At 46.0% G+C, this 144,179-nt stretch overlaps 2 protein-coding genes and 2 pseudogenes across 2 annotated transcripts; all 4 read left to right on the top strand.

Moving 5' to 3' along the window:
* Window positions 1-46,980: 46,980 nt before the first annotated feature.
* Window positions 46,981-99,680, top strand: LOC144611092 (sialic acid-binding Ig-like lectin 13). The gene is made up of 9 exons (XM_078430167.1): window positions 46,981-47,045; window positions 66,775-66,856; window positions 71,000-71,362; window positions 73,952-74,245; window positions 81,729-82,010; window positions 84,087-84,383; window positions 95,386-95,494; window positions 98,131-98,212; window positions 99,489-99,680. Exons 2-9 carry the CDS (start codon window positions 66,817-66,819, stop codon window positions 99,678-99,680), a joined length of 1,659 nt encoding a protein of 552 aa, XP_078286293.1. The 5' UTR covers window positions 46,981-47,045; window positions 66,775-66,816.
* Window positions 99,681-100,432: 752 nt separating this feature from the next.
* LOC144611091 (uncharacterized) lies at window positions 100,433-115,620 on the top strand (annotated as a pseudogene).
* Window positions 115,621-118,565: 2,945 nt separating this feature from the next.
* Window positions 118,566-119,963, top strand: LOC144611139 (uncharacterized; annotated as a pseudogene).
* A 4,719-nt stretch (window positions 119,964-124,682) lies between these two features.
* LOC144611089 (putative G-protein coupled receptor 139) lies at window positions 124,683-126,711 on the top strand. Its single transcript, XM_078430166.1, has 2 exons — window positions 124,683-124,815; window positions 125,720-126,711. Exons 1-2 carry the CDS (start codon window positions 124,683-124,685, stop codon window positions 126,709-126,711), a joined length of 1,125 nt encoding a protein of 374 aa, XP_078286292.1.
* The last annotated feature ends 17,468 nt before the right edge of the window (window positions 126,712-144,179 follow it).

Here is a 144,179-nt window from a genome sequence, read left to right as displayed (position 1 = left end):
CACAATAGATTTTTTTAACTTAGATTTAATGACAATTTATTAGTATCGAACCACTTCTTTAGGGTTTCCAATTACCCTTTAACTATGTCCAAAAGTTGTTTCATGTTTTTCCCTGAACAAAATAAATTTGTGTCATCGGCAAATATAACTAAATGGAACAATTTTTACACCATACAAATATCATTTATATCGAATATAAAGAGCTTTGGGCCCAGCACCGAGCATTGCGGGACCCCACAGGTAACCTTCATAACCTTCTGAAGCAAAATTATTTACTTGAACATACTGATATCTGTTTTCAAGGTAGCTTCTTAACCAGAAGTATGTTACTCTTCTAATACCATATATTTTTAGCTTATTCATCAGTAAACCATGATCTATAGTATCAAATGCTTTTTTGAGATCAAAAAATACTCCCACAGTATATTCGTTATTATAAATTGGAATTAAAATATACTCAACTAGTTCCATTAGCGCTAGTGAGGTAGACCTTTTAGCTCGAAATCCATACTGGTGATCACTTAGTATGTTATATTTATCAATAAAGATTTCAAGTCTTTGTATCAATAATTTTTCTAATATTTTTGAAAATTGAGGAAGCAGAGATATCGGCCTGTAATTTGAAAATAAATGTCTATCTCCGTTCTTGTAGACAGGAATGACTTTCACTATTTTAATTTTGTTGGGAGATGTGCCTGTGAGGAAGGATTGATTAATTTATGCGTCAACGGTTTTACTATCTATATACTAAAACTCTCGTTTGTTTGTTCCTGAACTACAGCCAAAATGGTACACGATAGTGCGACAATTTTTGGCCCACCTTACTCACCATCATCCTAATGGAAGAAGTTTCATTGAAATTGGTGTTATATTTTTAAAGTTATTTAAAGTTTAAATCTATATCCTCGGGAGGGAGGGAGGGGGATGTGAGGAGGAGGGAGGGAGGGAGGGAGGGGGTATTGGGGAGGGGGGGAGAAGGGAGGAAGGGTGGAGGGGGAGGGGATGGGGAGGGAGGGAGGGAGGGGGGTGCAGGGAGGGGAGGGGGCGGAGGAAGGAGGAGAGGGTGCTGCAGCAATGCAGGAGAGGTTTGGGTCCAACGGGTCCACTTGGTCTAGTATATTCAATAACAATATTTTTGACCAATGTCATATCAATTGGATTGTAATCAGGTGACTTTTTTTTACTGTATTTGTTACCAATATCAATGACGTCATTTTTGTAGACTCCACTGAGGAACATGGAGTGAGCATTTCTATCAGAGCTCTCATGTTCTTGACCTTCCTGAACTTGTGTGTCAGTTCTTTCCAACACATTTTTAACCAAGTTAATTCCCGGGACGGAGTGACTGACATATGATGAAAGAATGGATCGACTGGGCTTGTAATCACTGGAATTTAAAAAGGATGTGAGGGGATCTTATAGAAACATATAAAATTCTGAAGGGTTTGGACAGGCTAGATGCAGGGAAAATTTTCCCGATGTTGGGGGAGTCCAGAACCACGGGTCACAGTTTAAGAATTAGGGGTAGATCATTTAGATGAGGAAAAGCTTTTTCACCCAGAGAGTTGTGAATGTGTGAAATTCTCTGCCACAGAAGGCAGTGGAGGCCAATATACTGGATGATTTCAAGAGAGAGTTAGATTTAGCTCTTAGGGCTAATGGAATCAAGGGATATGGTGACAAAGCAGGAACGGGGTACTAATTTTGGATGATCTGTCATGACCATATTGAATGGCGCTGCTGGCTCGAAGGGTCGAATGGCCTACTCTTGCACCTATTTTCTATTATTCTATGTTTTCTATGCTTATTGTCACGTGTACCGAGATACAGTGAAAAGCGTTTGTTGCGCGCTAACCAGTCAGCGGAAAGACAACACAGGAGTACAATCGATGATAGACACAAAATGCTGGAGTAACTCAGCGGGACAGGAAGCATCTCTGGAAAGAAGAAGGGTCTCAACCCTAAATGTCATCCATTCCTTCTATCCAGTGATGCTGCCTGACCCGCTGAGTTACGCCAGCATTTTGTGTCTATCTACGGTTTAAACCAACATCTGCAGTTCCTTTGCACACATGGTTACAATTGTTCCATTTGCAGTGTACGGATACATGGTAAGCGAATAACGTTTAGTGCAAGGTAAAGTCAGCAAACTCTGATCAAGGACAGACCGAGGGTCATCAAAGAGGTAGTTAGTAGCTCAGCACTGCTCTCTTGTTCTGGTAGGATCGTTCAGTCGGAAAGAGATGAGGAGGAACATCTTTAGTCAGAGGGTGATGAATCTGTGGAGGCCAAGTCAGTGGATGTATTTCAGGCAGAGATAGATGGATTGTTGATTAGTGCGGGTGTCAGAGGTTATGGGGAGTAGGCAGGAGAATGGGGTTAGGAGGGAGAGATAGATCAGCCATGATTGAATGGCGGTGTAGACTTGATGGGCCGAATGGCCTATTTCTGCTCGTATCACTTATGACCTTATATGGTACGACTTGCCAGGGTTTCATGCAAACATTGAATCCTGGTACACATGGTAATTGTACAACTATACCAATAGATGGGCCAATAAAAGGGCTGGCATGGACGTGGTGGGCCGAAGAGCCTGTTGCTGTGTGGATGGAACTGTTCCCAAACCAAGCTGTGATGCATCCTGATAAAATGCTTTCTAACGGGCCCTTTGGGCAGTGGAGAGGGGAGGCTGCTTTGTGTGATGGACTGGGCGAAATCCACGTTAGGGGCGGGACGGTGGTGCAGCGGTAAAGTTGCTGCCACATAGCGCCACAACTCGGGCATGTGCGGGTGAGCGACAGAACTATATTCGGTTAATGATTAAACAGAGTGTTTACACGACGTGTGGACCTCCTCAACGTCTTCGATTTAAACCAGCATCTGCAGTTCTTTCCCACAATTCTTGAATCAGTGCAGTCTTGTCCAAATGAGCAACCTAACCATGGCACAGTGGAACAGGAGACTGTCACACCCGTTAGATTAAAGACCTCCAATTTGCCAGGGTGGGGTGGAGGGGAGGGGGTTACTGAGGCAGGCAGGGGTGCAGGGAGGGAGGGGCAGGGTTGTAGGGGCCAGAGGGGGGGATTATATAGAGAGGGAGGGGTGTAGAGGTCATAGGGGAGGGAAGGAGAGGGGGTACAGAGATGGGGAGGGGGTGTGGGGACCGGTAGAGGTTACCGAGACCAGGAATAGTTTCAGACCCAGAATAGGTTTGCAGAGATAGTGAGGGACTCTTCCCACAGTACAGCATTCCCTCCACTAAGTCAAAGTCCCACCCACCATCCTCATCTTTGGACAGCCTGTGTGTGGGGGAGAGTGTGGGGCTGAAGATATCCTGGTTGAGGTTGCTCCTGGGCCTGGCCAAGTTGGCCATTCACGAGTCATGGCGCCAGGCGGAAGAGGGCTCTGCCCTTGCCGGCTGCCTGCCCCATTTCTGGGGTTACGTCCATACCCAGGTGGCATTAGAGAGGGACCACGCGCTGTCCACGGGCGCTCTGGGGGATTTCCGGGACCGCTGGGCACCGCGAGGGGTGGAATGCATCCTGGACAAGGATTGTAGTGGAGTTGTATGGTAGTTCATTTACTATATTTGTTTGTCTTGTATTATAATGGTGGGTTCTGTTTTGTTTTATTGTATTGTAAATATTATTTTGAATAATTGAATACATTTTTTGATATAAATGTTTAAAACTAAGTCAAAGTCATGGCCCATCAGGGATGAAAGGGGTTAACTGTTTGCTGATAAAGAAATACTACCTTATTTTACTTCAGTTTCATGATGTAAATTTTCCCCTCCACACATTCTTGTTCCCCACTCAGTGACGACTGCTGAGGACAAGGACACTGGCCCCCTGATAGATTGTCAGTCGATACTCCAGAGACGAGCAGCGGACAGAACTCACGTACGCAGTTCCCTGTCTGTAGCTCGTTCCCACGGTCAAACACCTGTTTAGTTGAGTTGTGGTTTTGTACAGAGTCTGATCACTGAAAGACTTGTGTATTAAGGTAACTACACTGAAGATAGACACAAAGCACTGTAGTAACTCAGCGGGACAGGCAGCATCTCTGGAGAATTTAGATTAGTTTTCTTGCTATTGAGGGAGTGCAGCGTAGGTTCACCAGGTCTGAGGAAGGGTCTCGAACTGAAACGTCACCCATTCCTTCTTTCCAGAGATGCTGCCTGTCCCACTGAGTTACTCCAGCATTTTGGGTCTACCTTTGATTTAAACCAGCATCTGCAGTTCTTTCCACCACATTTTTAACCAGGTTTATTCTCGGGATGGTGGGACTAACATCTAATGAAAGAATGGGTCGACTGGGCTTGTAATCTCTGGAATTTGAAAAGGATGTGAGGGGATCTGATAGAAACATATAAAATTCTTAAGGGATCGGACAGCCTAGATGCAGGAAAAATGGTCCCTATGTTGTGGGAGTCCAGAACCAGGGGTCACAGTTTAGGAATTAGGAGTTGGCCATTTATGACTGAGATGAGGAAAAACGTTTTCACCCAGAAAGTTGTGAATCTGTGGAATTCTCTGCCACAGAATGCATTGGAGGACATTTCACTGGATGTTTTCAAGAGAGAGTTAGATTTAGCTCTTAGGGCTAACGAAACCAAGGGATATGGGGAGAAAGCAGGAACGAGGTACCAATTTTGGATGATCTGCCATGACCATATTGAATGGCCTACTCCTGCACCTATTTGCTATTATTCTATGTTTTCTATGCTTATTGTCATGTGTACCGAGATACAGTGAAAAGCGTTTGTTGCGCGCTAACCAGTCAGCGGAAAGACAACACAGGATTACAATCGATGATAGACACAAAATGTTGGAGTAACTCAGCGGGACAGTCAGCATCTTTAGAAAGAAGAAGGGTCTCAACTTTAAATGTCACCCATTCCTTCTATCCAGAGATGCTGCCTGTCCCACTGAGTTACGCCAGCATTTCAAGTCAAAGTCAAAGTCAATTTTATTGTCAATCCTCAGCCAGTTTACACAGACAGAAAATCGAAATACCGTTTCCCACAATCCCGAGGAACAAAGTGCATAAAACAAAAGGCACAGCAAACAACAATCAACATAAAATATAAAATATAGTCACTTCAAATTTTTTTTAAAAAAGTGTCTGGTGCTGGATGTGCGTGTGTGTGGGGTGTTAAAGTCCAGGTCCCATAGGGGCAGGGGAGAGAGGAGGAAGGGAGGGGAGAGAGTTCAGCATCCTGACAGCCTGGTGGAAAAAACTGTTCTTTAGTCGGGTGGTGCTTGACCTCAGGCTGCGAAACCTTCTCCCTGAAGGCAGGAGGGTGAAGAGGCTGTTGGAGGGGTGGGAGGGGTCACCCACAATGCTCAATGCTTTGCGGGTGAGGCGGGTGGTGTAAAGGACCAGGAGTGTTGGGAGTGAGGCGCCAGTAATCCTCTCAGCAGTGTTCACTATGCGCTGCAGGGTCTTACGGCTGGAGGCTGTGCAGCTTCCGAACCACACAGTGATGCAGCTGCTGAGGATGCTCTCGATGGCACCTCGGTAAAAAGTGTACATGATGGGTGTGGGGGCTCCCGCTCTCTTCAGTTTGCGGAGGAAGTAGAGGCGCTGCTGGGCTTTCTTGGCGATGGACGTGATGTTGTTGCTCCAGGAGAGATCCTCGGTGATGTTCACCCCCAGAAATTTGGTGCTGCTCACCTGCTCCACAGCAGCACCATTGATGGTCAGTGGGTGGGGGTGTTGGGTGTGCGTTCTCCTGAAGTCGACAACAATCTCCTTTGTTTTCTCCACATTCAGGAAGAGATTGTTGTCTGTGCACCACGCGGCCAGCTGGTCCACCTCCTTCCTGTAGTGGGTCTCGTCGTTGTTGCTGATGAGACCCACCACTGTTGTGTCATCCGCAAACTTGACGAAGTGGTTGGAGCTGTAGGTGGGTGTGCAGTCGTGGGTCAGCAAGGTGAAGAGCAGGGGGCTTAGCACACATCCTTGTGGGGCACCCGTACTCAGCGTGATGGTGTCCGATGTGTTGCTGCCGACCCGTACGGACTGGGGTCTGGCAGTGAGGAAGTCCAGCAGCCAGTTGCAGAGAAGGGGGCTGAGGCCCAGATTTGTTAGTTTACAAACCAGCTGCTGGGGGATGATGGTGTTAAATGCTGAGCTAAAGTCTATGAACAGCATCCTAACATATGAGTTTTTAGTGTCCAAGTGGGTGAGGGCTGGGTGTAGAGCAGAGGAGATGGCATCCTCAGTGGACCGCTTAGCTCGATATGCAAACTGAAACGGGTCCAGGGAGGGGGGGAGGTTGGATCTGATCTGCTTCATGACCAGCCTCTCGAAGCACTTCATGATGGTTGAAGTCAGCGCTACAGGGCGGTAGTCGTTGAAGCAGGATGGAGAAGACTTCTTGGGCACAGGTATGATGGTGGTTTCTTTGAAGCACAAGGGAACAACAGCCTGGCTCAGGGAGATGTTGAAGATGTCTGTGAGGACATCTGTGAGCTCAGCTGCGCAGTCTTTTAGCACACGACCAGGAATGTTGTCAGGTCCAGAAGCTTTCCGGGTGTTAATCCTTAACAGTGTGCTCCTCACACTGCCTGGAGACAGACAAATAGCCTGGTCGTTGGGGGGGGGGAGTTGTTTTCTGCGCAGGTGTGTTGCTCTGTGCTTCAAAGCGTGCGAAGAAGCCGTTGAGGTCGTTCAAGAGAGAGGTGTCACTGTCACAGGTCTGTGGTAAGGGTTTGTAGTCCGTGATAGTCCTAATACCCTTCCACAGGCTCCGTGTGTCTCTGCTGTCACTGAAGTGGGCTGTGATGCGCCGGGTGTAGTGTTGTTTGGCTTTCCTGATGCCACTGGAAAGGTTGGCCCTGGCTGCTCTGAGACCGGCTGGATTGCCCTCTCTGAAGGCAGCGTTGCGGACCCTCAGCAGCCCATGGACCTCCCCTGTCAGCCATGGCTTCTGGTTAGCCCGGATGGTGATGGCTCTGGTGTGGGTCACATCATCAATGCATTTGGTGATGTAGCCTGTAACTGTCTCTGTGTATTCCTGAATGTTGGTTGTGTTGTTGTATGTTGCTGCCTGCTTGAACATGTCCCAGTCTGTAGTCTCAAAGCAGTTTTGGAGTGCAGCTGTGCTGTCCTCTGACCACACACGTACCTCTTTTGAAACCGGTTTGGTGACTTTCACCCGGGGTCTGTATGCCGGTTTCAGCAGAACGGTGAGGTGATCAGAGAGGCCGATGTGGGGGAGGGGGGAAGCCTTGTATGCTCCTTTGATGGTCGTGTAGACAAGGTCCAAGGTGTTGTTTTCTCGTGTTGGGAAATCAACATGCTGGTATACTTTGGGCATGACAGTTTTTAGGTTAGCATGGTTGAAGTCCCCAGCTACGATGAGAAAGCCATCTGGGTGTGCTGTCTGCTGCTCAGAGATGGCCCGGTACAGTTCGCAGAGTGCCTCCTCTCTGTCCTTGTTGTTGGAACTGGGAGGGATGTAAACAGCGACTAACAGGATAGCTGTTAGCTACCTCGGGAGGTAGAAAGGTCGGCACTTCACAACCATAAACTCCGCCAGCGGTGAACAGTGTTTGTAGACCAACACAGCGTCCCGACACCAAGCATCACTGATGTAAACAATCACACCGCCGCCGCGAGTCTTCCCCCCGCTAACCGTAGCTCTGTCCGATCGGTAGCATGTTAGCCGGTCGTGTCTATCTATGGTTTAAACCAGCATCTGCAGTTCCTTCGTACACATGATAACAATTGTTCCGTTTACAGTGTACAGATACATGATAAGGGAATGAAGTTTAGTGCAAGGTAAAGCCAGCAAAGTCAGATCAAGGACAGTCCAAAGGTCATCAAAGAGGTAGTTAGTAGCTCAGCTCTGGTCTCTGGTTGTGGTAGGATGGTTCATTTGGAAGGAGATGAGGAGGAATATCTTTAGTCAGAGGGTGATGAATCTGTGGAGGCAAAGTCAGCGGATATTTTTGAAGCAGAGATAGATGGATTCATGATTAGTGCGTGTGTTAGAGGTTTTGTTTTATTGTATTGTAAATATTATTTTAAATAATTGAATAATTTTTTTCATGTAAATTTAAAAATCTAAGTCAAAATCATGGCCCATCAGGGATGAAAGGTGTTAACTGTCTGCTGATAAAGAAAAATTTCCTTATTTTACTTCCGTTTCTTGATGTAAATTTTCCCTTCCACACATTCTCCACACAGTGACGACTGCTGAGGACAAGGACACTGGCCCCCTGATAGATTGTCAGTCGATACTCCAGAGACGAGCAGCGGACAGAACTCACGTACGCAGTTCCGTGTCTGTAGCTCGTTCCCACGGTCAAACACCTGTTTAGTTGAGTTGTGCTTTTGTACAGAGTCTGATCACTGAAAAACTGGAGTATTAAGGTAACTGCACTGAAGATAGACACAAAGCGCTGGAGTAACTCAGTGGGACAGGCAGCATCTCTGGAGAGTTTAGATTCGTTTTCTTGCTATTCAGGGAGTGCAGCGTAGGTTCACCAGGTCTGTGGAAGGGTCTCAACCCGAAACGTCACCCATTCCTTCTTTCCAGAGATGCTGCCTGTCCCGCTGAGTTACTCCAGCATTTTGGGTCTACTTTTGATTTAAACCAACATCTTTTAATTTCAATTTACTTTTATTTATTTATTTATTATTGTTATTTTTTCGGTCAATACAATACAACGGATTGACCATACGGTTGTGAAAGTTAAATAGAGCAAAAAAACATTGTATCACAAAAATAAAACAATATAATCACACATATTTCCTGACCAAAAAAAATAAAGGTGTAGGCAGAAGCTAAAGCTTATTATGCCTACCCTCAATACTTAACAAAATATAATTAAAAAAAACATAACATCATAGGTCAGAAACAGATAAGCAAAACATAGAAAGAAACACAAATATGGTCAAGAACCACCATTGCTATCATGTCATTTCTCAGTGCTGATCTCATATTTTGTTTCTTCCAAATATAATATTTTTGAACATTTTCTTAAAGTTACACATATTACTACACTCTTTTAATTCATTGTTGCAACTATTCCATAAATTTACCCCTTTAACAGTCACACATCTATTTTTCACATTTGTTCTTCCCCTCAATTTTTCAAATGTATAATTATGATACCAGCTCTCCCTCACTGGAAACAAACCTTGGATACAAGCAGGAACTGTTGTTTCTTTTGGGCTAAACATTATTTGTAGAGTTTTAAAGTCTACTAGGTGCATAAAGTTTACGGCATATGATTTTATAAATAATGGGTTGGTTGGATCATTATAACCAGCCTTTATTGGCAATTCATATAGCTCTTTTTTGCAATATAAAGATTGAATTAGTCCGAGATTTTATGTGTTTCCCCATACTTCTACACTGTATCTCAAATATGGAATAATGAGTGAGCAATATAACATAAATAGTGAATTTTGATTCAAGATGGCCTTAGTTTTGTGCAGTATTGCAATGGATTTAGACAGTTTTGATTTGATATGTTTTATGTAAGATTTCCAACAGAGTTTATGATCTATTATCACTCCCAAGAATTTATTTTCATACACTCTTTCAATTTCTACATCATTAATCATAAGTGTTACCTCCGATTTTATTTTCCGGTTTTCAAACACAATACATTATGTTTTACTTAGATTTAATGACAATGTATTAGTATCAAACCACTTCTTTAGGGTTTCCAATTCGCCTTTAACTGTGTCCAAATGTTGCTTCACGTTTTTCCCTGAACAAAATAAATTTGTGTCATCTGCAAATATAACTAAATGGAACAATTTTTACACCATACAGATATCATTTATATCGAATATAAAGAGCTTTGGGCCCAGCACCGAGCCTTGCGGAACACCACAGGTAACCTTCATAAGTTCTTAATCAAAATTATTTACTTGAACATACTGATATCTGTTTTCAAGGTAGCTTCTTAATCAGAAGTATGTTACTCCTCTAATACCATATCTTTCCAGCTTATTCATCAGTAAGCCATGATCTATAGTATCAAACGCTATAAATACTCCCACAGTATATTTGTTATTATCAATTGAAGTTAAAATATTTTCAACTAGTTCCATTAGCGCTCGTGATGGAGTTAAAAGGAGCTAATTTTTAAAAAACACACGTTTTAGCTCGAAATCCATACTGGTGATCACTCAGTATGTCATATTTATCAATAAAGATTTCAAGTCTTTGTACAAATAATTTTTCTAATATTTTTGAGAATTGAGGAAGCAGAAATATCGGCCTGTAATTTGAAAATAAATGTCCATCTCCATTCTTGTAGACAGGAATGACTTTCACTAACTTCATTTTGTTGGCAAACGTGCCTGTGAGGAAGGATTGATTAATTTATGTGCAAACGGTTTTACTATCTATATACCAAAGCTCACGTTTGTTTGTTCCTGAACTACAGCCAAAATGCTACACAATAGCGCGACAATTTTAGGCCCACCTTACTCACCGTCCTGGTGCTAATGGAAGAAGTTTCATTGAAATTGGTGTTATATTTTTAAAGTTATTTAAAGTTTAAATCTATCTACAATCTATCTAAATATAGGTACAAAACGGCATGAGGTCCTACAAGGTGAATTTAGGGAGCTAGGAGATAAACTTAAAAGTAGGACCTCAAAGGTAATAATCTCCGGATTACTACCAGTGCCACTTGCTAGTCAGAGTAGAAATAGGAGGATATTACAGATGAATATGTGGCTTGAAAAATGGTGCAAGGGGGAGGGATTCAAATTTCTAGGACATTGGAACCAGTTCTGGGGGAGGTGGGACCAGTACAAACAGGACGGTCTGCACCTGGGCTGGAATGGAACCAATGTCCTTGGGGGAGTGTTTGCTAGTGCTGTCGGGGAGGATTTAAACTAATATGGCAGGGGGATGGGAGCTGGAGCAGAGAGACAGAGGGGTATAAAGTGAGGGTAGAAACAATAGGTAGCAAGGTGAAAAGTAAAAGTGGCAGGCAGACAAATCCAGGGCAAAAATCAAAAAGGACCACTTTGCAACATAATTATATAAGGGGCAAGAGTGTTATAAAAACAAGCCTGCAGGCTTTGTGTCTCAATGCAAGGAGTATTCGGAATAAGGTGGACGAATTAAATGTGGAGATAGTTAGTAATGATTATGATATAGTTGGGATTACGGAGACATGGCTCCAGGGTGACCAAGGCTGGGAGCTCAACATCCAGGTATATTCTATATTCAGGCGGGATAGACAGAAAGGAAAAGGAGGTGGGGTTGCGTTGCTGGTTAGAGAGGAGATTAACGCAATGGAAAGGAAGGACATTAGCTCGGAGGATGTGGAATCTATATGGGTGGAGCTACGAAACACTAAGGGGCAGAAAACGCTAGTGGGAGTTGTGTACAGGCCACCTAACAGCAGTAGTGAGGTTGGGGATGGCATCAAGCAGGAAATTAGAAATGCATGCACCAAAGGTGCAGCAGTTATAATGGGTGACTTCAATCTACATATAGATTGGGTGAACCAAACTGGCAGGGGTGCTGACGAAGAGGATTTCTTGGAATGTTTGCGAGATGGTTTTCTAAACCAACATGTCGAGGAACCAACGAGAGAGCAGGCCATTCTAGACTGGGTATTGAGTAATGAGGAAGGGTTAGTTAGCAGTCTTGTTGTGCGAGGCCCCTTGGGCAAGAGTGATCATAATAGTGGAGTTCTTCATTAGGATGGAGAGTGACAAAGTCAATACAGAAACAAGTGTTCTGGACTTAAAGAAAGGTAACTTTGAGGGTATGAGGCGTGAATTGTCCAAGATAGACTGGCAATTGATGCTGAAAGGGTTGACGGTGGACATGCAATGGAAGGCATTTAAAGGTCGCATGGATGAACTACAACAAGTGTTCATCCCAGTTTGGCAAAAGAACAAACCAGGAAAGGTAGTGCATCCGTGGCTAACAAGGGAAATCAAGGATAGTATTAAAACAAAAGATGAAGCATACAGATTAGCCAGAAAAAGTAGCATACCAGAGGACTGGGAGAAATTCAGAGTCCAGCAGAGGAGGACAAAGGGCTTAATTAGGAAAGGGAAAATAGATTATGAGGGAAAACTGGCAAGGAACATAAAAGCTGACTGCAAAAGCTTTTATAGATATGTCAAGAGAAAAAGATTAGTTAAGACAAATGTAGGTCCCTTGCAGTCGGAAACAGGTGAATTGATGATAGGGAACAAGGAGATGGCAGACCAATTGAACAAATATTTTGGTTCTGTCTTCACTAAGGAAGACATAAACCGTCTGCTGGAAATAGCGGGGGACCGGGGGTCTAATGAGATGGAGGAACTGAGGGAGATCCAGGTTAGTCGGGAAGTGGTGTTAGGTAAATTAAATGGATTAAAGGCAGATAAATCCCCAGGGCCAGATAGGCTGCATCCCAGAGTGCTTAAGGAAGTAGCCTCAGAAATAGTGGATGCATTAGTGATAATTTTTCAAAACTCCTTAGATTCTGGAGTAGTTCCTGAAGACTGGAGGGTAGCTAATGTAAACCCACTTTTTAAAAATGGAGGGAGAGAGAAAACGGGGAATTATAGACCAGTTAGCCTAACATCGGTAGTGGGAAAATGCTAGAGTCAGTTATTAAAGATGTGATAGCATCACATTTGTAAAGTGGTGAAATCATCGGACAAAGTCAGCATGGATTTACAAAAGGCAAATCATGTCTGACGAATCTTATAGAATTTTTCGAGGATGTAACTAGTAGAGTGGATAAGGGAGAACCAGTCGATGTGTTATATTTGGACTTTCAGAAGGCATTCGACAAGGTCCCACATAGGAGATTGGTGTACAAACTTAAAGCACACGGTATTGAGGGTTCAGTGTTAAGGTGGATAGAAAATTGGTTGGCGGACAGGAAGCAAAGAGTAGGAATAAACGGGTCCTTTTCGGAATGGCAGGCAGTGACTAGTGGGGTACCGCAAGGCTCGGTGCTGGGACCCCAGTTATTTACAGTGTATATTAATGATTTGGACGAGGGAATTGAATGCAACATCTCTACGTTTGCGGATGACACCAAGCTGGGTGGCAGTGTCAGCTGCGAGGAGGATGCTAGGAGGCTGCAGAGTGACTTGGATAGATTAGGCGAGTGGGCAAATGCATGGCAGATGCAATATAATGTGGATAAATGTGAGGTTATCCACTTTGGCGGCAAGAACAGGAAAACAGAGTATTACCTGAATGGTGAACGATTATGAGAAGGGGAGATGCAACGTGACCTGGGTGTCATGGTGCACCAGTCATTGAAAGCAAGCGTGCAGGTGCAGCAGGCAGTGAAGAAAGCGAATGGTATGTTGCCATTCATAGCAAGAGGATTTGAGTTTAGGAGCAGGGAGGTTTTACCGCAGTTGTACAGGGCCTTGGTGAGACCGCACCTGGAGTATTGTGTGCAGTTTTGGTCTCCTAATCTAAGGAAAGAGTTCTTGCCTTAGAGGGAGTACAGAGAAGGTTCACTAGATTGATCCCTGGGATGGCGGGACTTTCATATGAAGAAAGACTGGATAGACTAGGCTTGTACTCGCTGGAATTTAGAAGACTGAGGGGGGATCATATAGAAACATATAAAATTCTTAAGGGGTTGCAGAGGCTAGATGCGGGAAGATTGTTCCCGATGTTGGGGGAGTCCAGAACCAGGGGTCACAGCTTAAGGATAAGGGGGAAGTCTTTTAGGACCGAGATGAGAAAACATTTCTTCACACAGAGAGTGGTGAGTCTGTGGAATTCTCTGCCACAGAAGGTAGTTGAGGCCAGTTCATTGGCTATATTTAAGAGGGAGTTAGATGTGGCCCTTTTTGCTAAAGGGATCAGGGGGTATGGAGAGAAGGCAGGTACAGGTTACTGAACTGGATGATCAGCCATGATCATATTGAATGGCGGTGCAGGCTCGGAGGACCGAATGGCCTTCTCCTGCACCTATTTTCTATGTTTCTATGTTTCTATGTTTCTATCTCCTAGGGAGAGAGGCAGGGAGGGAGGGGGTGTGGGGAGGGGGGAGGAGGGAGGGAGGGGGGAGGGTATGGTGGGGAACGGGGGAGGGAGGGAGGGAGGGAGGGAGGGAGGGAGGGAGGGAGGGAGGGAGGGAGGGAGGGAGGGAGGGAGGGAGGGAGGGAGGGAGGGAGGGAGGGAGGGAGGGAGGGAGGGAGGGAGGGAGGTAGGGAGGTGCAGGGAGGGGGGCAGAAGGGAGGATATGGTGCTGCACCAATGCAGGAGAGGTTTGGGCCCAACGGGTCCTCTTGGTCTAGAACATTCAATAATATTTTTGACTATTATTATATCAATGGAATTGTAATCAGTAGACTTTATGTTACTGTGTTTTTTAACAATATCAATGACTTCATTTTTGTGTATTCCACTGAGGAACATGGAGTGAGCATTTCTATCAGAGCTCTCATGTTCTAGACCTTCCTGAACTTGTGTGTCAATACTTTCCAACATTTGTTTAACCAGGTTAATTCCCGGGATGGTGGGACTGACATATGATGAAAGAATGGGTCGACTGGGCTTGTAATCACTGGAAGTTAAAAAGGATGTAGGAGCCATTTTGCAGTTATTAGTGCTTATTAATATCATTACCTTGTATTCTGCTGTAGTTTGGACACTATAGATTAATGCAATGCTTACATAGGGGCTGGGCGGAGCCAGAGTATGGGCAGTTGGGTACGTGCTGGCAGAGTGTGTGAGCTGGGAGGTGCTGACAGAGGGTCAGCTCGAAGCTCCGCCAAAGGATTTATCAGCCATGATGTAATCGCCTGTATGTTTTATTAACAAGAAGATTAATACAAACTGTCGAAGTTATATCTGGCAATTCGTAATGATTGCATAGACTGTGGTAAGATATGGAATTTTACCTAGCAATTAATAACCAGTCGATGACAAGAGATATGCCAATATGTTTATTGCACCTTCAAATAAAGAAGACTAACTATTAAACGTCTGGGAGGATTTCTGTTACTAGTTGATCGAGTTATTACGCTTATCGCTAACCCTGTCTATGCAAGTGGCAGCTTGGGAGTTAATTGAGATTGACGAGAAGCTGGCCGCTACAAAGGATGTGAGGGGATCTTATAGGAACATATAAAATTCTGAATGGATTGGACAGGCTAGATGCAGGAACAATCGTCCCGATGTTGGGGGTGTTGAGAACCACGGGCCACAGTACAAGAATTAGGGGTAGATAATTTTGGACTGAGATGAGGAAAAGCTCTTTTTACCCAGAGTTGTGAATGTGTGAAATTCCCTGCCACAGGAGGCAGTGGAGGCCAATATACAGAATGTTTTCAAGAGAGAGTTAGATTTAGCTCTTAGGGCTAACGAAACTAAGGGATATGGGGAGAAAGCAGGAATGAGGTACTAATTTTGGATGATCTGCCATGACCATATTGAATGGCCTACTCCTGCACCTATTTGCTATTATTCTATGTTTTCTATGCTTATTGTCATGTGTACCGGGATACAGTGAAAAGCGTTTGTTGCGCGCTAACCAGTCAGCGGAAAGACAACACAGGATTACAATCGATGATAGACACAAAATGTAACTCAGCGGGACAGTCAGCATTTTGGAAAGAAGGAGGGTCTCAACCCTAAATGTCACCCATTCCTTCTATCCAGAGATGCTGCCTGACCCGCTGAGTTACGCCAGCATTTTGTGTCTATCTACGGTTTAAACCAGCATCTGCAGTTCCTTTGTGCACATGATTACAATTGCTCCATTTACAGTGCACAGATACATGGTAAGGGAATGACGTTTGGTGCAAGGTAAAGCCAGCAAATTCTGATCAAGGACAGTCCGAGAGTCATCAAAGAAGTAGTTAGTAGCTCAGCACTGCTCTCTTGTTGTGGTAGGATGGTTCAGTCGGAAGGAGATGAGGAGGAATATCTTTAGTCAGAGGGTGATGAATCTGTGGAGGCCAAGTCAGTGGATATTTTTGAGGCAGAGATAGATGGATTGTTGATTAGTGCGGGTGTCAGTGGTTATGGGGAGTAGGCAGGAGAATGGGGTTAGGAGGGAGAGATAGATCAGCCATGATTGAATGGCGATGTGGACTTGATGGGCCGAATTGCCTAATTCTGCTCCTATCACTTACGACCTTGTATGGAACGACTTGCCAGGGTTTCACGCACACATTGAATCCTGGTGCACATGGTAATTGTACAACTATACCAATAGATGGGCCAAAAAAAGGGCTGGCATGGAAGTGGTGGTCCGTGTGTGGATGGAACTGTTCCCAAACCAACCTGCGATGCATCCTGATAAAATGCTTTCTAACGGGCCCTTTGGGCAGTGGAGCGGGGAGACTGCTTTGTGTGATGGACTGGGTGATATCCACGTTAGGGGAGGGACGGTGGTGCAGCGGTAGAGTTGCTGCCTCACAGCGCCACAACTCGGGCATGCGCGGGTGAGCGACGGAACTATATTCGGTTAATGATTAAACAGATTATTTACAAGTCGTGTGGACCTCCTCAACGTCTTCGATTTAAACCTGCATCTGCAGTTCTTTCCTCCAATTCTTGAATCAGTGCAGTCTTGGTCAAATGAGCAACCTAACCATGGCACAGTGGAACAGGAGACTGTCACACCCGTTACATTAAAGACCTCCAATTTGCCAGGGAGGGGTGGAGGGGAGGGGGTTACTGAGGCAGGGAGGGGAGTAGGGCCCAGAGGGGAGGGATTTACAGAGCGGTGCAGAGATCGGAGGGGAGGGGTTTACAGAGACAGGGAGAGGGGTGTAGGGGCCGGAGGGAGGATTATACAATACAATACAATACAATATATCTTTATTGTCATTGTACAGGGGTACAACGAGATTGGGAATGCGCCTTCCATACGATGCAATAATTTAATTAGCTAGTTAGTATTAATTTAAACAACCCAATGAAACAAACTGTAACAGTTTTAAAACAGAATAAAGTGCAAGTAGATCTGTGCCGGATCACTGTGCGATGTGACCATCCGGCTCAGCAGGAGCGGTTCATAGCAGCTATGGCCCTGGGGATGAAGCTGTTCCTGAGTCTGGAGATGCGGGCATAGAAGGCCTTGTATCGTCTGCCCGATGGAAGGAGTTCAAACAGACTGTTGCAGGGGTGTGAAGAGTCTTTGTGGATGCTGGTGGCTTTTCTGAGGCATCGTGTGTTGTAGATGCCCTGCAAGGCTGGTAGCAGTGTTCCGATGGTCCTCTGAGCTCTATGCACTACCCGCTAAAGAGCTTTCCTCTCAGCCTCCGTGCAGCTGAGGTACCACACAGGGGTGCCATGTGTTAGGATGCTCTCTATGGTGCAGCGGTAGAATGTCGTCAGCAGCTGTTGGGGTAGACCAGACTTCTTCAGTGTTCTTAGGTAGAACAGTCATTGCTGTGCCTTCTTGACCAGCGCAGCAGTGTTATTCGACCAGGGAGGGGTAAAGAGAGGGAGGGGTGTAGATGTCAGAGGGACGGGGGTTACAGAGACAGGGAGGGGTGCAGCCGCCAGAGGGGGAGGGGAGGGGGTACAGAGATGGGGAGGGGGTTGTGGGGGCCGGTAGGGGTTACAGAGACCAGGAATAGTTTCAGACACAGAATAGGTTTGCAGAGATAGTGAGGGACTCTTCCCACAGTACAGCACTCCCTCCACTAAGTCAAAGCCCCACCCACCATCCTCATCTTTGGACACCCTGATAAGGATAAACTTCCTTATTTTACTCCGTTTCATGATGTAAATTTTCCCCTCCACACATTCTTGTTCTCCACACAGTGACGACTGCTGAGGACAAGGACACTGGCCCCCTGATAGATTGTCAGTCGATACTCCAGAGACGAGCAGAGGACAGAACTCAGGTACGCAGTTCCGTGTCTATAGCTCTATCCCACGGTCAAAAACCTGTTTCGTTGAGTTGTGGTTTTGTACAGAGTCTGATCACTGAAAGACTTGTGTATTAAGGTAACTGCACCGAAGATAGACACAAAGCGCTGAAGTAACTCAGTGGGACAGGCAGCATCTCGGGAGAGTTTAGATTAGTTTTCTTGCTATTCATGGAGTGCAACTTAGGTTCACCAGGTCTGAGGAAGGGTCTCGACCCGAAACGTCACCCATTCTTTCTTTCCAGAGATGCTGCCTGTCCCGATGAGTTACTCCAGCATTTTGTTCTACCTTTGATTTAAACCTTCCCACAGTGCAGCACTCCCTCCACTAAGTCAAAGTCCCACCCACCATCCTCATCTTTGGACACCCTGTGTGGGGGAGAGGGTGGGGATGAAGATGTCCTGGTTGAGTTTGCTCCTGGGCCTGGCCAAGTTGGCCATCCGTGAGTCATGGCGCCAGGCAGAAGAGGGCTCTGCCCGAGCCGGCTGCCTGCCCAATTTCTGGGGTTACGTCCATACCCAGGTGGCATTAGAGAGGGACCACGCGCTGTCCACGGGCGCTCTGGGGGATTTGCGGGACCGCTGGGCACCGCGAGGGGTGGAATGCATCCTGGACAAGGATTGTAGCGTAGTTGTATGGTAGTTCATTTACTATATTGATTTGTCTTGTATTATAATGGTGGGTTCTGTTTTGTTTTATTGTATTGTAAATATTATTTTTCATAATTGAATATATTTTTTGATATAAAATTAAAAAATTAAGACAAAGTCATGGCCCATCAGGGATGAAAGGGGTTAACTGGTTGCTGATAAAGAAATACTTCCTTATTTTACTTCCGTTTCTTGATGTAAGTTTTCCCCTCCACACATTCTTGTTCTCCACAAGTGACGACTGCTGAGGACAAGGACACTGGGCCCCTGATAGATTGTCAGTCGATGCTCCAGAGACGAGCAACGGACAGAACACACGTACGTGGTTCCATGTCTGTAGCTCGTTCCCACGGTCAAACACCTGTTTAGTTGAGTTGTGGTTTTGTACAGAGTCTGACCACTGAAAGACTTGTGTATTGCGGTAACTGCACCTGCGCTAAAGTAACTCAGCGGGACAGGTAGCATCTCTGGAGAGTTTGGATTAGTTTTCTTGCTATTCAGGGAGTGCAACTTAGGTTCAACAGGTCTGAGGAAGGGTCTCGACATCTTTTAATTTCATTTTTTTATTTTTTATTTATTTATTTATTCAGTCAATACAATACAACGGATTGACCATACGGTTGTGAAAGTTAAATAGTGCAAAAAAACATTGTATCACAAAAATAAAGCAATACAATCACACATGATTTCTGACCGAAAAAAATAAAGGTGTAGGCAGAAGCCAAAGCATATTATGCCTACCCTCAATACTTAACAAAATATAATTTAAAAAAAACTTCAACATCATAGGTCAGAAGCAGATAAACAAAACATAGACAGAAACACAAATGTAGTCAAGAACCATCATTTCTATCATGTCATTTCTCAGTGCTGATCACATATTTTTGAACATTTTCTTAAATTTACACATATTACTACAGTCTTATAATTCATCGTTGCAACTATTCCATAAATTTATCCCTTTAACAGTCACACATCTATTTTTCACATTTGTTCTTCCCCTCATATTTTCAAATATATAATTATGATACCTCACTGGAAACAAGTGAAGTGTTCTTTCTTTTGCTCTAAACATTATTTGTAGAGTTTTAATGTCTATTAGGTCCATAAATTTGAGGGCATATGATTTTATAAATAATGGGTTGGTTGGGTCATTATAACCAGCCTTTATTGACAATTCCTTTAGCTCTTTTTTGCAATATAAAGATTGAATTAGTGCTAGTTTTGTAGGTGTTTCCCCATACTTCTACACAGTATGTCATATATGGAATAATGAGTGAGCAATACAAGGTAAATAGTGAATTTTGATTCAAGATGGCCTTAGTTTTGTGCAGTATTGCAATGGATTTAGACAGTTTTGAATTGATATGTTTTATGTGAGATTTCCAACAGAGTTTATGATCTATTATCACTCACAAGAATTTATTTTCATACAATCTTTCAATTTCTACATCATTAATCATAAGTGTTACCTCAGAATTTATTTTCCGATTTCCAAACACAATAAATTATGATTTACTTAGATTTAATGACAATTTATTAGTATCAAACCACTTCTTTAGGGTTTCCAATTCCTCTTTAACTGTGTACAAAAGATGCTTCATGTTTTTCCCTGAACAAAATTAATTTGTGTCATCCGCAAATATAACTAAATGGAACTATATTGATACCATACAAATATCATTTATATCGAATATAAAGAGCTTTGGGCCCAGCACCGAGCCCTGCAGAACCCCACAGGTAACCTGCATAAGTTCTGAATCAAAATTATTTACTTGAACATACTGATATCTGTTTTCAAGGTAGCAGAAGTATGTTACTCTCCAATACCATATCTTTCTCGCTTATTCATTAGTAAACCAAGATCTATTGTATCAAACGCTTACAATGAAAAGGGCTGGCATGGGCGTGGTGGTCCGAAGAGCCTGTTGCTGTGTGGATGGAACTGTTCCCAATCCAAGCTGTGATGCATCCTGATAAAATGCTTTCTAACGGGCCCTTTGGGCAGTGGAGTGGGGAGACTGCTTTGTGTGATGGACTGGGCGATGTCCACGTTAGGGGGGGGGCGGTGGTGCAGCGGTAGAGTTGCTGCCTCACAGCGCCTGAACTCGCGCATGCGCGGGTGAGCGACGGAACTATATTCGGTTAATGATTAAACAGAGTGTTTACACGACGTGTGGACCTCCTCAACGTCTTCGATTTAAACCAGCATCTGCAGTTCTTTCCCACAATTCTTGAATCAGTGCAGTCTTGTCCAAATGAGCAACCTAACCATGGCACAGTGGAACAGGAGACTGTCACACCCGTTAGATTAAAGACCTCCAATTTGCCAGGGAGGGGTGGAGGGGAGGAGGTTACAGAGAGAGGGAGGGGTGCAGCGGCGAGAGGGGAGGGGAGGGGGTACAGAGATGGGGAGGGGGTACAGAGATGCGGAGGGGGATGTAGGGGCCGTTTGGGGTTACAGAGACCAGGAATAGTTTCAGACAGAGAATAGGTTTGCAGGGATAGTGAGGGACTCTTCCCACAGTACAGCACTCCCTCCACTAAGTCAAAGTCCCACCCACCATCCTCATCTTTGGACACCCTGTGTGGGGGAGAGGGTGGGGCTAAAGATGTCCTGGATGAGGTTGCTCCTGGGCCTGGCCAAGTTGGCCATCCGCGAGTCATGGCGCCAGGTGGAAGAGGGCTCTGCCCGAGCCGGCTGCCTGCCCCATTTCTGGGGTTACGTCCATACCCGGGTGGCATTAGAGAGGGACCACGCACTGTCCACGGGCGCTCTGGGGGATTTGCGGGACCGCTGGGCACCGCGAGGGGCGGAATGCATCCTGGACAAGAATTGTAGCGTAGTTGTATGGTAGTTCATTTACTATATTGATTTGTCTTGTATTATAATGGTGGGTTCTGTTTTGTTTTATTGTATTGTAAATATTATTTTTCATAATTGAATATATTTTTTGATATAAAATTAAAAAATTTAGTCAAAGTCATGGCCCATCAGGGATGAAAGGGGTTAACTCTTTGCTGATAAAGAAATACTTCCTTATTTTACTTCCGTTTCTTGATGTAAGTTTTCCCCTCCACACATTCTTGTTCTCCACATGTGACGACTGCTGAGGACAAGGACACTGGGCCCCCTGATAGATTGTCAGTCGCTACTCCAGAGACGAGCAACGGACAGAACTCACGTACGTGGTTCCATGTCTGTAGCTCGTTCCCACGGTCAAACACCTGTTTAGTTGAGTTGTGGTTTTGTACAGAGCCTGACCACTGAAAGACTTGTGTATTGCGGTAACTGCATCTGCGCTAAAGTAACTCAGCGGGACAGGTAGCATCTCTGGAGAGTTTGGATTAGTTTTCTTGCTATTCAGGGAGTGCAACTTAGGTTCAACAGGTCTGAGATGCTGCCTGTCCCGATGAGTTACTCCAGCATTTTGTTCTACCTTTGATTTAAACCAACATCTTTTAATTTCATTTGATTTTTATTTATTTATTTATTTATTCAGTCAATACAATACAACAGATTGACCATACGGTTGTGAAAGTTAAATAGTGCAAAAAAACATTGTATCACAAAAATAAAGCAATACAATCACACATATTTTCTGACCGAAAAAAATAAAGGTGTAGGCAGAAGCCAAAGCTTATTATGCCTACCCTCAATACTTAACAAAATATATATATATTTAAAACCTCAACAGCATAGGTCAGAAGCTGATAAACAATACGTGGACAGAAACACAAATATAGTCAAGAACCATCATTTCTATCATGTAATTTCTCAGTGCTGATCACAATTTTTTTATCTTTCAAATATAATATTTTTGAACATTTTCTTAAATTTACACAAATAACTACACTCTTATAATTCATCGTTGCAACTATTCCATAAATTTATCCCTTTAACAGTCACACATCTATTTTTCACATTTGTTCTTCCCCTCATTTTTTCAAATATATAATTATGATACCTGCTCTCCCTCACTGGAAACAAACCTTGGATACAATCAGGAAGTGTTCTTTCTTTTGCTCTAAACATTATTTGTAGAGTTTTAAAGTCTACTAGGTCCATAAATTTTAGGGCATATGATTTTATAAATAATGGGTCGGTTGGGTCATTATAACCAGCCTTATTGACAATTCTTATAGCTCTTTTTTGCAATATAAAGATTGAATTGGTGCTAGTTTTGTAGGTGTTTCCCCTTTCAATTTCTACATCATTAATCATAAGTGTTACCTCCAAATTTATTTTCCGATTTCCAGACACAATAAATTATGATTTACCTAGATTTAATGACAATTTTTTAGTATCAAACCACTTCTTTAGGGTTTCCAATTACCCTTTAACTGTATCCAAAAGTTGCTTCATGTTTTTCCCTGAACAAAATAAATTTGTGACATCTGCAAATATAAATAATGGAACTATCTTGACACCATACAAATATCATTTATATTGAATATAAAGAGCTTTGGGACCAGCACCGAGCCCTGCGGGACCCCACAGGTAACCTTCATAAGTTCTGAATCAAAATTATTTACTTGAACATACTGATATCTGTTTTCAAGGTAGCTTCTTAACCAGAGGTATGTTACTACTCTAATACCATATCTTTCTAGCTTGTTCATCAGTAATTCATGATCTATAGTATCAAACGCTTTTTTGAAACCTATAAATAATCCCACAGTATATTCATTATTATCAATTGGAATTAAAATATTCTCAACTAGTTCCATTAGCGTTAGTGAGGTAGACCTTTTAGTTCGAAATTCATACTGGTGATCACTTAGTATGTTATATTTATCAATAAAGATTTCAAGTCTTTGTACAAATAATTTTTCTAATATTTTTGAGAATTGAGCAAGCAGAGATATCGGCCTGTAATTTGAAAATAAATGTCTATCTCCGTTCTTGTAGACAGGAATGACTTTCACTATTTAAATTTTGTTGGGATATATGCCTGTGAGGAAGGAATGATTAAATTATGTGTGAACGGTTTTACTATCTATCTACTAAAACTCTCGTTTGTTTGTTCCTGAACTACAGCCAAAATGGTACACGATAGCGTGACAATTTTAGGCCCATCTTACTCACCGTCGTCCCTTTGGTGCTAATGGAAGAAGTTTCATTGAAATTGGTGTTATATTTTAAAAGTTTTTTAAAGTATAATTCTCTCTCTATAGGGAGGGAGGGAGGGGGGTGTGGGGAGGGGGGAGGAGGGAAGGAGGGGGGAGGAGGGAGGGAGGGGGAGTGCGTGGTGGGAAGTGGGGGAGGGAGGGAGGGAGGGGGGTGCAGGGATGAGGAGAGGAGGGAGGAGAGGGTGCTGCACCAATGCAGGAGAGGTTTAGGCCCACTTGGTCTAGTGCATTCAATAATATTTTTGACTAGTGTCATATCTATGGAATTGTAATCAGTAGACTTTTTGTTACAGTATTTGTTAACAATATCAATGACTTCATTTTTTGTGTACTCCACTGAGGAACATGGAGTGAGCATTTCTATCAGAGCTCTCATGTTCGAGACATTCCTGAACTTGTGTGTCTGTTCTTTCCAACACATTTTTAACCAGGTTAATTCCCGGGATGGTGGGACTGACATATGATGAAAGAATGGGTTGACTCGGCTTGTAATCACTGGAAGTTAAAAAGGATGTGACGGGATCTTATAGAAACATATAAAATTCTGAAGGGATTGGACAGGCTAAATGCAGGAAAAATGTTCCCGATGTTGGGGAAGTCCAGAACCACGGGTGACAGTTTAAGAATTAGGGGTAGATTATTTAGGACTGAGATGAGGAAAAGCTTTTTCACCCAGAGAGTTGTGAATGTGTGAAATTCTCTGCCACAGAAGGCAGTGGAGGCCAATATACTGGATGATTTCAAGAGAGAGTTAGATTTAGCTCTTAGGGCTAACGGAATCAAGGGATATGGGGACAAAGCAGGAACGGGGTACTAATTTTGGATGATCTGCCATGACCATATGACAGGCGAACGGCCTACGCCTCCACCTATTTTCTATTATTCTATGTTTTCTATGCTTATTGTCATGTGTACCGAGATACAGCGAAAAGCGTTTGTTGCGCGCAAACCAGTCAGCGGAAAGACAACACAGGAGTACAATCGATGATAGACACAAAATGCTGGAGGAGTTGGGAGGAGTTGACTGCGCCTAACGGCTGCGGCTCTCTGGCAGTCTGTTGTCTTTTTTTCTTTTTTTTTGTTTGTGTCGGTGTTGGGATGGTTTTTGTTTCTGTTTTTGGCTGTGTATGTGTGGTGGGGGTGTGGGGTGGGGTGGGGTGGGGTGGGGTGGGGGGAAACCTTTCTTTTATTAGGTCTCTTCCCCGGGGCGCAGCTCGCCCGCGGGGCCTTCCATCGCCCGGCGCAACTCGGCTGCGGGCCTTAACATCGCCGGCGCGGCTCGGCCGCGGGACGTTTCAGTGCCCGGTGCGGCTTGGCCTTGGGACGTTTCAGTGCCCGGTGCGGCTCGGCCGCTGGACTTAACATCGCCCGGTGCGGCCGCGGGACGTTTCAGTGCCCGGTGCGGCTCGGCCGCGGGACGTTTCAGTGCCCGGTGCGGCTCGGCCGCGGGACGTTTCAGTGCCCGGTGCGGCTCGGCCGCGGGACGTTTCAGTGCCCGGTGCGGCTTGGCCGCTGGACTTAACATCGCCCGGTGTGGCCGCGGGACGTTTCAGTGCCCGGTGCGGCTCGGCCGCGGGACGTTTCAGTGCCCGGTGCACCTTGGCCGCTGGACTTAACATCGCCCGGTGCGGCCGCGGGACGTTTCAGTGCCCGGTGCGGCTCGGCCGCTGGACTTAACATCGCCCGGTGCGGCCGCGGGACGTTTCGGTGCCCGGGGCGGCTCGGCCGGTGGGCCTTCCATCCCTTTGCGGGGGCTGTGCGTGTCGTTTGCCTCGGTAGGGGTCGAGTTGCCTGTCCGTGGGTGCGGGGGGAAGAGAGGGAAAGTTTTGTTGCCTCCATCACAGTGAGGGGGTGTTTGGAGTCACTGTGATGGATGTTTGTGTTGGGGTCGGGTGTCCTGTGTTCTTTTCTTTTTTGCTGTGTTTTGTGTGACTGCTGAAATTTCGCTCGGTGTTGTGCCGAGTGACAATAAAGTGTTGTTATGTTATGTTATGTTATGTAACTCAGCGGGACAGGCAGCATCTCTGGAAAGAAGAAGGGTCTCAACCCTAAATGTCACCCATTCCTTCTATCCAGTGATGCTGCCTGACCCGCTGAGTTACGCCAGCATTTTGTGTCTATCTACGGTTTAAACCAACATCTGCAGTTCCTTTGCACACATGATTACAATTATTCCATTTGCAGTGTACAGATACATGGTAAGGGAATAACGTTTAGTGCAAGGTAAAGCCAGCAACGTCTGATCAAGGACAGACCGAGGGTCATCAAAGAGGTAGTTAGTAGCTCAGCATTGCTCTCTTGTTGTGGTAGGATCGTTCAGTCGGAAAGAGATGAGGAGGAATATCTTTAGTCAGAGGGTGATGAATCTGTGGAGGCCAAGTCAGTGGATGTATTTCACGCAGAGATAGAAGGATTGTTGATTAGTGTGGGTGTGAGAGGTTATGGGGAGTAGACAGGAGAATGGGGTTAGGAGGGAGAGATAGATCAGCCATGATTGAATGGCGGTGTAGACTTGATGGGCCGAATGGCCTAATTCTGCTGCAATCACTTATGACCTTATATGGTATGACTTGCCAGGGTTTTATGCAAACATTGAATCCTGGTGCACACGGTAATTGTACAACTATACCAATGGATGGGCCAAAAAAAAAGGGCTGGCATGGACGTGGGGGGCCGAATAGCCTGTTGCTGTGTGGGTGGAACTGTTCCCAAACCAAGCAGCGATGCATCCGGATAAAATGCTTTCTAACGGGCCCTTTGGGCAGTGGAGCGGGGAGACTGCTTTGTGTGATGGACTGGGTGATATCCACGTTAGGGGAGGGACGGTGGTGCAGCGGTAGAGTTGCTGCCTCACAGCGCCACAACTCGGGCATGTGCGGGTGAGCGACGGAACTATATTCGGTTAATGATTAAACAGAGTGTTTACACGACGTGTGGACCTCCTCAACGTCTTCGATTTAAACCAGCATCTGCAGTTCTTTCCCACAATTCTTGAATCAGTGCAGTCTTGTCCAAATGAGCAACCTAACCATGGCACAGTGGAACAGGAGACTGTCACACCCGTTAGATTAAAGACCTCCAATTTGCCAGGGTGGGCTGGAGGAGTTGGGGTTACAGAGACAGGGAGGGGTGCAGCGGCCAGAGGGGAGGGGAGGGGGTACAGAGATGGGGAGGGGGATGTTGGGGCCAGTAGGGGTTACAGAGACCAGGAATATTTTCAGACCCAGAATAGGTTTGCAGAGATAGTGAGTGACTCTTCCCACAGTACAGCACTCGCTCCACTAAGTCAAAATCCCACCTCCCACCATCCTCATCTTTGGACACCCTGTGTGTGGGGGAGAGTGTGGGGCTGAAGATGTCCTGGTTGAGGGTGCTCCTGGGCCTGGCCAAGTTGGCCATCCGCGAGTCATGGCGCCAGGCGGAAGAGGGCTCTGCCTGAGCCGGCTGCCTGCCCCATTTCTGGGGTTACGTCCATACCCAGGTGGCATTAGAGAGGGACCACGCACTGTCCACGGGCGCTGTGGGGGATTTGCGGGACCGCTGGGCACCATGAGGGGTGGAATGCATCCTGGACAAGGATTGTAGCGTAGTTGTATGCTAGTTGATTTACTATATTTGTTTGTCTTGTATTATAATGGTGGGTTCTGTTTTGTTTTATTGTATTGTAAATACTATGTTTAATAATTGAATACATTTTTTGATATAAATTTTAAAAATGAGGTCAATGTCATGGCCCATCAGGGATGAAAGGGGTTAACTGTTTGCTGATAAAAAAAAAGCTTCCTTATTTTACTTCCGTTTCATGATGTAAATTTTCCCCTCCACACATTCTCTACACAGTGACGACTGCTGATGGCAAGGACACTGGCCCCCTGATAGATTGTCAGTCGATACTCCAGAGACGAGCAGCGGACATAACTCAGGTAAGCAGTTCCGTGTCTATAGCTCTATCCCACGGTCAAACACCTGTTTCGTTGAGTTGTGGTTGTGTACAGAGTCTGATCACTGAAAGACTTGTGTATTAAGGTAACTGCACCGAAGATAGACACAAAGCGCTGAAGTAACTCAGTGGGACAGGCAGCATCTCTGGAGAGTTTAGGTTAGTTTTCTTGCTATTCAGGGAGTGCAACTTAGGTTCACCAGGTCTGAGGAAGGGTCTCGACACGAAACGTCACCCATTCCTTCTTTCCAGAGATGCTGCCTGTTACTTCAGCATTTTGGGTCTACTTTTGATTTAAACCAACATCTTTTAATTTCATTTTACTTTTATTGATTTATTTATTATTATTATTTTATCGGTCAATACAATACAACGGATTGACCATACGATTGTGAAAGTTAAATAGTGAAAAAAACATTGTATCAAAAAAATAAAACAATATAATCACTCATATTTTCTGACCAAAAAAAAAAAGGTGTAGGCAGAAGCCAAAGCTTATTATGCCTACCCTCAATACTTAACAAAATATATATATTTTAAAAACCCCAACATCATAGGTCAGAAGCAGATAAACAAAACGTAGAAAGAAACACAAATATAGTCAAGAACCATCATTTCTATCATTTCATTTCTTAGTGCTGATCACATATTTTTTATATCCTCCTACTGTATTGTTATCTATATCATTAGTAAATATATTATCAATTAATGTAGCACAATGGGATTTCTAAACCACTAACACACATTTTTAACTTATCATTACAAACCGGTCAATTTCCCAATAATATGAAAATAGCTAAAGTTATTCCGCTGTATAAAACGAGATAAACACCACTTCACAAATTACAGACCTGTTTCTCTTCTCCCACAGTTCTCTAAAATTCTGGAAAAACTTTTCGTCAACAGATTAGACAATTTCATAGATAAGCACAATTTACTCTCTAATAGTTAATATGGATTCAGAAGTAACCGGTCAACATCACTAGCTTTAACTGAACTCATTGAACAAATCACAAATTCTATAAATAAAAAGAAATATGCTGTTGGGGTATTCATTAATCTAAAAAAAGCATTCGATACAATAAATCATGAAATATTAATCAATAAATTGGAACTATATGGGATTAGGGGGTTGGCTTTAGAGTGGGTTAGAAGTTATTTAAAGAAAAGGAAACAATTCGTGAAGATGGGCGAATATCAGTCTGGATGTTTGGACATTGTGTGTGGAGTCCCCCAGGGGTCAGTGTTGGGTCCTAAACTCTTCATCATCTACATCAATGATATATGTAAATTATCAAAAATATTGAAATTCATCCTATTTGCTGATGACACTAACATTCTTGGTTCTGGTGAAAATTTACAGCAACTTTTGGACAGTATCACCTCAGAATTTTGTAAAATTAAAAAATGGTTTGACATTAACAAATTATCACTAAACTTGAGCAAAACAAAAATTATGATATTTGGGAACAGTAAAATAAACAATCAAGCACAGGTACAGATAGAGGGTGTTAACATAGAAAGAGTAAATGAAACTAAATTCCTTGGGGTGATAATAGATGAAAAAATTTGCTGGAAATCTCACATTAAACATATCCACAGTAAAGTATCTAGAAGCATTTCAGTTCTGGCCAAAGCAAAACATTTCCTAGATAACAAATCACTTTGCATTCTGTTCTGTTCACTAGTTTCACCTTATTTAAGTTACTGTATAGAGGTGTGGGGAAGTACATATATAAGTTCACTACAACCACTATTCATACTGCAAAAAAGAGCCATTAGAATCATTCATAATGTCAGTTTTTGTGAACACACCAACTCATTATTTATAAAGTCTAAAACAATCAAATTTTATGACATTGTGGAATATCAAACAGCTCAATTCATGTACAAAGTGAGAATCAATTTGCTACCAAGTAACTTACAGGAAATGTTTTATGAAAGAGAGGGGGGGGGGTATAATTTAAGGGGAACATTAAATTTCAAGATTCGCAATACTTGAACAACAATGAAAAGATTTTCTATATCAAACAGTGGAGTAAAGCTATGGAACAGAATGAATGCGGAATTAAAACAATGTTCAAACATCATCCAGTTTAAAAACAAATATAAACACATGATTTTTTCTAGGTACAGTGAGGAGGGGGATTAACAGTCACCAGGGGTCTACATATAATAACACATCATTATTTAAATAAGTATATCTATATTAACATATAAGGGTGTATGAGTATTTTTGTATTAATATCTGATACTTGATAAATATTGATTAGGGAATGGGGGTAGGATTAAATAAGTTCACACTTCTTCCTACTCCTTTTCGCACATGTTAAGTAATGGATGAAATTCCTTGTATTTCTTCTGTTTTTTTGTTTATTTTGTTTTGTAATTGATGTCTTTTAACATGTTCGAAATAAAATAAAATGAAATGAAATGAAATGAAGTCTACTTGGTCCATAAATTTTAGGGCATATGATTTTATAAATAATGGGTTGGTTGGGTCATTATAACCAGCCTTATTGACAATTGTTATAGCTATGTTTTGCAATATAAAGATAGAATTAGTGCTAGTTTTGTAGGTATTTCCCCATACATCCACACACTATGTCATATATGGAATAATGAGTGAGCAATATAATGTAAATAGTGAATTTTGATTCAAGATGGCCTTAGTTTTGTGCAATATTGCAATGGATTTAGACAGTTTTGATTTGATATGTTTTATGTGAGGTTTCCAACAGAGTTTATGATCTATTATCGCTCCCAAGAATTTATTTTCATACACCCTTTCAATTTCTACATCATTAATCATAAGTGTTACATCCAAATTTATTTTTTGATTTCCAAACACAATAGATTTTTTTTACTTAGATTTAATGACAATTTATTAGTATCGAACCACTTCTTTAGGGTTTTCAATTACCCTTTAACTGTGTCCAAAAGTTGTTTCATGTTTTTCCATGAACAAAATAAATTTGTGTCATCGGCAAATATAACTAAATGGAACAATTTTTACACCATACAAATATCATTTATATCGAATATAAAGAGCTTTGGGCCCAGCACCGAGCCTTGCGGGACCCAACAGGTATCCTTCATAACCTTCTGAAGCAAAATTATTTACTTGAACATACTGATATCTGTTTTCAATGTAGCTTCTTAACCAGAAGTATGTTACTCTTCTAATACCATATCTTTTTAGCTTATTCATCAGTAAACCATGATCTATAGTATCAAATGCTTTTTTGAGATCTATAAATACTCCCACAGTATATTCGTTGTTATAAATTGGAATTAAAATATACTCAACTAGTTCCATTAGCGCTAATGAGGTAGACCTTTTAGCTCGAAATCCATACTGGTGATCACTTAGTATGTTATATTTATCAATAAAGATTTCAAGTCTTTGTATCAATAATTTTTCTAATATTTTTAAGAATTGAGGAAGCAGAGATATCGGCCTGTAATTTGAAAATAAATGTCTATCTCCGTTCTTGTAGACAGGAATGACTTTCACTATTTTAATTTTGTTGGGATTTGTGCCTGTGAGGAAGGATTGATTAATTTATGCGTCAACGGTTTTACTATCTATATACTAAAACTCTCGTTTGTTTTTTCCTGAACTACAGCCAAAATGGTACACGATAGCGCGACAATTTTTGGCCCACCTTACTCACCATCATCCTAATGGAAGAAGTTTCATTGAAATTGGTGTTATATTTTTTAAGTTATTTAAAGTTTAAATCTATATCCTCGGGAGGGAGGGAGGGAGGGAGGGGGATATGAGGAGGAGGGAGGGAGGGAGGGAGGGAGTATTGGGGAGGGGGGGAGAAGGGAGGAAGGGTGGAGGGGGAGGTGATGGGGGAGGGAGGGAGGGAGGGGGGTGCAGGGAGGGGAGGAGGCGGAGGAAGGAGGAGAGGGTGCTGCAGCAATGCAGGAGAGGTTTGGGTCCAACGGGTCCACTTGGTCTAGTATATTCAATAACAATATTTTTGACCAATGTCATATCAATTGGTTTGTAATCAGGTGACTTTTTGTTACTGTATTTGTTAACAATATCAATGACGTCATTTTTGTGTACTCCACTGAGGAACATGGAGTGAGCATTTCTATCAGAGCTCTCATGTTCTTGACCTTCCTGAACTTGTGTGTCAGTTCTTTCCAACACATTTTTAACCAGGTTAATTCCCGGGACGGAGTGACTGAAATATGATGAAAGAATGGATCGACTGGGCTTGTAATCACTGGAATTTAAAAAGGATGTGAGGGGATCTTATAGAAACATATAAAATTCTGAAGGGATTGGACAGGCTAGATGCAGGGAAAAATTTCCCGATGTTGGGGGAGTCCAGAACCACGGGTCACAGTTTAAGAATTAGGGGTAGATCATTTAGGACTGAGATGAGGAAAAGCTTTTTCACCCAGAGAGTTGTGAATGTGTGAAATTCTCTGCCACAGAAGGCAGTGGAGGCCAATATACTGGATGATTTCAAGAGAGAGTTAGATATAGTTCTTCGGGCTAACGGAATCAAGGGATATGGTGACAAAGCACTAATTTTGGATGATCTGCCATGACCATATTGAATGGCGCTGATGGCTCGAAGGGTCGAATGGCCTACTCTTGCACCTATTTTCTATTATTCTATGTTTTCTATGCTTATTGTCATGTGTACCGAGATACAGTGAAAAGTGTTTGTTGCGCGCTAACCAGTCAGTGGAAAGACAACACAGGAGTGCAATCGATGTTAGACACAAAATGCTGGAGTACCTCAGCGGGACAGGCAGCATCTCTGGAAAGAAGAAGGGTCTCAACCCTAAATGTCACCCATTCCTTCTATCCAGTGATGCTGCCTGACCCGCTGAGTTACGCCACCATTTTGTGTCTATCTACGGTTTAAACCAACTTCTGCAGTTCCTTTGCACACATGATTACAATTGTTCCATTTGCAGTGTACAGATACATGGTAAGCGAAGAACGTTTAGTGCAAGGTAAAGCCAGCAACGTCTGATCAAGGACAGACTGAGGGTCATCAAAGAGGTAGTTAGTAGCTCAGCACTGCTCTCTTGTTCTGGTAGGATCGTTCAGTCGGAAAGAGATGAGGAGGAATATCTTTAGTCAGAGGGTGATGAATCTGTGGAGGCCAAGTCAGTGGATGTATTTCAGGCAGAGATAGATGGATTGTTGATTAGTGCGGGTGTCAGTGGTTATGGGGAGTAGGGAGGAGAATGGAGTTAGGAGGGAGAGATAGATCAGCCATGATTGAATGGCGGTGTAGACTTGATGGGCCGAATTGCCTAATTCTGCTCCAATCACTTATGACCTTATATGGTACGACTTGCCAGGGTTTCATGCAAACAATGAATCCTGGTGAACATTGCAATTGTACAACTATACCAATAGATGGGCCAAAAAAAGGGCTGCATGGGCGTGGTGGGCCGAAGAGCCTGTTGCTGTGTGGATGGAACTGTTCCCAAACCAAGCTGCGATGCATCCGGATAAAATGCTTTCTAACGGGCCCTCTGGGCAGTGGAGTGGGGAGACTGCTTTGTGTGATGGACTGGGTGATATCCACGTTAGGGGGGGGACGGTGGTGCAGCGGTAGAGTTGCTGCCTCACAGCGCCAGAACTCGCGCATGCGCGGATGAGCGACGGAACTATATTCGGTTAATGATTAAACAGAGTGTTTACACGACGTGTGGACCTCCTCAACGTCTTCGATTTAAACCAGCATCTGCAGTTCTTTCCCACAATTCTTGAATCAGTGCAGTCTTGTCCAAATGAGCAACCTAACCATGGCACAGTGGAACAGGAGACTGTCACACCCGTTAGATTAAAGACCTCCAATTTGCCAGGGTGGGCTGGAGGAGTTGGGGTTACAGAGAGAGGGAGAGGGGTGCAGGGAGGGAGGGGCGGGGTTGTAGGGGCCAGAGGGGGGGATTATATAGAGAGGGAGGGGTGTAGAGGTTATAGGCGAGGGGAGGAGAGGGGGTACAGAGATGGGGAGGGGGTGTGGGGACCGGTAGAGGTTACCGAGACCAGGAATAGTTTCAGACCCAGAATAGGTTTGCAGAGATAGTGAGGGACTCTTCCCACAGTACAGCACTCCCTCCACTAAGTCAAAGTCCCACCCCCCATCCTCATCTTTGGACACCCTGTGTGTGGGGGAGAGGGTGGGGCTGAAGATGTCCTGGTTGAGGTTGCTCCTGGGCCTGGCCAAGTTGGCCATTCACGAGTCATGGCGCCAGGCGGAAGAGGGCTCTGCTCGAGCCGGCTGCCTGCCCCATTTCTGGGGTTACGTCCATACCCAGGTGGCATTAGAGAGGGACCACGCACTGTCCACGGGCGCTCTGGGGGATTTCCGGGACCGCTGGGCACCGCGAGGGGTGGAATGCATCCTGGACAAGGATTGTAGCGTAGTTGTATGGTATTTCATTAGGTATATTTGTTTCTCTTGTATTATAATGGTGGGTTCTGTTTTGTTTTATAGTATTGTAAATATTATGTTTAATAATTGAATAAATTTTTTGATATAAATTTTAAAAACTACGTCAAGGTAATGGCCCATCAGGGATGAAAGGGGTTAACTGTTTGCTGATAAAGAAATACTTCCTTATTTTACTTCCATTTCTTGATGTAAATTTTCCCCTCCACACATTCTTGTTCTCCACACAGTGACGACTGCTGAGGACAAGGACACTGGGCCCCCTGATAGATTGTCAGTCGATACTCCAGAGACGAGCAGCGGACAGAAGTCACGTACGCAGTTCCGTGTCTGTAAATTGTTCCCACGGTCAAACACCTGTTTAGTTGTTGTGGTTTTGTACAGAGTCTGTTCACTGACAGACTTGTGTATTAAGGTAACTGCACAGAAGATAGACTCAATGTGCTGAAGTAACTCAGCGGGACAGGCAGCATCTCTGGAGAGCTTAGATTAGTATTCTTGCTATTGAGGGAGTGCAGCGTAGGTTCACCAGGTCTGAGGAAGGGTCTCGACCTGAAACGTCACCCATTCTTTCTTTCCAGAGATGCTGCCTGTCCCGCTGAGTTACTCCAGCATTTTGGATCTACCTTCGATTTCAACCAGCATCTTTTAATTTCATTTTATTTTTATTTTATTATTTTTTTCCGGTCAATACAATACATCAGACTGACCATACAGTTGTGAAAGGTAAATAGTCCAAAAAAACATTGCATCAAAAAAATAAAACAATATAATCACACATATGTTCTGACCGAAAAAAAATAAAGGTGTCGGCAGAAGCCAAAGCTTATTATGCCTACCCTCAATACTTAACAAGATATAATTTGTAAAAAAACACAACATCATAGGTGAGAAACAGATAAACAAAACATAAAAAGAAACACAAATATAGTCAAGAACCATCATTTCTATCATGTCATTTCTCGGTGCTGATCACATATTTTGTATCTTTGAAATATAATATTTTTGAATATTTTCTTAAATTTACACATATTACTACATTCTTATAATTCAACGTTGCAACTATTCCATAAATGTATCCCTTTAACAGTCACACATCTATTTTTCACATTTGTTCTTCCCCTCGTTTTTTCAAATATATAATTATGATACCTGCTCTCCCTCACTGGAAACAAACCTTGGATACAATCAGGAAGTGTTCTTTCTTTTGCTCTAAACATTATTTGTAGTTTTAAAGTCTACTAGGTCTATAAATTTTAGGGCATATGATTTTATAAATGATGGGTTGGTCGGGTCATTATAACCAGCCTTATTGACAATTCTTATAGCTCTTTTTTGCAATATAAAGATAGAATTAGTGCTAGTTTTGTAGGTGTTTCCCCATAAATCTACACAGTATGTCATATATGGAATAATGAGTGAGCAACATAACGTAAATAGTGGATTTTGATTCAAGATGGCCTTAGTTTTGTGCAGTATTGCAATGGATTTAGACAGTTTTGATTTGATATGTTTTATGTGAGGTTTCCAACAGAGTTTATGATCTATTATCACTCCCAATAATTTATTTTCATACACTCTTTCAATTTCTACATCATTAATCATAAGTGTTACCTCCGAATTTATTTTCCGATTTCCAAACACAATCAATTTTGTTTTACCTAGATTTAGTGACAATTTATTAGTATCAAACCACTTATTTAGGGTTTCCAATTCCCCTTTAACTCTGTACAAAGGTTGCTTCATGTTTTTCCCTGAACAAAATAAATTTGTGTCATCCGCAAATATAACTAAATGGAACTATCTTGACACTATACAAATATCATTTATATCGAATATAAAGAGCTTTGGGCCCAGCACCGAGCCCTGCGGAACCCCACAGGTAACCTTCATAAGTTCTGAATCAAAATTATTTACTTGTATCTGGTCCATACTGGTATCTGTTTTCAAGGTAGCTTCTTAACCAGCAGTATGTTACTCCTCTAATACCATATCTTTCTAGCTTATTCATCAGTAAACCATGATCTATAGTATCAAACACTTTTTTGAGATCTATAAATACTCCCACAGTACATTTGTTATTATCAATTGGAGTTAAAATATTCTCAACCAGTTCCATTAGCGCTAGTGAGGTAGACCTTTTAGCTCGAAATCCATACTGGTGATCACTTAGTATGTTATATTTATCAATAAAGATTTCAAGTCTTTGTATAAATAATTTTGCTAATATTTTTGACAATTGAGGAAGCAGAGATATCGGCCTGTAATTTGAAAATAAATGTCTATCTCCGTTCTTGTAGACAGGAATGACTTTCACTATTTTCATTTAGTTGGGATATGTGCCTGTGAGGAAGGATTGATTACATTTATGTGTGAACGGTTTTATTATCAATATACTAAAACTCTCGTTTGTTTGTTCCTGAACTACAGCCAAAATGGTACACGATAGCGTGACAATTTTATGCCCACCTTACTCACCATCTTCCCTTTGGTGCTAATGGAAGAAGTTTCATTGAAATTGGTGTTTTATTTTTAAAGTTATTTAAAGTTTAAATCTATCTCCTAGGGAGGGAGGTAGGGAGGGAGGGGGTGTGGGGAGGGGGGAGGAGGCTGGGAGGGGCAGTGCGTGGTGGGAATTGGGGGAGGGAGGGAGGGAGGGAGGGGGTGCAGGGATGGAGAGAGGAGGGAGGAGAGGGTGCTGCACCAATGCAGGAGAGCTTTGGGCCCTTGGTCTAGTACATTCAATAATATTTTTGACTAGTGTCATATCAATGGAATTGTAATCAGTAGATTTTTTGTTACTGTATTTGTTCACAATATCAATGACATCATTTTTTGTGTACTCCACTGAGGAACATGGAGTGAGCATTTCTATCAGAGCTCTCATGTTCGAGACCTTCCTGAACTTGTGTGTCAGTTCTTTCCAACACATTTTTAACCAAGTTAATTCCCGGGACGGAGTGACTGACATATGATGAAAGAATGGATCGACTGGGCTTGTAATCAATGGAATTTAAAAAGGATGTGAGAGGATCTTATAGAAACATATAAAATTCTCAAGGGTTTGGACAGGCTAGATGCAGGAAAAAAATTCCCGATGTTGGGGGATTCCAGAACCACGGGGCACAGTACAAGAATTAGGGGTACATCATTTAGGACTGAGATGAGGAAAAACTTTTTCACACAGAGAGTTGTGAATCCGTGGAATTCTCTACCATAGAAGGCAGTGGAGGACATTTCATTGGAAGTTTTCAAGAGAGAGTTAGATCTAGCTCTTAGGACTAATTAAATCAAGGGATATGGGGAGAAAGCAGGAATGGGGTTCTAATTTTGGATTGTCTGCCATGACCATATTGAATGGCGGTGATGGCTCGAAGGGTCGAATGGCCTATTTTCTATCATTCTATGTTTTCTATGTTTATTGTCATGTGTACAGAGATACAGCGAAAAGCTTTTGTTCATGCTGACCAGTCAGTGGAAAGACAACACATGATTACAATCGATGATAGACACAAAATGCTGGAGTAACTCGGTGGGACAGGCAGCATCTCTGTAAAGAAGGAGGGTCTCAACCCTAAATGTCACCCATTCCTTCTATCCAGAGATGCTGCGTCCTACTGAGTTACGCCAGCATTTTGTGTCTATCTACGGTTTAAACCAACATCTGCAGTTCCTTTGCACACATGATTACAATTATTCCATTTGCAGTGTACAGATACATGGTAAGGGAATAACGTTTAGTGCAAGGTAAAGTCAGCAAACTCTGATCAAGGACAGACCGAGGGTCATCAAAGAGGTAGTTAGTAGCTCAGCACTGCTGTCTTGTTGTGGTAGGATCGTTCAGTCGGAAGGAGATGAGGAGGAATATCTTTAGTCACAGGGTGATGAATCTGTGGAGGCCAAGTCAGTGGATGTATTTCAGGCAGAGATAGATGGATTGTTGATTAGTGCGGGTGTCAGAGGTTATGGGAAGTAGGCAGGAGAATGGGGTTAGGAGGGAGAGATAGATCAGCTATGATTGAATGGCGGTGTAGACTTGATGGGCCGAATTGCCTAATTCTGCTCCTATCACTTAGGACTTTATATGGTACGACTTGCCAGGGTTTCATGCAAACATTGAATCCTGGTGCACATGGTAATTGTACAACTATACCAATAGATGGGCCAAAAAAAGGGCTGGCCTGGACGTGGTGGGCCGAAGAGCCTGTTGCTGTGTGGATGGAACTGTTCCCAAACCAAGCTGTGATGCATCCTGATAAAATGCTTTCTAACGGGCCCTTTGGGCAGTGGAGCGGGGAGACTGCTTTGTGTGATGGACTGGGTGATATCCACGTTGGGGGAGGGACGGTGGTGCAGCGGTAGAGTTGCTGCCTCACAGCGCCAGAACTCGCGCATGCGCGGGTGAGCGACGGAACTGCATTCGGTTAATGATTAAACAGAGTGTTTACACGATGTGTGGACCTCCTCAACATCTTCGATTTAAACCTGCATCTGCAGTTCTTTCCTACAATTCTTGAATCAGTGCAGTCTTGTCCAAATGAGCAACCTAACCATGGCACAGTGGAACAGGAGACTGTCACACCCGTTAGATTAAAGACCTCCAATTTGCCAGGGTGGGCTGGAGGGGAGGGGGTTACAGAGACAGGAAGGCGTGTAGGGGGGGCCGGTAGGGGTTACAGAGACCAGGAATAGTTTCAGACCCAGAATAGGTTTGCAGAGTTAGTGAGGGACTCTTCCCACAGTGCAGCACTCCCTCCACTAAGTCAAAGTTCCACCCACCATCCTCATCTTTGGACACCCTGTGTGTGGGGGAGAGGGTGGGGCTGAAAATGTCCTGGTTGAGTTTGCTCCTGGGCCTGGCCAAAGTTGGCCATCCGCGAGTCATGGCGCCAGGCGGAAGAGGGCTCTGCCCGAGCCGGCTGCCTGCCCCATTTCTGGGGTTACGTCCATACCCGGGTGGCATTAGAGAGGGACCACGCACTGTCCATGGGCGCTCTGGAGGATTTCCGGGACCGCTGGGCACCGCGAGGGGTGGAATGCATCCTGCACAAGGATTGTAGCGTAGTTGTATGGTAGTTCATTTACTATATTGATTTGTCTTGTATTATAATGGTGGGTTCTGTTTTGTTTTATTGTATTGTAAATATTATTTTTAATAATTGAATATATATTTTGATATAAAATTTAAAAATTAAGTCAAAGTCATGGCCCATCAGGGATGAAAGGGGTTAACTGGTTGCTGATAAAGAAATACTTCCTTATTTTACTTCCATTTCTTGATGTAAGTTTTCCCCTTCACACATTCTTGTTCTCCACAAGTGACGACTGCTGAGGACAAGGACACTGGGCCCCTGATAGATTGTCAGTCGATACTCCAGAGACGAGCAGAGGACAGAACACACGTACGTGGTTCCATGTCTGTAGCTCGTTCCCACGGTCAAACACCTGTTTAGTTGAGTTGTGGCTTTGTACAGAGTCTGACCACTGAAAGACTTGTGTATTGCGGTAACTGCACCTTCGCTAAAGTAACTCAGCGGGACAGGTAGCATCTCTGGAGAGTTTGGATTAGTTTTCTTGCTATTCAGGGAGTGCAACTTAGTTAGGTTCACCCGGTCTGAGGAAGGGTCTCGACATGAAACGTCACCCATTCCTTCTTTCCAGAGATGCTGCCTGTTACTCCAGCATTTTGTTCTACCTTTGATTTAAACCAACATCTTTTAATCTCATTTTATTTTTATTTATTTATTTATTTATTTATTTATTTATTTATTCAGTCAATACAATACAACAGATTGACCATACGGTTGTGAAAGTTAAATAGTGCAAAAAAACATTGTATCACAAAAATAAAACAATACAATCATACATATTTTCTGACCGAAAAAAATAAAGGTGTAGGCAGAAGCCAAAGCTTATTATGCCTACCCTCAATACTTAACAAAATATATATTTTTTTAAAACCTCAACATCATAGGTCAGAAGCTGATAAACAATACGTGGACAGAAACACAAATATAGTCAAGAACCATCATTTCTATCATGTAATTTCTCAGTGCTGATCACAATTTTTTTATCTTTCAAATATAATATTTTTGAACATTTTCTTAAGTTTACACATATAACTACACTTTTATAATTCATCGCTGCAACTATTCCATAAATTTATCCCTTTAACAGTCACACATCTATTTTTCACATTTGTTCTTCCCCTCATTTTTTCAAATATATAATTATGATACCTGCTCTCCCTCACTGGAAACAAACCTTGGATACAATCAGGAAGTGTTCTTTCTTTTGCTCTAAACATTATTTGTAGAGTTTTAAAGTCTACTAGGTCCATAAATTTTAGGGCATATGATTTTATAAATAATGGGTCGGTTGGGTCATTATAACCAGCCTTATTGACAATTCTTATAGCTCTTTTTTGCAATATAAAGATTGAATTGGTGCTAGTTTTGTAGGTGTTTCCCCATACTTCTACACATTATGTCATATACTTCTACACATTATGTCATATATGGAATTTGATTAGTTAATATTCTAGCTGTTGGGGATGTATATAAAAGTTTGTAAATATGTATATAAATAATCGGTTGGTTGGGTCAATGGCAATATTTATTTAAAGTATTGGAAAAATTTAACACGGGAGATAATTTTATCTCATGGGTAAAATTATTATATGATAAGCCGACGGCTAGAATACTGACTAATAATATATTATCCCCGAAATTCCAATTAGCAAGGGGCAATAGGCAGGGGTGCATGTTATCGCCCCTGCTATTTGCACTAGTGATAGAGCCTTTAGCTGAAAGTATAAGAAGTCATCCGAATATTTATGGATATAATACCAAACACTCAAATAATAAAATTTCATTATATGCAGACGACATATTATTATATATTACAAATTCGCAAATTAGCATACCAAATATACTAAATTTAATAGAGGAATTTGGTTCTTTTTCAGGATATAGAATAAACTGGAACAAAAGCGAAATTATGACGATAAAACCTCAAGAGTCGACACATTTGCTGAAATTTCCTTTTAGAATTACAACAGAAAAATTTAAGTATTTGGGCATCCAAATTACTAGGAACTATAAATCATTACTTAACGCAAATTATATGCCTTTATTAACTAAATTAAATGGGTTGATTAAATTTTGGAAAACACTGCCAATGTCTCTAATAGGCAGAATAAACGCGATAAAAATGATCTTCTTACCACAAATATTGTACCTATTTCAATCAATACCAATATACTTACCTAAAAAATTCTTTAAAAAATTGGATTCTGATATTATAAATTTTATATGGGATTATAAATCACACAGAATTAAAAAAAAACACTTGTGTAAATCTAAAGAATCAGGGGGACTGACACTCCCTAACTTATTGTATTATTATTGGGCAGTGAATATTAAAAATATAATCTACTGGTTGGACAGTTCTGCCCAACAGGTAGATTGGATAAGAATGGAGAAAGAGGATTGTTCCCCTTACAATATAGGAGCGATCCTTCTTTCCCCGATAAAACTGAACAATATAATATATAAGAAGAATCCAATTATTCATAGTATAATACGAATTTGGAAACAAATAAAACTAACTTTAAAATTAAGAAAATTATCGTTTCTTTCTCCAATAGCTAATAATCCTTCATTCAAACCATCTATTATTGATACAACGTTTATCCATTGGGAAAGAATAGGAATCAAAACGATGGGAGATATGTATGAAATGGGAATTTTTTTACCATTCCAACAATTACAACTAAAATATAATTTGAAAAGTAATCAATATTTCAAATACCTTCAAATTCAAGATTATTTGAAAAAATATATACAAGGATATCAAACCTCAACCCCAGACTTATTGGAGGAAGGAATGAATAGAAAGGCAGAATCAAGCAATTTAATATCTTACTTATATAATATAATTCTAAATATAGAAACACCAACGACAGAGGCAATTAGAAGGGACTGGGAACAAGAGTTATTGATAAAAATTCCGAACGATAGATGGGATAAAAATTTATTATATGTAAATAAATGTTCAATGAATGTAAGACACAACCTAGTTCAATTTAAAATTTTACATAGATTATATTATTCGAAAACTAGACTGAATAAAATATTTTCAAATGTTTCCCCCATCTGCGACAAATGTCTAACTCAAAAAGCCACTATAGCACATTCCTTTGTCTATTGTACAAAACTGTATAAATTTTGGAATGAAATTTTTGGAATTTTTACAAAACTATTTAACACAAAATTGAACCCCAGTACAGAATTGATTATCTTTGGATCAATGGAAGAGGGAAGTAAACTAACTATATTCCAAGAAGCTTTTCTTAATTACGGTCTAATAACAGCAAAAAAACTAATACTCAAATTTTGGAAAAACGCACCTACGCCAACATTCAAAATGTGGATTTCAAGCATGTCTGAAACGTTACATTTTGAAGAAATGAGATTCCTCCTATTAGGCAAAGTAGACCAATTCTTAAAGATTTGGTCTCCTTTTATCAATTTTTTGCAAGCATATGGTGCAACATAACATAACCTTAGAAATTAAACGGTTTAGAACCGGGTGACGGATGGGCAAAAATACGAGATAGGTAGATCTCCCCTAATCTTTCTTTTCTTTACTGTCTTCTTTTCTTTCAATCTTTTAACTTTTCATCTCTATCCTTTATTTCTTTTGCTTTCTGTTTCTACTCGCTTGACTATCTATTCCGACACTCTTTATTTCTTATTTCTTTCTTCTCTCACTGTTCTTTTATTATTAAATCAAAAGTATGAAGTTGTACAAGAATGGAAATATGTATTTATGTATTAGGTACTCAAGTACCACACTATTGTACTTACTTCTAACAAAAATAAAAAATAAAAAAAATAAAAAAATAAAAAAAAAGATTGAATTGGTGCTAGTTTTGTAGGTGTTTCCCCATACTTCTACACATTATGTCATATATGGAATATTAAGTGAGCAATATAACGTAAATAGTGAATTTTGATTCAAGATGGGCTTAGTTTTGTGCAGTATTGCAATGGATTTAGACAGTTTTGATTTGATATGTTTTATGTGAGGTTTCCAACAGAGTTTATGATCTATTATCACTCCCAAGAATTTATGTTTAAACACTCTTTAAATTTCTACATCATTAATCATAAGTGTTACCTCCAAATTTATTTTCCGATTTCCAAACACAATAAATTATGATTTACTTAGATTTAATGACAATTTTTTAGTATCAAACCACTTTTTAGGGTTTCCAATTACCCTTTAACTGTATCCAAAAGTTGCTTCATGTTTTTCCCTGAACAAAATAAATTTGTGACATCAGCAAATATAAATAATGGAACTACCTTGACACCATACAAATAAGATTTATATCGAATATAAAGAGCTTTGGGCCCAGCACCGAGCCCTGCGGGACCCCACAGGTAACCTTCATAAGTTCTGAATCAAAATTATTTACTTGAACATACTGATATCTGTTTTCAAGGTAGCTTCTTAACCAGAGGTATGTTACTCCTCTAATACCATATCTTTCTAGCTTGTTCATCAGTAATTCATGATCTATAGTATCAAACGCTTTTTTGAAACCTATAAATACTCCCACAGTATGTTCATTATTATCAATTGGAATTAAAATATTCTCAACTAGTTCCATTAGCGTTAGTGAGGTAGACCTTTTAGTTCGAAATTCATACTGGTGATCACTTAGTATGTTATATTTATCAATAAAGATTTCAAGTCTTTGTACAAATAATTTTTCTAATATTTTTGAGAATTGAGCAAGCAGAGATATCGGCCTGTAATTTGAAAATAAATGTCTATCTCCGTTCTTGTAGACAGGAATGACTTTCACTATTTTAATTTTGTTGGGATATGTGCCTGTGAGGAAGGAATGATTAAATTATGTGTGAACGGTTTTACTATCTATCTACTAAAACTCTCGTTTGTTTGTTCCTGAACTACAGCCAAAATGGTACACGATAGCATGACAATTTTAGGCCCATCTTACTCACCGTCGTCCCTTTGGTGCTAATGGAAGAAGTTTCATTGAAATTGGTGTTATATTTTTAAAGTTATTTAAAGTATAATTCTCTCTCTATAGGGAGGGAGGCAGGGAGGGAGGGGGGTGTAGGGAGGGGGGAGGAGGGAGGGAGGGGGGAGGAGGAATGGAGGGGGAGTGCATGGTGGAAAGTGGGGGAGGGAGGGAGGGAGGGGGTGCAGGGATGAGGAGAGGAGGGAGGAGAGGGTGCTGCACCAATGCAGGAGAGGTTTGGGCCCAACGGGTCCACTTGGTCTAGTGCATTCAATAATATTTTTGACTAGTGTCATATCTATGGAATTGTAATCAGTAGACTTTTCGTTACTGTATTTGTTAACAATATCAATGACTTCATTTTTTGTGTACTCCACTGAGGAACATGGAGTGAGCATTTCTATCAGAGCTCTCATGTTCGAGACATTCCTGAACTTGTGTGTCTGTTCTTTCCAACACATTTTTAACCAGGTAAATTCCCGGGACGGAGTGACTGACATATGATGAAAGAATGGGTTGACTCGGCTTGTAATCACTGGAAGTTAAAAAGGATGTGAGGGGATCTTATAGAAACATATAAAATTCTGACGGGATTGGACAGGCTAAATGCAGGAAAAATGTTCCCGATGTTGGGGAAGTCCAGAATCACGGGTCACAGTTGAAGAATTAGGGGTAGATTATTTAGGACTGAGATGAGGAAAAGCTTTTTCACCCAGAGAGTTGTGAATGTGTGAAATTCTCTGCCACAGAAGGCAGTGGAGGCCAATATACTGGATGATTTCAAGAGAGAGTTAGATTTAGCTCTTAGGGCTAACGGAATCAAGGGATATGGGGACAAAGCAGGAACGGGGTACTAATTTTGGATGATCTGCCATGACCATATGACAGGCGAACGGCCTACTCCTCCACCTATTTTCTATTATTCTATGTTTTCTATGCTTATTGTCATGTGTACCGAGATACAGCGAAAAGCGTTTGTTGCGCGCAAACCAGTCAGCGGAAAGACAACACAGGAGTACAATCGATGATAGACACAAAATGCTGGAGTAACTCAGCGGGACAGGCAGCATCTCTGGAAAGAAGAAGGGTCTCAACCCTAAATGTCACCCATTCCTTCTATCCAGTGATGCTGCCTGACCCGCTGAGTTACGCCAGCATTTTGTGTCTATCTACGGTTTAAACCAACATCTGCAGTTCTTTTGCACACATGATTACAATTATTCCATTTGCAGTGTACAGATACATGGTAAGGGAATAACGTTTAGTGCAAGGGAAAGCCAGCAACGTCTGATCAAGGACAGACCGAGGGTCATCAAAGAGGTAGTTAGTAGCTTAGCATTGCTCTCTTGTTGTGGTAGGATCGTTCAGTCGGAAAGAGATGAGGAGGAATATCTTTAGTCAGAGGGTGATGAATCTGTGGAGGCCAAGTCAGTGGATGTATTTCACGCAGAGATAGATGGATTGTTGATTAGTGTGGGTGTGAGAGGTTATGGGGAGTAGACAGGAGAATGGGGTTAGGAGGGAGAGATAGATCAGCCATGATTGAATGGCGGTGTAGACTTGATGGGCCGAATGGCCTAACTCTGCTGCAATCACTTATGACCTTATATGGTATGACTTGCCAGGGTTTTATGCAAACATTGAATCCTGGTGCACATGGTAATTGTACAACTATACCAATGGATGGGCCAAAAAAAAAGGGCTGGCCTGGACGTGGTGGGCCGAAGAGCCTGTTGCTGTGTGGATGGAACTGTTCCCAAACCAAGCAGCGATGCATCCAAATAAAATACTTTCTAACGGGCCCTTTGGGCAGTGGAGCGGGGAGGCTGCTTTGTGTGATGGACTGGGTGATATCCACGTTAGGGGAGGGACGGTGGTGCAGCGGTAGAGTTGCTGCCTCACAGCGCCACAACTCGGGCATGTGCGGGTGAGCGATAGAACTATATTCGGTTAATGATTAAACAGAGTGTTTACACGACGTGTGGACCTCCTCAACGTCTTCGATTTAAACCAGCATCTACAGTTCTTTCCCACAATTCTTGAATCAGTGCAGTCTTGTCCAAATGAGCAACCTAACCATGGCACAGTGGAACAGGAGACTGTCACACCCGTTAGATTAAAGACCTCCAATTTGCCAGGGTGGGCTGGAGGAGTTGGGGTTACAGAGACAGGGAGGGGTGCAGCGGCCAGAGGGGAGGGGAGGGGGTACAGAGATGTGGAGGGGGATGTTGGGGCCGGTAGGGGTTACAGAGACCAGGAATAGTTTCAGACCGAGAATAGGTTTGCAGAGATAGTGAGGGACTCTTCCCACAGTGCAGCACTCCCTCCACTAAGTCAAAGTCCCACCTCCCACCATCCTCATCTTTGGACACCCTGTGTGTGGGGGAGAGGGTGGGGCTGAAGATGTCCTGGTTGAGGTTGCTCCTGGGCCTGGCCAAGTTGGCCATCCGCGAGTCATGGCGCCAGGCGGAAGAGGGCTCTGCCTGAGCTGGCTGCCTGCTCCATTTCTGGGGTTACGTCCATACCCAGGTGGCATTAGAGAGGGACCACGCGCTGTCCACGGGCGCTCTGGGGGATTTGCGGGACCGCTGGGCACCGCGAGGGGTGGAATGCATCCTGGGCAAGAATTGTAGCGTAGTTGTATGCTAGTTGATTTACTATATTTGTTTGTCTTGTATTATAATGGTGGGTTCTGTTTTGTTTTATTGTATTGTAAATATTATTTTTAATAATTGAATACATTTTTTGATATAAATTTTAAAAATGAGGTCAAAGTCATGGCCCATCAGGGATGAAAGGGGTTAACTGGTTGCTGATAAAAAAAAAGCTTCCTTATTTTACTTCCGTTTCATGATGTAAATTTTCCCCTCCACACATTCTCCACACAGTGACGACTGCTGAGGACAAGGACACTGGCCCCCTGATAGATTGTCAGTCGATACTCCAGAGACGAGCAGCGGACATAACTCAGGTACGCAGTTCCGTGTCTATAGCTCTATCCCACGGTCAAACACCTGTTTCGTTGAGTTGTGGTTCTGTACAGAGTCTGATCACTGAAAGACTTGTGTATTAAGGTAACTGCACCGAAGATAGACACAAAGCGCTGAAGTAACTCAGTGGGACAGGCAGCATCTCTGGAGAGTTTAGATTAGTTTTCTTGCTATTCAGGGAGTGCAACTTAGGTTCACCAGGTCTGAGGAAGGGTCTCGACCCGAAACGTCACCCATTCCTTCTTTCCAGAGATGCTGCCTGTCCCAATAAGTTAATCCAGCATTTTGGGTCTACTTTTGATTTAAACCAACATCTTTTAATTTCATTTTACTTTTATTTATTTATTTATTATTATTATTTTATCGGTCAATACAATACAACGGATTGACCATACGGTTGTGAAAGTTAAATAGAGCAAAAAAACATTGTATCACAAAAATAAAACAATATAATCACACATATTTTCTGACCAAAAAAATAAAGGTGTAGGCAGAAGCCAAAGCTTATTATGCCTACCCTCAATACTTAACAAAATATAATTTAAAAAAAACCTCAACATCATAGGTCAGAAGCAGATAAACAAAACAGAAAGAAACACAAATATAGTCAAGAACCACCATTTCTATCATGTCATTTCTTGGTGCTGATCACATATTTTGTATCTTTCAAATATAATATTTTGGAATATTTTCTTAAATTTACACATATCACTACACTCATATAATTCATCGTTGCAACTATTCCATAAATTTATCCCTTTAACAGTCACACATCTATTTTTCACATTTGTTCTTCCCCTCGTTTTTTCAAATATATAATTATGATACCTGCTCTCCCTCACTGGAAACAAACCTTGGATACAATCAGGAAGTGTTCTTTCTTTTCTCTAAACATTATTGGTAGAGTTTTAAAGTCTACTTGGTCCATAAATTTTGGGGCATATGATTTTTTTTTTTTTGTGTTTTTAAAAAAAAAGCATATGTACAGATAGAAATAAAAGACAAATTTGTTACAAAGTTATTACATAGCTTCAATTAAAAAAAATTTAAAGAGAGAAAATAAAAAATAAAGAAGAAAGAAAAAAAAACTATAAACTATTGGGAAGAGAGAATAATAAATTTAAAAAAAGGTATAACTATAAAAATTAAAGGGGGTAGATCCGGGAGACAATAACCACAGTTGTACATCCAACCCTAAACTCAAGTTTCAACTTTTAATTTAAAATTTTTATTTTAGTCCTGTGTCAAACCCATTTACTTTTATAAAAATTCAATAAATGGAGACCATATTTAAAAAAATAAATCAGGTTTGTCAATTAAGGCAAATCTTATTTTTTCCAAATGCAGGGTCTCTGTCATTTCCGTAGTCCACATTTTAATTGTGGGGGTTATTGTTTTTTTCCAAAATCTAAGTATTAAATTTTTCGCAGTTATTAAACTGTAATCAAGAAAATGTACCTGACTTGTTGTAAAGTTTGTAGTATGTTCTGATAATCCTAATATAATTAATTTTGGATCCATATCCAATTGCTTGTCGATAACTTTAGAAACTATTTTAAAAATATCCAACCAGAAATTTTGCTTTTTTATGCAAGTTACGAAAATATGAGTTGAATTAGCGTCTTGAAATTGACATTTATCACAAATAGGAGAGATACTAGGAAAAATCCTATTTAATTTTGTCTTCGAATAATGTAATCTATGTATTATTTTAAATTGTATTAAGGAATGTCTAGTATTTAATGAACATTGGTGTATATGTTGTAAACTTTCATCCCATATATCTTGCATTATGAGTTGGTTCAATTCGTCCTCCCATGCTCGTCTATAAGATTCTGATGACGGAATGTCAGTATCTAAGAGAGTACTATAAATAAAGGATATTAATTTATTTGAATTATAATGTCGATTCAGGCATACATCAAGAGTTTCTGGACCTCTAAATTTATATTCTTGCATGTGTAATTTTACATAATCTCTAAGTTGTAAATATTTAAAATAATTATTAACATGTAATCCGTACTTCTGCTGTAACTCCTGAAAAGAAAGAAAAGTTCCCTTATGATAAAGATCTCCCACCCTTTTAATTCCATAACTTTTCCATTGAGCAAATCCTCTATCTAAGACAGACGGTTTAAACGAAGGGTTATTCGCAATAGGGAGGAAAGCAGATAATTTACTCAGTTTTAAAGTAAGTTTTAATTGTTTCCAGGTACGGATAACACTGTGTATAATCGGATTACCTCCATATGTTTTTTTATTTAAATTTATTGGAGCTAAGAGGATCGCACCAATATCAAATGGTAAACAATCCTCTTTCTCCATCTTTAACCAATCCGGTTGTTGATCAGTGTCATCCAACCAGCAGGTTATATTTTTAATATTAACCGCCCAATAATAAAATAAGAAGTTAGGGAAGGCAATTCCTCCATTAGTTTTAGACTTGCATAGATGTCTTTTATTTATTCTATGAGTCTTGTATTCCAAATAAAATTAGTGATAATTGAATCGATTTAAAAAAAAAACTTTTTTGGAAGATAGATCGGAATTGCTTGAAATAAGTATAGTAGCTGTGGAAGAAAGATCATCTTTATAGCATTACTACGAGCAACTAATGATATAGGAAGTGTTTTCCAAAATTGGATATTTCTGTGTAATTTAGTAAGTAAAGGAGGAAAATTTAATTTAAATAAAGAAGTATATTTCCTAGTTACGTAAATTCCAAGATATTTAAACTTTTCATAGGCAATTTTAAAAGGAAATTGTTGAAGTATGGCCGGATTGTGCTCCATTATTGGCATAATTTCACTTTTGTACCAGTTAATTCTATAACCTGAAAATGAACCAAACTGAGTTATGAGATTTAATAAATTCGGAATGCTAATTTCTGGCTTTGTAATGTATATTAATACATCATCCGCATATAAAGAAATTTTATTGGTTGTATGTTTAGTGTTATAACCGTGAATATCTGGATTTGATCTAATACTCTCAGCAAGTGGTTCTATAACGAGGGCAAATAGAAGCAGAGATAGTGGGCATCCTTGTCTACAACCCCTAAATAAATGAAATTTGGATGACAGCATTTGATTAGTTAATATTCTAGCTGTTGGGGATGTATATAAAAGTTTGTAAATATGTATATAAATAATTGGTTGGTTGGGTCATTATAACCAGCTTTATTGACAATTGTTATAGCTCTTTTTTGCAATATAAAGATTAAATTAGTGCTAGTTTTGTAGGTATTTCCCCATACATCCACACACTATGTCATATATGGAATAATGAGTGAGCAATATAATGTAAATAGTGAATTTTGATTCAAGATGGCCTTAGTTTTGTGCAGTATTGCAATGGATTTAGACAGTTTTGATTTGATATTTTTTATGTGAGGTTTCCAACAGAGTTTATGATCTATTATCACTCCCAAGAATTTATTTTCATACACTCTTTCAATTTCTACATCAGTAATCATAAGTGTTACCTCCAAATTTATTATTCGATTTCCAAACACAATATATTTTGTTTTACTTAGATTTAATGACAATTTATTATTATCTAACCACTTCTTTAGGGTTTCCAATTACCCTTTAACTGTGTCCAAAAGTTGCTTCATGTTTTTCCCGGAACAAAATACATTTGTGTCATCGGCAAATATAACTAAATGGAACAATTTTGACACCATACAAATATAATTTATATCGAATATAAAGAGGTTTGGGCCCAGCACCGAACCTTGCGGGACCCCACAGGTAACCTTCATAAGTTCTGAATCAAAATTATTTACTTGTACGTATTGATATCTGTTTTCAAGGTAGCTTCTTAACCAGAAGTATGTTACTCCTCTAATACCATATATTTCTAGCTTATTCATCAGCAAATCATGATCTATAGTATCAAACGCTTTTTTGAGATCTATAAATACTCCCACAGTACATTCGTTATTATAAATTGGAGTTAAAATATTCTCAACTAGTTCCATTAGCGCTAGTGAGATATACCTTTTAGCTCGAAATCCATACTGGTGAACACTTAGTATGTTATATTTATCAATAAAGCTTCCAAGTCTTTGTACAAATAATTTATCTAATATTTTTCAGAATTGAGGAAGCAGAGATATCGGCCTGTAATTTGAACATAAATGTCTATCTCCGTTCTTGTAGACAGGAATGACTTTCGCTATTTTCATTTTGTTGGGATATGTGCCTGTGAGGAAGGAATGATTACATTTATGTGTGAACTGTTTTACTATCAATATACTAAAACTCTCGTTTGTTTGTTCCTGAACTACAGCCAAAATGGTACACGATAGCGCGACAATTTTAGGCCCACCTTACTCACCGTCGTCCCTTTGGTGCTAATGGAAGAAGTTTCATTGAAATTTGTGTTATGTTTTTAAAGTTATTTAAAGTTTAAATCTCTCTCCTAGGGAGGGAGGCAGGGAGGATGGGGGTGTGGGGAGGGGGGAGGAGGGAGGGAGGGGGAGTGTGTGGTGGGAAGTGGGGGAGGGAGGGAGGGAGGGGGGTGCAGGGATGAGGAGAGGAGGGAGGAGAGGGTGCTGCACCAATGCAGGAGAGGTTTGAGCCCAACGGGTCCACTTGGTCTAGTGCATTCAATAATATTTTTGACTAGTGTCATATCAATGGAATTGTAATCAGTAGACTTTTCGTTACTGTATTTGTTAACAATATCAATGACTTCATTTTTTGTGTACTCCACTGAGGAACATAGAGTGAGCATTTCTATCAGAGCTCTCATGTTCGAGACCCTCCTGAACTTGTGTGTCTGTTCTTTCCAACACATTTTTAACCAGATTAATGCCCGAGATGGTGGGACTGACATATGATGAAAGAATGGTTTCATGATTAATTTATGTGTCAATGGTTTTACTATCAATATACTCCAACTCTCGTTTGTTTGTTCCTGAACTACAGCCAAAATGGTACACGATAGCGCGACAATTTTAGGCCCACCTTACTCACCATCATCCTAATGGAAGAAGTTTCATTCAAATTGGTGTTATATTTTTTAAGTTATTTAAAGTTTAAATCTATCTCCTCGCGAGGGAGGCAAGGAGGGAAGGGGATGTGAGGAGGGGGGAGGAGGGAGGGAGGGGATATTGGGGAGGGGGGAGAAGGGAGGAAGTGTGGAGGGGGAGGGGTTGGGGGAGGGAGGAAGGGAGGGGGGTGCAGGGAGGGGAGGGGGCGGAGGAAGGAGGAGAGGGTGCTGCAGCAATGCAGGAGAGGTTTGGGTCCAACGGGTCCACTTGGTCTAGTATATTCAATAATGATATTTTTGACGAATGTCATATCAATTGGATTGTAATCAGTAGACTTTTTGTTACTGTATTTGTTAACAATATGAATAACTTCATTTTCGTCTACTCCACTGAGGAACATGGAGTGAGCATTTCTAACACAGCTCTCATGTTCGAGACCTTCCTCAACTTGTGTGTCTGTTCTTTCCAACACATTTTAACCAGGTTAATTTCCGGGATGGTGCGACTGACATATGATGAAAGAATGGGTCGACTGGGCTTGTAATCACTGGAAGTTAAAATGGATGTTAGGGGATCTTATACAGACATATAAAATTCTGAAGGTATTGGACATGCTAGATGCAGGAAAAATGTTCCCAATGTTGGGGGATTCCAGAACCACGGGGCACAGTACAAGAATTAGGGGTACATCATTTAGGACTGAGATGATGAAAAACTTTTTCACCCAGAGAGTTGTGAATCTGTGGAATTCTCTACCATAGAAGGCAGTGGAGGGCATTTCACTGGATGTTTTCAAGAGAGAGTTAGATTTAGCTCTTAGGACTAATGAAATCAATGGATATGGGGAGAAAGCAGGAATGGGGTACTAATTTTGGATAATCTGCCATGACCATATTGAATGGCGGTGATGGCTCGAAGGGTCGAATGGCCTATTTTCTATCATTCTATGTTTTCTATGTTTATTGTCATGTGTACAGAGATACAGCGAAAAGCTTTTGTTCGTGCTAACCAGTCAGTGGAAAGACAACACATGATTACATTCGATGATAGACACAAAATGCTGGAGTAACTCCACGCCACGGCTGGTAGGGAAAGGGGGGTGGGGGAGAGTAACGGTAGGGGCCCCAGTACACTGCTTTGCACGGGGGCCCATAATGCTGTAAAAACGGCCCTGGGCCGGTAGGGGTAACAGAGACCAGGAATAGTTTCAGAGCCAGAATAGGTTTGCAGAGATAGTGAGGGACTCTTCCCACAGTGCAGCACTCCCTCCACTAAGTCAAAGTCCCACCCACCATCCTCATCTTTGGACACCCTGTGTGTGGGGGAGAGGGTGGGGCTGAAGATATCCTGGTTGAGGTTGCTCCTGGGCCTGGCCAAGATGGCCATCCGGGAGTCATGGCGCCAGGCGGAAGAGGGCTCTGCCCGAGCCGGCTGCCTGCCCCATTTCTGGGGTTACGTCCATACCCAGGTGGCATTAGAGAGGGACCACGCACTGTCCACGGGCACTCTGGGGGATTTCTGGGACCGCTGGGCACCGTGGGGTGTGGAATGCATCCTGGACAAGGATTGTAGCGTAGTTGTATGGTAGTTCATTTACTATATATTTTTTGTCTTGTATTATAATGGTGGGTTATGTTTTGTTTTATTGTATTGTAAATATTTTTAATAATTGAATACATTTTTTGATATAAATGTTTAAAACTAAATCAAAGTCATGGCCCATCAGGGATGAAAGGGGTTAACTGTTTGCTGTTAAAGAAATACTTCCTTATTTTACTTCTGTTTGGTGATGTAAGTTTTCCCCTCCACACATTCTTGTTCTCCACAAGTGACGACTGCTGACCACAAGGACACTGCCCCCTGATAGATTGTTAGTCGATTCTCCAGAGACGAGCAGCGGACAGAACTCACGTACGCAGTTCCTTGTCTGTAGCTAGTTCCCACGGTCAAACACCTGTTTAGTTGAGTTGTGGTTTTGTACAGAGTCTGATCATTGAAAGACTTGTGTATTAAGGTAACTGCACTGAAGATAGACACAAAGCGCTGGAGTAACTCAGCGGGACAGGCAGCGTCTCTGGAGAGTTTAGATTAGTTTTCTTGCTATTGAGGGAGTGCAGCGTAGGTTCACCAGGTCTGAAGAAGGGTCTCGAACCGAAACGTCCCCCATTCCTTCTTTCCGTAAATGCTGCCTGTTCCGCTGAGTTACTCCAGCATTTTGGGTCTACCTTCGAGATAAACCAGCATCTGCAGTTCTTTCCTACACATTTTTAACCAGATTTATTCTCGGGATGGTGGGACTGGCATATAATGAAAGAATGGGTCGACTGGACTTGTAATCACTGGAATTTAAAAAGGATGTGAGGGGATCTTATAGAAACATATAAAATTCTTAAGGGATCGGACAGGCTAGATGGAGGAAAAATGTTCCCGATGTTGGGGGAGTCCTGAACCAGGAGTCACAGTTTAAGAATTAGGGGTAGGCTATTTAGGACTGAGATGAGGAAAACATTTTCAGCCAGAGAGATGTGAATCTGGGAATTCTCAGGCACAGAAGGCGGTGGAGGGCATTTCACTGGATGGTTTCAAGAGAGAGTTAGATTTAGCTGTTAGCACTAACGGAATCAAGGGATATGGGGAGAGAGCAGGAATGGGGCACTGATTTTGGATGATCTGCCATGATCATATTGAATGGCGGTGCTGGTTCGAAGGGCCGAATGGCCTATTCCACCTATTTTCTATTATTCTATGTTTTCTATGTTTATTGTCATGTGTACCAAGATACAGCGAAAAGCTTTTGTTGTGTGCTAACCAGTCAGCGGAAAGACAACACAGGATTACAATCGATGATAGACACAAAATGCTGGACAATCTCAGCGGGACAGGCAGCATCTCTGGAAAGAAGAAGGGTCTTAACCTTAAATGTCACCCATTCCTTCTATCCAGAGATGCTGCCTGACCCGCTGAGTTACACCAGCATTTTGTGTCTATCTATGGGTTAAACCAGCATCTGCAGTTCCTTCGTACACATGATTACAATTGTTCCATTTACAGTGTACAGATACATGATAAGGGAATGACGTGTAGTGCAAGGTAAAGCCAGCAAAGTCTGATCAAGGACAGTCCGAGGGTCATCAAAGAGGTAGTTAGTAGCTCAGCACTGCTCTCTGGTTTGGTAGGATGGTTCAGTTGGAAGGAGATGAGGAGGAATATCTTTAGTCAGAGGGTGATAAATCTGTGGAGGCAAAGTCAGTGGATATTTTTAAGGCAGAGAACGATGGATTCTTGATTAGTGCGGGTGTCAGAGGTTATGGGAAGTAGGCAGGAGAATGGAGTTAGGATGGAGAGATAGATCAGCCATGATTGAATGGAGGTGCAGACTTGATGGTCCGAATGGCCTAATTCTGCTCCTATCACTTATGACCTTATACGGTACGACTTGCCAGGGTTTCATGCAAACATTGAATCCTGGTGCACATGGTAATTGTACAACTATACCAATAGATGAGCCAAAAAAAGGGTTGGCATGGATGTGGTGGGTCGAAGGGCCTGTTGCTATGTGGATGGATCTGTTCCCCAACCAAGCTGCGATGCATCCTGATAAAATGCATTGCTGGTTAGAGAGGAGATTAAAGCAGTGGAAAGGAAGGACATTAGCTTGGAGGAAGTGGAATCGATATGGGTAGAGCTACGAAACACTAAGGGGCAGAAAACGCTAGTGGGAGTTGTGTACTGGCCACCTAACAGCAGTAGTGAGGTTGGGGATGGCACCAAGCTGGAAATTAGAAATGTGTGCACTAAAGGTGCAGCAGTTATAATGGGTGACTTCAATCTACATATAGATTGGGTGAACCAAACTGGCAGGGGTGCTGAGGAAGAGGATTTCTTGGAATGTTTGAGAGATGGTTTTCTAAACCAACATGTCGAGGAACCAACGAGAGAACAGGGCATTCTAGACTGGGTATTGAGTAATGAGGAAGGGTTAGTTAGCAGTCTTGTTGTGCGAGGCCCCTTGGGCAAGAGTGATCATAATATGGTAGAGTTCTTCATTAGGATGGAGAGTGACAAAGTCGATACAGAAACAAGTGTTCTGAACTTAAAGAAAGGTAACTTTGAGGGTATGAGGCGTGAATTGTCCAAGATAGACTGGCGATTGATGCTGAAAGGGTTGATGGTGGACATGCAATGGAAGGCATTTAAAGGTCGCATGGATGAACTACAACAAGTGTTCATCCCAGTTTGGCAAAAGAACAAACCAGGAAAGGTAGTGCATCCGTGGCTAACAAGGGAAATCAAGGATAGTATTAAAACAAAAGATGAAGCATACAGATTAGCCAGAAAAAGTAGCATACCAGAGGACTGGGAGAAATTCAGAGTCCAGCAGAGGACGACAAAGGGCTTAATTAGGAAAGGGAAAATAGATTATGAGGGAAAACTGGCAAGGAACATAAAAACTGACTGCAAAAGCTTTTATAGATATGTGAAGAGAAAAAGATTAGTTAAGACAAATGTAGGTCCCTTGCAGTCGGAAACAGGTGAATTGGTCATAGGGAACAAGGAGATGGCAGACCAATTGAACAAATACTTTGGTTCTGTCTTCACTAAGGAAGACATAAACCGTCTGCCGGAAATAGCGGGGGACCGGGGGTCTAATGAGATGGAGGAACTGAGGGAAATCCAGGTTAGTCGGGAAGTGGTGTTAGGTAAATTAAATGGATTAAAGGCAGATAAATCCCCAGGGCGAGATAGGCTGCATCCCAGAGTGCTTAAAGAAGTAGCCTCAGAAATAGTGGATGCATTAATTATAATTTTTCAAAACTCTTTAGATTCTGGAGTAGTTCCAGAGGACTGGAGGGTAGCTAATGTAACCCCACTTTTTAAAAAGGGAGGGACAGAGAAAACGGGGAATTATAGACCAGTTAGCCTAACATCGGTAGTGGGGAAAATGCTAGAGTCAGTTATTAAAGATGTGATAGCGTCACATTTGGAAAGTGGTGAAATCATCGGACAAAGTCAGCATGGATTTACCAAAGGCAAATCATGTCTGACGAATCTTATAGAATTTTTCGAGGATGTAACTAGTAGAGTGGATAACGGAGAACCAGTCGATGTGTTATATCTGGACTTTCAGAAGGCATTCGACAAGGTCCCACATAGGAGATTGGTGTACAAACTTAAGGCACACGGTATTGAGGGTTCAGTGTTGAGGTGGATAGAAAATTGGTTGGCGGACAGGAAGCAAAGAGTAGGAATAAACGGGTCCTTTTCGGAATGGCAGGCAGTGACTAGTGGGGTACCGCAAGGCTCAGTGCTGGGACCCCAGTTATTTACAGTGTATATTAATGATTTGGACGAGGGAATTGAATGCAACATCTCTAAGTTTGCGGATGACACGAAGCTGGGTGGCAGTGTTAGCTGCGAGGAGGATGCTAGGAGGCTGCAGAGTGACTTGGATAGATTAGGCGAGTGGGCAAATGCATGGCAGATGCAATATAATGTGGATAAATGTGAGGTTATCCACTTTGGCGGCAAGAACAGGAAAGTAGACTATTACCTGAATGGTGACCGATTGGGAGAAGGGGAGATGCAACGAGACCTGGGTGTCATGGTGCACCAGTCATTAAAAGCAAGCATGCAGGTGCAGCAGGCAGTGAAGAAAGCGAATGGTATGTTGGCATTCATAGCAAGAGGATTTGAGTTTAGGAGCAGGGAGGTTCTGCTGCAGTTGTACAGGGCCTTGGTGAGACCGCACCTGTAGTATTGTGTGCAGTTTTGGTCTCCTAACCTGAGGAAAGACATTCTTGCCTTAGAGGGAGTACAGAGATGGTTCACCAGATTGATCCCTGGGATGGCGGGACTTACATATGAGGAAAGACTGGATAGGCTGGGCTTGTACTCGCTGGAATTTAGAAGACTGATGGGGGATCTTATAGAAACATATAAAATTCTTAAGGGGTTGGAGAGGCTAGATGCGGGAAGATTGTTCCCGATGTTGGGGGAGTCCAGAACTAGAGGACACAGCTTAAGTATAAGGGGGAAGTCTTTTAGGACTGAGATGAGAAAACATTTCTTCACACAGTGTTGAGTCTGTGGAATGCTCTGCCACAGAAGGTAGTTGAGGCCAGTTCATTGGCTATATTTAAGAGGGAGTTAGATGTGGCCCTTTTTGCTAAAGGGATCAGGGGGTATGGAGAGAAGGCAGGTACAGGCTACTGAGCTGGATGATCAGCCATGATCATATTGAATGGCGGTGCAGGCTCGAAGGGCCAAATGGCCTACCCCTGCACCTATTTTCTATGTTTCTATGTTTCTCTGTTTCTAACGGGCCCTTTGGGCAGTGGAGCGGGGAGACTGCTTTGTGTGATGGACTGGGCGATATCCACGTTAGGGGCACAGTGGTGCAGCGGTAGAGTTGCTGCCTCACAGCGCCAGAGCCCCGGGTTCAATCCTGATTGTGGGTGCTTGTCTGTACAGAGTTTGCCTGTTTACATATTGTTTTGTGCTGCTGCAAGTAAGAATTTCATTGTACTATCTGGGACGTGACAATAAAATATTCTTCAATCTGGACCCTTGACCTGTTTGGGTTTCCTCTGGTTTCCTCCCACATTCCAAAGACATTCATGTTTGTAGGCTAATCGGCTTGCCAAAATTGTAAATTGTCCCTTGTGTGTGTCAGATAGTGCTAGTATGCGGGGATCGCTGGTCTGCACGGACTCAGTGGGCCGAAGGGCCTGGTTCCATGCTGCATCTCTAAACTAAACACAGAACTAGTGTGTGACAATAGACAATAGACAATAGACAATAGACAATAGACAATAGGTGCAGGAGTAGGCCATTCAGCCCTTCGAGCCAGCACCGCCATTCAATGCGATCATGGCTGATCACTCTCAATCAGTACCCCGTTCCTGCCTTCTCCCCATACCCCCTCACTCCGCTATCCTTAAGAGCTCTATCCAGCTCTCTCTTGAAAGCATCCAACGAACTGGCCTCCACTGCCTTCTGAGGCAGAGAATTCCACACCTTCACCACCCTCTGACTGAAAAAGTTCTTCCTCATCTCCGTTCTAAATGGCCTACCCCTTATTCTCAAACTGTGGCCCCTTGTTCTGGACTCCCCCAACATTGGGAACATGTTATCTGCCTCTAATGTGTCCAATCCCCTAATTATCTTATATGTTTCAATAAGATCCCCCCTCATCCTTCTAAATTCCAGTGTATACAAGCCCAATCGCTCCAGCCTTTCAACATACGACAGTCCCGCCATTCCGGGAATTAACCTAGTGAACCTACGCTGCACGCCCTCCATAGCAAGAATATCCTTCCTCAAATTTGGAGACCAAAACTGCACACAGTACTCCAGGTGCGGTCTCACCAGGGCCCGGTACAACTGTAGAAGGACCTCTTTGCTCCTATACTCAACTCCTCTTGTTACGAAGGCCAACATTCCATTGGCTTTCTTCACTGCCTGCTGAACCTGCATGCTTCCTTTCATTGACTGATGCACTAGGACACCCAGATCTCGTTGAACTCCCCCTCCTCCTAACTTGACACCATTCAGATAATAATCTGCCTTTCTATTCTTACTTCCAAAGTGAATAACCTCACACTTACCTACATTAAACTGCATCTGCCATGTATCCGCCCACTCACACAACCTGTCCAAGTCACCCTGCAGCGTTATTGCATCTTCCTCACAATTCACACTACCCCCCAACTTAGTATCATCTGCAAATTTGCTAATGGTACTTTTAATCCCTTCGTCTAAGTCATTAATGTATATCGTAAATAGCTGGGGTCCCAGCACCGAACCTTGCGGTACCCCACTGGTCACTGCCTGCCATTCCGAAAGGGACCCATTTATCCCCACTCTTTGCTTTCTGTCTGTCAACCAATTTTCTATCCATGTCAGTACCCTACCCCCAATACCATGTGCCCTAATTTTGCCCACTAATCTCCTATGTGGGACCTTGTCGAAGGCTTTCTGAAAGTCGAGGTACACCACATCCACTGACTCTCCCTTGTCAATTTTCCTAGTTACATCCTCAAAAAATTCCAGTAGATTTGTCAAGCATGATTTCCCCTTCGTAAATCCATGCTGACTCGGAATGATCCCGTTACTGCTATCCAAATGCTCAGCAATTTCGTCTTTTATAATTGACTCCAGCATCTTCCCCACCACTGATGTCAGACTAACTGGTCTATAATTACCCGTTTTCTCTCTCCCTCCTTTCTTAAAAAGTGGGATAACATTTGCTATCCTCCAATCCACAGGAACTGATCCTGAATCTATAGAACATTGAAAAATGATCTCCAATGCTTCCACTATTTCTAGAGCCATCTCCTTAAGTACTCTGGGATGCAGACCATCAGGCCCTGGGGATTTATCAGCCTTCAGTCCCATCAGTCTACCCAAAACCATTTCCTGCCTAATGTGGATTTCCTTCAGTTCCTCCATCACCCTAGGTTCTCCGGCCCCTAGAACATTTGGGAGATTGTGTGTATCTTCCTCAGTGAAGACAGATCCAAAGTAACGGTTTAACTCGTCTGCCATTTCTTTGTTCCCCATAATAAATTCCCCTGCTTCTGTCTTCAAGGGACCCACATTTGCCTTGACTATTTTTTTCCTCTTCACGTACCTAAAAAAACTTTTGCTATCCTCCTTTATATTATTGGCTAGTTTACCCTCGTACCTCATCTTTTCTCCCCGTATTGCCTTTTTAGTTAACTTTTGTTGCTCTTTAAAAGAGTCCCAATCCTCTGTCTTCCCACTCTTCTTTGCTATGTTATACTTCCTCTCCTTAATTTTTATGCTGTCCCTGACTTCCCTCGTCAGCCACAGGTGTCTCTTACTCCCCTTAGAGTCTTTCCACCTCTTTGGAATAAATTGATCCTGCAACCTCTGCATTATTCCCAGGAATACCTGCCATTGCTGTTCTACCGTCTTCCCTGCTAGGGCCTCCTTCCAATCAATTTTGGCCAGCTCCTGCCTCATGCCTCTGTAATCCCCTTTGCTATACTGTGGACGGGTGATCGATGCTTGGCACGGACTCGGTGGGCCGAAGGGCCTGTCTCCATGCTGTGTCTCTAAACTAAACACAGAACTAGTGCGTGGACGGGTGATCGTTGGTCTGCGCGGACTCGGTGGGCCGAGGGGGGCTGTTTCCGCGCTGTATCTCTGAACTAAACTCAGCTGTCAGCATTTTCTTCTGGCCTTGGGCAGAGCTGCTGCCAGACCAAGGTGTGATTCAACCCAACAGTGTTCTTTCACAGTTCATGTGGAGAAGTTGCTGTGAGTCACTGGAGAAATGCCCAACTTCCTTCATCTTTGGGGCAAGATGAGACATCAGTGTGCTTTATTGACCACAGCTTCAATGTGGATGCTGCAGGGTATGCTGTTGGTGATATTTACAGTCATAAGTGACAGGAGCAGAATTAGTCCATTCGGCCCATCAAGTCCACTCTGACATTCAATCATGGTTGATCTTCTCTCCCTCCTAACCCCATTCTCCATCCTTCTCCCCATAACCCCTGACACGTATACTAATCAAGAATCAATCTATCTCTGCCTTAAAATTATCCATGGACTTGGCCTCCACAGCCTTCTGTGACAAAGAATTCCACAGATTCATCACCCTCTGGCTAAAGAAATTCCTCCTCATCTCCTTTGTCAAGGAACGTCTAATTCTGAGCTGTGCCCTCTGATCCTAGACTCTTCCACTCTATCCAAGCCTTTCACTATTCGGTACGTGTCAATGAGGTTCCCCCTTATTCTTCTTGACTCCAGTGAGTACAGGCTCACATATGTTACAGGCTCCAGTGAGTACAGGCTTACAGTACACATGCTCATCATATGTTAAAGCAATCATTCTCATAAACATTTAGACCCTCTCCAGTACATCGCTCCTCATATATAAGGCCCAAAACTGCTCCCAAAACTCAATATGCAATCTGACCAGCATGTTATAAAGCCTCAGCATTTAATCATTTTATGGTCACTACCTCCGAACGGTTCTTTTACCATAATCACCCTCCAGTTTAAATTCCATTTGGAATATTTTGGAGGACCATGAATCAAGAACCAAGATCCAACCTGATCAAATCCGGTTTGTTACACAATAGTTTTAGTTCTGAGTTTTAGTTTTAGAGACACAGAGTGGAAACAGGCCCTTCGGCCCACTGAGTCCGCGCCGGCCATCGATCGCCCATTCACACACTAGTTCTATGTTGCGTTTAGAGATACAACGCAGAAACCGGCCCTTCGGCCCACCAAGTCCGCTCTGACCAGCGATCCCCGCACACAAACACCATCCTGCACGGTAGCGCAGCGGTAGAGTTGCTGCTTTACAGCGAATGCAGCGCCGGAGACTCAGGTTCGATCCTGACTACGTGTGCTGCACTATAAGGAGTTTGTACGTTCTCCCCGTGACCTGCGTGGGTTTTCTCCGAGATCTTCGGTTTCCTCCCACACTCCAAAGACGTACAGGTATGTAGGTTAATTGGCTGGGTAAAATGTAAAAAAATTGACCCTAGTGGGTGTAGGATAGTGTTACTGTACGGGGATCGCTGGGCGGCACGGACTTGGTGGGCCGAAAAGGCCTGTTTCCGGCTGTATATATATGATATGATGATCCTACTAGGGTTGCCATTTTTCCCACTCCCAAATAAGGGACAAAAGGTGACGTCACCTCTGCCCAAGGTGACCTCACGCAGCCTGCTCCCGCTCCACCAATGGTGGCTGCCCGGGCCGGGAGGCGGGTTGCTATGCAACCTCTGTCAGGTGGCGCCCGGTCTCCGGGCCTACAGCGTCCGGGCCTACAGCGCTGTCCGGCCAAATACGGGACAAGGGTGGTCCCGTATGGGACAAACCAATTTAGCCCAAATACGGGATGTCCTGGCTAATACGGGACTGTTGGCAACCCTATATCCTACACACACTCGGTACAGTTTTCAATTTTACCGAAGCCAATTAACCTTCAAACCTGTAACGTCTTTGGATTGTGGGAGGAAACCGGAGCATAGGGAGAACATATAAACTCCGTACAGACAGCACCCATAGTCAGGATCAAACCCGGGTGTCTGGCGCTGTTAGGCAGCAGCTATACCACTGTGCCGCGCAGATATCAATGCCAAACCAAATTGCTTGGTATGCTCCATTACAAGCTGCACTGAGAAGCCATCTCAAAGACACTCCACATATGCCTTCTCTTGGTATCCAGCACCAACTTGAATTTCCCAGTCTACCTGCATATTGATACCCCCGTGACCTTTATCCTGCTGCAACTTTACACCAACTGCCTTGCAAACCACAACGTCTCAAATTTCCATATCACCTGAAAATTTGCAAATTATACTTTCTCCCACTGGAGACACAAAAGACGACAGATGCTGGAATCTACAGCGACACTCCATGTCATGATGGAACTCAGCGGCTCAGGCAGCTTTTCCCAAGTTCATGAGATACAGGAGCAGATTTAGGCAATTTGGCCCATCGAGTCCACTCTGCCATTCAATCATGGCTGATCTATCTTTTCCTCTCAACCCCATTCTCCTGCCTTCTCCCCATAAACCCTAACACCTGTACTAATCAAGAATCTGTCGATCTCCGCCTTCAAAATACCTATTGATGGCCTCCACAGCCATCTGTGGCAATGAATTCCACAGATCCACCACCCTCTGGCTAAAGACATTCCTCCTCATCTCAATAGACAATAGACAATAGGTGCAGGAGTAGGCCATTCAGCCTTTCGAGCCAGCACCACCATTCAATGTGATCAATGCTGATCATCCACAATCCTGCCTTCTCCCCACACCCCCTGACTCCGCTTTCATTAAGAGCTCTTGAAAACATCCAGAGAATTGGCCTCCACTGCCTTCTGAGGCAGAGAATTCCACAGATTTACAACTCTCTGAGTGAAAAGGTTGTTCCTGATTTCTGTTCTAAATGGCCTACCACTTATTCTTAAGCTGTGGCCCCTTGGTTCTGGTCTCCCCCAACATTGGGAACATGCTTCCAGCCTTTAGCGTGTCCAATCCCTTAATAATCTTATATGTTTCAATACGATCCCCTCTCATCCTTCTAAATTCCAGTGTATACAGGCCTAGTCGTTCCAGTCTTTCAAAATACGACAGTCCCGCCATTCCGGGAATTAACCTCGTAAACCTACGCTGCACGCCCTCACCAGCAAGAATATCCTTCCTCAAATTTGGAGACCAAAACTGCACACAGTACTCCAGGTGCGGTCTCACCAGGGCCCTGTACAACTGCAGGACCTCTTTGCTCCTATACTCGACGCCTCTTGTCATAAAGGCCAACATGCCATTAGTTCACTTCACTGTCTGCAGTCATGCTTACTTTCAGTGACTGATGAACAAGGACACCCAGATCTCTTTGTACTTCCCCTTTTCCTAACTTGACACTGTTCGGATAATAATCTGCCTTCCTGTTCTTACCACCAAAGTGGATAACCTCACATTTATCCACATTAAACTGCATCTGCCATGCATCTGCCCACTCCTTCCTAAAGGTACGTCCTTTTATTCGCAGGCAGTTCCCTCTGGTCCGAGACTCTCCCACTAAAATTATCCACTGACTTGGCCTCCACAACCTTCCGTGGCAAAGAATTCCACAGATTCACCACCCTCTGACTGAAGAAATTCCTGCATCTCCTTCCTGAAAGTAACGGCCTTTAATTCTGAGGCTCTGACCTCTCCCACTCGTGGAAACATCCTCTCCACATCCATTCTATCCAGGACTTTCACTATTCTATATGTTTCAATGAGGTTCCCTCTCATCCTTCTCAACTCCAGCGAGTGGAGGCCCAGTGCCGTGAAACGCTCATCGTACGTGAACCCACTTGTTCCTTGGGATCGTTCTCGTGAACCTTCTCTGGACCCTGTCCAACGCCAACACGTCCTCCCTCAGATATGGGGCCTAAAACTCTTCACAATGTTTTCTGGTGAGAGGGGGAGGAATTTCTGCAACTTCATAGGGTCATATAGCAGGGAAACAGGCCTTTCGGCCCATCTCGTCCATGCTGTCCAAGATACCCCATCCAAACTCGTCCCATTTTCCTGCATTTGGCCCGTATCACACTAAACTTTTCCGCTCCACGTACCTGCGCAAGTGTCTTTTAAAGGGCGGCACGGTGGCGCAGCGGTAAAGTTGCTGCTTCACAGCGCCAGAGACCCGGTTCGATCCTGACTACAGGAGTTGTTTGTACAGAGTTTGTACGTTCTCCCCGTGAAGGTCCTGTTTCCACGCTGCATCACCAAACTATACATAGAACTGGTGTGTGAACAGGAGATCGATGGTCAGCGTGGACTCGGTGGGCCGAAGGGCTTGTTTCCGCGCTGTATCTCTATACTAAACGTAGAACTAGTGGGTGAATGGGTGGTCGCTGGTCGGCATGGACTCGATGGGCCGAAGGGCCTGTTTTCACGCAGTATCTCTTAACTGAATTAAACTAAACTAAATGTTGCTATTGTATGTGGTGGCGCAACAATTTTAGGCCCAACTTACTCACCATTGGCCATCTTGCGTAAGTATTAGATCAACGGGCCCCAACTGCACACGCGCGGATCCGGCGGCCATCTTGTGTAAGTATTAGATCAACGGGCCCCAACTGCACAGGTGCGGATCCGGCGGCCATCTTGCGTAAGTATTAGATCAACGGGCCCCAACTGCACACGCGCGGATCCGGCGGCCATCTTGTGTAAGTATTAGATCAACGGGCCCCAACTGCACACGCGCGGATCCGGCGGCCATCTTGTGTAAGTATTAGATCAACGGGCCCCAACTGCACACGCGCGGATCCGGCGGCCATCTTGTGTAAGTATTAGATCAACGGGCCCCAACTGCGCAGGCGCGGATCCGGCGGCCATCTTGTGTAAGTATTAGATCAACGGGCCCCAACTGCACACGTGCGGATCCGTTGGGTTTCCATTGTGACGTCAAACATGCAGGTAGCCAATCAGGATGTGCTGGACCCCACATGGGGGGAGGTGGTAGAGCCAATCATATTTATTAAAGTTTCAAAAGTGATATGTTAAAGTTTAAAAAGTGAATAACTTTTAAAATATAACAACCATTTGAACCATAGGCCAAAGGTGAGTAAGTTGGGCCTAAAATTGTTGCGCCACCATGTACCGTTTTAGCTGCATTTTGGGTACGTATGGACAAACAAACAAGATGAGTTTTAGTAATATACTAGAGCAAGTAGACCCGTTGGGCCCAAAACCTCTCCTGTATCACTCTCTCTTCCCCCCCCCCTCCTCCACACCGCTCCCCCTCCCCTCTCACCCTCTCCCCCTCGCCCCTCCTACCCTCTCCCGTCCCCCTCCCCCACTCCCTTCACCTCCCTCCCCCACCCCTCACACTCCTCCTTCTCCTTCCACTGACCCCCACTCCATTCGCCTCAACCCCCTTATCCTCACTCCTCGCCCCTCTTTCCCCCTCCCTCCCTAGGAGATAGATTTAAACTTTACAATGTGAATAACTTTAAAAATATAACACCGATTTCAATGAAACATCTTCTATTTGCCCAAAAAGGGACGACGGCGAGTAAGATGGGCCTAAAATTGTTGCACTATCATGTACCGTTTTGGCAGTTCAGGAACAAACAAACAAACAAACGAGAGTTTTAGTATATAGATAGATAGATGTATAGATAGATAGATTGTTCGCTGGAGTTTTACTGCAATTATTTTCTCTTCCAGACCGGGACATCGGGACAGTGACGGGATATCTGAGATCGGACAATGATCGGGAGATCGTTCTTCCTCCTGTCCCTTCTCCAAGGTACCATCAGCAGCAACTCAGAAGTGTTTTCTAGCGAGGGGGCTTTTACTGGTTGGTGACTAACGCAGTTCCACAAGGTTCCGTGCTGGGATCGCTACAATCGTTTGGCTAAACACCTTCGCTCAGTCCACCTGGACCTACCTAATCTCCCAGTTGCCAAACACTTTAACTCCCCCTCCTATTCCCACACTGACCTTTCTGTCCTGGGATTCCTCCACTGTCAGAGTGAGGCCCAGCGCAAATTGGAGGAACAGCATCTCATATTTCGCTTGGGCAGCTTACAACCCAGTGGTATGAATATTCAGTAGGAAAGAACTGCAGATGCTGGTTTAAATCGAAGGTAGACACAAAACACTGGAGTAACTCAGCGGGACAGGCAGCATCTCTGGAGAGAAGGAAAGGGTGACGTTTCGGGTCGAGACCCTTCTTCAGACGGTAGAAGAGTCTCGACCCGAAACGTCACCTATTCCTTCTCTCCAGAGATGCTGCCTGTCCCGCTGAGTTACTCCTGCATTTTGTGTCTACCTTCGTTATGAATATTGATTTCTCTAACTTAAGTAACCCCTGCATTCCCCCTCTCTCTATCTCTCCCCGACCCAAGTCGCACCAGCTTCTCATTTTCACTCAGCAAACAGTGAACAATGGCCTGTTTTCTTTATCATTGTTACATTTTTACATATCTTTCATTCTTTGTTCTGTGTTTCTCTACATCATCGTCTATATCTCTCATTTCCCTTTCCTGTGCCTCTCAGTCTGAAGAAAGGTCTCGACCCAAAACATCACCCATTCCTTCTCTCCAGAGATGCTGCCTGACCCGCTGACTTTTGTGTCTATCTTTGGTTTAGACCAGCATCTGCAGTTCCTTCCGACACACCACTACTCTTCACGTTGTTTATTAATGAGTTGGACGAGGGGATTGAAGGATTTGTGGCCAAGTTTGCGGATGATACGAAAATTGGTGTAGGGGCAGGTAGTGTAGAGAACGCAGGAAGTCTGCAGAAGGATTTGGACAGGTTGGGAGAGTGGGCAGAGAAGTGGCAGATGGAATATTGTGTAGCAAATGAGGGAGAGCCGTGCTGGGGGGGGGGGGGTGAGGAGGGAGCGCCGTGGTGTAGGGGGGGGGGGGTGAGGAGGGAGAGCCGTGCTGTAGGGGGAGGGGGTGAGGAGGGAGAGCCGTGCTGTGGGTGGGGTGGGTGAGGAGGGAGCGCCGTGCTGTGGGAGGAGCGATGAGGAGGGAGCGCCGTGCTGTGGGAGGGCGGTGAGGAGGGAGCGCCGCGCTGTGGGGGGGCGGTGAGGAGGGAGCGCTGTGGGGGGGGGGGCGGTGAGGAGGGTGTGCTGTGCTGTGGGGGGGGGCGGTGAGGAGGGTGTGCTGTGCTGTGGGGGGGGGCAGTGAGATGGGTGCGCTGTGCTGTGGGGGGGGGGCAGTGAGGAGGGAGCGCCGCGCTGTGGGGGGAGGGGCGGTGAGGAGGGAGCGCTGTGGGGGGGGACGGTGAGGAGGTAGCGCTGTGGGGGGGGGGGCGGTGAGGGGGGAGCGCCGCACTGTGGGGGGGGTGAGGAGGGAGCGCCGTGCTGTGGGGGGGGGGTGAGGAGGGAGAGCCGTGCTGTGGGGGGGGTGAGGAGGGAGCGCCGTGCTGTGGGGGGGGTGAGGAGGGAGAGCCGTGCTGTGGGGGGGTGAGGAGGGAGCGCTGTGGGGGGGGGCGGTGAGGAGGGAGCGCTGTGGGGGGGGCGGTGAGGAGGGAGCGCTGTGGGAGGGGGGCGGTGAGGAGGGAGCGCCGCGCAGTGGGGGGGCGGTGATGAGGGAGCGCTGGGAAGGGGGGGTGAGGAGGGAGCGCCGTGCTGTGGGGGGGGGGGGTGAGGAGGGAGCGCTGCTCTGCGGGAGGAGCGGGGGGGTTGAGGAGGGAGCGCCGTGCTGTGGGGGGGGAGTGAGGAGGGAGCGCTGCTCTGCGGGAGGGGCGGGGGGTTGAGGAGGGAGCGCCGTGCTGTGGGACGGGCGGTGAGGAGGGAGCGCTGTACACACCATATCCACAGCGCAGGATAAAAGGCATGAAAAGTGTCACGGCGGCGCAGCGGTAGAGTTGCTGCCTTACAGCGCTTGCAGCGCCGGAGACCCGGGGCCCATCCTGACTACGGGTGTTGGTCTGTACGGAGTTTGTACGTTCTCCCCGTGCCCTGCGTGCGTTTTCTCCGAGCTCCTCAGTTTCCTCCCACACTCCAAAGACGTACAGGTTTTTTAGGTTAATTGGCTTGTTAAATGTTAAAATTGGCCCTAGTGGGTATCCTATATAGAACATATATCCTATATCCTATTTACAAATGTGAGATGTAACTTTGGTGCTCACAATCACGATGCCAGAGACAAAGTCGTTGAAACAAGAACTATTTATTACGAGTCTGCAGAGCCGGGTGTCTCTCCAAATCGAGACACACCGAGACAAAGACAGTGCCTTCTCTTTATACAATACAACTTATTTGAATTTCCCTCCCCTTCGTTGGATCCCCCTCCCCTTCGGGCTCCTTCCAATCAGAGCGCTGAGGTGCACAATCTTCTGTACCGCCCAGGGTAACTCCCATACATCGCATGTAAATGTTAATTAGCAGTTTCAGGATCAGGGGCATGTTTGCAATATTCATTTGCTTCATTGAGCAAGCGCAGTAGCTATCTTCATGACTCATTTTAACCCTTTCCTGCCTTGTTGACACCTTCTTAAGATTGTAGCTGATTGTGTATCTTATCTCTGTCCACAAACATTCCCTCAGTGTCTTAACAAAGGCAGTGTTAAATTTTTATCATCCTGTCTCTGGGTTTAATCCTCCTATCTCTCACAAACCCTCAGTTCCTCCCCCCCCCCTTCTACATTCCTTTAGGTATTAATCATCCTGTCTCTGGTGGTTGAATCATTCTGTTTCTTACACAAATATATATATACTAGCAAAGAGGGCCCGTTGGGCCCGTCCCCACACCCCCCATTTTCTCCTCCCCCCATTCTCTCCTCCCCCAACCCCAATCTTACTCTCCCCACACCCCCCTTTTCCCCACCACCTCCCCTTTTCCCAGTACCCCTATCTCCCCCACCACCAAGCCCCCTCCGGACGACCCCTGTTGTCCCCCTCCCCAGTCCCCATTCTCAGACCCCGCCACCATTCTCTCTCCCCCAGACACACTCTTACTCTCCCCCCTTTCCCCAGCGCACCCCTTTCCGCTACTCTCTCTTGCCCCCAGCACCAACAGGTCCGGGGGGGGGGGGGGGTGGGGAGCGCATCAGTGAAAGGTCCGGGGGGGGGGGGGTGGGAGCGCATCAGTGAAAGGTCCGGGGGGGGGGGGGGGAGTGGGGAGCGCATCAGTGAAAGGTCCGGGGGTGGGGAGCGCATCAGTGAAAGGTCCGGGGGGGGGGGGGGGAGTGGGGAGCGCATCAGTGAAAGGTCCGGGGGGGGCGGGGGATAGCGGGGAGAGGATGTCCCGGGTGTGGGAGAGAGGAGAGGGGAGAGGGGAGCCCATAAGCACAGACGCACAGACGCACACCAGCCCCACGCTGAAACCCTTCAATAAATCAGCACGTGCTCTTGTCACGTGGGCATTTTGACGTCACACGCTGAAGGCCATGGAAAAAACGGCTGGATTTTAAAAAAAAACTAAAACCTCCGTAACTTTACAAATATACGACCGAATCAAATAGAAACATCATTTTCCAGCAGCGTTCAGCGTCGTGATTAAGGCGGTTCAAAAATCGTGCCGCTACGGTTCACCGTTTTTGCCGGAAATCAGCCGAAAAAATGAGAGTTTTTTTTTGTGACTTTTAAACCTCTGTAACTTAAAAACTATACGGCCGAATTAAATACAAATATCATTTTCGGCAAGCGTCCAGCGGTGTGATTAAGGCGGTGCAAAAATTGTGGCGCTACGCCTCACCGTTTTGCAGAAATCAGCCGAAATCACTGTTACAAATATACATACAAGTCAGAGTTTTAGTAAGATTAGATTATATATATCCAATAGGATAGTATTAGTGTGCGGGGATCGCTGGTCGGCGCGGACCCGATGGGCCGAATGGCCTGTTTCCACGCTGTATCTCTGAACCCAACTAAAGTGAGTCCAGTGATCTCACAAGGTGTTGACTGCTAAAGATTGTTCCTTCTCTCCACCAGCCGTGATGTCGGGAGAGTGGACTGCGGACATTCCACCAGCAGTGACAGCGCAGAATGGTTTGTGTGCACGGATTCCGTGTCGCTACTGGTACCCGATGGATCAGAAGGATAAACTACGGACTGAAATCTGGTTTAACAGTGATTATATGAACAATCAGTCTGTAGCCTTCCACTCCGCGGATCCCAGTCAAGTATCAACAAAGTTTCAGCATCGGACCCGGCTGTCAGGAGTCCTGAGTGACGGCAACTGTTCGCTGGTTATAGACAACGTCACGCTGCTAGATGCCGGTCCTTATTGTTTCAGAGTTGAATTCGGAGGGGGAGGTAAGTACACCTACCCTGCAACACAGCTCCGTGTTATTGGTAAGTGCTCCGTATTATTCACTCATTCACTCAACAGTTCCTTCCCAGCTGTTACCGGCAACTGAACCATCCCACCACAACCAGAGATCAGTGCTGAACTACCGTCATCCTCACTAGTGACCCTCGGACGAGCCTTGATCGGACTGTAAAGCTCCTGCCCTTTCTGTCGTGGGGTAGACTGACTCCCCCTCCAATCTTAGCACATCCCGTATCCTGGACTTTTACATTTTACTCATTTCCACTCGACATTTTAATTTCATGTTTGTGCAATATTACATGTGTGCTGTGCAATAACTGGTCACTTTAATTTCATTATTTTTATATTGCACATAACACTTTCAATGCCTTGTCATTGTGTCTTTTGACTGGTGACAGACCCATTTCCCTCGGGGATAAATAAAGTTCTATCGTATCGTATCTTTGCTGGCTTTAACTTGCACTAAACGTTATTCCCTTGTTACGTATCTTTCCACTGCAAATGGCTCGATTGTAATCATGTATGGTCTTTCCACTGATAGACACAAAAAGCTGGAGTAACTCAGCGGGACAGGCAGCTTTTCTGGAGAGAAGGAATGGGTGCCATGTCAGGTTGAGACCATTCTTCAGACTGGTTAAAGATAAGGGAAACGAGATATATAGACGAATATGTGGGGAGATAAAGAACAATGAATGAAAGATATTTAAAAAAGTAACAATGATAAAGGAAACAGGCCATTGTTAGTTGTTTGTTGGGTGAAAACAAGAAGCTGTTGCGACTTGGGTGGGGGAGGGATGGAGAGAGAGGGAATGCCGGGGCTACCTGAAGTGAGAGAAATCAATGTTCATACCACTGGGCTGTGAGCTGCCCAAACCAAATATGAGATGCTGTTCCTCCAATTTGCGTTTAGCCACACTCTGACAATAGAGGAGCCCTAGTACATAGCATGGAACAAAAGCCTTTCACTGTACCTCGGTACATGTGACAATGAACTCAACTGAAACAACAGATGTTCAGCAGTGAGTGGGGAGAAACATGGATTGTAAACATTCCCTGTTCACACACACACCACAGCACCAGAATCCTCCTGGTTCATATCTGGATCATCGTGACACCTCCAGTTTTTGCACTGTTATTATCAGGTTTGCATTGCCCCTATATGCACCTAACATCGACTCCATCTACACTTCACGCAGCCTGAACTAAAGTAAACAATGACTGCCTTATCCTTACTGCCCTTAATTGAGAACTGTGTCCCCGTCTACCTGATCAAAGGTCAGTGATCCCCGACCTTTTCAACCACCCCTGACCATTGTACGTCCTTGTTCAGGGATCATCCTTAGTTGGTTTAGTTAGTTTATTGGCATGTGTACCGAGGTACAGAGAAAAGCTTTTGTTGTGTGCCAGCCAGTCAGCGGAAAGACAATACATGGTTACAATCGAGCCATTTACAGTGCACCTGCATGATAAGGGAATAACGTTCAGTGCAAGGTTTAGCCAGCAAAGCCCAATCAAGGATAGTCAGAGGGTCACCAATGAGGTAGATAGTAGTTCAAGACTGCTCTCTGGTTGTGGTAGGATGGTTCAATTGCCTGATAACAGCTGGGAAGAAACTGTCCCTGAATCTGGAGGTGTGCGTTTTCACACTTCTGCACCTTTTTCCCGATGGGCGAGGGGAGAAGAGGGGTGAGACTCATCCTTGATAATCTCGAGGTGTGCGTTTTCACACTTCTATTCCTTGCAAAAATAACCTTACTCGTGTGGGACTGGGATTTTGATGTGAACAGATGCATCCAGTGAAATTTTAACCACTGGGTGGTGCTGCGATGGCAGCCTCGCCTACAGTCTGTCTGTCTTTTTCATCTTTTTGTTGTTATTTTTGGTGTGTTTAAAGAGTATGTGTTAATGTTCTCTGGTTTATTTTATATGGGGGTGGGGGAGGGGGTCGGGGGAATCTTTTTTTTCCATCCCTTACCTTGCCGGAGATGCGAATGCTTTCCGGATCGTATCTCCGGTCACTCTGCGGCCTAACATCGTGGAGCTGGCGGCCTTGCCTGGGACTCACTTTGAGCCCCACCGCGGGGTCGTGGACTTACCATCGGAGTGTGTGATCCCTTGCCCCGGATCGGTGCTCCAACTGTGGCCTGCGGACTTTAACATTAGGGAGCTCGCAGTCTCGGGTTGAGACTGATGTCGGGAAGCTCCAAGCTGCACGAGGTTCGACAAGCCCTGATCCGGTGTAGGTCGCCCGGCGTGGGGGGGGCTGAGATTCCACCCCGATGCAGGAGGTTGATCGCCCCAACGAGGAAGGCTCACCGCCGGCTACGGGAGCCAAGATCGTCCCGTCAACGGAGGGTTTGAGGCCCCCGACTGCAGGAGGACAAAGAAGGGAAGAGATTGAACTTTTTTTCTCTTTCCATCACAGTGAGGAATGTGGAGGAGTCACTGTGGTGGATGTTCATGTTAAAATGTATTTGTTTGTCTGTTGCTTTTTATTGGTGTGACTGTATGACAAGTGATATTCCTTGTATGTTGTAAAACATACTTGGCTAATAAAGTATGATTATGATTATGATGATTTAACTAAAAGTATCTGTTTCTCTGTGTGTTAGATTTCACAGATAAACCCACGATATTCCCTGCTGAAATGGTGGCAGGTCAGCCTGTGAATGTGACCTGCTCCTTCAACACCACGTGTAATGGAACAGCACCCACCTTAACATGGGGCACCCCCACTGACCAACCACCGTCAGCCTCACACAGCGTAACTGAGCGGGGTGACACGCTGATATATACTTCTGTTCTGTCCCTGACCCCAGCGCCCAAACATCACGGGCAAAACCTCACCTGTAGAGTCAGATACCCAACTGTCTCATCCGAGCAAAAACTCACACTGACTGTGCAATGTAAGTATGGAGATCGTTTATTGTGCAGGAACAGCAATCATCTATTCGCAGTGCTGGTACATAAGGTCATAGGTGATAGGAGCAGAATTAGGCCGTTCAGCCCATCAAGTCATTACTGGGTGGCGCAGCGGTAGAGTTGCTGCCTTACAGTGAATGCAGCGTCGGAGACCCGGGTTTGATCCCGACCACGGGTGCTGTCAGTCCGGAGTTTGTACGTTCCTCCCGTGACCGGCGTGGGTTTTCTCCGAGATCATCGGCTTCCTCCCACACTCCAAAGACGTACAGGTTTGTAGGTTAATTGACTTCGTAAATGTAAACATTGTCCTGTGTGTGTGTGTAGGATGATGTTAATATGCGGGTATCACTGGTCGGCACGACCTCGATGGGCTGAAGGGCCTGTTTCCGCGCTGTATCTCAAAACTAAACTAAAAAACTAAAGTCTACTCCGCCATTCAATCATGGCTGAACTATCTCTCTCTCCTAATCCCTTTCTCCTGCCTTCTCCCCATAACCTCTAACACCCGTACTGATCAAATTAACACAAAATGCAGGAGTAATTCAGCAGGACAGGCACCCTGTCTGGAGAGAAGGAATGGGTGACGTTTTGTTGAGAACCTTCTTCAGACTGAAAGTCATGGGAACGGGAAAGGAGAGATATCGACGATGATGTAGAGAGATGTACCTGATCTCCCGATATCCCGGTTGCCAAACACTTTAATTCCCTTCCCATTCCCGCACTGACCTTTCTGTTCGAGGTCTCCTCCATTGTCAGAGTGGGGCTCAATACAAATTGGAGGAACAGCATCTCATATTTGGATTGGGCAGTTTACAGCCCAATGGTATGAACATTGACCTCTCTAACTCCAAGTAACGCTTGCTTCCCCTTCCTCTCCATCCCTCCCCCACCCAAGTCGCACCAGCCTCTCGTTGTCACCCAACAAACAGCAAACAATGGGCAGTTTCTTTTATCATCGTTAATTTTTTACATATCTTTCATTCTTTGTTCTGCATCTCTCTACACCATCATCATCTATAGCTCTCATTTCTTTAAATAGACACTAGCCAATAGGTGCAGGAGTAGGCCATTCGGCCCTTCGAGCCAGCACCACCACAACCTCTCACACACTTACTGACACACACACACACACACACATACTCTCTCACACACACACTCACACACATATCATCATATCATATATATACAGCCGGAAACAGGCCTTTTCGGCCCTCCAAGTCCGTGCCGCCCAGCGATCCCCGTACATTAACACTACCCTACACCCACTAGGGTCAATTTTTTTACATTTTACCCAGCCAATTAACCTACATACCTGTACGTCTTTGGAGTGTGGGAGGAAACCGAAGATCTCGGAGAAAACCCACGCAGGTCACGGGGAGAACGTACAAACTCCTTACAGTGCAGCACCCGTAGTCAGGATCGAACCTGAGTCTCCGGCCCTGCATTCGCTGTAAAGCAGCAACTCTACAGTCACTCTCCCTCTCTCACACGCGCTCATTCTTAGTTTAGAGATACAGCGCGGAAACAGGCCCTTTGGCCCACTGGGTCCGCGCCGACCAGTAATTCCCGCACATTAACACCATCCTCCACACACTAGGGACAATGTTTACAATCACCGGGCCAATTAACCTACAAACCTGTACAGGAAACCGAAGATCTCGGAGGAAACCCACGCAGATTGCGGGGAGAACGTACAAACTCCGTACTGACAGCACCCGTAGTCGGGATCGAACTCGGGTCTCCGGCACTGCTTTTGCTGTAAGGCAGCAACTCTACCACTGCACCACCGTGACCGCCCGTGTCTCTCTGTCTCACACACGAACACCATCTCTCACATACACAATCACCAAAACACACACACACACACTCTCTCACACACTCACACTCTCTCACACACACACTCGCCGAAACACACACACTCACACTCATTCAAACTCGTACACACACACACTCCCACTCTCTCACACACACACTCACTGAAACACACAGACCCACACTCACTCAAACACACACACATTCTCTCACAATCACGCTCTCCCTCACACATGCACACACACATCCTCAAGATCTCGGAGAAAACCCATGCAGGTCACGGGGAGAACTTGCAAACTCCGTACAGACAGGCACCGGAGGTAAGGATGGAACCCTGGTCTCTGGCGCTGTGAGGCATCAATCCTATCCGCTGCGCCACCGTGCCACCCACATCTACAGTCTGTGTTCCCCACCTTCCCTGCTCGGGTCCCCTTCCAGTCAAATCTGGCCAGCTCCTGCCTCATGCCTCTGTAATTCCCTTTGTATACCCTTTGCTATACTGTAATACTGACACTTCCGATTTTCCCTTCTCCCTCTCAATTTGTAGATTAAAACTTATCATATTATGATCACTGCCTCCTAATGGCTCGTTTACCTTGAGTTCCCTTATCAAATCAGGTTCATTACCCAACACTAAATCCAGAAGTGCTTTCTCCCTGGTAGGCTCCAGTAAAAGCTGTTCTAAGAATCCATCTCGCAGGCACTCCACAAACTCCCTTTCCTGGGGTCCAGTTCCAACCTAATTTTCCCAGTCTACCTGCATGTTGGAATCTCCCATTATCACCGTAGCATTACAGATAGAACTAGTACAGACAGTACATTAAAGATAGAACTAGTGTGTGAATGGGTGATCGCTGGTCGGCGTGGACTTGGTGAGCCCGAAGGGTCTGTTTCCACAGTGATTCTCTCAACTAAACACAGAACCAGAATGTGAATGGGTGATCGCGGGTCGGCGCGGTCTTGGTGGGCCGAAGGGCCCATTTTCGTGCTGTATCTCTAAAGTCTCAATACAAAAATCTTTTATAATCCAAGGATCATTGAAAGTGCCGTGAAACTCTCTCTCTCACTCACTCACTCTCTCTCTCTCACGCACATTCTCTGACTGACACACGAACACCATCTCACACACATACTCATTCAAACACACACACCCTTACACACTCACACTCACTCAAACGCATCACTCTCACTCGCTCTCTCACACACTCACTGACACTCTCACACACACACACACACACACACTCTCTCACACATACTCTCTCACACATACACTCGCTTTCACACACACACATACACTCTCACACATCCACTCACTCGCACACATCCACTCACACACACACTCCCTCTCCCTCTCTCACATACACACATTCTTAGTTTAGAGATACAGCGCGGAAACAGGCCCTTTGGCCCACTGGGTCCGCGCCGACCAGTAATCCCCGCACACTAACACCATCCTCCACACACTAGGGACAATGTTTACATTCACTAAGACGAATAACCTACAAACCTGTACATCGTTGGAGTGTGGGAGGAAACCGAAGATCTCAGAGAAAACCCACGCAGATTGCGGGAAAATGTACAAACTCCGTACTGACAGCCACGGTAGTCGGGATCGAACCCGGGCCTCCGGCATTGCTTTTGCTGTAAGTCAGCAACTCTACCGCTGCGCCACTGTGCCGCCAACATCTAGTCTTGTGTTCCCCACCTGTATGTTGCCTGTCTGACATTAGAAACATAGAACCATAAAAAAATAGGTGCAGGAGGAGGCCATTTGGCCCTTCCAGCCAGTACCATACGCAATAGACAATAGACAATAGGGGCAGGTGTAGGCCATTCGGCCCTTCGAGGCAGCACCACCATTCAATGTGATCATGGCTGATCATTCTCAATCAGTACCCGGTTTCTGCCTTCTCCCCATACCCCCTGACTCCGCTATCCTTAAGAGCTCTATCTAGCTCTCTCTTGAAAGCATTCAGAGAACTGGCCTCCACTGCCTTCTGAGGCAGAGAATTCCACATATTTACAACCCTCTGACTGAAAAAGGTTTACCTCATCTCTGTTCTAAATGGCCTACCCCTTATTCTAAAACTGTGGCCCAGGTTCTGAACTGCCCCCAACATTGGAAACATGTTTCCTGCCTCTAACGTGTCCAACCCCTTAATAATCTTATATGTTTCAATAAGATCCGCTCTCATCCTTCTAAATTCCAGTGTATACAAGCCTAGTGGCTCCAGTCTTTCAACATACGACAGTCCCGCCATTCCGGGAATTAACCTAGTAAACCTACGCTGCACGCCCTCAATAGCAAGAATATCCTTCCTCAAATTTGGAAACCAAAACTGCACACAGTACTCCAGGTGCGGTCTTACTAGGGCACTGTACAACTGCAGAAGGGCCTATTTGCTCCTATAATCAACTCCTCGTGTTATGAAGGCCAACATTCCATTGGCTTTCTTCATTGCCTGTTGTACCTGCATGCTTCCTTTCAGTGACTGATGCACTAGGACACCCAGATCTCGTTGTACGTCCCCTTTTCCTAACTTGACACCATTCAGATAATAATCTGCCTTCCTATTCTTACCACCAAAGTGGATACCCTCACACTTATCCACATTAAACTGCATCTTCCAAGCATCCGCCCACTCACACAGCCTGTACAAGTCACCCTGCAACCTCATAGCATCTTCCTCACAGTTCACACTGCCACCCAACTTTATGTCATCTGCAAATTAGCTAATGTTACTTTTAATCACTTCATCCAAGTCATTAATGTATATTGTACATAGCTGCAGTCCTAGCACTGAGCCTTGCGGTACCCCACTAGTTACTGCCTGCCATTCTGAAAGGGACCCATTTATCCCCACTCTTTGCTTTCTGTCTGCGAACCAAATTTCTATCCATGTCAGTACCCTACCCCAATACCATGTGCTCTAATTTTGCCCACTAATCTCCTATGTGGGACCTTGTCGAAGGCTGTCTGAAAGTCAAGGTACACCACATCCACTGGCTCTCCCCTGTCCATTTTCTTAGTTACATCCTCAAAAAATTCCAGAACATTAGTCAAGCATGATATCCCCTTCGTAAATCCATGCTGACCCCGAACGATCCTGTTACTGCTATCCAAATGCTCCGCAATTTCGTCTTTTATAATTGACTCCAGCATTTTCCCCACCACGAATGTCAGACTAACTGGTCTATAATTCCCTGTTTTCTCTCTCCCTCCTTTCTTAAAAAGTGCGATAACATTCTCTACCCTCCAATCGACAGGAACTTATCCTGAATCTATAGAACATTGGAAAATGATCACCAATGCATGCATGATTTCTAGAGCCACCTCCTTAAATACCCTGCGATGCAGACCATCAGGCCCTGGGGATTTATCAGCCTTCAGTCCCATCGATCTACCCAACACAATTTCCTGCCTAATGTGAATTTCCTTCATTTCCTCCGTCACCCTAGGATCACTGGCCACTAAAACATCTGGGAGATTGTATCTTCCTTAGTGAAGTACCAGTTCAACTGGTCTGCCATTTCCTTGTTCCCCGAAAGATATTCCCCTGCTTCTGTCTTCAAGGGACCCACATTTGCCTTAACTATTTTTTTCCTCTTCACATACCTAAATACGCTTTTACTATCCTCCTTTATATTATTGGGCAGCTTACCTTCGTACCTTATCTTTTCTCCCCGTGTTGCCTTTTTACTTATCTTTTGTTGCTCTTTAAAAGAGTCCCAATCCTCTGGCTTCCCGCTCTTCTTTGCGATGTTATACTTATTCTCCTTTGTTTTTATGCTGTCCTTGACTTCCCTTGTCAGCCACGGGTGCCTCTTACTCCCCTTAGAATCTTTCCTCCTCTTTGAGATGAATTGATCCTGCAACTTCGGCATTATTCCCATGAATACCTTGGATTGCTGTTCCACCATCTTCCCTGCTTGGGTCTCCTTCCTGTCAAAAATGGCCAGCTTCTGCCTCATGCCTCTGTAATCCCCTTTGCTATACTGTAATATTGGCACTTCCGATTTTCCCTTCTCCCTTTCAATTTGTAGAGTGAAACTTATCATATTATGATCACTGCCTCTAATGGCTCTTTTACATTGAGTTCCCTTATCAAATCAGGTTCATGACACAACACTAAATTCATAATTGCCTTCTCCCTGTTAGGCTCCAGTACAAGCTGTTCTAAGAATCCATCTCGGAGGCACTCCACAAACTCCCTTTCCTGGGGTCCAGTACCAACCTGATTTTCCCAGTCTACCTGCATGCTGAAATCTCCCATAACCACCGGAGCATTACATTTTCGACATGCCAATTTTAGCTCTTGATTCAACTTGCAAACTTGCACCCTTTGTCGAGGCTACTGTTTGGGGGCCTGTAGATAACTCCCATCAGGGTCTTCTTACCCGTACAATTTCTCATTTCTATCCATACTGATTCTACATCTCCTGATTCTCTGTCACCCCTTGCAAGGGAGTCAATAACATTCCTTACCTACAGAGCAACCTCACCCACTCTGCACATGTGTCTGTTTTTTCAATAGGTCGTATACCCCTGAGTGTTCAGTTCCCAGCCCTGGTCCTCTTGTAGCCATGTCTCTGTAATTCCCACAACGTCATACTTGCCAATGTCTAACTGAGCCTCAAGCTCATCCACTTTATTTTTTATACTTTCCGCATTTAAATACAGCACTTTAACTTCGGTATTCACCTCCCCTCTCACCATTGGCCCTGACCTTACTCTCTTATCCCATCTGGAACTTTCCTTCCAATTTATTCGAGAGTCCTTTGCAATTTCTCCTGTATTCGCCTCCCCTTTAACTCCATCTTCATAATTCCCAATTTGTCAACCCCTCCCCCCTACCCCCTATTACTTAGTTTAAAGCCACACGTGTATCACTAGCAAACCTGCCTGCCAGAATGTTGGTCCCCCTGCTGTTAAGGTGTAACCCGTCCCTTTTGTACAGGTCACCCCTACCCCAGATGAGATCCCAATGGTCTAGAAATCTAAATCCCTGCTCCCTGCACCAACCCCTCAGCCAAACATTCATATCCCCGATCTCTCTGTTCCTGCCCTCACCAGCACGAGGTACAGGTAACAGTCCAGAGACAACCACCTTCCACGTCCTACTTCTCAGTCTTCTTCCTAACTCTCTAAACTCACGTTGCAGTACCTCCTTCCTCTTCCTCCCGATGTCGTTCGTTCCCACGTACACAACTACTTCCGTTTGATCGCCTTCCCTCGCTAGGATGTTCTGAAGCCGCTCCGTGATGTCTTGAATCCTGGCACCAGGGAGGCAACAGACCATCCTCGAATCCCGCCTGTCGCCACAGAATCTAATGTCCGTACCTCAGACAATGGAGTCACCCACTACTATGGCTCTTCCCGACTTCAGTCTCCCCGGTCGAGTCTCCTTGCCTGGATTAGAGCCACTGACCACGGTCGGCGTGGACTCGTTGAGCTGAAGGGTCTGTTTCCGCACTGTTTCTCTCAACTAAACACATAACTAGAATGTGAACGGGCGATCGATGGTCGGCACGGTCTTGGTGGGCCGAAGGGCCCGTTTCCGTGCTGTATCTCAAGTCTAAAGACTAAAGTCTTTTATAATCCAAGGATCATTGAAAGTGCCGTGAAACTGGTTGCTAAATTTTATCTGTTTGCAGATGCCCCCCAGAATCTCTCCATCACTTCCCCCCACAATGTGAACAGTTCCTGGGTCAGTGTAAAAGAAAGAAACTCTGCAGCGATCCTCTGCTCGGTCCACAGTTTCCCAGCGTCCAACCTGACGTGGGGACATCTCGGTGTCACGATGAACACAACACCTTCCAGCAACGAGCTGTGGATGGAGTTCCCTCAGCTGATGCTGAGGGACGCTGGGGTCTATCAGTGTGTGGCGCAGAATGAACACGGGACAGCAGAGAGGGATGTGACCCTCACTGTAGAATGTGAATACTCACACACTAACACATCTCTATAAAGGCAGATAGATTATTGGGCCATGAACACACACACACACACACACACACACACACTCACACACACACACACACACACACACTCACACACACACACACACGCACTCACACACACACACTCACACACACACACACATACACACACTCACACACACACACACACGCACTCACACACACACACTCACACACACACACACATACACACACTCACACACTCACACACGCACTCACACACGCACACACACACTCACACACTCACACGCGCACACACACACGAACCCTCTCTCGCGCTCTCTCTCTCTCTCTCTCACTCACTCACCCTCTCTCTCACACACACATTCTGTCTGACACATGAAAACCATCTCACACACATATTCATTCAAACACACTCTCACCCTCTCACACACACACTCACTCATACACACACACTTACTCTCTGTCTCACACACGAACATCTCCCACACACACTCACACAAACACACCACACACTCTCACTCGCTCTCTCACACACACCCTCTCACACACTCACTGATACACACATACATACTCTCTCACACATACTCTCTCACACATACACTCGCTCACTCACACACACTCTCTCACACACACACTCACTCACACACATCCACTCACACACACATTCACACTCACTCTCTCTCACACACACACATTCTTAGTTTAGAGATACAGCGCGGAAACAGGCCCTTTGGCCCAATGTGTCCGCGCCGACCAGTAATTCCCGCACACGAACACCATCCTCCACACACTAGGGACAATGTTTACATTCACCGAGCCAATTAACCCGCAAACCTGCAGTGTGGGAGGAAACCGAAGATCTCAGAGAAAACCCACGCAGATTGCGGGGAGAATGTACAAACTCCGTACAGACAGCATCCGTAATCGGGATTGAACCCGGGTCTCCGGCACGGCTTTTGCTGTAAGGCAGCAACTCTACCGCTGCACCACCGTGACCGCCCTTGTCTCTCTGTCCCACACACGAACACCATCTCTCACACACACACTCACCGAAACACATACACACTCTCACCCTCTCTCACACACACACACTCTCTCACACACACTCACACTCACTCAAACACACACACTCACACTCACTCAAGCACACACACATTCTCTCACAAATACGCTCTCACTCACACACGCACACACACATCCTCAAGATCCCGGAGAAAACCCGCGCAGGTCACGGGGAGAACTTGCAAACTCCGTACAGACAGGCACCGATGGTCAGGATGGAACCCGGGTCTCCGGCGCTGTGAGGCAGCAATTCTATCCGCTGCGCCACCGTGCCGCTCACATCTAGTCTTGTGTTCCCCACCTGTATGTTGCCTGTCTGACATTAGAAACATAGAACCCTAGAAAATAGGTGCAGGAGGAGGCCATCTGGCCCTTCGAGCCAGCACCGCATTCACTGTGATTATGGCTGATCAACCACAATCAGTAACCCTTGCCTGCTTTCTCCCCATATCCCTTGATTCCACCAGCCCCATGAGCTCTATCTAACACTCGTTTGAATTCATCAAGTGAATTGGCCTCCACTGCCTTTTGTGGCAGCGAATTCCACAAATTCACAACTCTCTGGGTGCAAAAGCTTTTTCTCATCTCAGTTTTAAATGGCCTCCCCTTTATTCTTAGACTGTGTGCCCCCTGGTTCTGGATTCCCCCAACATTGGGAACATTTTTCCTTTCTTTCTAAGATGCCCTCTCATCCTTCTAAACTCCAGTCTCATCCTTCTAAACTGCCCAGTCTTTCCAATCTTTATGACATATGACAGTCCCGCCATCCCGGGGTTTAACCTGGTGAACCTACGCTGCACTCCCTCAATCACAAGGCTGTCCTTCCTCAAGTTGGCAGACCAAAACTGCACACAATACTCCAGATGTGGTCTCACCAGGGCCCTATGCCGTCAAGACCCTTCTTCAGAGTGGTTACATTCGTACTTCATCTTTTCTCTCCGTATTCTCCTGGTTGGCATGTGGAATTCTGCCGTGTTAACTTAAGTTCAAATCTTCGCTTGTCTTTAGATGCGCCACAGAATTTCTCAATCACTTCCCCCAACAACGTGAACAATTCCACGGCGAGTGTAAAGGAAGGAATCTCCGCAGCGTTCCTCTGCTCCGTCCAGAGTTTCCCGGCGTCCAACCTGACGTGGCGACATCGCGGTGTCACGCTGAACACAACAAGTTCCAGCAACGAGCTGTGGTTGAAAATCCTTCGGGTGACAACGCAGGATGCTGGGGACTATCAGTGTGTGGCGGAGAATGAACACGGGGCAGGGGAAGGGACTATGACCCTCATGTCTCTCCGAACATCAATGAGAAGTCAGTGGAATATAATTCAGGGACATTATTGTATGTCTGCCTCTCTCCCACATTCTCACCCCTCTTGCAACATAGAAACAAAAAAAATAGGTGCAGGAGGAGGCCATTCGGCCCTTCGAGCCAGCACCACCATTCAATATGATCATGGCTGATCATTCTCAATCAGTACCCGTTCCTGCCTTCTCCCCATACCCCCTGACTCCGCTATCCTTCAGAGCTCTATCTAGCTCTCTCTTGAAACCATTCAGAGAACTGGCCTCCACTGCCTTCTGAAGCAGAGAATTCCACAGATTTACAACCCTCTGACTGAATGTTTTTTTCCATCTCTGTTATAAATGGCCTACCCCTTATTCTTAAACTGTGGCCCCTGGTTCTGGACTCCCTCGACATTGTGAACATGTTTCCTGCCTCTAACGTGTCCAACCCCTTAATAATCTTATATGTTTCAATAAGATCCTCTCTCATCCTTCTAAATTCCAGTGTATACAAGCCTAGTAGCTCCAGTCTTTCAACATACGACAGTCCCGCCATTCCGGGATTTAACCTAGTAAACCTACGCTGCACGCCCTCAATAGCAAGAATATCCTTCCTCAAATTTGGAGACCAAATCTGCACACAATACTCCAGGTGCGGTCTCACTAGGGCCCTGTACAACTGTAGAAGGACCTCTTTGCTCCTATACTCAACTCCTCGTGTTATGAAGGCCAACATTCCATTGGCTTTCTTCACTGCCTTGTGTACCTGCATGCTTCCTTTCAGTGACTGGTGCACTAGGACACCCAGATTTCTTCTTAACTTGACACCATTCAGATAATAATCTGCCTTCCTTGTCTTACCACCAAAGTGGATAACCTCACACTTATCCACATTAAACAGCATCTGCCAATCATCCGCCCACTCACATAACCTGTCCAAGTCACCCTGCAACCTCATAGCATCTTCCTCACAGTTCACACTACCACCCAGCTTTGTATCATCTGCAAATTTGCTAATGGTACTCTTAATCCATTCATCCAAGTCATTAATGTACATTGTAAATAGCTGCTGTCCCAGCACCGAGCCATGCGGTACCCCACTAGTTACTGCCTGCCGTTCTGAAAGGGACCCATTTATCCCCACTCTCGTCTGTTTGTCAACCAATTTTCTATCCATGTCAGTCCCCTACCCCCAATAACATGTGCTCTAATTTTGTCCACTAATCTCCTGTGTGGGACCTTGTCGAAGGGTTTCTGAAAGTCGAGCTACACCACATCCACCGGCTCTCCCCTGGCAATTTTCCTAGTTACATCTTCAAAGAATTCCAGAAGATTAGTCAAGAATGATTTCCCCTTCGTAAATCCATGCCGACTCGGAACGATCCTGTTACTACTATCCAAATGCTCCGCAATTTCGTCTTTTATAATTGACTCCAGCATCTCCCCGACCACTGATGTCAGACTAACCGGTCCCGTTTTATCTCCCCTCCTTTCTTAAAAAATGGGATAACATTAGCTACCCTCCAATCCACAGGAACTGATCCTGAATCTATAGAACATTGGAAAATGATCACCAATGCGTCCACAATTTCTAGCGCCACCTCCTTAAGTACTCTGGGATGCAGACCATCAGGCCTTGGGGATTTATTAGCCTTCAGTCCCATCAGTCTACCCAACACCATTTCCTGCCTAATGTGGATTTCATTCAGTTCCTCCATCACCCTAGGTCTCTTGCCACACGAACATCTGGGAGATTGCTTGTATCTTCCTTAGTGAAGACAGATCCAAAGTACTGGTTCAACTCGTCTGCCATTTCCTTGTTCCCGATAATAAATTCCCCTGCTTCTGTCTTCAAGGAACCCATATTTGCCTTGACTATTTTTTTCCTCTTTACATATCTAAAAAAGCTTTTACTATCCTCCTTTATATTATTGGCTAGTTTACCCTCGTACCTCATCTTTCCTCCCCCTATTGCCTTCTCAGTCATCTTCTGTTGCTCTTTAAAAGAATCCCAATACTTTGGCTTCCCACTCTTCTTTGCAATGTTAAACTTCTTCTCTTTCATTTTTATGCTGTCCTTGCCTTCCCTTGTCAGCCACGGGTGCGTCTTACTCCCCTTAGAATCTTTCCTCCTTTTTGGGATAAATTGATCTTGCAACTTCTGCATTATTCCCAGGAATACCTGCCATTGCTGTTCCACCCTCTTTGCTGCTAGAGCCTCCTTCCGGTCAATTCTGGCCAGCTCCTGCCTCATGCCTCTGTAATCCCCTTTGCTATACTGTAATACTGACACTTCCGACTTTCCCTTCTCCTACTCAATTTGTAGAGTAAAACATCATATTGTGATCACTGCCTCCTAATGGCTCTTTTACCTTGAGTCCCTTTATCAGATCAGGTTCATTACACAACACTAAGTCCAGAATTGCTTTCTCCCTGGTAGGCTTCAGTACAAGCTTTTCTAAGAATCCATCTCGGAGGCACTCCACAAACTGTCTTTCCTGGGGTCCATTACCAACCTGATTTTCCCAGTCTACCTACATGTTGAAATCTCCCATAACCACCGTAGCATTACCTTTGCGACATGCCAATTTTAGCTCTTGATTCAAATTGCACCCTATGTCGAGGCTACTGGCTGTGCCCGGGCCTGCACTGTCTGGACCTACAGTTTCCGGGCCTACGGCGTCCGGCCTACGGCGTCCGGGCCTACAGCGCTGTCCAGGCCTAATACAGGACAAGGGCGGTCCCGTATGGGACAAACCAATTTAGCCCAAAATACGGGATGCCCAACTAATATGGGACAGTTGGCAACCCTACCGAATGGCCGTCTACTCCACCATTCAATCATGGCTGATCTATCTCTCCCTTCTAACCCCAATCTCCTGCCATCTCATAGAGAGCCATAGAGTCATAGTCATATAGTCATAGAGTGATACAGCATGGAAACTGGCCCTTCGGCTTAACTTGCTTTCAACGCCCTACATGTCCTAGCTACATTAGTCCCAACTGCCCACGTTTAGCCCATATCCCTCCAAACCTGTCCCATCCATGTACCTGTCTGTTTCTTAAATGCTGGGATAGTCCCAGCCTCAACCACCTCCGCCGGCATCCGTAGTATAAAAAATAAAGTGGATGAGCTTGAGGCTCAGTTAGTCATGGGCAAGTATGATGTTGTAGGGATCACTGAGACATGGCTACAAGAGGACCAGGGCTGGGAACTGAATATTCAGGGGTACACAACGTATAGAAAAGACAGACAGGTGGGCAGAGGGGGTGGGGTTGCTCTGATGGTAAGGAATGATATTCATTCCCTTGCAAGGGGTGACATAGAATCAGGAGATGTTGAATCAGTATGGATAGAAATGAGAAATTGTAAGGGTAAAAAGACCCTAATGGGAGTTATCTATAGGCCCCCAAACAGTAGTCTCGACATAGGGTGCAAGTTGAATCAGGAGATAAAATTGGCGTGTCAAAAATGTAATGCTACGGTGGTTATGGGAGATTTCAACATGCAGGTAGACTGGGAAAATCAGGTTGGAAATGGACCCCAGGAAAGAGAGTTTGTAGAGTGCCTTCGAGATGGATTCTTAGAACAGCTTGTACTGGAGCCTACCAGGGAGAAGGCAATTCTGGATTTAGTGTTGTGTAATGATCCTGATCTGATAAGGGGACTAGAGGTAAAAGAGCCATTAGGAGGCAGTGATCACAACATGATAAGTTTTACTCTGCAAATGGAAAGGCAGAAGGGAAAATCGGAAGTGTCGGTATTACAGTATAGCAAAGGGGATTACAGAGGCATGAGGCGGGAGCTGGCCAAAATTGATTGGAAGGAGGCCCTAGCAGGGAAGACGGTAGAACAGCAATGGCAGGTATTCCTGGGAATAATGCAGAGGTTGCAGGATCAATTTATTCCAAAGAGGTGGAAAGACTCTAAGGGGAGTAAGAGACACCTGTGGCTGACAAGGGAAGTCAGGGACAGCATAAAAATTAAGGAGAGGAAGTATAACATAGCATAGAAGAGTGGGAAGACAGAGGATTGGGACTCTTTTAAAGAGCAACAAAAGTTAACTAAAAAGGCAATACGGGGAGAAAAGATGAGGTACGAGGGTAAACTAGCCAATAATATAAAGGAGGATAGCAAAAGTTTTTTTAGGTACGTGAAGAGGAAAAAAATAGTCAAGGCAAATGTGGGTCCCTTGAAGACAGAAGCAGGGGAATTTATTATGGGGAACAAAGAAATGGCAGACGAGTTAAACCGTTACTTTGGATCTGTCTTCACTGAGGAAGATACACACAATCTCCCAAATGTTCTAGGGGCCGGAGAACCTAGGGTGATGGAGGAACTGAAGGAAATCCACATTAGGCAGGAAATGGTTTTGGGTAGACTGATGGGACTGAAGGCTGATAAATCCCCAGGGCCTGATGGTCTGCATCCCAGAGTACTTAAGGAGGTGGCTCTAGAAATAGTGGAAGCATTGGAGATCATTTTTCAATGTTCTATAGATTCAGGATCAGTTCCTGTGGATTGGAGGATAGCAAATGTTATCCCACTTTTTAAGAAAGGAGGGAGAGAGAAAACGGGTAATTATAGACCAGTTAGTCTGACATCAGTGGTGGGGAAGATGCTGGAGTCAATTATAAAAGACGAAATTGCTGAGCATTTGGATAGCAGTAACGGGATCATTCCGAGTCAGCATGGATTTACGAAGGGGAAATCATGCTTGACAAATCTACTGGAATTTTTTGAGGATGTAACTAGGAAAATTGACAAGGGAGAGTCAGTGGATGTGGTGTACCTCGACTTTCAGAAAGCCTTCGACAAGGTCCCACATAGGAGATTAGTGGGCAAAATTAGGGCACATGGTATTGGGGGTAGGGTACTGACATGGATAGAAAATTGGTTGACAGACAGAAAGCAAAGAGTGGGGATAAATGGGTCCCTTTCGGAATGGCAGGCAGTGACCAGTGGGGTACCGCAAGGTTCGGTGCTGGGACCCCAGCTATTTACGATATACATTAATGACTTAGACGAAGGGATTAAAAGTACCATTAGCAAATTTGCAGATGATACTAAGTTGGGGGGTAGTGTGAATTGTGAGGAAGATGCAATAAGGCTGCAGGGTGACTTGGACAGGTTGTGTGAGTGGGCGGATACATGGCAGATGCAGTTTAATGTAGATAAGTGTGAGGTTATTCACTTTGGAAGTAAGTATAGAAAGGCAGATTATTATCTGAATGGTGTCAAGTTAGGAGGAGGGGGAGTTCAACGAGATCTGGGTGTCCTAGTGCATCAGTCAATGAAAGGAAGCATGCAGGTTCAGCAGGCAGTGAAGAAAGCCAATGGAATGTTGGCCTTCGTAACAAGAGGAGTTGAGTATAGGAGCAAAGAGGTCCTTCTACAGTTGTACCGGGCCCTGGTGAGACCGCACCTGGAGTACTGTGTGCAGTTTTGGTCTCCAAATTTGAGGAAGGATGTTCTTGCTATGGAGGGCGTGCAGCGTAGATTCACTAGGTTAATTCCCGGAATGGCGGGACTGTCGTATGTTGAAAGGCTGGAGCGATTGGGCTTGTATACACTGGAATTTAGAAGGATGAGGGGGGATCTTATTGAAACATATAAGATAATTAGGGGATTGGACACATTAGAGGCAGATAACATGTTCCCAATGTTGGGGGAGTCCAGAACAAGGGGCCACAGTTTGAGAATAAGGGGTAGGCCATTTAGAACGGAGATGAGGAAGAACTTTTTCAGTCAGAGAGTGCTGAAGGTGTGGAATTCTCTGCCTCAGAAGGCAGTGGAGGCCAGTTCGTTGGATGCTTTCAAGAGAGAGCTGGATAGAGCTCTTAAGGATAGCGGAGTGAGGGGGTATGGGGAGAAGGCTGGAACGGGGTACTGATTGAGAGTGATCAGCCATGATCGCATTGAATGGCGGTGCTGGCTCGAAGGGCTGAATGGCCTCCTCCTGCACCTATTGTCTATTGTCTATTGTCTATAATTCTTTGCCACAGACCGCTGTGGAGGTGTTTGTCAATGGATCGGCAGAGACAGATAGATTCTTGATTCGTACGGGTATCAGAGGTTATGGGGAGAAAGCAGGAGAATGGGATTAGGTTGGAGTGATAGATCTGTCATGATTGAAAGGTGGAGTAGACTTTATGGGACGAAAGGCCAATTTCAGCTCCTATCACATGGCCTTATGAACTCCATGGAAAACAATCCAAATCTTTCCAAACTCTTCTTTAGTTTAGTTTAGAGATACAGCGCGGAAACAGGCCCTTCGGCCCATTGTCCCCACGCTGACCTGCAATCGCCCGTTCACGAACGGTATCCCGTACACATTAGGAAAGATTTACAAATATACCAAGCCAATTAAACTGCACACCTGTGCGTCTTTGGGGTGTGGGAGGAAGCCGGAACACCCGGAGAAAACCCATGTAGGTCATGGAGTGAACTTACAAACTCCGTACAGACAAGCACCAGTGGTCAGGAGCGAACCCGGCTCTCTGGTGCTGTGAGGGGGCAACTTTACCCGCTGCACCACTGTGCCACCCTTAAAACTCCTTATTGCTAATCTATATACTAAAACTCGTGTTTGGTTGTTTGTTTGTTCCTGAAACGGTACATGATAGCGCGACAATTTTAAGCCCACCTTACTCACTGTCATCCCTATGGTGCTAATGGAAGAAGTTTCGTTGAAATTGAAACTTTCAATGGCTTTGGATTAAGAGGGCTGATCCGTGGGCAGTTGCTGCTGGGACGCAAGTCGGGGCCTGATCAAACCTGGCTGGGTCGCCTGGGCGAGGGTGTCTGATGTTGTGGGACCCGAAACACCCGATTACCCCAAGTCACATCACTGAGGATGCGTCCCAGTGCATCCAGAAGATGTATCTTGCACATCGGTGTTATATTTTTAAAGTTATTCACATTTTAAAATTTAAATCTATCTCCTAGGGAGGGAGGGATGGAGGGGAGGAGGGGAGGAGGGGGAGGGAAGAGAGGGGAAGGGGGAACGGGAGTGGGGGAGGAGAGGGTGCTGCACCAATGCAGGAGAGGTTTGGGTCCAACGGGTCCACTTGGTCTAGTACTCTCTAATCCTGGCAGCATTCTGTATCCTCGCCACATCCTTCCTGTAGTGGGGTGCCCAGAACAGTACACAATGCTTCAAATAATTTTATCTGACCTACCTCATCTTTGAAGAGGAGAGAGGAAATAGAGGAAAGATGTCGTCAAGCAGGAAAGAGTACAGTGAAGATTTGCGAGGATGTTACCAGGACTCGGGGGGCCTGAGCTACAGGGAGAAGTTGGGGCAGGCTGGGACTCTATTCCTTGGAGCTCAGGAGGATGAGGGGTCCTCATCTTATAGTGGTGTACAAAATCATGAAGGGAATAGATCGGGTAGACGCACATAGTCTCTTGCCCAGAGTAGGGGAATCGAGGACCAGAGGACATGGGTTCAAGGTGAGGGGGCAAAGATTTAATAGGAATCTGAGGGGTAACTGTTTCACACAAAAGGATGGTGGATATATGGAACAATAGACAATAGACAATAGACAATAGGTGCAGGAGTAGGCCATTCAGCCCTTCGAGCCAGCACCGCCATTCAATGCGATCATGGCTGATCACTCTCAATCAGTACCCCGTTCCTGCCTTCTCCCCATACCCCCTCACTCCGCTATCCTTAAGAGCTCTATCCAGCTCTCTCTTGAAAGCATCCAACGAACTGGCCTCCACTGCCTTCTGAGGCAGAGAATTCCACACCTTCACCACCCTCTGACTGAAAAAGTTCTTCCTCATCTCCGTTCTAAATGGCCTACCCCTTATTCTCAAACTGTGGCCCCTTGTTCTGGACTCCCCCAACATTGGGAACATGTTATCTGCCTCTAATGTGTCCAATCCCCTAATTATCTTATATGTTTCAATAAGATCCCCCCTCATCCTTCTAAATTCCAGTGTATACAAGCCCAATCGCTCCAGCCTTTCAACATACGACAGTCCCGCCATTCCGGGAATTAACCTAGTGAATCTACGCTGCACGCCCTCCATAGCAAGAACATCCTTCCTCAAATTTGGAGACCAAAACTGCACACAGTACTCCAGGTGCGGTCTCACCAGGGCCCGGTACAACTGTAGAAGGACCTCTTTGCTCCTATACTCAACTCCTCTTGTTACGAAGGCCAACATTCCATTGGCTTTCTTCACTGCCTGCTGAACCTGCATGCTTCCTTTCATTGACTGATGCACTAGGACACCCAGATCTCGTTGAACTCCCCCTCCTCCTAACTTGACACCATTCAGATAATAATCTGCCTTTCTATACTTACTTCCAAAGTGAATAACCTCACACTTATCTACATTAAACTGCATCTGCCATGTATCCGCCCACTCACACAACCTGTCCAAGTCACCCAAGGGACTATTTTTACATTTGCCTAGCCAATTAATCTCCATACCTGTACGTCTTTGGATTGTGGGAGGAAACCGAAGATCTCGGAGAAAACCCACGCAGGTCACGGGGAGAACGTACAAACTCCGTACAGACGGCGACCGTAGTCAGGATCCAACCTGAGTCTCCAGCGCTGCATTTGCTGTCAGGCATCAACTCTACCGCTGCGCCACCGTGCCGCCCCAATGTTCGGGGAGTCTCGAACTACGGGCCACACAGACTAAGAATTAAGGGGAGGCCATTTAAAACTGAAGTGTGAAAAAACCTTTTCACCCAGAAAGTTGTGAATTTGTGGAATTCTCTCCCACAGAAGGCAATGGAGGCCAATTCACTGGATGAATTTAAAAGAGAGTTAGATAGAGCTCTAGGGGCTAGAGGAATCAAGGGATATGGGGAGAAGGCAGGCACGGGTTACTGATTGTGGGTGATCAGCCGTGATCACATTGAGTGGCGGTGCTGGCTTGAAGGGCCAAATGGCCTCCGCCTGCACTTATTTTCTATGTTTCTAAATATGTAAAACTATGAGATGCATAGAGAAGGTAGACAGTCAAAATCTGTTTCACATGGTGGAAGTATCAAGGTTGAGAGGGCATGGCTTTAAGGTGAGAGGGAAAAATCATAAACGAAATGTGTGGGGCAACTTTTACAATACGATACGAAATAATAGAACTTTATTTATCCCAGGAGGGAAATTGATCGGCCAACAGTCATAAAAACACAAAATACACAAAACACAAAATACATGAAACATAAAATTAAAGTGACTAGTGGAAAGGCTTGGGGGATGTGCAAAGATTACATGAGATACAATAGACAATAGGCGCAGGAGTAAGTCATTCAACCCTTCGAGTCAGCATCACCATTCAATGTGATCATGGCTGATCATCCACAATCAGTAACCCGTGCCTGCCTTCTCCCCTTATCTCTTGACTCCACTATCATTAAGAGCTCTATCTAACTCTCTCTCGAAAGCATCCAGGGAGTTGGCCTCCACTGCCTTCTGAGGCAGAGAATTCCACAGATTTACAACTCTCTGAGTGAAAACGTTTTTCCTCATCTCCGTTCTAATTAGCCAACCCCTTATTCTTAAAATGTGGCCCCTGGTGCTGGACTCCCCCAACATCGGGAACATGTTTCCTGCCTCTAGCGTCTCCAATCTCTTAATAATCTTATATGTTTCAATAAGATCACCTCTCATCCTTCTAAATTCCAGTGTATCCAAGCCCATTCGGTCCACTGTTTCAACACATGACAGTCACACCATCCTGAAGATTAACCTCGTGAACCTACGCTGCACTCCCTCAATAGCAGGAATGTCCTTTCTCAAATTTGGAGACGAAAACTGCACACAATACTCCAGGTGTTGTCTCACCAATGCCCTGTACAACTGCAGAAAGACCTCTTTGCTCCAAAACTCAACTCCGCTTGTTATGAAGGCCAACATGTCATTAGCTTTCTTCACTGCCAGCTGTACCTGCATGCTTACTTTCAGTAAGGGTGATGGGGAGGGACGTCAGTCTTAGTCTACCCCACGACAGAAAGGGGAGGAGCTGTACAGTTTGATAGCCACAGGGAAGAAGGATCTCCTGTTGCCTTCTGTGCTGCATCTTGGTGGGACCAGTCTTCTGCTGAAGTTGCTCCTCAGGGTGACCAGTGTGTCATGGAGGGGGTGAGCTGTATTGTCCAAGATGCTTTGCAGTTTGAGGAGCATCCTTCCCTTCAAGACCACTGCCCAAGAAGTACAGTAAAAAGATTTTGTTGGGTGTTAACCAGTCAGTGGAAAGGCTAAACATGATTACAATCGAGCCAGTTACAGTGTTTAGACACATGTTAAGGGAATAACGTTTAGTGCAAGCTAAAGCCAGCAAAGTCCGGTCAACGATAGTCTGAGGGTCACCAATGAGGTAGAGAGTAGTTCCGCACTGATCCCTGGTTGTGGTAAGATGGTTCAAAGTGTATCTGTGGTTAGTTTAGTTCAGTTGAGTTGATTGTCATGTGTACCGAGGTACAGTGAAAAGCTTTTGTCGTATGCTAACTGCAAGAAATTGCAGGGAGTTGTGGACGCAGCCCAGACCATCACACAAACCAACCTCCCTTCCGTCGATTCCATCTACACCTCACGCTGCCTCGGCAAGGCCGATAATCAAGGACCAATCTCACCCCGGCCACTCCCTCTTTTCCCCTCTCCCATCAGGCAAGAGATACAGAAGTGTGGAAATGCATATCACCAGATTCGGGAACAGTTTCTTCCCAGCTGTTATCAGGCACCTGGACCATCCTACCACAACCAGAGTGCGGTCCTGAACTCCTAACTACCTGATTGGTGAGCCTCAAACTATCATTGATCGGACTTTGCTGGCTTTACCTTGCACTAAACGTTATTCCCTTTATTGTGTGTCTGTGCACTGTGGAAGGGCACAGTGTAAACATTGTAATCAATTTTTATCTTCCGTTGAAGATATTGAGGGACATTCCTGCTATTGAGGGACTGAAAAGCACGCAACAAAAGCTTTGCATTGTACCTCGGTGCACGAAACAAGAAACAAAACTGTAAAAACTGAAACACACCTCTGTTTGTTCTTACAGGCCAGAGCTTCAGAATTTGGATAGTGGTTTGCTTAAGTATTATGCTTACAGTAGTGATAATACTGATCGCTGAGCTAGCTGGGTTCCTCATCTACAAGTATATAAAGAGGTGAGTGTAAAACATTCCACATTTTTATTTCCAAATCCATCCCTTTGTCATCTGCTTCTGATGACTGCTTTCGCCAGGCTAACTCCTGTTCATAGACACAAAGTGCTGGAGTAACTCAGCGGGTCAGGCAGCATCTCTGGAGAACATGGATAGGTACCAACCAAATGCTGCAGTAACTCTGGGTCAGGCAGCATCTCTGGAGAACGTGGAAAGGTACAAAGTGCTGGAGTAACTCACCGGGTCAGACAGCATCTCTGGAGAACGTGGGCAGCTACAAAGTGCTGGAGTACCTCAGCGGGTCAGGCAGCATCTCTGGAGAACGTGGACGGGTACAAAGTGCTGGAGTAACTCAGCGGGTCAGGCAGCATCCGTAGGGATTAAGGAATAGGTGACATTTCGGGTAGGGACCTTCTTCAGACTGAAAGGTTGAGCAATTCAGAAGAAAACAGAGTCAGCAACAGATGATGTTTAAATTATTGTGAACCGTTTTGGGCCCCATATCTGAGGAAGGATGTGCTGGCTCTGGAGAGGGTCCAGAGGAGGTTTACAAGAACGATCCCAGGAATGAGTGGGTTAACATATGATGAGCGTTTGACGGCACTGGGCCTGTACTCGCTGGAGTTTAGAAGGATGAGGGGGGACCTAATTGAAATTTAATAAATAGTGAATGGGCTGGATAGAGTGAATGGGCTGGATAGAGTGGATGTGGAGAGGTTGTTTCCACTGGAGGGAGTCTAGGACCAGAGGCCACAGCCTCAGAATTAAAGGTCGTACCTTTAGGAAGGAGACTCGGAGGAATTTCTTTAGTCAGAGGGTGGTGAATCTGTGGGATTTTTAGCCACAGAAGGCGATGGAGGCCAAGTCAGTGGATATTTTTAAAGCAGAGACGGATAGGTTCTTGATTTGTACGTGGGTCAGGGGTTATGGGGAGAAGGCAGGAGAATGGGGTTGGGTGGGAGAGATACGTCAGCCATGATTGAATGGTAAAGTGGACTTGATGGGCCGAATGGCCTAATTCTGTTCCTATCATTAATGACCTCATGATCTTCTGACCAACGTCTAATACAACTGCAAATTTGCACTTGGACTTTGCTGATGAGCAGATGTGCTGTAAACTTGGTGTGAACTTCTGTCGCCTAAACACCGGGTGGCGCCACCCGCATTGGCTGCCTTTCTGTCCTTTCTTTTCTTTTTTGTTATTTTAAGTACATTTCAAAGTATGTTTTCGTGTTTCTTCCTTTGTTTTATGTGTGGGGGGGGGGGGGAGGGAAATTGGGGGAAACTTTTTCAATCTCTTACCTCGATGGAGATGCGATTTTTCTCTCTACCGTATCTCCGTCCCCATTGCGGCCTAACATCGAGGAGTTGGTGGCCTTTCCTGGAGACCGGCCCGGCGCTTCAAGGCGCGGCACGGACGTTAACATCGCGGAACTGCGATCTTTTGCCGAGGATCGACTGCAGAGAGCTCCAACTGCGGGGCCTGTGGGCTTTAACACCATGAAGCCCGTGATCTCTGGTAAGAAGAAGCCGACTCGGGAGCTCCATGTTGCGGAGAGTGTTTCATCCGTCCCGATGTGGGAGTTTCGATCATCCCAGCGCGAGGGCTTGGACAGTTGGCAGTGGCGACTGTGGATGGTTCAACAGCCCCAACCGTGGGTGAACAAAGAGGAAGCTGATTGAACTTTATTACCTTCCATCACAGTGAGAAATGTGGAATACACTGTGGTGGATGTTGCATTAAATTTTAGTTTATGTGGCTGTGTGTCTTGTTGCTTTTTACTTAGTACTGGACCAAGTGGGCCCATTGGGCCCAAACCTCTCCTGTATTGGTGCAGCACCCTCTCCTCCCCCCCTCTCTCCCTCCCCCTCCTTCTCTCCCCTCTCCCTCCCTCCTCCCCTTCCCCCTTCCCTCCCCCTTCCCCCTTCCCCTTCCCCCTTTCCCACCCCGCACTCCATCCCCCCTTATCCTCCACCCTCCCTCGCCCTCCATCCAGCCCTCCCTCCCTCCCTTCCCCCTCCCTCCCTAGGAGATAGATTTAAACTTTAAAATGTTAATAACTTTAAAAATATAACACCAATTTCAATGAAACTTCTTCCATTAGCACCAAAGGGATGATGGTGAGTAAGGTGGGCCTAAAATTGTTGTGCTATTCTGTACCGTTTTGGCTGTAGTTCAGGAACAAACAAACAAACAAACGAGAGTTTTAGTATATAGATGGCTGTACTCAAATTTCACTGTACCTTAATTGTAGGGGTGCCAACTATCTCTCTCCCACATACGGGACAAGGTGACGTCATCGCCCCGCGCCCCACGTGACCTCACCAGCGGCCACGTGCTCCCGCTCCAACAATGGCGGTCGTGAGGCAGGGCAGGATGCTATGCAATCTCCGTTAGGCAGTGCCCGGGTCTCCGGACCTACAGTGTTCGGACCTACAGTGTCCGGACCCACGGCGTCCGGGCCTACAGTGTCTGAGCCTACGGTGGCCCCCGCCTAATAAGGGACAAGGGCGGTCCCGTACGGGACAAACCAATTTAGCCCAAAATACGGGATGTCCCGGCTAATATGGAACAGTTGGCAACACTACTTAACTGGTGCATGTGACAATCAATTGAATCTTGAATCTTGTTGCTCCAGGAGGGAAGATGTGACCTCGGAGAAGGCTTCAGGAAACCAAGACACCAATGTGACGCACTGCCCACACTGTACAACCAACCAGGTAGTGGATCTCTGCACGTAATCTCAACCACAGATGAGACAAAGTGGGCACAAAAAGCTGGAGTGATTCAACGGGACAGGCAGCACCTCTGGAGAGGAATGGGTTTGAGAGAGAGAGAGGGAGGGGTGAAAGTGAGAGAGAGAGAGAGAGAGTGTGAAACAGAGTGCAAATGTGAGAGAGATTGAGTGAGTGTGTGAGAGAGACAGTGTGCGAACTGCGTGAGAGAGAGTGCATGTGAGAGACGGAGCTAGAGAGAGAAAGTAAGTGAGAGAAAGGAAGAGAGAGAGAGAGAGAGAGAGAGAGGGGGAGTGAGAGTGTGAGAGAAAAAGTGAGAATGAGAGCGTGAGAGAGAGTGGGAGGGAGAGAGAGTGAGAGAGAGAGAAAATGAGAGAGAGGGAGAGAGAGCATGTGAGAGAAAGTTTGAGAGAGAGAGGGAGGAAATTGTGTGAGAGAGAGAAAGTGAGAGAGAGGGAGAGAGAGAGTGTGTGAGAGACAGTGGGAGAGGGAGAGAGAAAGAGTGAGAGTGTGAGACAGTGGGAGAGGGAGAGAGAAAGTAAGTGGGAGAGAGGGGGAGCGAGAGTGAGTGTGAGAGAGAATGTGAGAGAGAGAAAATGAGAGAGGGGCAGAGAGAGAATATGAGAGAACGTTTGAGAGAGAGGCAGGGAGAAATTGTGCGAGAGAGAAAAAGTGAGAGAGAGAGAGAGAGGGAGAGAGTGTGAGAGAAAATTTGCGAGAGAGGGGGAAATTGAGTGAATGAGAGAGATGGAAATTGAGAGGGAGAGAGAGTGAGTGTGAGAGAGAGTGGGAGAGGGAGAGGGAGAGGGAGAGGGAAAGTGAGGGGGCGAGAGAGTGAGAGTGTGAGAGAGAAAATGAGCGAGAGAGAGTGAGAGAAAGGGAGAGAGAGAGAGAGAAAGAGAGTGAGTAAGGGAGAGAGAGAGAGAAAGAGAGTGAGTGTGTGAGAGAGAGAGGGAGAGAGTGGGAGAGGGAGAGGGAAAGTGAGGGAGCGGGAGAGTGAGAGGGTGTGAGAGAGAAAGTGACCGAGAGAGAGAGAGAGTTAGAAAGAGAGAGAGAAAGAGAAAGGGAGAGAGAGAGAGAAAGAGAGTGAGTAAGGAGAGAGAGAGGGAGAGAGTGAGAGTGAGAGAGAGTGGGAGAGAACATAAACAAGATGGCTGAACCTGGGTGTGTGTTTGTTCAGGGGTGGTGGACTTTCTCGCTGGTGGTATTGGATGCCACACTGCTCTGTACTAAACCCACTGCTGCTTCCCTTTCCTTGCAGCGTGCGGGGAGTGGAGAGGACGGGCCGGCGCCAGGGGAGCTGGAAGGAGAAGGGGAAGCGGGCGAGGGGGGGGAGCAAGAGGCCGTGTACAGCAACCTGCAGGAGGTGCCAAGGAGCAGAGACATCGTTCACAGCGGCGAGGAAGTGGAATACGCGGACCTGTGGTTCCAGTCCAAGCAGGGGAAGGGGTAGGAGGGAGGGAGGGATGGAGGGAGGAGGGAGGGAAATGGGTCGGAGGGGGATGAGGAGTAAGGGGGAAGAAGGGAGGGGCGGTGAGGGAGGAGGGAGGGAGGGGAAGAGATAGGAGGGAGGGACGGAGGGAGGAGGGAGGGAGGGGAATGGGTCGGAGGGTGGGGGAGGGGGAGTAAGGGGGAAGAAGGGAGGGGCGGTGAGGGAGGAGGGAGGGAGGGGAAGGGGTAGGAGGGAGGGAGGGGAAATGGTAGGAGGGAGGGAGGGACGGGTGGTGAGGAGGGAGGAAGGGTGAGGAGGGAGGGGGAGGGAGGAAGGGTGAGGGATGGGTGGTGAGGGGGAGGGAGGAAGGGTGAGGGAGGGGTGGTGAGGAGGGAAGGGGAGGGTGGAAGGGTGAGGAGGAGGGAGGGGGGCAGTGAGGTGGGAGCGCAGTGCTGCTGGAGGGGCGGTGAGGAGGGAGGGAGGGAGTGCTGCACTGTGGGAGGGAGTGCTGCACTGTGGGAGGGGCGGTGAGGAGGGACGGAGGGGGGGATGGAGGAAGGGTGAGGAGGGAGGGAAGGAGGGTGAGAGGGAGGGAGGGGCAGTGAGGAGGGAGCGTTGCCCTGTGGGATGGGCGGTGAGGAGGGAGGGAGGGAGGGGTGCTGAGGAAGAAGGGGAGGCAGGGAGGGAGAGGCGGTGAGGAGGGAGCGCGGCGCTGTTGGAGGGGCGGTGAGGAGGGAGGGAGGGGCGATGGGGAGGTATGGAGGGAAGGAGTGATGGTGAGGAAGGAGAGCGAGTGGAGGTGAGGAGGGAGGGAGGGACGGAGGGAGGGAGGGAGGGAGTGAGTGAGTGAGTGAGTGCTGCGCTGTGGGAGGGGCGATAAGGAGGGAGGGAGGGAGCGCTGTGGGAGGGGAGATGAGGGAGCGATACTTCAGCCTCAACTACATTGGGTTTTATAGATTAACCCTCTGTGATGAAATAGTGGGATAACATTGAACTAATGTGTGAATGGGTGATCGATGGTCGGTGCGGAGACGATGGGGGAAGGGCCCGTTTCCGCGCTGTATCTCTTTAAAAACGCGTTTGTTTTATTAGAAGACAGACTGTTATGCGGGTGGATATTAACATTGACAAGAATTCCTTCTATTGACACGAGACATAGAAAATAGAAACAGAGAAAATAGGTGCAGGAGGAGGCCACTTGGCCCTTCGGGCCAGCACCGCCATTCATTGTGATCATGGCTGATCTTCCACAATCAGTAACCCGTGCCTGCTTTCTCCCCATATCCCTTGATTTCGCTCGCCCCTAGAGCTCTATCTAACTCTCTTTTAAATTCATTCAGTGAATTAGCTTTCTTGGCAGAGAGAGTCAAATGATAGTCTATTAAACAGTCTAACATACAGTCTTTACCTGCAGTTACAAAATAAACTAGCAGCTATTAAATGAAGACCTTTATTTTCTGAAAATCCTGTGGGATTTTTGCTGATGCTATTCTGAAACTCTGAAACCTCCTCTTGCTCTAGTCGTGCCATGTTCAATAACAAGTTTGCTAGATGCAGGAAAAACGTTCCCAATGTTGGGGGAGTCCAGAACCAGTGGATACTCAGTCTAAGAACAAAGGGAAGGCCATTTAAAACTGAGGTGAGAAAAAACTTTTCCCCCCAGAGTGTTGTGAATTTGGGAATTCTCTGCCACAGAAGGCAGTGGAGGCCGATTCACTGGATGAATTTAAAAGAGAGTTAGATGGAGCTCCAGGGGCTAGTTGAACCAAAGGATATGGGGAGAAGGCAGCCACAGGTTACTGATTGTGGATGATCAACCATGATCACAATGAATGGCGGTGCTGGCTCGAAGGGCCAAATGGCCTCCTCCTGCACCTATGTTTCTATGTTTCTCTAGCAATCAGCTCTCTTTGTGGCTTTGGTGAATAATAATAATAATAACATCTAGATGCTGGAAATCTGACAAAGGGCACAGCGGTAGAGTTGCTGCCTCACAGCGCCAGAGACCCGGGTTTGATCCCGACTACAGGACCTGTCTGTACGGAGTTTATACGTTCTTCCCGTGACCTGCGTGGGTTTTCTCCGGGTGCTTCGGTTTCCTCCCGCACTCCAAAGGCATGCAGATTTGTCGTTTAATTGGCGTGCTGTAAATGTAAATTTGTCCTTGGTGTGTGTGGTGTGCAGGGATCGCTGATCGGCGTGGACTTGGTGGGCCAAAGTTCCTGCTTCTGCGCTGTCTCTAAACTAAACTAAAACTAATCAGTCATGCTCATCGAATAGTGGAGCAGGTGCGAGATTAACCCTTATACTATTTTTTTATATTAGTACATGTTTTCTGCTGATTTGGATTTGTTGCATTTGTAAACAAACAGATTAAAATGCTAAACCATCACACGCCTCAGAATTATGTTTTAAACATCTCTGTGGAGGCCATTTGTTTATTGTTGACACATCATATTACTTTGCCTAGATATACCTTACAGTGTGGCCCATTAACTGAGCTTGTCAATAAGCAAATATTCCAGGAGAACATATCACAAGGCTCAATATTTCACGATCCATGTTGAGTGTTATTTGGATGATCAATGTTCATGTTTTGTCACTGCAGATTTCATTAGATAGCCACAGGTGGACTATTATGAACTGATACACTAACCACTCTTTGATTTTGTGACTTGAAGTCATCTTAAATGGACATCACAGTTGCAGTGTGATTAGGGCCACTGACCCGTATTAGCAGGGACATCCCGTATTTTGGGCTAAATTGGTTTGTCCCGTACGGGACCGTCCTTGTCCCGTATTAGGCCCGCGGACCGCTATAGGCCGAGACAGTGTAGGCGCGGACGCTGTAGGCCCGAGGGCCGCTGTAGGCCGAGACAGTGCAGGCGCGGACGCTGTTGGGCCGCCGTAGACCGGGACAGTGTAGGCGCGGACGCTGTAGGCCCGAGGGCCACTGTAGGCCGAGACAGTGCAGGCGCAGGCGCTGTAGGCCCGAGGGCCGCTGTAGGCCGAGACAGTGTAGGCCCGAGGGCCGCTGTAGGCCGAGACAATGTAGGCGCGGACGCTGTTGGGCTGCTGTAGGCCGGGACAGTGTAGGCGCGGACGCTGTAGGCCCGAGGGCCGCTGCAGGTCCGAGGGCCGCTGTAGGCTGACGCAGTGCAGGCGTGGACGTTGTCGGGCCGCTGTAGGCCAGGACAGTGTAGGCATGGATACTGTAGGCCCGGGGGCCGCTGTAGGCCCAGGAAGTGGAGGCCGGGATGCTGTAGGCCCTGACACTGTAGGTCCGGACAGTGTAGGCTAACGGAGTGTGTTCAGGGAGCGGGGCCGAGTGTGTTCACCTTATCGAGGTTTCATGGCAACCTGCTTCCCGGCCCGGGCGGCCACCATTGGTGGAGAGGGAGCACGTGGCCGCTGGCTAGGTGAGGTCACGTGGGGCGCGGGGCGGTGATGTCACCTTGTCCTGTATTGGGAGTGCGATAGTTGGCAACCCTATGTGTAAAACAAGTTTGATAGAAAACAAAATAAAGAACCATACAGCAGAGGGGATAGGAAAGGGCAGGCACAAATTGAGGGAGTGCATACAGTTCTCACCAGTCCAGGTACAGAGTGACCAGCTACAACTTGCATGCAGAATGCTGGTACGTTCAACTCTTTCTTTGTACAACTACCTCAATAAACAACCAACTAAACTGGAAATACTGACTGGAAGATCTGTTCTGTTGGGTCTGCATGAGATCACTCCTACTGCACCTGTGTATTAATGGCAACTGGAAAAGAGGATATTGGAAAAGTTGAATTTTTGCCAGTATAATCTCTTTTAGTGGAATCAACGGATATGGGGAGAAGGCAGGTACAATTTTACTGATTGTGGATGATCAGCCATGATCACAATGAATGCCGGTGCTGGCTCAAAGGGCTGAATGGCCTCCTCCTGCACCTATTTTCTATATTACCATTTGTTTTTTGGTCGTCTAATTTGAGGAAGGACGTTCTTGCTATTGAGGGAGTGAAGCATAGGTTCAGGTTAATTCCCAGGATGGCGGGACTGACATTTGATGAAAGAAGGGATGGACTGGACTTGTATTCACTGGAATTTAGAAGGATGAGAGGGGATTTTTGGAAACATATAAAATCCTTAAGGGATTGGACAGGCTAGATGCAGGAAAAGTTTTCTTGATGTTTGGGGGAGTCCAGAACCAGGGGCCACACAGTTTAAGAATAAGGGGTACGCCATTTAGGACTGAGATGAAGAAAAACGCTTTCACCCAGAGAGTTGTGAATCTGTGGAATTCTCTGCCACAGAAGGCAGTGGAGGCCAATTCAAGAGTTAAATTTACCTCTTAGGGCTAACGGAATTACGGGATATGGGGAGAAAGCAGGAACTGGGTACTGATTGTGGATGATCAGCCGTGATCATATTGAATGTCGGTGCAGGCTCGAAGGGCCGAATGGCCTCCTCCTGCACCTATTTTATATGTTTCCACGTTGTATCTCTAAACGAAACTATTATATTCCTATTATATTCCAGTCTGAATATCTTATAAAAGCCACGATTGTGTCCTTTTGAAAGCTTCCTCTGGCAGCTCACCGAGATATACATTGATGAGCCAAAACATTATATCATCATGGGCACTCTGTCCGGTCTGTGGCTATGCAGCCCCATACGCAGCAGGGTGCGATGCACTGCGTATTGTGCCATATTCCTCCCGTGACCACCGTTACAATTTGCTGTGACTTGCGCCACTGTCGACCTTCTGTCGGTTCGGACCAGACGGGATAGCCTTCATTGCTCTAGTGCATTGATGAGCTTTGGGCGCCCAACATCCTGTTGCCAGTTTGTGGTTTGTCCCTCCTCGGACCACTGTCAGTCGGTATTCACCACTGCTAACCGGGAGCACCCCACATGCATTGCCATTTCAGAGATGCTCTGACCCAGTCGTCTGGCCATAACAATTTGGCCCCTGTCAGAGTCGCTCAGGTCTTTACTCCTGCCCATTTCTCCTGCATCCGACACATCAACTTCAAGAACTGACTGTTCACTTGCTGCCTAATATATCCCATCTCTTGACAGGTGCCACTGTAACAAGATAATCAATGTTATTCACTTCACCTGTCAGTGGTTATAATGTTTTGGCTCATCAGTGTAGAATGAACTTTGAGTGGAAAATATTGTCTCTAAAGCCCTTTTTAAATCTCCTCCTTCTCAGCTGAAGGCCAGGCCGATGCGATTTTGAATCCTCGATCCTGGGGGATAAAGCTGTGAATGCTCAATTTATCCATGCCCCTCGTGACCTTGTACACTACTTGTATAATAATGAGAACCTTCAAGGTCACGATTTCAAGATCAATTTATTGTCACATGTACCAATTAAGGTACAGTGAAATTTGAGTTACCATACAGCCATCTACATACTAAAACTTGTTTGTTTGTTCCTGAACTACAGCCAAAACGGTACACGATAACGCAACAATTTTAGGCCCATCTTACTCACCGTCGTCCCCTTGGTCCAGTTTAATTGAAATCGGTGTTATATTTTAAAAGTTATTCATATTTAAAAGTTTAAATTTATCTCTTAGGGACGGAGGAGGGAGGGAGGGAGGGAGGGGGATGGAGGGGGACGGGTGGATGAGGGGGGCTGATCCCCTTACCACTCCCCCCTTCCCCACTCCCCTCCCCCTCCCACCCTTCCCCTCCCCCCACCTTCCCCTCCCCCCACTCCATCTCCCTCAACCTCCCTTATCCTCCTACTCCCACCCTCCCCCTCCCTTCGCTTCCCCTCCTTCCACTCACCCCCCACTCCATCCGCCTCAAACCTCCTTATCTTCCCTCCCCCTCCCCCCCCTCCCTTTCTCCCCCCCTCCAACCCCTCCCTCCCTCCCTCCTCCCTCCCAGTGAGATAGATTTAAACTTTCAAATGTGAATAACTTTAAAAATATTACACCGATTTTAATGAAACTCCTTCCATTAGCACCAAAGGGACGACGGTGAGTAAGGGGGCCTACAATTGTGGAGCTATCATGTACCTTTTTGCTGTAGTTCAGGAACAAACAAACAAACGAGAGTTTTAGTATATAGATGCACAAGTCTAGTGAAGAATAGATGGGGTGGCACAGCGGCAGAGTTGCTGCCTCACAGCGCCAGAGACCCAGGTTCGATCCCGACCACAGGTGCAGCCTGTACGGAGTTTGCTCATTCTCCACGTCACCTGCGTGAGTTTTCTCCGGGTGCTCCGGTTTCCTCCCACACTCCAACGGCGTGTGTTAATTGACGTAGGTTAATTGGCTTAGTTTAAATTGTAAATTGTCCCCCATTGTGTGTAGGATAGTGTTAGTGTGCGAGGAGATTGTGTGGTTGTCCACACCGACCAACATGCCCCATCGACACTAGTCCCACCTGCTTGTGTTTGCTCCATATCCCTCCAAAACTGTTCTATCCAATGTCTTTTAAATGTTACAGTCACTGCCTCAATTATCTCCTCCGGCAGATTGTTCCATGCACCCATCACCGTCTGAATGAAAAATGTGTACCTTACCTGTCCACGTTCTCCAGAGATGCTGCCTGACACGCTGAGTTGCTCCAGCACTTTGTACCTGTCCACGTTCTCCGTAGATGCTGCCTGACCTGCTGAGTTAATCCAGCACTTTGTGTACCTGTCCGCATTCTCCAGAGATGCTGCCTGACCCGCTGAGTTACTCCAGCACTTTGTACCTGTCCACGTTCTCCAGAGATGCTGCCTATCCCGCTGAGTTAATCCAGCACTTTGTGTCCCTGTCCGCATTCTCCAGAGATGCTGCCTGACCCGCTGAGTTCCTCCAGCACTTTGTACGTGTCCACCTTCTCCAGAGATGCTGCCTGACCTGCTGAGTTACTCCAGCACTTTGTACTTATTGAGGGCCACAAAGGCTTGATATTTACTTACGAAGTGAAAACATGAAGGTGTAAATCAAATCCATGAGCTTCTGAAAGGGATATAGAAACATAGAAAATAGGTGCAGGAGGAGGCTATTTGGTCCTTCGAGCCAGCAGCGCCATTCATTGCGATCATGGCTGCTCATCCACAATTAGTAACCCGTGCCTGCCTTCGCCCCATATCCCTTGATTCCACTAGCCCCTAGAGCTCTATCTAACTCTCTTTTAAATTCATCCAGCGAATTAGCCTCCACTGCCTTCTGTGGCAGAGAATTCCACAAATTCTCAACTCTCTGGGTGAAAATGTTTCTTCGCATCTCAGGTTTAAATAGAGTCATAGAGTCCGACAGCACAGAAAGAGGCCCTTCGGCCCATCGTGTCCGTGCCGCCCGTTACCAAACACAGTCTAATTTTAATCCCATTTTCCCGCATTTGGACCGTAGCCCTGAATGTTGTAGCATTTCAAGTGCCCATCCAAATGCCTCTTAAACGTTGTGAGTGTTCCCGCCTCCACCACCACCCCAGGCAGTGAGTTCCAGACTCCAACCACCCTCTGGGTGAAAAAGTTATTTCTCACATCCCCCCGAAGCCTCCCTCCCCTTACCCTGTATCTATGTCCCCTCGTTGTTGAACCTTCCACCAGTGGAAGAAGTTCCCCGCCATCTACCTTATCTATGCCCCTCATGATCTTGTACACCTCGATCATGTCCCTTCTCAGCCTTCTCTGCTCCAGGGAAAACAACCCCAGTCTGCTCAGTCTCTCCTCATAGCCGAGGCCCTTCATCCCTGGCCTCCCCTTTATTCTTACAGAATGTGGCCCCTGGTTCTGGACTCGCCCAACATTGGGAACATTTTTCCTGCATCTAGCTTGTCCAGTCCTTTTATAATTTTATGTCTCTATAAGATCTTCTCTCATCCTTCTGAACTCCAGGCATTTCAAGCCGAGTCTTTCCAAACTTTCCTCATATCACAGTCCCGCCACCCCGTGGATTAACCTTGTGAACCTATGCTGCACTCCCTCAATAGAAAGGTCGTCCTTCCTCACATTAGGAGACCAAAACTGAACACAATACCCCAGATGTGGTCTCACCAGGGCCCTATACAACTGCAGAAGGACATCTTTGCTGCTGTACTCAAATCCTCTCGTTATGAAGGCCAACTTGCCATTAGCTTTCTTCACTGCCTGCTGTGCTGCACGCTTACGTTCAGTGACTGGTGTACAAGGACACCAAAGTCTAGTTGCACTTTCCCTTTACCTAACCTGACACCATTGAGATAATAACCTGCCTCCATATTTTTTGCCGCCAAAGTGGGCAACCTCACATTTATCTATATTATACTGCATCTGCCATGCATCTACCCACTCACTCAACCTGTCCAGGTCACCCTGAAACCTCTTAACATCCTCTTCACAGTTCACACTGCCACCCAGCTTTCTGTCATCCGCATACCTGCTAGCGATACCACTAATTTCATCATCCAAATCGTTAATATATATTTTCAATAGTTGCAGCCCCAGCATCGAGCCTTGCGGCACTCCACTCTCCACTGCCTGCCGTTCTGAAAATGACCCGTCTATTCCTACTCTTTGCTTCCTGTCGGCCAACCAATTCTCTATCCATGTCAATACCCTACGCCCAATACCATGTGCTCTAATTTTGGCCACCAGCCTCCCATGTGGTACCTTATCAAAGGCTTTCTGAAAGTATAGATACACCACATCCATGGCTCCCCTTCATCCCTTTTACTTGTCACATCCTAAAAAAATTCCAGAAGAGTAGTCAAGCAGGATTTCCCTTCATTAATCCATGCTGACTTGGACCAAGCCTTTTACTGCCATCCAAATGCGCCATTATTACCTCTTTAATAATTGACTCCAGCATCTTCCCCACCACCGATGTCAGGCGAAGTTGTCTATAATTCCCTGTTTTCTCTCTCGCTCCTTTCTTGAAAAGTGGGATAACATTAGCTACCCTCCAATCCACAGGAACTGATCCTGAATCTATTGAACATTGGAAAATCATCACTAATGCGTCCACGATTTCTTGAGCCACCTCCTTGAGTACCCTTGGATGCAGGCTATCAGGCCCTGGGGATTTATCAGCCTTCAGTCCCATCAGTCTACCCAATATTATTTCTCGCCCAATGCAAATTTCTTTCAGTCACTCTGTCTCTCTTGATCTCTGTCCACTAGTACATCTGGGAGACTGTTTGTGTCTTCCTTAGTGAAGACAGATCCGAAGTACCTGTTCAACTCTTCCGCCATTTCCTTGTTACCCATAATAATTTCACCCGTTTCTGCCTTCAAGGCACCCACATTTGTCTTTACTAATCTTTTTCTCTTAACATACCTATAGGAGCTTTTACTGTCCTTTATGTTCTTGGCCAACTTCGTTTCATACCTCATCTTTTCAGCCCGTATTGCCCTTTATGCTATCTTCTGTTGTCCTTTGATAGTTGCCAACTCCTCTGGCTTCCCGCTACTCTTTGCTATCTTATACATCTTTTCTTTTATTTTTATTCTATCTCTGACTTCCTTTGTCAGCCACGGTTGCCTCATACTCCACTTAGGATCTTTCTTCCTCTTTGTAATGAAATGATCCTGCATCTTCTGGATTATGCCCAGAAATTCCTGACATTGCTGTTCCACCATCATTCCTGCTAGGATCCCTTTCCCTTTCACCTTGGCCAGCTCCTCTCTAATGCCTTCATAGTCCCCTTTCTTCAAATGCAACACTGGTTTAACCTTCTCCCTCTCGAATTGCAGATTAAAACATAATCATATTATGACCACTACCTCCATGCGGTTCCTTTACCTTGAATTCCCTTATTAAATCTGGTTCAGTGGACAACACTAAATCCACAATTGCCTTCTGTCTAGTAGGCTCCAGTGCAAGCTGCTCTAAGAATCCATCTCGGAGGCACTCTACAAACTCCCTTTCTTGGGGTCCAGAACCAGCCTGATTTTCCCAGTCGACCTGCATAATGAAATCCCCCATAACTACAGTGGCATTACCTTTGTTACATGCCAATTTAAACTCCTGCTGCAACTTACACCTATATCCAGGCTACTGTTTGGGGGTCTGTAGATAACTCCCATTAGTGTCTTCTTACCGTTACAATTCCTCAACTCGATCCACAGTGACTCTACATCGTCAGTCCCAATGTCACCCCTCGCAAGTGACTCAATACCATCCTTCACCAACAGAGCTACCCCACCTCCTCTGCCCACCTGCCTATCCTTTCTTTTGGACGTATAACCCTGAATATTCAGTTCCTAGTCCTGATCCTACTGTAACCACGTCTCTGTAATACCCACAATGTCACATCTACCAATCTCTAACTGAGCCTCAAGCTCATCCACTTTACTTCTTATACTTCGCGCATTCATACATAGTACTTTTAATCCTTTGCTCATCTCAGCTTCCACATCAATTCCTATTACACTTGGCCATTCTGTACTATTGCTTCGTGAGCTTTCTGTCCCTTTAATTCTGAGGTATTTCTTAATTATTCCTAGACTCTCTTTCCCTTTAACTCCATCCTTGTCTGTCTCCTTGTCCCCCCACTATTTAGTTTAAAACCACTCGTGTAGCAGTGGCAAACCTGCCTGCCAGAATATTTGTTCCCCGCCTGTTGAGGTGCAACCCTTCCCCTTCGTACACTCCACCCTTACACCAAAACAAAACCCAGTGGTGTAAGCATCTAAATTCATGCCCCTTGCACCAGCTCCTCAGCCACATATTCAGGTCCCTATCTCCCTGTTCCTGACTAAATGCCCCGTGATTGTAAGAAAGCTACTTTTGGAGAAACTGCAGCAACATAAGCGGGGACATCGAAGGAGAGTGTCGCAGCTGTTAGAGCGTTTGCCTGACGGCACCATGGACCCGGGTTAGAGCCTAACCTCGCCTGCTGGCGTGTGGACTTTGTGCCTTCTCCCCTTGAGCACATAGGTTTAGCCCGAGCGTTTCCGTAACCTCCCACTTTCCAACGGTGAGCAATTTGAACGTTGTGCATCCTCTGTAAATTCCCCCTGAGTATTCCGCTGAATTTCGAATTGGGGGGAAGAGCTATGGGGCTGATACAATGTACGGTGAATATAATCAATGTCAGATTAGTGTAAGTAGATGGTTAATGCAGTCATAATATAGGCCGCGCCTGTTTGCGTTATGCATCTCAACAGATCTGATGCTAATATTTATTCAAAAAATGCTGGAGTAAATCAGCAGGTCAGGCAGCATCTCGGGAGAGAAGGAATGGGTGACGTTTCGGGTCGAGACCCTTCTTCAGACTGATGTCAGGGGGGCGGTACAAAGGAAGGATATAGGTGGCGACAGGAAGATAGAGAGAGATCTGGGAAGGAGGAGGGGAATGGAGGGACAGAGGAACTATCTAAAGTTGGAGAATTCGATGTTCATACCACTGGGCTGCAAACTGCCCAGGCGGAATATGAGGTGCTGTTCCTCCAATTTCCGGTGGGCCTCACTATGGCACTGGAGGAGGCCCATGACAGAAAGGTCAGACTGGGAATGGGAGGAGGAATTGAAGTGCTTGGCCACCGGGAGATCAGTTTGGTTAATGCGGACCGAGCGCAGGTGTTGAGCGAACCGATCGCCGAGCCTGCGCTTGGTTTCGCCGATGTAAATAAGTTGACATCTAGAGCAGCGGATGCAATAGATGAGGTTGGAGGAGGTGCAGGTGAACCTTTGTCTCACCTGGAAAGACTGTTTGGGTCCTTGGATGGAGTTGAGGGGGGAGGTAAAGGGACAGGTGTTGCATCTCTTGCGGTTGCAGGGGAAAGTGCCCGGGGTTGGGGTGGTTTGGGTAGGAAGGGACGAGTGGACCAGGGAGTTACGGAGGGAACGGTCTCTGCGGAATGCAGGGAGGGGAGGGGATGGGAAGATATGGCCAGTGGTGGGGTCCCGTTGTAGGTGATGGAAATGTTGGTGGATGATATGTTGGATCCGCTGGCTGGTGGGATGGAAGGTGAGAATGAGGGGGATTCTGTCCTTGTTGCGAGTGGGGGGAGGGTGAGCAAGAGCGGAGCTGCGGGATGTAGAAGAGACCCCAGTGAGAGCCTCAGCTATAATGGAGGAGGGGAAGTCCCGTTTCCTGAAGAACGAGGACATTTCGGAAGCCCTAGTGTGAAACACCTCATCCCGGGCGCAGATGCGGCGTAGACGGAGTAATTGGGAGTAGGGAATAGACTTTTTGCAGGGGACTGGGTGGGAGGAAGTGTAGTCCAGATAGTTGTGCGAGTCAGTGGGTTTATAGTAAATGTCCGTCACTAGTCTGTCTCCTGTGATGGAGATGGTGAGGTCCAGAAACGGGAGGGATATGTCAGAGATAGTCCAGGTATATTTAAGGGAAGGATGGAAATTGGTGGTGAAGTGTATGAAGTCAGTGAGTTCTGCATGGGTACAGGAGGTAGCACCAATGCAGTCGTCGATGTAGCGGAGGTAGAGTTCGTGGATGGGGCCAGTGTACGTCTGGAACAGGGATTGTTCGACGTACCCGACAAAGAGGCAGGCGTAGCTAGGGCCCATGCGAGTGCCCATAGCTACGCCTCTGGTTTGGAGGAAGTGGGAGGAGTCAAAGGAGAAGTTGTTGAGGGTAAGAACCAGCTCTGCTAGGCGGAGGAGAGTGTTGGTCGATGGGGATTGGCTGGTTCTACGGTCGAGGAAGAAACGGAGGGCTTCGATACCATCCTTGTGGGAGACAGTGCGCCTGCGCACCGCGGCCCCGCCACTTCCAACCGTCACCGCGCGAGGGCGACGCTCCCGGCTCCGCGCGCGGGAGAGAGAGCGCGTGCGCGGGCGGTTGGGGGCGTCAGATCGCCGGGCGGAGGGAGGAGGAGAGAGGAGGGAGGGAGGGAGGCAGCGACTGAGCTGTGAGGGCCGAGGGTAGGAGGGTCAGACCTGTGAGGGCGGAGGGGAGGAGGGTCTGAGCTGTGAGGAGGGTCTGAGCTGTGAGGAGGGTCTGAGTTGTGAAGAGGGTCTGAGTTGTGAGGAGGGTCTGAGCTGTGAGGAGGGTCTGAGCTGTGAGGAGGGTCTGAGTTGTGAGGAGGGTCTGAGTTGTGAGGAGGGTCTGAGCTGTGAGGAGGGTCTGAGTTGTGAGGAGGGTCTGAGCTGTGAGGATGGACTGGGTTGTGAGAAAGGTTGGAATTGTGAGGAACTGAGTGGAGGGGGATCTAAATTGTGAGGGATTAATGGGAGGAGCGAATGAGTTGCATATTCTTTGGGGAAACGAGGAGCGTTTGAATTGGGAGGAGGTGGGGCTGAGTGGTGGGAAGGTATCTGAGTGGAAGGAATGAGGCTATGAGGGGCGAGAGTGAGGAGGGCTTAAGGGGGAGGAGATGAACATTTATGTGCGAGGATGGTCTGTGATGCTAGGAGGGATGGGAAAGGAACGGGGGGAAGGGAGGAACATCTGGGGGAAGGGAAGGAGTCTAAGAGTTACCATCATTCTGGGTATGGACAGAAATTGCAGGGACGTGCTGAATTGAGCTGAGGTATTTAAAGAACCGGCATGGACAGGAAACCAGAAATAGATCCACGTCAGAACAGTGGGAGACTGTTAAAGAGGAGGCTCAGGGTAAACATGTTTCCGAGAAGAAACAGGAGGCGCTTTATGGGTAACAAGGTGTAGAGAGGGTGAGAGAACCCAAAGAGAACACAACGTCTCTGTCAGACACTGAGGACTCAACGGTGCGGAAAGCCTAAAGGAATGTAGATCATATTTGAGCGAAATTAGAGGGAAGCAAGGAAAACTTTTGTGCTCTGCGCTCCTCCGCCAACATGGTTCTCCCTCATCTTCGCCCCTCCCACCCAGTGTAGTGATCCCTCCTCACTGCCCCTCCCACAGAACAGTGTTCCCTCCTCACTGCCCTTCCCACAGAGCAGCATTCCCTCCTCATTGCCCCTCCCACAGAGCAGCATTCCCGCCTCACTGCCCCTCCCACAGAACAACATTCCCTGCTCCCTGCCCCTCCCACAGAACAGTGTTCCCTCCCCACTGCCCCTCCCACAGAACAACATTCCCTGCTCACTGCCCCTCCCACAGGACAGCATTCCCCGCTCACTGCCCCTTCCACAGAGTAGCATTCCCGCCTCACTGCCCTTCCCACAGAGCAGCATTCCCTGCTCACTGCCCCTCCCACAGAGCAGCATTCCCGCCTCTGCCCCTCCCACAGAACAATGTTCCGTCCTCACTGCCCCTCCCACAGAGCAGCATTCCCTCCTCATTGCCCCTCCCACAGAGCAGCATTCCCGCCTCACTGCCCCTCCCACAGAATAACAATCCCTGCTCACTGCCCCTCCCACAGAACAGTGTTCCCTCCTTACTGCCCCTCCCACAGAACAACATTCACTGCTCACTGCCCCTCCCACAGAACAGTGTTCCCTCCTCACTGCCTTTCCCATAGAGCAGCATTCCCTGCTCACTGCCCCTCCCATAGAACAGCATTTCCTGCTCACTGCCCCTCCCATAGAACAGCATTCCCTGCTCCCTGCCCCTCCCACAAAGCAGCATTCCCTGCTCCTAGCCGATCCCACCTGTCGCACAACGCTACCTCCACACTGCCCCTCCCATGAAGTGGTGCTTTCTCTTCCTTACAGTTGACGGCATAAATGTTGAGGTCACGGGGCCCCATTGTTGAGGTCACGGGGCCCCATTGATGAGGTCACGGGGCCCCATTGATGAGGTCACGGGGCCCCATTGATGAGGTCACTGGGCCCCATTGATGAGGTCACGGGGCCCCATTGCTGAGTTGACGTGTACCCCGCTCCTGCCTGCAGTTGCTGTGACGACATTACAGAAGCAAGTTGTGCAGACACTCGTCCCTGCTGTCGACACTGGGCCTGCTGGCCCTTCTGGTGGTTGCCCCGTTTCCGGAGGCAGGACGGGGCGAGGCCAATTACTTAGGCTCGGCCCTCTGCTCCCTGGCTTTCCTGTCTCACAACCCGTTCAGCCTGCGCTACCCAGCGATGTCCGAAGCAAAGGAAGGCACAGTTTACTGGCGGTATCTCGGTCTCGCCAAACTCAAGCTGAACACCTTCGCTGTATCCCGAGGCTTGAGAGTCAAACGTGGCCCGATGGGTAAGCTGGGCAGCCACCACACCCTACAGGGTGGCTCCTTGACTTCATCCCAGGCCCGGACATCTGATTCCGGCCTGTACATCTGCAAATCGGGTATATCCACCCTGTCCGCTTACCGGGTGGGTGTGAAAGACTCATCGCTGATTCACGTCTCCCACCGGGAGTTGGGCTAGACTATGCTGGTGAACAAAAGCCTGCGGTTTTCCCTGGGCTCTTTGCTGGGCTCAGGGCGCATCATCTAGCTGCGCATCCGCTGGGGAACCTGGCAGGACTGCGACGGGTGCGGGGCGATGGGAGAAGGGAAAAGGGTGGGCTTCTGTTACGCCACGTTGCGCGGAGCGGATGAAGAGGATGAGCAGGAGGTGGAAGGAGAAACCTTGCCCTGCAGCCTGATGAAACTGCACTTGGGACAGGCCTTGCCCCGACGCGGCGCTGAGCTTAAGTGTGAGATCTGCCGGCGGGCGTGCGGGAAGCAAGGGGCGGTGGAGAGGACGGGCACCGTGGAGACGGCCGAGGATTGGTGATTGGTGGTGCAGACTGCTTTGGACTGGCTGGTGCCTCGTTCGCTGTTCCTGGAGTTGGTTCTGCTCAATGTACACGAAGATGCCCGTTTGACCTACCCAAGCGCTTTGTGTAGTGAAGACGCCCGTGTCCTGGCATCGCGACTCTACCTTAATAGGTGACGCTTCGGGTCAATATCCTTCGTCAGATTTCCTTTGCTATTCCTTTCCTCTAGAGATGCTATCGGACCCACGGTTAAGTTATGCCTGGTTGCAGTGGAAAAACACCTGCAATGGCAACACTGAATTCGCCGCGCACAAAGTCAGCTGCATTGGAAGACCTGCACTCCAGCTGAGGGACCGAGCTGTGGTAGAACTAATGTATATTTCAAACATTGCATCAGAGATGCAGCGGGGAGCATATAAGATTCCAAATTTGGAATGGGATTGGTAGGACTTCTCTTTAAAAATTCCCGAGGTGGACTTAGTACACTGTTAATTGTGCGAGACTACATCAAATGGGAATTGAGCTGAAATGCATTGGCACACAAACCGATTCAGATGCATTGGATGAACTACGGTTAGCTGCATTGGAGGAAGAGAGCAAGCTATGAGACAGCTGTTCTGGACTGGTGGCGACAGGTCGAGCCCTCTGGTGAGTCGCATTGAAGGCAAACTGGTTTAGATTCCGAGTCATGCAGCACGGAATCATGCTCTTGGGCTCAACTCAGCCATGCCAGTTAACATGCCCCGTCTACCTTCATTCTTTTTGCCCATGTTTGGCCCATATCCTTCCAAACCTTTCCGATCCGTGTACCCGACTAAGTGTCTTTTAAATGTTGTTATAGTACCAGACACAACTTCCTCCTTTAGCAGCTTGTTCTTTGAATGAAAAACTTGCCCGTCCGATTCCGATCAAATCTTGCTTCTCTCACTGACCTATGGCCTCTGCTTTTTTAAATTACCCTACTCTGGCTTAAAGGACTGGGCTCTCACCTTATCATAAGTGTTTACAGCTCTGAGATCCTCCTTTCTCCGCTTCAAGGAATAAAGTCCTCGCCAACTCAACATATCTAGCCCCGGCTGCATCCTGAGACATATTCTCTGTATCTTTCCAGATTAATGAAATCCTTTCTAGGGCAGGGTGATTAAGATTGAAAAGTGTACTCCAACAGTGGTCTCACCAACTGTAACAGTGTCCCATCTTCGGTACTCAATACACTGACTGGTGAATGTCAATGTACTAAAGGCATTCTTTACCACCCTCTTTACCTGTGACACAATTTTCAGAGAACTGTGCACCTGTACTCGATCCCTCTGCTCTATAGCTCTCCCCGGGGCCTTACCACTCACTGTGGAGGCCCTCCCATGGTTTGACTTTGGCAAAATGCAATGCATCGCACTTGTCTACATTAAACTCGATGAACCATTCCTCGGGCTACTTGTCTAGCTGATCAAGAGCCTGCTGTATTTTTTTGTTACTAATCTTCACACTACAATATCACATACTTCAGTGTCACATGTAAACTTATTAACCAAATCTAATGCATTTTAATCCATATAGTTAACCACAAAATACAAACCACAAAAAAACAATGAGCCCAGCACCGATCTCTGATGCACACCACTAGTCATTACCCTTCAATCTGGAAAAACACCCGTCCAACACCTTCCTTCCATGACGCCACTTCCTTCCATGAGGTTAATTCTGTATCCAGATTGCTAATTCTCCCTGGTTCCCATGTGACCCGAGCTTCCAGAGTAGTTTACCAAGCCAAACCTGATGCAAAGTCTTGCTGAGGTCCATATAGACAACATCTATGGTTTTGCATTGCCAATCTTTTTTAAATTGTATTGTATTCTTTTATTGTCATTCGATACCGAGATACCGAACGAAATTACATTTTCCAGCAGTCACAGAACACAAAAAAAACAGAACACAAGACACACGACCCCAAAACAAAAATCGATCACAGTGACTCCAAACACCCCCTCACTGTGATGGAAGGCAACAAAACTCCCCCTCTCTACCCCCATACCCACGGACAGACACCTCGACCCCTACCGAGGCGACCGACCCGCACAGCCCCCGCAAGGGAATGGAAGTCCCCGCGGCCGAGCCGCACCGAACGCTGAAATGGCCCGCGGCCGTACCGGGCGATTGAAGGCCCCGCGGCCGAGCCGCACCGGCGATGTTATTAAGTCCCGCGGCCGAGCCGCGCCGAGCGCTGTTAAGTCCCGCGGCCGAGCCGCTCCGGGCGATGTTAAGCCCGCGCCGGCCGCTGTTAGGTCCCGCGGCCGAGCCACGCCGGGCGATGGAAGGCCCCGCGGCCGAGCCTCACCCCGACCTAAAAAAAGAAAGGTTTCCCCCACCCCACCCCCACACCCCCCACACAGACACAGCCAAAAACAAAAAAAACACCCTAACACCAACACACAAACAAAAGGGGAAAAAACAACAGACTGCCAGCGAGCCCGCAGCCGTTAGGCGCCACTCCCACTCCCAGGAAGTGGTTACTTCTTGAAATAACAATTACATTTTGTAAGGCACAATCTCCCATACCAACAACACTGACTTCTTACCCGTCCACATTTACGTCCAAGATATATATATATATACACATATAAAATCACATACAACAGAAGTCCCAGCTGCGTAGATTCTTGCAAAATTCCACTGGTCACTGAAACAAAGCCAGAATATCTCCCTTATGCCACAACCCTCTGTCTCCTATGAATAAGCTAGTTCTGAATCCATACAACCAAGTGACCGTGAATCCCATGTATCCCATTGGACTATTCTTCTCTGCAACCTGTCAGAGGGGGAATGTTCAAACTCCACGTACACGTGCGCACACGCCACAGACACGTACACACAGCCACAGACACACACGCTCTGCACTGCGGGTCAGGATGGAAGCCGGCTTTCTGGAGTCATGATTCCATCCACTGCACCAATGGACTTAATTCAAAGTACTAGCCCATGTGTTCCAGCGGTCTCTGCAAACTCGCACTATGCTGCACACACTGGGTATAATTTACAATTATTCCAAGCCAATTAACCTACAGACCCAGGTCTCTGGCATTGTAAGTCAATAACACTACGGCTGAGTCACTGTACCGCACTGTATATAAACATGTCGAATATGGGGTGTACACTACTCTAAATATAACCCTCTCAACCCATTTGATTCGACCCAGCAAATGGTACAGAAGTGTGAAAAAGTACACCTCCAGATTCAGGGTCAGTTTCCACCCCCACTGCTTTCAGGCAACTGAACCATCTTACCAACAACTGGCGAGCAGTGAGCAAAGATACCGATTATCTTTGATGGGACTTTATTGGCTTTATGTTGCAATAAACGTTATTCACGTTTTCCCCTTCATCGTGTACATCGGATGGACATCGGATTGGGTTGGAGCGCGTTGGGGAGGTCCTCTACTATCCCAATTGACCTGCGCCCGGCTGGCGTGGGGTGGCACCTTAGTAGCTTGTTACCCTAACTGGCCGTGTCAGATCTCCTTTCTCACCAAAAAGCAAGCCTCCTTTATCTATCACAACGGACCGACCCGTCCCCGTGGCGTGGCTTCGGTCTTCTGTAACACCACGGAGACTAACATTAAGGCGGTGATCTTCGTTGGAACGGGAGAGGAATCTCTGAAGGAGAACACGCTGTTCTATCTCCGGGCCGGTTGAATGTTATCCTGCCCGCATCTAGTCATCAGGTCAAGTCAAGTCAAGTCAAGTCAATTTTATTTGTATAGCACATTTAAAAACAACCCACGTTGACCAAAGTGCTGCACATCTGATTAGGAGAAAAAAAAAAGAAACAACATACAGTGGCAGGCAGCCAAACACAACGGCGCGGCCATCTTGAACAAAATGTTTAACTAAAGCAGAATGGTGTCCCGCGGCCAACCCACCAAAAACTTGGTCAGAAGCCATCGGTCCGCCACCGTTCGGGACTGAGGCGTCTACCTCTGCAGGTCGGGAAACGGGACTCTCCCTTACCACGAGACGACATGCAGGATGCGGACAAGATCCATATTTCCGACAAATCCATCGGCGTCTCCTCGCTTCCCAGTCGCTTCTTAGAAGACGGAGACCAGCACTTGGAACTGTACACGGTCTGGAACGCTTGGGAGGACTGCGACAGGTGCCGAGAGAAAAACGTTTGGGACGTATTTTGTTACGCCCGTCCAGTCCTGGGCGACCAGAAACCCGTGGCATCTGGTCTTTGGCGAAGCGACACTAACTTCCAGGACGGCCTCCCGAGATGGGATTAGAACCGTGCATCGTTCCCCACGTGATCGAATCCCCATCCGCTGCCCACGTGAGGAGCTCAAAATTCTCTGTTGGAAATTCGTGCTTTTGCAACTGTATGGCGTTCCTCCTGATCGACATTTACTTGGAACGGTAGCTTTAAGTGTCCCGGCGCATCAGTCTACACTCCGGTGACCTGGCGGAAAAATTACAAAGAAGTTTCGCGGGCATATCTCTCCCGACAACGAGGGAGCACACAAACTTTGGACGATGTCACACTATAAGAGGCGTCCAGAAAGCAGATGAGAGGGTCTACTGGTGCGACGAATCAGATGAACTGGCCGGTGCCTTCCACCTGAGGGTGCTGGTGCTGGAGCATAACGGAAGAATGGCCGCGGAGGGCGGAAAGCAGGGCGGGCTTGGTTTGTTACATCTTGGCTGCCATTGCCTTGGTGTCTGTGTTGCTCATTTTCCTGTCTTTTCTATATAACTACTGCGCCCAGGTGCGGCGCCACCAGGCCATGCACTGGTAACGTCCACACGTTACAAATACACCTTCATATGCACTAATATCCCAGCAGGCCATTCAGCCCATGCAGAGTATGCAAGTTCTGTTTGCCATCCCATTTCATTGACCTTTATTCTTTTTCCAAACAATCCCCCATTACATAAATTCATATGGCAGCATATTTAGGCCATTGGCCCCACCAAGTCTACTCCACCATGCAATCATGGCTGATCTATCTTTCCCTCACAACCCCATTCTCCTGTTTTCTCTACGTAACCCCTGATACCTGTACTTGTCTACTAATTAAGCCCCTCTTATTCCCATTACCACTGCGGTGCACACCCACTAACTAACAATCGAGCACAGATCACCGCAGAACTCAGCATGTCTCAGACCTCCAGCCAGAATATATCCCTGCCCATCACAACTCCCTGTCTTCGATGAATAAGCCGGTTCTGGATCCATCCGACTAAGTCACCGTGAATCCTGGGCAATCCTCTAAATGTTCTGCTCTGGAAGCTGAGCTGCACTCTGTTGAGATGCATTGGAAACACATATTTGCTGTAAGTTGCATTAAAATGACACCGCACCAATGCAGTCAGGCTGGAGAAACAACAACTGGCATTGGACCAAAGCGGACAAGGATGCATTGAATATACTATATTCAGCTGCGTTGGTGGGAGAGAGCTTCAATCAAGCTGCTGGGCGGTATGAGAAGCATTGAGATTGAACCACAGGCGGTGCGGAAGTCCAGTGGTAGGACCAATGCATTAATGCTGCCGATGCCACCGCGAATTAGCTGCATTGACGAAACCACATTTTGCTTCGTTGGTCTGCAGCCCACAATCATCACTGGGAACCACGGGATAGAAACTTTCCTGAGACATTCCAGATTGACTTCCATTGGCGTCTGCATCAAATAATATATCGTGGAATTGTCTGGTGTGATTGAGTTGAGTTGAATTGGAAACCCCTTGAACAACCAGGAGAGAGCTCCCATGGTTCTACACAGCCAACCGTGGGTACCAGGGCAGCCTTGTTCTCAACAAAGGGGCTGTATTATGCTGGGGTACATTTATAAGATTAAGAATATATATTGGCATTCATGTATAAATGTGAACAACTTATCTGTATTATTGAGGGAAGGCAGTGTGGCGGGGGCTGTGGCTGAGTGCGCATGTTGTGATGGTGGCAACCAAGATAACGTAACTCCGATAATCCAGCATCCACCGGTCATGGAAATCCCGATTTAGTCAAGAACTTGAGCCGGGAATGTGGAGCGTACGAACGGAGCCGGATTTTTGACTCTGGCCTCCCATGCTAACCAAAGTGCCCCGTCTACAGCTTGTCCCATTTGCCTGCATTTGACCCTTATCCCTCTCCACCCTTCCTTGCCATATACCTGTCCGAAAGTATTTTCAATGCTTTGTAGTACATGCCTCAAGTACATCCTTTGGCAATTACTTCCATATCCCCAGTACTCATTGAGTGAAAAAGTTGTTCCTCAAGCTCTTATTTAATCTTTATCACCTCAACGTATACCTTTGTCCTCTGGTTCTTGATACCCCTACCCTGGGTAAAAACATGCTGTGCATTCACCTTATCTACAGTAAACCCTGGTGTTTCATTCCACGGCCTTCAATGCGACGAGGACCCTAATTTGTGTCGTTGTTTCAAAGCCCTGTGGAAACTGGCATCGGTAGTTTCCTCATCAACTGTGATTTAACAAAATTTGGGTTCAGCCACATTTTAAGTTTGCGTGCAGTTTTGTTTGGTTTAGTTTAGTTTGGCGTAGTTTAGCGTGGAAACAGGTCATTCGGCCCACCGTGTCCACTCCAATGAATTATCCCCCTTACACTTGCAGGGTCCTGCATACTTTGGACAACTTACAATTTTTACCAAAGCCAATTTACCTTCAAAATCTTTACGTGTTTGGAGTGTGGGAGGAAACGGGAGGTCTCGGGGAGACCCACGCGGTTACGGAGAGAACGTACAATGTCCGTACAGCAGCCGAGATCAGGATCGAACCCGGGTCTCTGGCGCAGTAAGGCAGCAACTCTACCTTTGCGCCAGCTTGCCGACAACCCTGAGAAGCCTATTACAGGAGGATGTGGAGGATTTGGAGGGAATTTAAGAGAAGGTCATCAGAATGCTACCAGGGAAGGGTGTCGGGGTCAGATAGTGTTACAGAGACAGGGGGTATTGAGAGCCGGAGGCGGTTACAGAAGCAAGAAGGAGGTGTAGGGGTGGGACGGGGTTGCAAAAACAGGAAGGGGTGTCGGGGTTGGAGCGGGTTACATAGACAGAGAGGAGTGTAGGGGTTACAGTGAGTTACATACGTAGGGGTTTAGAGGCAGCTTCAACGTTATATTCTGCACTGTTTCCTTCCTCTATTGTAAAACATGTTGCACACAGGTATGGTATTATTCGCCTCGATAGCACACAACACAACGTTTTCCCTGTACACTTGACAGTAAAAAAAGCAGATACAAACTATGATAGGGAGAGATGAAGTAGCCGGTGAAGGTTGGAGACGGATAGGTTTGTAGGGACTGGGTGTGGTTACAGAGACAGACAGGGCTTTAAGTGCCAAGGGGGATACAGAGAGCAGGAATGGTGTCGGAGCCAGAATGCCTTTGCAGAAACCGCCTGTCTATTTGTGTTGTGACTTTGGACAGAGTCCCATCACTGAAATATTGTGTGGGGTGAAATACTGCTGTGCTCTTTGAGTCCTGGACCCAAGGTGCACAGCGTCAGGCCCTTCGGCCCACCACGTCCATGGCGACATTTGTTGTACATTTATTGGTACAGATTTATATTTACCATGTCCACCAGGATATACTGTTTGCATGCTGCCCAGGCGAATCGTACACTATGTACCTACACCAGGCTGTGCAAGGTGATAAAATCTGCAGTGAAGAATATAGTTAACGCCTTACAGAGCAAATATCCACGGTTCTCTTGATGTAGGTTGGAACATCGGCTATATTCCTGGCCTTTGGAAGTATCGTTCAGCAGTCTGATAACAGGAGGGATGAAGCTGTTCCTGAATCTGGTGATTCATGTTTTCTATCTTTTTCGCAATGGGGGAGGGGATGAGTGGTCCTTGATTATATTGTCTGCTTTCCAGAGGCAGCGTGGTGTAAATAGAGCTGAGGGTGGGGGTGGGATTGGGAGGCCGCTCTCTGTAATGCATTGGGCGACATTCACAACTCTCAGCAATTTATTGTGGTCTTGGGCAGAGTTGGTGCAAAGCTAAGTTGTGGTGCAATCTGCTAGTGTGGAGAAGTTGGTGAGAAATTCTGGGAACATTTCGAACTTCCTTTCTCTCCTGAGGAAGACGAGGCATTGCTATGCTTTCGCGGCCGGGATTTCAAAGTGATTGTTCTGGACATGTTGTTGGTGTCACAGTAAACTCTCGCTCTCGCGGACCACACGCGGGAGATGTTTTCTGTTGTTACCGATTGTCCGAATAAGGGGGGTTAATATGTACAGTGCTAATGCCAATAAGAATACACTCCACAATAAACAGTAAAGGACCCAAGATACACAATACCTTGGGGCGGCATAGCCCTGTACCAACTCCGAGTAAGGGTATCGCAGTCTGCAAACTGTGATCACCCCAGATTCACTACAGTTTCTCAATAACAATAGGGCTCTTGACCACGACAAACACGGACTAAACAATGGGCTACGAAATGCCTTGGTTACACTTGAGACTTCGAGCTTTGGGTTTGCCCTAATAGATTTGAACCATCATTTGTTCATTATGTTTTCAACGTGTGCTGTGTTTACAGATGTGTTATGCTGGTGCAAGTACAAACAATTATTGAGTTTTCATTACATACGACAATTAAACACTCTCGAAACTTGACATTGGAGGAACGTGACGTTTTCCCCTGCAGGCAGGGACGAGGAGAGGTCAACGGAATGAAATGTGTTCGGTTACGAGGGACAGAGAGCAGAGGTCGACGTTTTCCCTGGTCTGGGTATCAACTTCAGGAGGACATAGGTTTAGGGTGAGAGGAAAGTATTGTAAAAGCGATCTGATGGATGCCTTTATTATTCAGTGGTTGGCTGGGCCCCCAAACCATTACATAGATATAACTAATGGTGCCTGTCCGTTCGTTTAATTTTCTAATGACTGTCCTCCACATCAAGGTGTCAAATTAAATGATTCAAGGTTCCCGAAATTGCACTTCGATTCACTTGTCCATGGAAACGATTTATCCGAACATTCCGATTTCAGGCGAGTGCTCACGATTATTAGGATTGCGGTGAGAAGGTGCGGACTCTCAGCCCTGCAGATTGCTCCCTGCACTAACAGTCCACTCGACAGAACATCAATAATGGACATCATCACCAATGATGACTGCTACCCTTTACGTGCGGTTCCTTGTGCCCGGACACAAAGGAGTTAACAGTAGATGTTTGTTCAGTGAGTGTAATTAACGTCAGTCCGCACGGAGCCCGGTTGGCGTCGCCGGGGGTTAAACCAGGTCTAATAAAAACGCTCCCGTTGATGCGATATGAGAGTGTCAGTGCGACCAGGCCGTCCGTCACTAACACAGCTCCACAGAGGAAGAAAACCATTCTGAATCTGTGAACAACAAAGTGGGATGTTAGGTGGTGGTTAGGAATCGGAGAATACGAGAGAGTGAAGTGATTGCAATCGAGGAACAGTGGGTGCGGTGTTAAAGAAATGGTTCGGCCTCTGACAACGGTAGACTGGGATATTACCGCGATGGGGAAGAGTATCTTCTATTCGGCTGACGATATTTTTGGGGCTGGGCACAGCTTAAGTGATCGGATCTATAGTTTAATCATGAATATTCAGCCTGTATTTTATCCCATCCTAGCCATTGTTGCTCTCCCAGGTAAGTCTCTGTCTAAATCCCCGTGCAACATCAGGTGAGAAGCGGCAGTTACGGGATATGGTCTAAATGTATGTCGCTCGGACAATTCATGACGTGTTCCATTAGAACAATCTTCGACTGAGCAATGTGTTGATGCTGTCAGATTCTGGGAATCAGAGGTTTCACGCTTTTTATCACCGTGTTGCTTTCCCTTTATACTTGTTATTTTTACATTACTACCATGACGACAGCGAAATGTTATTAAAACGGCAAACAATCATTAACGACATTCCAGTTCCTGTAAGTCGCTTTCCTGCTGTAATTCACTGCTGGCGTGCGCCTGGCGATCTATATGCAGCTGTCCAAACTGTCCACTGCAACAATAAACTGATTTTATTGGATTTTTACAGGTTTTATAGTTTTTACAGGTTTAATGTAATCTTGAGATACTGACACGCTTTCCTTTGCCTCCTTCCTCCTCCTCCCAGGTGCGACTGCAGCGAATGGTTCCTGCTGGGATCTGAGTCAGTCTTGCCCAATATCTCTGTGTCTGCGCAATGCTCCATATCGGAACCAGTACTGTCCCAACAGACTGACACCGGCGCATTGGGAAATGAATAGAGGGAGAACCCTGGGCTGATTGATCCACACTAACGCAACGTCCCTGCATAAAGAGCAGGACAAATGTGTGTTCTCCAGCCCACACTGAACCAGATTCACAGTGAGCCAATGAGCTAATCTCCCATGGTGAAGTGAGCAATGATCAGAAACCGGTCTGATTCTTTATCCGAACCCTCGTAACCGCTGCTTCTCATCTGTCAAGTAGTCGAGCAGATGCAGTTATTTTACCATTAGTAATTTATTTCGTTGAATTGTCACTGGGAGACAGCCTCGTTGAACACTCATCTGCAATTCTGAATCCCAGAGCAGGATTGTGCATTTGATTTGTCTTTCGATGAATCTGCCGCGTTTGCTTTGTCCGCTGTCATGTCTCTGTTTACTTCCCTCCTCACAGTGAACTCGCTGACCATTGTGGTCCTGTCCCGGGGAAAGTGCGGTCTCTCCATAGGTGTCACTCGCTACCTGATCGCCATGGCAACGGCTGATCTACTGGTCATTATTATCGACCTGATACTGAGGCAGATTCCGATTGCTTACTGGGAAGCGTTTATATTCATGTACTCTGTCAGAGTGTGCAATATCCACGCCGTCTTGCTTTACGCCGTCACCGACTGTTCTGTCTGGTTCACCGTCACCTTCACCGTTGATCGATTTGTAGCCATTTGTTGCCAGAAGCTGAAAACAAAATATTGCACCGAGAGAACAGCGGCTTGGGTTCTGGGGACAGTTACTGTGCTGAGCTGCTTGAAGAACATATTCTGGTATTTTATGTTGAGGGGTAACTACTTGCTTTTTAATTCCCCCTGGTTTTGTTGGGGAAGACCCGGTGTTCGAGTCTCACTAGCCTGGGGAATCGGGGAGCTTCTCCAGTATCTCATCACCCCCGTGACCCCATTTGTCCTCATTCTCCTGTCCAACACTTCGACCATTAGATACGTGTTAGTGGCGAGCAGAGCCCGCATGAGACTCCGGGGTCCCAGCAGTGGGGAGAGTGGCAGAGACCCGGAGATGGAGAGCCGCAGGAAATCCCTCATTTTACTGCTGGTCATCTCGGGGAATTTCATCGTGTTGTGGGCGCTCCATACGATATTTGTTGTGTGGTTCAGACTGGCTGGATTAATTCCTAGCTGGAAATATCCAGAATTCGCCATCGGGGAACTGGCTTACATGCTGCAGATCCTGAGCTGCTGCACAAACACTGCTCTTTACGCCGTCACCCAGACTAAGTTCAGGCAGCAATTCAAAGAAGTAGTGAAATCGCCCTTTATAAAATGCATTCAGCGCCGCGAAGTCTAGGAATCCGTGCGCTCTGCATCCCATCACTCTCACTCGCTCTCATTCTCGTCTCCCTCGCTTCTGTCCTCTCTTTCCCCTGTCTCACTCTCCCTGATACGCACGTACATACTGTTGGCCAGTTAGCCTTTCACACCTCACGCCTCTCCCTCCCTCTGTTCTCCCAGGCCAGTTCGCTGCGTTTTGGGTAATCGCATCCGTCGTCTTCCCGATCACACCCTGTCCATACAAGATGACCTCTGTTTTGTTGTACCTATCTACTTTTTCCCTTTCTAGTCCTCCACTGTGTACTCTGTGTTTAGTCTAAATCTCTCTGCATGAGTGTACTTGTATATTAATCTTCCTCAACGAGCTCCCCTGCGTTTTGCTCTCGCTCTCCGTCAGTACCAGTCCTGTCTCTCGATTCCTCTCTCTGTACCCGACCACTCTACCTCTCTTTGCTTCTTTCACTTTCCCTCTGGACCCAACTTGCACGATCGTTTTAAATCATTTTTTCTAATGTCTCATTGAGTGTAAGCGTGATTTATCCGCCATTTCAATCATCATTGTTTACTGGGAGGTTTCCTGGAGATCAGGGATGGTCCTCTCGTTCTCATCTTCTCCCAATAAATTGAGCGAACGAGGGCAGATTTTCATAGCGAACTTCAACATACGCAAAAATATCCAGATGATGTAGGGACATAGGGATTGGCCAGGTAGTCTAGAACCCTCGGATTGGTTTACGGTCACGGGGTGAGGGAGCGCGAGGTATTTAAATGCCTGGCGCCAAACTGTAGTTAGAGATTAGATTAGTGAGCGAAGTTAGTGTTAGTCCAAGAGTAAGTGCGTTGCGTTTGTCACGGGTTTTACCGACAATAAAGTATTTGAATAATACCGCTCGTTTGGACTCACTACATTGGTGACCTCGAACGTAAGAAGCAAGCAGCAGCATGTCGCAGGCGGGAGCGAGCGCGGGTGAGATTCATCTACCGCCGTTCTGCGCCCATCAGCCGCACCTGTGGTTTGTGCAGGCAGAATCGCAGTTCCATCTTAAAAGGGTGGAGGAAGACCAGGAGAAGTACCACCACCTGGTGAGCTGTCTACAGGCGGAGGTGGCTGCGCGGGTCAGTCGATACCTGACCAGTCCACCCCAAACGGAGCAGTACGTGGGTCTCAAGAGGCTCCTGCTCTATTTACGCGCACTAACATCCGTCTACTCACCACCCGCTCTCTGTCTATGTTTACCCTGAGGAAACCCTCTCTTAGCTCTCGTCTGCATTTTAATGGGTTCATCGCACCTACTGTTCCACCAAAACACTGAAGTCACTGCAAGAGACATAACCAACGGCGGGTTTTGCTTACTAAAATGGCTCCTTTGCGAACTACACTTCAGAAGACGCGATTTCAACGGAGTAGTCCATCTTGTTCCTCTAGTATCTTTGATTCGAGTCCAAACTCCGCCTTCTCCCGCTGCCCCGCGCTGCCCGCGGAATTCCATCTGCGTCGCAGGACAGGAAGGCCGCGGGGTTCCCATGACGTAACGCCGTCAGTTGGTCCCGACCTCCCCCTTACGTCACGCCGTCAGGTTGCCCGCAGGTTTCCACAACGTCACGCCGTCGGTTGGTCCTGATCCCGCAGTACGTCACTACGTAAAGTGGAATGACGTCACGCCGTCAGGTTGTACGTCACTACGTAAGGTGGGCCTCCAGCCCGCCCTACGTCACACCGTCAGGTGGACCTCGAGCCCCGCCCTACGTCACGCCGTCGGGGAGACCGCTCGCTCCGCGAGGATGACGGTTTAACGGTCGGAGAGCGAGGGAGCGCCCGAGGGGACGGAGGATGGAGCGGGGAGAGAGGGGGGGGGGATGGGCAGAGACACAGGTGGGGGCCGGGTGGCACAGGGTGGGGTAGAGAAGGAGAGGTTGGGTGCGGGGGAGGGGTAGTTGGGTGAAGGGATGGAAGAGAAAGCGTGTGTGGGGGGAGGGAAGGGGATGGGTAGGAAAGATGAGGGGGGGAGTGAGATGCGGGATGGGGAGGGAAGGGGGGCTGTGGGGTGAGAAGGTGAGGGTGGATGGGAGGGGTAGGGGGGAGGGGTGTGGGGAGAGGGTGAGGTGAGGGGGGTGTGGGGAGGGGGAGGGGTGTGGGGAGAGGGAGGGGTGTGGGGGTGTGCAAGGAAGATGCAGAGGAGATTACAAGTGTTTTGGGAGTCTAGGGAGAGGGAAGGGTGGGGAGGGGGGAGGCAGATGGGCAAAGGATCGGGGAGGGGGGAAGAGAGGATGGGGAGGGTTTAGGCCAAGTGAGGCAGACACAGAGGGGGATTTGGATTTGATCTGGGGAGGGGGAAATTAGTAGGAGGGAGACACGAAAGGGGTTGGAGCTGGGAGGGGCTGAAGCCAACCCAAGAGATAGTCTGACTCTGCCCCGCTCTGTGGCATCCTGTCTCAGTGTACAAGATGTTGGGGAGACCACACCTGCTGTGATAGGGACAGTTGTGGTCAACCTGTTACAGGAAGGGTGTTAGTAAACCAGAAAAGATGCAATATAGATCGATTGGTAACCTAGATTGGAAGGTTTGAGTGAGAAGGAGAGGCTGGATTGGCTGGGATTGATTTCCATGGAGGGAGGAAGCTAAGCGGATGACCTCATGCAGGTTTATAAAACACGCAAGCACAGATCGGGTGAAGGTCTGAAACTTGGGTCTATAGTTTAATGTGAGAGGGGAAAAATTAAAGGGGACTTGTTGTGCTGCATGCCTCTTTGTATTCCCACATTCATGAAAGTTCTAGCAGTCACATTTTATTCCCCTGTAGCGCCCCTGACTGATGTTTGAGGAAGCGGATAGTGCGAGAACAATGGGCTCTACATGTCAGAGACAGAGGCAAGGTTTGGTGAAAGGCCACAGAGAACATTTGAGCAACAGACGCAAGGAAGGCTGAGGTGAGAGAAGGAGCTGGGACTGGAAGGGGGTGTGTGTTTTGTCTTGCCTTGCTCCTCATTAACATCTTACCTCTTCCTTTATCTCTTTGAATTTAGATTCTTGAAAGGGACAGGAGTGAGAGGAGGCCACTTGTCTCCTCAAACCTGCTCTGTAATTTAATGTGACCATAGCAAATTTGCTCCACACATCTCCTGTGCCAACTGCACAGAGCTTTCAATTCCCTATCTTTGATAAACTGATCTGTGGCCTCTTTATCAACAATCTAACCTCCAGGGTGGAAAATTCCAGTGTCATCATGCTCTCCCTGAATGTGACTGAACAATTATGATGTAATTACCATAATTTGCAAATTTGCTTACAAATTTCACTACACTGTCATCCAGATTGTTAATGTGGATAACAAACAACAGTGGACACAGCACTAACTTCTGCATCATTCCACTGGTCGCAGGCCTCCAATGAGAAAAACAGTGCTCCAAAACTACCCATTGACTCCTTCCTCCAAGCCAATCTTGAATCCAATCGTCCAGCTCGCCTTGGATTCCATGTGATCTAACCTTCCACACTAGCATACCGTATGGCAACTTGTCACTGGTGTTCTGGTCCAGTCACTCTACACTTCCATCCCCCACAAGGATGGTCTTGAAGCCCTCCGTTTCTTCCTCGACCATAGAACCAGCCAATCCCCATCTACTAACACTCTCCTCTGCCTAGCAGAGCTGGTTCTTACCCTTAACAACTTCTCCTTTGACTCCTCCCACTACCTCCAAACCAGAGGCATAGCTATGGGCACTCGCATGGGCCCTAGCTATGCCTGCCTCTTTGTCGGGTACGTCGAATAATCCCTGTTTCGGACGTACACTGGCCCCATCCTCAAACTCTACCTCCGCTACATCGACGACTGCATTGGTGCTACCTCTTGTACCCATGCAGAACTCACTGACTTCATACACTTCACTACCAATTTCCATCCTGCTCTTAAATATACTTGGACTATCTCCGACATCTCCCTACCGTTTCTGGACCTCACCATCTCCATCGCAGGAGACAGACTATTGAATGACATCTACTCTAAACCCACTGACTCGCACAGCTATCTGGACTATTCTTCCCACCCTGTCTCCTGCAAAAAGTCTATCCCGTACTCCCAATTCCTCCGTCTACGTCGTATCTGCGCCCGGGATGAGGTGTTTCACACTAGGGCATCCGAGATGTCCTCATTCTTCAGGAAACGGGGCTTCCCCTCTTCCATTATAGATGAGGCTCTCACTAGGGCCTCTTCTATATCCCGCAACTCTGCTCTTGCCCCCCCCCCTCCCCCCATTCGTAACAAGTACAGAATCCCCCTCGATCTCACCTTCCACCCCATCAGCCAGCGTATCCAACATTTCCGTCATCTCCAACGGGATCACACTACTGGCCACATCTTCCCATCCTCTCCCCTTTCTGCGTCCCGCAGAGACCGTTCCCTCGGTAACTTCCACTCGTCCCTTCCTACCCAAACCACCCCATCCCCGGGCACTTTCCCCTGCAACCGCACGAGATGCAGCACCTGTCACTTTACCTCCCCCCTCAATTCCATCCGACCCAAACAGTCTTTCCGGGTGAGACAGAGGTTCACCTGCACCTCCTCCAACCTCATCTATTGTATCTGCTGCTCTAGATGTCAACTTCTTTATATCGGCGAAACCAGACAAAGGCTTGGCGATCGTTTCGCTCAACTATCTCTAATCTGACCTAGGATCATACTACACAGAAGCAGGCTCTTCTATCCAACTAGCCTATATAGACCAGATTTCCTATCTCGGCCACCTATATGGGCCACCTGCCTGCATGTGGCTCATATCCTTCTAAACCTTTCCTATCCAAGTACCTGTCCAAATGTCTTTTTAATGGTTTTACAGCACCTGCTTTAACTACCTCCTCTGGCAGCTCGGTCTATTTACCCACCCCCTGTGGGAAAATGCTGCCCTCAGATTTCTATTCAAGCTTTTCCCTCTCACATTAAACTTGTCCTCTGGTTCTTGATTTCCCGACCCAGGATAAAAGTTCACAAGTTACGCGAGTAGAATTAGGCAATTTGGTCCATCGAGACCACTACGCCATTCAATCATGGCTGATCTCTGTGTCCTAATCCCATTTTCCTGCCTTCTCCCCATAACCTTTGACACCTGTTCTAATGAAAACATTGTCAATCTCTCCCTTAAAAATATCCACTGACTGCCCTCTGTGGTAATGAGTTCCACAGATTAACTATCCTCTGACTAAAGAAGTTCCTCCTTACCTCGTTTCTGAAAGAGTGCCCTTTCATTCTGTGGCTATAACCTCTGGTCCGAAACTCTCCCACCAGTGGAAACATGCTTTCCACATCCACTATACAGCGTTTCATTGTTCTGTAATTTTCAATGAGGTTCCCCCCTCAACTTTCTAAACTTTGGCGAGTAGAGAGGCCTGGTGCTGTCAAATGCTCAGACCACAAAGACAATAATATATACACCTTCATATGATCACCCCTTAGCCTCCTGAGCTCAAAGGAATAAAGCCCTAACCTGCCCAGCTCCCCCTTATTAATGAAAACTATAAAACACAACACAAGGTCTGGCAAGTCAAGCAAGACTTTATTCCAAAGCGCCAAATACAGTGATCACTGGGATCAATCTTAGGAGATTGTTCAACGAACAAAGATTCATCTGTTCCTTAAGTACATACTTTCCTTTTGATGTTTGGTTTGCCATAGCAAACACGTTAGAGGTTTTCCTTCCTCCAAATGGTCATATAACAAATATACATTATGCACCTCTGAAAGCCGCAGCAGAGTAAACACAGCCATTACAGGTAAGCAAATGTCCTGTTCCCCTTTCAACCGTATTTTATTGTGTTCTGATTACGATTTGTCCTTTGGCAACAGAATCTGACTAAAGTAAACTGCAGAGTGTCAGCTGCAGATGCTCAGTTTGCACCTTCTTTGAAGCACAGAATTATTATGATGCATGAAGAGGACTTTAAACATTTTAAGCACAGCAGGGCAGTGAGATGGGGCATGTTGGTCGGCGTGGGCAAGTTGGACCAAAAAGCCTGTTTCCACACTGTGTGACTCTCTGATTCTAATCAGCCCATGTCTGTCCAAATGCATGTATATCTCATCTCAGAATCCGCTCCAGTAATTTGCCTACCACAGATGTTAGGCTTACTGGTCTATAGTTCCCAGGTTTTTCCTTGCAGCCTTTCTCAAATAGAGGCACAACATTAGCCACCCTCCACTCTTGCGGCAATGATGATTCTTATATCTCAGCCAGGGATCCTGCAATTCTTCTCAAGCTACCTACAGTATTCTTGGATATGTCTGACCAGGCCCAGGAGATTTATGTACTTCCAATTACCTTAGGACATCCAGTACCTTTTCGACCATATTACAGACTGACCTAATTGAGGACCTTGCCCGTCTCCTGCAGCACACAGAGATAACCATTTTGGTTTCTGGAGGACCCTATTCTCTCTCTATTTACCCTCTTTATCTTAATGTACATAAAATCTCTTTGGGTTTTCCTTAATATTATTTCCCCATTTTTTGCCCTCCTGATTTTCCCGAAACTTCGCAATGGCTGCACTTGATCCCAGCTGCCTACACAAGTTCTATGCCTCCTTTTTCCAGACCAGGGGCTCAATTTCTCTGATCATGCAGGCTTCCTTATTCCCACCTGCCTTGCCCTTTGCAAAAATTAGAACATGCATGTTCTGAGCTCATGCCATCACACTTTTAAAAGCATCCCATTTTCCGGATGTTCCTTTGCCTGCGAAGAACCTACTCCCATCAACATGGAGCAAGTTCATGTCTCATACCATCAAAGTTACATTAGTCGCAATTTAGAATTTTAACTTGTGGGCCCACCCTCTCTTTATCCATAACTATTTTTAAGCTAATAGAACTGTGGTTACTCCTTCTAAAACACTAATCCACTGACATTTCAGGCATTTGCCTGCCCCAATTTCTAAAGAGACGATCAAGCTTTGCTCTCTCTCAAAGTGGCCTCTAAATATTGCCTGAGGAAACTTTCCTGAACTCATTTGACAAATTCCATGCCATCTCAGCCCTTGACACTCTGGCTGTCCCAGTCTATGTTGGAAAAGTTAAAAAACCCTATTAGTCAGCTGTCTGAAATCTACTCGCAGATTTGTTCTTATAATTCCCGCTGGCTATTTAAGGGCCTGTAGTACACTCCCAACAAGCTGATCATCTGTTTTAGATTTCCGAGCTCCACTCATACAACCTCACTCCAAGACCCATCAGAAATGTCATCTGATTACTGCTGTGACATTCTCCTTAATCAATCGAGCAACATCCTCTCCTCTTTTACCCCCACCTCTTGTACCTCTGGCACATATAGCCTGGATCATTAAGCTGTCAGTTCTGTACCTCTCTTTGCCACGTTTTTGTAATGTTTAAAATGTCCGAGTCGCATGTACCTATCCAAGTCTTACCCATCAGGCCTCTCGCATTAAATAGATGCAATTCAGTAGAAACATAGAAAAAGAAAATAGGTGCAGGAGGAGGAGGCCATTTGGCCCTTCGAGCCAGCACCGCCATTCATTGTGATCACGGCTGATCATCTACAATCAGTCCTATTTGGTGGAGATTTTAAAGTGCTGACTGATCACAAGCATCTTGTCACTATCTGTGGCAAACCATTCACAAGTGCCCCACCCCGTCTGCAGCGGATGCTCATCAAGGTGCAAGGGTACAACTTCACCCTAGAGCACAGACCTGGGGCAGAGATGATCGTTGCTGACACTCTCAGCAGACTGCCTAATCCGGAGAAGATGAGAGACAAAACCCTGGTGGCCAATGTGCTTTGTTTCATAAGCCCAGGCAATGCCCGGCGTATCGCGGCACATGCAAGAAGTGCGGCAAGAAAGGGCATTGGGCAAAATGTTGTAAGTCTAAGATGGATCATATACGCCCATCTAAATTGTCAAGTGGCAAATACAAACGAGTTGACGAGGTTATCAACAGTCCCATGGAGATGTTGCATCGTACTGTGACAGTCAAGAGGAAGGATCGAATATGTATTTCAATACCATTGCCATTTCGAGTATGGACAGGATGCCTCCAATAGGTGATGAGGCATTTGCGGTGTTGAACATCATATGCCCGTCAATGAAGGGGCAACATCGACTGAAGATGAAGATAGACACCGGAGCTGATGGAAATACCCTTCCCCCTTCGGGTCATACGAGATATGTATCCAAATGACAAATATAAGCAGCACCTGCTACCATGCAAAGTCCGACTGACGGCATATAACAGGACAGAAATCATGTGTGTTGGAACTATATCAATTTCATGCCGATGCAAGGGATCGAAGTGGTGGCCTCAAGATTTTTTCGTGGTAGATGTGGCAGGATCCGCTGTCACAGACCTCCCAGGTATTATGCAACTTCAGGTTGTCACGATACATGCTATGGGAACAGAAGAGCACCCATCAGACGCTCGGAAGGAGCAAGAAAGTTTCAACTCGGTGGGAGACCTCATGAAGAGATGGCCTAATCAGTTTGATAGGATTGGCAACTTCAAGGAGCCAGCCACCCTTCATCTCAAGGAGAAGGCCACCACCACACATTGATGCACCAAGGAAATGTAGTATCCATCTCAAAGACAAATTGCAGTCTGAGTTGGACAAAATGGAGGATGATGGAGTCATCAGAAAAGTAACTCACCATACGGACTGGTGCAGTTCAATAACAACCTCCATTAAGAAAGATGGATCAATCAGGGTATGCCTAGACCCAAAACGCTTGAATGCAAGTCTCAAACGGTGACCACACAAGATCCAAACACTTGAGGAAATCAATCCAGCTTTTGCCAATTGGAAATTGTTCTCCAAACTGGATGCAAAAGCGGGCTATTGGTCTGTCCGACTTGAGGAGGCAAGCCACGAACTTACCACGTTCCGCACACCTTTTGGTAGTTATTGCTATAGAAGGTTACCTTTCGGTTTGTCTGTGACTCAGGATATATTCCAGCAGGTTATGCACACAATCATAGAACAGGTTCCTGGATCCATCTGCATTGCAGATGATATTGTCATAGTGGGATCCACGGAACAAGAACATGATTGTAATCTGAAGAAGCTGTTGGAGACAGCTTCCCGGGAAGGACTAGCTTTCAACAGTGCAAAGTCCGCAGTGAAGGCTAAGTCCATCAACTTCTTCGGGACAATCTATTCAGACACAGGCATCAGACCACATCTTTGTAAGGTGAAGGACATTCACATGATGCCAACACCAAAAGACAAGGAAGATGTACAACGGTTCCTGGGGATGATAATTTTTTTATCGCCCTTCATCCCAAACTATGCTGACCAGGTCGCCATCTTGAGGGATTTACTGAAGAAAGATGTCCCATTCTTGTGGGATGAAGACCACCAGATGGCATTCCGTAACCTGAAGAGCAGCATGCATGAGAAATCTTTACTCCAGTACTATCGCCCAGATGCTCCTGTTACCCTCAAGGTAAATGCGTCATTGAATGGAGTAGGAGCAAGTCTTTTGCAGGAAGGATGGCCTGTTGCATACGCTTCAAAAGCTCTGTCATCGTGCCAGTCCAACTACTCCAATATTGAACGTGAGACTCTTGCCTTAGTGTTTGGAATCACAAGGTTTCATACGTACCTATTTGGGGGAGATTTTAAAGTGCTGACTGATCACAAGCCTCTTGTGACTATCTGTTGCAAACCACTCACAAGTGCCCCACCCCGTCTGCAGCGGCTGCTCATCAAGGTGCAAGGATACAACTTCAGCATAGAGCACAGACCTGGGCAGAGATGATCGTTGCTGACACTCTCAGCAGACTGCCTAATCCGGAGAAGACAGAGAGTATAGATCTAGATATACATGTAGAGAGCATTTTGTTCGACAACATCGAAGACACATTAGATGTCGATTTGATACACTTCGGCAAACTCAAAAGGATGGAGCTGCAGACAGAAAGCTGTCGTGACCCTGTACTACATACGGTCATGCAGTATATTCATTGCGGATGGCCGGCGAACATGCAGGAGATACCTGCTGACATGTGACCTTACTGGCCTTTTCGAGATGAATTGGGCATGTCAAATGGGGCCATATTCAAAGAACGGCAAGTAGTCATTCCTGAGTCGATGAGACAGGATATCTTGCAGCAACTTCAAGTTGGCCACCACGGCATCGAGAAGACGAGACGTCTAGCGAGACAAATGGTCTATTGGCCCAACATGAACCGACATATTGATGACCTTGTCCGAAGGTGTAGTCAGTGCCAGATGCACATGCCAAAGCAAACGAGGGAAACACTCATACCACATGAGATACCAGTCACACCTTGGACCAAAATAGTAATGTATATGTTTGAACTTGACAACATCCAATATCTTGTCATGGTAGATTACCATTCTAAGTTTCCGGTGGTGTATAAGCTGACAAGCACCACGAGTGCCATGGTTGCTAATATGGTGACTGCAACATTTGGTCTCCTAGGAGCACTGACGGAAATCATCTCCGACAATGGTCCACAATTTGTTGGTGAACCTTTCAAGTCCATGTGCAAGCAATGGGGAATCACCCATACGACGTCCTCACCTAGGTACCCTCAGTTGAATGGACTGGTTGAGAGAATGGTATGAACGGTGAAATCTGTTATCAAGAAGCCCTTGACAACGGGCAGAGTGTAGCAGCAGCTTTACTTAGCTTGCGTACTACGCCAATTGATTCCAAGTTACCGTCACCGGCAGAGATGATATTTGGAAGACAGATTCGGACGCCTCTCCCCACGAACCTTGACACGAACAAGGCATACGAAGGGCAGAGGAACTTTGAGCGACTTGAAGAGCGCAAGCAGAGGATGAAGGCACATTTTGACAATTCGGTCAAGAGACAAGACTTGACGCCATTACACATTGGGCAGAAGGTCCGGGTTCTGGATCAAGCGAATCATGTCTGGATTCCAGCAGAAGTGAGATCGATCTGTGACGAACCCCAGTCAAGATCTTACATCATTGAGACGCCAATGGAAATCGATTAAGGTGGAATCGAGTGCAGTTGAGAGATATTCCTCCACTGGAGAAGCCAGGTTTCGGTCCCCACTGCGTCCCTCCAGACAGCAACAGGACTGAGACCAAATGTGAAGAGGAGGAACGACCGGCACATAATGCTGATGGAGATTATGTGACACATTCTGGACGTGCCAGTAAGAAACCTGCACGTTACCATTGATATTCGTTACTGTTTTATGGTGTTTATAAAAAACATTTGTGTTTAGAGTTTGTTGTTAAATATATTTTCTTTTATAAGACAAGGGGAATGTTGTGATATTGCAGGGACTACTTTGTTGTATCACAAGGACTACTTTGTTTGCCTGTGTAGTAACGTGTATATAAGAGAATGAGGTGATTTGGTGTTCACTCTGGTTCCAGATGGCCATGGAATAAACAGCCTGGATTTAAGCTCCAGCATTCTAACCTTTTAAACACGTGTACTTGTGGTCCGTCCAGAGTCATAACAAAGGTATAACAGATACCGGACCACGAAGTACAACAATACCTACCCTCATTAGCACATGGTACTGGAAGTCCTGCTTTTGAACCTTTTGCCGAACTATGTATATTCATTTTGTGGGACCTCTTTCTTTTTCCTAATGTAATTTGTGCCAACATGCACAGCACTCACCCTCCCCTTGAGAATGTCCATGCCCATCCAAATGCTGGTGGATTCAGTCCCTCCAACTTCCCTCAGATAACCTTTGCGGCACTGATTTCAGACTCGCTGTTCTGTAGCTCCCTAATTCATTCTTGCTGCCCTTTTCAATCATTCCCTTCTTAAATAGCCATGTTCAAAACATCTGACAGTGGTGCAGCTAGTAGAGATGTGGCCTCGGTTCTCCCATCATCTGGCTTTGAATGTGACCTCGGGTGCTGACTGTGTGGAATTTACACATTCTCCCTTTCATCTTGTGGGTTTCCTCTCAGCTCCCAAAACATCAATGATGGTACTTTCATTTAATTCTATCTTTTACAATGTTCCGTGTTGTGGTGAATGATGCAATCAGGGTGCGCAGAATAGGAAGAGGGAGCGGGAAAGGGGGAGGGGGTGAGGATGGGGGAATGCGAGAAGGGCGAAGAGAGAGATTGAAACATATTTACCAAAACGGTGCATTCAAATTCTTATTTACAGTAGCTTAATACCTCTTTAAAAGACAACATAAACACAAATAAATTTTCAGTTCATTAATAAAAACAATGTTGGTGAAAGACAAAGCAAGCCCAAAGATAAAATGGGGGAGAATAACTTAGTTGAGGGTAGGATTTTTTTAATGGATGGTTGGTATGGAGTCAAAGGTCCTGTTTCCATGCTGTTTGTTTCTGACTCTGTCCCACCATCTACCCTGTTATATAGATACATGGATATCTGCCGCCTTGGGCTCTTGTGTGGCTCATCCCACATTTATCCATCATCCCATTCAACTCCAAACAACACAAACCAACATTTTTAGACATTTGTGATAATATAAAAGCATTATCCCTGAAAATAGGTGAGTTAATCTCTTCAGGGCTATTTTCAAATCAAATATGCTCTTAAATAACGAGACCAACACCACACATAGTATAAGAAAATAACTGCAGATGCTGGTACAAATCGATTTATTCACAAAATGCTGGAGTAACTCAGCAGGTCAGGCAGCATCTCGGGAGAGAAGGAATGGGTGATGTTTCGGGTCGAGACCCTTCTTCAGACTGATATCAGGGGGGCGGGACAAAGGAAGGATATAGGTGGAGTCAGGCAGCATCTCGGGATGCTGCCTCCGCCTGGGCAGTTTGCAGCCCAGTGGCATGGACATCGACTTCTCCAACTTTAGATAGTTCTTCTGTCCCTCCCTTCCCCTCCTCCTTCCCAGATCTCCCTCTATCTTCCGCCAGCGGATCCAACATATCATCCGCCAACATTTCCGTCACCTTCAACGGGACCCCACCACTGGCCATATCTTCCCATCCCCTCCCCTCTCTGCGTTCCGCAGAGACCGTTCCCTCCGTAACTCACTGGTCCACTCGTCCCTTCCTACCCAAACCACCCCAACCCCGGGCACTTTCCCCTGCAACCGCACGAGATGCAACACCTGTCCCTTTACCTCCCCCCTCAACTCCATGCAAGGACCCAAACAGTCTTTCCAGGTGAAACAAAGGTTCACCTGCACCTCCTCCAACCTCATCTATTGCATCCGCTGCTCTAGATGTCAACTTATTTACATCGGCGAAACCAAGCGCAGGCTCGGCGATCGCTTCGCTGAACACCTGCGCTCGGTCCGCATTAACCAAACTGATCTCCCGGTGGCCGAGCACTTCAACTCCCCCTCCCATTCCCAGTCTGACCTTTCTGTCATGGGCCTCCTCCAGTGCCATAGTGAGGCCCACCGGAAATTGGAGGAACAGCACCTCATATTTCGCCTGGGCAGTTTAATAATAATAATAATAATAATATTCATTTATTGTCATTGCAACGAGTACAACGAAATTAAAAAATAGCCAATCCTGACGGTGCGTACAAACATATATGCAATAAATGCAAAAACAAATAAATACATAAATACAATTAAATACAATTATATTAAGTACAAGATTTTTTAACGGTGTTGCCTAGTGCAAAGGTAGTGTTCAGTTCTCGTATGGCCCTGGGGTAAAAACTGTTCTTAAGTCTGTTTGTTCGGGATTTGATCGACCTGAAACGTCGACCAGAGGGCAGATGAACAAACAGACGGTGGCCGGGGTGGGATGGATCTTTTATTATTTTGCCTGCTCTACTGAGGCAGCGTAGTCTGAACAGGTGCTCCAGGGAGGGCAGTGAGCAGCCGATGATCTGCAGCCCAGTGCAGCCCAGTGGCATGAACATCGACTTCTCCAACTTTAGATAGTTCCTCTGTCCCTCCCTTCCCCTCCTCCTTCACAGACCTCCCTCTATCTTCCTGTCTCCACCTATATCCTTCCTTTGTACCGCCCCCCTGACATCAGTCTGAAGAAGGATCTCGACCCGAAACGTCACCCATTCCTTCTCTGCCGAGATGCTGCCTGACCTGCTGAGTTACTCCAGCATTTTGTGAATAAACCACACATAGTATTTCAGGTTGAATTTAAACTGTGCATTTTCATCTCCAACCCCGCTTAGAATAAATCCCAATGTGCTGACTTACCTTCCTGACGTTTGTCCCACTTTCATATTGACTGTCAGGTGTCTCATGCACAAGAACACCTCGATCTGTCTGCACTCAACCATTTTCAATTTCCACTACCTTTTCATACTTTACATAAGTGATTGACCACACATTGCACTTCATTAAGTTCCATTCACCAGGTTAAAACCCATTCTCTTGTTCTGTGTCTGTCTGTGATGCCTTATCTTGAGGGGAGCACAGCTGAATAAGGGAGGACAGGGTGGGGGCTGGTGGCACAGTGAGTAGAGATGGTGAATCAGAGGACAGACGTGTGAGAGAGGCATCATCTGCAGGATAATTTCCTCCCACACCAGCAGTGAGCTAATGTTGGCCCTCTGTTGTGTACTGGAATTTTATACAGAGAATGGATTGGACAATAAATATCCAGAGAATAGATACATCGCTCCCCAGGATGGCTCACTATTAATGTTGAACACTGAGCTTTGAGAGCGGTGTAAAGTACGCAATGTTCGGAATGATGTTACTTTAGACAGGAACAAAATTGCGTGATTGCAGCAAGCAGGGATGGGCACATGGCATGGCTGTGATTTTAGCCTGAATTGGACATTCCCTTGTGGTAACATTTAATGTCAGCACATTTAATGTCTTCACAGCTGGCATAGAGTTGAACAGCATGGAAACATGCACTTTGGCCCAATACGTCCGTGCTTTGCCAATGTCCCTGAGCAAGTGTTCCTCCAAGTGTTGGAGCAACACAACTGAACAGATAGCATCTGTGGAGGTAATGGACAGATGGTGTTCTGAGTCTGACGAGGGGGCCTGACCTGAAACATTGCCTGTCCATTCCCTCCACAGATGCTACTTGACCTGTTGAGCTCTTCCAACACTTGGAGTTTTGCTCAAAATTGCAGAATATGCAGTTTGCTGTGTCTCTCTACATCTTTATTATCCAAATGCCTTCAAAATTCTTTGAACCATGATCATTGTACACGCATCAACCACTTGCTCTGGCTGCTCATTCCTTCTACTCACCATGCTCTGAAAAATGTGTCCCTCCTTAAACCTATGACTTTTATCCTGAGAAAGAGATTGTGACTATACAGCTTACTTAGGAAAAAAACTGCAGATGCTGGTTTCAATCGAAGGTAGACACAAAATACTGGAGTAACTCAGCGGGTCAGGCAGCGACCCGAAAAGTCACCCATTCCTTCTCTCAAGATGCTGCCTGACCCACTTAGTTACTCCAGCATTTTGTGTCTACATACAGCTTACTTACATTCCTCATGATTTTATAAACCTCCATAAAGACACCGCTCAGGTTTTATCTTTGCTCCAGGGAAAATAGACAGCTTATCCATTCTCTCCGTTTAAACTCATTTAAAATCCCAGCAACATTTTCTAGTCTTGGCAGTTTTGCAGCTGCCAAGGCCACATGTGCTGTCCGCTCATCGTAGTTCTCGAGCACTGACACCAATGTGGATGTTCCTTTTCCAGTCCTCTCTGTTACTGTAGTTCCACCGCACATCTGAGTGTCAATAGACAATACACAATAGACAATAGGTGCAGGAGGAGGCCATTCTGCCCTTCGAGCCAGCACCGCCATTCAATGTGGTCATGGCTGATCATTCTCAATCAGTACCCCGTTCCTGCCCTCTCCCCATACTCCTTGACTCCGCTATCCTTAAGAGATCTATCCAGCTCTCTCTTGAATGCATTCAGAGAATTGGCCTCCACTGCCTTATGAGGCATAGAATGCCACAGATTCTCAACCCTTGTTCTGGACTCCCCCAACATTGGGAACATGTTTCCTGCCTCTAACGTGTCCAACCCCTTAATAATCTTATACGTTTCGATAAGATCTCCTCTCATCCTTCTAAATTACAGTGTATACAAGCCTAGTCGCTCCAGTCTTTCAACATATGAAAGTCCCGCCATTCCGGGAATTAACCTAGACCTACGCTGCACGCCCTCAATAGCAAGAATATCCAGTGTCCAGAGCTGCTACGTTACAGGAGGTTGACGTGGAATGTAAAACATGTCATGGAGCTGCTGGGCAGAATGGCCTGTTTCTGTGCAGAGACATAAATAATTAAACTTCCCTTCTGTGGCCATTGCAGGTCAAATGGAAACACATGTCCTGGTCAATTCTGCCCTCTTCAACTATCCTGGCAAAATGAGAGCAAGATTCGGGAACTACAATTACTGGAATCTTGAGCAAAATGCTGGAGTAATACAACGGCTCAGGCAGTGTTTGCAGAAGGAATGGAAAGTGGTTTGGGTTGGGACCCTTCGTCAGACTGAAGAAAGTGCGAACAAGCAACATTGAATATCAGGAGCGCAGGTAACATTGGTGAATGGAAGGCTGCAAACTGACCAACATTTGACACAAAGAATCAAGGGGGCAGTTGGTGAAATGGGGACTGGAATATGAGGGAACAGGAGAGAGTGACGGGTGGGTGGACAGACTGAGAAACAGAGTAACCTTGGAAGCTTGAGTGAGTAACTGAAGATCCTTGTTTTCCAGTTTGTGCCATCTTATTCCACTATTTCCTCTGTGTTGAGCTCAGTCATGATGTTCTCATGCTGATTTTCAAACCGTTTAGTGGTCCGATCTGTCCCCCTCTTTGCAGTACTCCCCATAATTTTTAATGGTCCAAGATATATGGCTGCCTCTAATTCATTTTTTTAGATAAACTGATGTAATGTTTAGTGAGCGAGGAATGATTGTTCCTTGTCCCGTCCCCTCTGTTCACTGCAGTCCCACGACACAGCTGAGTGCACAGTGCTTCCACATTGCAGGATGTTGGTGTGCAGTATAAAACAAGTCAATGTTGTTGGGCTGAATGGCCTGTTCCTCTGCAGTAACTTCCATACAAAACACCCTGGTTTTTGCAACCACTACATTACTAATGTGTTAACTTCCCTACTCTATCATCCGTGTTTTTACCAGGAAATACATAGACTGAGAAGAAGGGACTTTGCACACAAAGGAATCAGGTAACCATTGATGAAAATCAGATGCAAATTGAGCGACAAGGAAACGAGAATTTATGGAAAAGGAGAGTGGCAGAGGGGTGGGGATAGGAGGAGGGAACAGACAGATACAGGCAGTTTTCATAGGAGTTTGAGTGGAAGGGCTTAAATACTTGTTTCTGTGTATCAAATTCAAATCTGCCATCATAACATTTCCAATGGAAGCACTGCAGATTAATTTGCCACCATTCCCACAATCCTGTTTGTAACAAGAAACATCTAGAAGGAAAACAAATTACTTTTCATATTGGGCACAGGTAACATTTTGTGAAAGGCCACAGATGCAAATTAGGCTTGTATACACTGGAATTTAGAAGGATGAGAGGG

The sequence above is a fragment of the Rhinoraja longicauda genome, chromosome 39 (assembly GCF_053455715.1).
Source record: "Rhinoraja longicauda isolate Sanriku21f chromosome 39, sRhiLon1.1, whole genome shotgun sequence".
Lineage (NCBI taxonomy): Eukaryota > Metazoa > Chordata > Chondrichthyes > Rajiformes > Arhynchobatidae > Rhinoraja > Rhinoraja longicauda.
This window is presented reverse-complemented; position numbering and strand designations above follow the sequence as displayed.

Excerpts from the sequence above, each read along its gene's own strand:
- LOC144611089 (XM_078430166.1), top strand. The coding sequence starts at position 124,683 with ATGGGGAAGAGTATCTTCTATTCGGCTGACGATATTTTTGGGGCTGGG. Across the intron at positions 124,816-125,719 it reads AGCCATTGTTGCTCTCCCAG|AGCAGGATTGTGCATTTGAT; the intron begins GTAAGTCTCTGT and ends TCTGAATCCCAG.
- LOC144611092 (XM_078430167.1), top strand. The coding sequence starts at position 66,817 with ATGATCGGGAGATCGTTCTTCCTCCTGTCCCTTCTCCAAG. Across the intron at positions 71,363-73,951 it reads AACACAGCTCCGTGTTATTG|ATTTCACAGATAAACCCACG; the intron begins GTAAGTGCTCCG and ends TCTGTGTGTTAG. Across the intron at positions 74,246-81,728 it reads ACTCACACTGACTGTGCAAT|ATGCCCCCCAGAATCTCTCC; the intron begins GTAAGTATGGAG and ends ATCTGTTTGCAG.